Consider the following 137330-nt stretch of genomic DNA (forward strand, 5'->3'; position numbering starts at 1 on the left):
CCCCGCAACTACTCTCCCCCCCCCCGCCACCAAGTGTTGAGAATAGGACAGCTGGCTCAGCCCCAGTACCCAGAACCGAATCTAGGTGCGGAGAGGATGGGGCTCATCAGAAAAAGGTGGAAAGAATTGAACATGTGGATATGATTTCTTGGTTGTGCTGGTGATAGTGGCAGGTCAGGGATAGGTTTATAAAGAAACTGGAGGTTTTGAAAAATCTATGGGGTCAAGAAGGAGGAACTTTTGGGGAAGTTCAGCTGTCTGCCCAGAGAAGAGCGAAACTATTTTGGGGAAATTCTATGCCCAGATTTCATGGAAGTGGCTGAGCACACAGCTTCAGCTGTGTTTAAAGAGAGTAAATTTAAATGCCATTCATTTGTTCAATAAATACATGCTGAGCCCCAGGCGACAGGGCTGGGCAAAGCAGACACAGATGCACGTCCCTGCCCTCATGGAGCTTACAGTCTTATGTGGGAAACCCACATTGGAGGCTTAAGATGCAGCTAGTCTTTTAGTTATAAGGGTGCTTCATGGTCCGGAGGAGGAGAGAGGGAGCCAGAGGAACTCACCCCGAGGGCCTTTACCCTTCGGGGGTCAAGGAGAACGTCCCTGGAGAAGGAGCCTTGAGCTGCCCGCCATGGGGAGAGGAGGTGAGGCTTCCCGTGAGGGCCCAGCGGAGGGAGCACGCAGGTGTGAGGACCTCAGAGAAGGGTCCAGGTGCTACATCCGGAGGGGCAGGTGCACGGGCTGCACAGGACAGGGAGGCAGGGGCCCGGAGGATCCGTGTCTTCCTCCTGACAGCAGTGGGACCCATTTGAGGGGTCAGGCTGGGAACCGAGTGACAGAGGCTGGGGCGGGCCTGAAGCTAGAAAGGCCCACGGCAGACGAAGGGAACCTGGCCTCGAAGGGGAACTGGGAGTCCAGGTGAGCTCAAAAGAGGGAGATGGAAGGGGAAAGGAAGGCCTTTGGGAGGCACCTGTGGTGTGCCCGGACATCAGGCTGTGAGCTTTGCACGTGGTGTTGCACGTACAGCAGGTCCACAAGCCACAAAGGCGCCCCTGGCCCCGCACAAAGCCAGAGCACGTGTCCACCCCGAGTCGACTGCTGTCCCAAGAGCCCAAGGCTGTCACGAAGCTCTGGGAGAAACAGGGGGGCCCTTGAGGAGCCAGGGCCGGGTGAGGGGAGAAGATGGAAATAAGCAGGGGGACTGGCCAGGAAGCTACAGTGGCTCCAGGGAGCCAGGAAAGAACCAGCACCACGAATTTCACAGAAAGGAGCTGGGAAATCATCTGGTCCCACCACCTCACTTTACAAATGGGGAAACTGAGGTCCGGGGGTCAATGACAGAGCTGGATGTGAAACCCAGGCCTTTGGCTCCTCCCCTGATGCCCTTCCCGCTGTTCCCAGTGTGGATGTAGGTGCACCTGCGTGTGTGTGCACGTGTGTGTGCACGTGCGTGTGCATGTGGGGCTGAGGCGAGGCTATCCGCCTCTCTATCCTTCCGTAATCCGGGCTGTCCATCACGTTGGCATGAATTAAGATGTTTCTAGAAATGAAAAAAAAAAAATGCTTAGGAGAGAAGTTAATCTTTATATGGGGGGGGGTGTCCCATTTCAGAAGGTTAATATCTTGATTTCTTTTTTAATCCTTTTCTGTTTTATTCAAAGAGGATTTGGTGTTCTCAGTCCCAGCTGGGGCTTAAGAAAACAGAACGTTTCTCTGCTGCTGCCTTTTCCCCGACGCTCCAGGTCACTCTTGCTGGGCCTGGGGCCTGGGCTGCCTGGAGCCCTGCCTTGGCTCAGGCCAGCCCCGTGCCTCAGTTTCCCTCTCCGTTCAGAGCCCTGAGGCTTCCCTTGCGGCATCCCTCTCTCCACTCTTGGAGAGGAAGGTTGGACCAACCCAAGAGCAAAAGGGCTCAGACACAAGAGGTGAGAAGCTGGACTTAGAGTTGCAGGAGTTGAGGGGACCCCGGCTGGCAGCCAGGATGAACCCCAGTCTCTGAGCGAGGCTTGGAGGTGCGTGCAGAGAAGAGGAAGATGCACAGACCACAGAGTGCTGTGGGGCCGTCAGGAGTCCCACCTCCCCTGTTTACTGTCTGGGTGAAACTTGAAGCCAGCCTTCCTCCTTGGAAAACTGGGAATGACGAGGGGAGCACACGTGTGGTCATGTGCTCTTAATACTGAGCTTCAGGACAAGCATGAGAGATGAGAGTGTATTTCTGGGGTCACCACTGGTGGGTGGGCAGTGGCCTTAGGGTGGCTGTTAGTATCACCCCTGGGAGTCCTAGCCCATCAGACCAGCGGCCTCTGACCCCCAAAATCCCAACAGAGAATCCCACCTCTGCAGAAAGCAGGACCCTGCAGGGGAGCACGAGGGAAGCTGGAGTCCCCACCCAGGTTAATTGGGTTCCCAGCAATTTGGATCACAACCAACAAGCAGGCTCCGGTTGCTCCAGATTCCAAAGGACCACAAAAGTGTCTCTGTTCCAATCTGGTGCCTCAGCCATTGCCTGGAACGCCATCATCTTTGCTGAGTGGAGATTTTCCTTATTAGGGAACTCAGAGCAACACGGCTTGAGCTTGGTCAAACTCAAGTGCCATCGTTGCTGCCCCTGGCCTTGGCTCTCTCAGGGTTTCCTCATCTGCCAAATGGGAATTTGAACCAGACGACTCTTCTCCCATCCCAGCCCACCCCTGAGGAGCTCCCCGCAGCACCCCTTCCCACCCACGTGCCCCAGGCCAAGCCTGGGAAGTCACCTCTCACCTCCTTCTCACCCACCCACTCACCGTTCTGCTCCTCCCCCACCCCATCAACCCCATCCTCCCCCCCAGCCAGGTCCCTGAGCCCCAGGGCTGGCTCCCTTCCTGGCCTGATCAATCTGGGAGGGAGGCCTTCGCCACAGGCCAGCCCCGAGTGAAGGGCTGTCACTTCTCTTGGCTCACTCAGTCCCCCCACCCCCTGGGGCAGCTGTGACCGATAGCCCCATCCTAAGAAGAGCCAGGTACGCTGGCCAGGGGGGCAGGACTCAGCTGTGCCCACCCCAGAACCTCTTCCCCAGCCTCCTGCTGCCTCCTCTCAGCCACTCTGGAGAAACGGGACAGAGTCCTCTGGTCAGGAGACCAGCCCTGACTCAACTCGACAGGCATTTATTAATAGACCAGAAGGTTTTCTTGGCAAGGTATGAGGGGGACAGCAAAGGACCACGGGTGACCCCTTCTGGGCTCTGGGCTCACGCTCAGCCCCCTCCCCCAGCAGAGTCAGGCCATCATCGGACACCCCTGGGCCTCTGGCAGTGGTTTTCCCCACTGGTCCTTTTGGATCCAGCAAGTTCCAGCTCATTCCCTTGGCCCACATTGTTCCTTAACGACATCACTTTTTCCGTCTCCCTGGCTGTGCGGTGCCCTTCTGCCCGAGCGCTGCCTGCAGCCGATCTCCAGCTCCCCGACAGGCCACGGCTTACACGGGTCACCAAAGTGGGTCCTCTCCGGATCACCCGAGACCCGTGCAGTTGGAGCCTGGGGAGCCCCACGCCTCCTTCTGGAGACCCAGCACGATGACCAGCCCTTGTCCTTGGGGTTCAGCTCACCGAGTGCCCTTCTCTCAGGTACCAGCCCAAAGCCTCAAAGGCTTCCTTCAAGATCTGCAGAGTGGTGGAGCCCCCTTCGGAGCCTCTGCACAGGCTGGAGCCAGGGCCCGGCCACGGACAGCTCTGACCCCACCCTCGCCTCCACCTGGGATGGCAACAGTCCAGCTCATGGACAGTCCCAGCTCCCAGCCTCCTTGCACACTGGAGCTGCTAGGCCTCGCCCACAGCTCTGTCCTGAGTCCTTCTCAAAGTCAAGCATCTGTTCCTCCTGGAGGGGGGTTGGGAGGTAGAGAACCCAGGTGCTGGTTCCCAGCCGCTCTGACAGCCTTCCTCCCTTTGAGCTGCCCGTTCATTCAAGCAAACAGTATTTTTTTCCAGCTCTTTGTGCTGAGAGCATCTTCTGTTCTAGTCCCCTATCACTGCCTAGCTCTGCCCGCGTTCATTTTCTAGACAGGCAGTGTGGCACAGAGGGAAATCACAGACTTTGGAGTCTGACTGATCTGAGTCTGAATGGATTCATCAACCTGTAAGATCTTAGACAAGTGGCTTTGCTGGGAGCCTCAGTTTCCTCATCTGTAAAGTGGGAACACTGTCCATTCCTAGGGTTGTTGGGGGCACTAAGTGCCATCATATGTGCACCTGGCAGGACGTGCATTTCTGGCATAAAGGCAAGAAAGAGCCCAGTGCTTTGCAGGAACCAGGAAGAATACAGAACGTGCAATGAATCCTAAGCAGAGCTACCGGAAATGAGGCCAGAGAGGTGGGCTGGGCACGGCAGCCACACCGAGGGATTTGGGCTCTGCTCTGAATGCCTGGCAGTGCCAGCAAGGCCAGGATCTCGTCGTGCAACACCCCTGCCCAAGCGCCTTTCACGTCTCCCCACTGCCTCCAAATAGTGGCGTGGGTTTCTGAGGCTGGCACTCAGGCTTCCCAGCAGCCTCTCTGTCCAACGGTCTGTCCTGGCACTCCTGGAATAAGATGGGCTTATAAGAATAAAGTGGCTTCTTCTTTAAAGTGGCAAATGATTCGTGGGGGGATGCCGAGGAGCAGGGCAGAGCCAGGCTGCCTCTGTGCCACCCCCACCCCTACCCCCAACCCCCACCCCATCCTGTCTCTTTCTCGCCTCCCAGCCAAGCCTGATCTGGGAGAATCTGAGCCCAGGATCAGCTCTCCTCAAGCCCGTCTCTGAATCAAGGATGCTTCTACTCTCCCTCCCTGCATCCACCATAAATGCCCAGCAGCTGTGCAGGACCTGGTAAGGCCACTGGAAGCCAATCAGCGTCACAGAGCTGCTGGAGGACACATGAAGGCTCTGCTCTAATTACATGTGCACCCACCACCGGAGATCACCCAGGCCAGGAAAAGCCGGTGGTCAGATGATTCGCAAATCCTGAACTCCAAGGGACAATCATGAGACTCAAAACAGAGAGAAAGGCTGGGTGGGCAGAGGGGGTCCTGGGTCCCAGCTGCTAACATGCCCACCCTTTAATAGAACAGGATCTCAGGGTTTCACATCCATCAACTCACTTGGAGCCCCCCAACTAGCATGTGAGGTTGACAACATGGAGATTGTCTGCCTTGCTTCCTGGACTCCAGGGGAGGAAACCGAGGCTCAGAGAGCAGCCTTGGCTTGTCCAGGGTCTCACCACCAACGCCCGGTGTCCTTCCTTCCTGGCCACTCCACTGGGCTGCCTGTCTGGAGAGTTTGGGTCACACCAGTTGCCTGGTACTGGCCCAGAGCTCCAGATTTTCAGTGCTGGAGGACCAAGCTGTAACCCCCTCAGCACCCTCAACATCCTGTCCATCTCCAAAATTCTTCCAGGGAGCTCCTCTCCGGAGAAGAAAATGACATGTGAACCATCACAGACAAACAGACATTGCCAAGGCCCCGTGTCTCATCTGTCTCCATCTCACACATCACCCCCTCATCCCCAGGGACTCCCCTCACCCCATTTCTTCACATGTTAACATCACCCAACTTCCCAGAAGCTGGGACTCAGAAGCCACTAAATCATGGTCAATAAGGTCAAGGCTAGTTTTTTTGATAACGAACATATCAAAAGATTTTCTAAAGGAAAAAGGTGAATATCAGTGTAATAGACATATGTGTATACATATATATATATATATATATATATATATATATATATGTATTATTTCGGTTATTTTTAAAAACATAGTCTCACTAATTCAATCCTATAGCAAATATTTCCATGTTTAGGGGTTTCTCTTGCTGGTCAGTTTGCTTTAGCCTGGACAACTAGTCCAAATTAGATGGACTAGAATTTCAGGCTTGGAATGGGCCATCTCTCATCCATCCTACTCATTTGACAGAGAAACAGGCTCAGGTCAGAGAAGAGGCCTCCCCAGGGAATTCCATCTCCTTAGTGGCAGGGCCACGCCTGAACTCAGTCCTTTGATTCCCCATTCAGTGCTGCAGCTCCACCGAGTTCTGGGCAGCCTGGGAAGGGACCAGGGGGCCTCTTTCTAAGCAGCCCCTGGCCTCACACAGCCTGCCCAGGGCTGGGTTTTGGGCGGCTTTGATGCTCCACCTCACACGTGTGTCTGGCTCAAATGGCTGTCCCTTTGGACCACTGCAGGGGGATGATTAGATGTAATGGCTTTGCCTAGAGAGAGCTCTATCTGCTTAATAGAATCAGCTCCCGGTAATTAGCCTGCCAGAGGCCCATTTCCCTCTCTGGAGTCCCAGGGCCTAAAGGCCCTCACTCAAACCTGTTTGTTGGACGTCTGCAGGCCACAGGGTGTGAACCTGTTTGTATTGGACATCTGCAGGCTGCAGGGTGTAAGATGTACATGGCTGGGCCAAGGGCTGAGTGTTGGGGGCTGGGTGAGTGTGGGGAGAAAGCCGAGAGCTGTGGAGAGGCAGCTAGAGCTCCAGGTGCAGCCCTCCCCAGGGCCCAGGGCCAGAAAATTACAGCCTTTCAGGGTTGGAGGGACAAAGACCCTGGATCCATAAATGTTTAGCTGAGCCCAAATGAATCACAAAAGGCTTCTAGTCCAGCCCCAAATTCAACACATTCAAGTCAAGTCAAAAGGCATTCCTTGAAGACCTACTAAACGCAAGGCACTGTACTAGCTCCTGGGAACACTCTAAAGTATTCTCAGCCCAAGGGATCAAGCAGGTTGTGTTTGCATACCTCCAGTGACCAGGAGCTCATTACCCTCTTGGCACCCATCCCTTCTTCAGAGACATGGAGAATGTGTCATCTTAGGCTGAGCTGAAAGCTCTGTCACTGTCGCATCTCCCCGCAGGTCACTGGCCCCTCCTGGGCCACACACAGGAAAGCTAATCCCTCTTCCACATAATAGCTCACATGCCCCTGCATCTTCTCTCCAGCTGAGACTCCAAGTTCCCTCAGTTGTGCCACGTACACCATGTCAGGGAGGCATCTCGTTAATCTGGTTCATGAGCCTGGAACCTGCTTCTGTTTGTCAATCCTTTCTCCCAGCACGGGCAGGCGCCTCTCCCAGCAGAAACACCTGCAGCCCTCGTCACCACCTGCTCACCAGGAGTAAACAGTGTCCTCTCGTGCCCCTTCCCCCACCCTGCACACACACACACACACACACACACACACACACACACACACTGCCGGGCACACTCAATACCCGCTGGCTGATTAATCATTGCAAGTGCTATTATAATCATCGCGCTCGGTGCTGAGAACATGCTGCCTCTGCTTGCTTCTCAGAAGCCATAAACCTGCAAAGAAGGATTTCAAGATTTGTGAGGCTGTTGACGAGATCTTCAGGCTCACTTTTTTCTTTGGCAGCAACCTGTTTGTCAGGGATGCTGGCCATGCCTGCTCCAGAATCTCCGCAGAGGAAGGCTTCAGGGGCTCAGTTTTTGCCATGGGAAGCGGTGAGTTTGGAGGGCTTATCTGTAGCTACAGGTCTGGAAGGCAGGCCAGCCAGGCCCTGTCCCAGCTCTGCCCCACCAAGCTACCAGGCCCAGGGTGCTCGGGCCCCTCGCTGGGCCTCAGTTTCCTCATTGACACTGGATGATCTCAGGTTTCTTCCAGCTTTAATTGTTTTGTGGTCCTTGGCCAGATACAGAGAATGATGTGAGTAGAGGGGAATGAGAAGGGTCCAAGACAGAGGAAGGGGAAATGGGTGATCAGGACCGATGGTGACACTCTTGGGCTCACAGCCTCACACACACACACACCCCCCACAGACACGCAACACGGAGACGCACAACACAGATGCACACACAACACAGACACACGCATGCACAACACACACACACATAACACAGAGAAAACATACCCACAACACACACAACACACAGACACAGAACACAAACATGCCGATACATACACAGAAACACAACAGACATGCGGACACATGCTACACATACACAGAGACACACAACAGAGTCACATGCACAATAGACACAACACAGACACATACACAACCCAGTCACACACGCAACACACACAAATACACACACAACACACACTTCCCAGGCTGGAGATCAGCAGCTGGTTTTTCATTTCCAGTCTCCTGTGCTCCTCCTCTGGGGGCTGTCTGAGACCCCAGTAAGGGCTGGGTGTGTCCATTACCCCTGCCTCAAGTGGCTGAAAGGGGAAAGGGACAGGGAGAAATGCCAGGGCGGCACAAGTAGAAATTAGGGAGGCCTACGAGTAGTGAAAACAGAAAAGTGGTAACACAGTTTTGGTGAGGATGAGGTGAGCTCTCCTGTGCAAGGCTGGAGAGAGTGAAAATGAAGACAGCTGTGCCAGGGGCAGCCGAGTGGTATTCAGTGACATGAAGTGGCACAAGCACAATGACCTCTCCTGGTTATATGTGCCCATGAGAATATATCCACGTGCTTCGGGACACACATGCAAGGATGCCCACCCCCATCATCTAAGTCAGTTTCAGACTTGGAGAGATGGAGGCCACCTGGGAAGCCCTCTCTGGGGGAAGGGGCCATGAAGTGCGATGGGCACAGACTTTGGAGTGATGCTAACCAGTGGAAGCGGGTCATACTAGCCAGACCCCTGCAGCAGCACCGTGAAGACTGGTTGCTTCTCACTCGCAGGATTAGGAGACCCATGTCCATATCCTGGGCTGAGGTCAGACTTGCAGATCTTCAGATTTGACCTCTCACTTGACAGGTGGGAGCCCCCGGGCTCAGAGAGGGGCAGGGCCTTTCCCAGGGTCACACAGCTCAGCTGCGGCAGGACCAGGAGCAGAGCCAGTGTCCAGCCTCCCAGCCCAGTGCTCCCCCCACACCCAACAGCTCACAGAGCCTCTCTCTTTGTTAACAGTTGCCTTTTGTGTTTGATTTGGGCTTGAGATGTTAAACAAATAGTGTCTCTTGACAAATGCAAGCCGGCTGCACTGGGACCTGTTATGCTCTGTAAAGCCAGCCTAATCTCCAACTTCTCTCCCTATAGATCCACCAAGAAACACCCCAGCCATCCCCCGGCACCATAAATCTCATCAACCAGCCATCTGAGGCCGAGCTCCCTGGTGCAGCTATGTCAGCCACTTCCCTGTCCTTCTGCCTCCTTGCTCCAACTCCAGCTCTGATGCCTGGGCCCACCGTGTCCCACCCCTTCTCCGGCTGCCCCTTGCTTGTCGCTGAGATGGCTTTATGACAGGACCCTCCTTCCCACAGCAAACCATGGGCCTAGGCTCTGCCAACCAGCCTCACCCAGCCAGGCTTCCTGGGACACATGGAGGAGTGTTTCGAGAGCACCTTCTCTGTACCAGGGGCTGTGCCAGGTACAGCGGGGTACGGAAAAGAGGAAGTCTTGTGGTCTGATCTAGAGAGGATGGACCAGAATTTCACGTGAAGCTCGGCCCAGCTAGTAGCTGATAGAGGCAGGATTTGAACTCCAGCTTGTCTGATCAGGGTCAACTCTTTCATGCCCAGCCTTCCCTACTCTGTCCTCCAGCCAAACCCACAAAGTAAGGGGGGGCTGGAAAGCAGCAGACAGACAGGTCTCAGACCCCTCCTCCTCCAGCCCACACTCCTGACCACTGCAGACTGAGTGTCGCTGCTCAAAGGGTGAGTCTTCAAATTTACATCATAGAATGTCAGAGCAGGAAGGGACCTCGCGAGACAGTCGGCCCTTTCAGCCTGCAGAAAATGAAACAGAGGCACCGAGAGGCCACGTGATGCTCTCCAGTCCACCCAGCTAGCGGGTGGCAGTGCTGGGGCTAGGCTCCAGGTCCTGGACTCCCAGTTCAACACTCTTCACTGCATTGCTTGCTTCCTTGGGCCCTGGGACACTGCACACCTGCCTTTAGCTTCGTCCCCCAAACCGGACAGCGCTTGCCCCAGCTTTAGAAGTGTGTGTCTGCAAAGAGTCACAGAAGCAGATTAGGATCTGCAGATTGCCAGGGCCTCTCTCTGCCTGCAGACCTGCCATCTGTGTCCCTCTCCCCACTGGCATTGCTGGTCTCTAACTCAGCAGGTATAGGATGCTTTAAAGCCTTCACTGGTGTATCGAGCACATGAGGATTTTCTACCATCAGGAAATATGTCGGGAAATATGTCGGGAAACTCTGATGTGCAAAGCACTGCGCTCACCACCGCGGGGGGTATAGCACGAATAAGGAGGGTCTCTGCCCTAGAGAAGATCCTGAGCCCAAAGGGAAGACAAATATTAAAGCGACAACTAATCTCCTGGGCAGGAGGAAATACATGCTGAAATGAAGTTGAGACAATGTGCTGTGGAAGCACAAAAGAGCAAGTGGAGAACGCTTTGTGGAGGGAGCAACCTTTGAGCTGGGTCTTGAAATCTGAATAGGAGTTCGACAAACAGAAGATGGGAGAGGCAAGGGGGTGCCAGCACCCCAGTTTAAGGCCTGAAAGTATTTGGATGTGTCTAAATCTTAGAGAGGAATGGAGTAGAAGACAAAGCTGAAAACAATAGATGTGTATAATGTGTATAATATTTAGTACATAATAATATGTAGTGAATAATGATCATTAAATTCTGTACCATTTATCCTAACTGACTGTGTCCCTTTCCTAGCAAACTAGAGTCTTAAAGGCAGTGGGCAAACCTCCTTCCCACCCGATGCTTGGGAGAACGGACATAAGCCAGGGCAGGAAGGTCATGAGATGTTATAAAGGAAGGGAATTTTAGACATTTCCTGGTCCAAACCCCTTCCCTGATGGATGTAGAAACTGAGTCCCAGGGAGAGGGAGTGACGCCCCAAATCAGCAAGGGGCTCGCCCCAAGTGACTGGCCCCAAGCCACAGCAAGCAGGTGGCAGGGACAGGGCTCCAGCCCAGGCCTCCCGACACCCACCCTACCCCTGTGTTTCCAACTGGACAGGATTTGGACTAGAGACACACAGATGGCAGACAAGTATCACGATTTGAGGGATGTAAAAAATCTCTCTTTAATTGGCCCCAAGCTCCTGCCACTGGAGTCACCGATGGATTGGAAGTGACAGAACATGGGAAAAGGCACAGCAGAGCAGTCTATCTAATTCGTTATAGACAACATTGATAGGGGGCTTTCTTGGGCTGGCCAGAGGGTGGGGCATCCCTGTCAGGGGATGGGGAAGTGTGAGCAGAGCCTAGGAGTCTGGAATGAAGATGTTTGGCACCATCAGACCCAGTGGAGGGTGGGAGGATGGGACTCCTGCCTGCAAGTCCCGGGGGTGCTCAGAAACCCAGACTGATACCAGCGTGACTCTTCCCCTAATCCCTTCCCCAAGACAAAGGGGGAAGAGTTGCAGGAGGGAGGGGACCTGCTGACTCTCCCCACGGCAGGTGTCCCGATTCCATAGGCAACAGGAGCTGGGGGAAGACCCCAACCCTGGGGCAGGAGTCCTGGCTCCCCCTCAGTCAACTGTGATCTTGAGCAACCCCCTTCCCCTGCTCTGGGCCTCAGTTTCCTCATCTGTAACAATGAGAAGGTTAGAAAGGACAATCTCTAAAGGTCCTTCTGAAGTGTTATGAGAAAATGCCTAATCATAATTAATAATAAATGTCCTATCCCTAAAGAGAGCATTTTCTGTTCTGCAAAGCATTTTCACTGATAATATCATCTTTCATCTGCACAGCAGTCTGGCCTGACAGCCAGAAGCAAACAGCCCCTGGATGCAGACTTTTCACACTGAAATCAGGCCTTGCAAGCCACTCGCTCCTCCAAACTGGCTTTGGGGGAAGCGGCCTCTAGAGTGGTTGTGGTGAGGGGGTCAACATGACAGAAGGGCACAGAACCCAGGTCAGACCCCCAGCCAGAAATGCCAGAGAGTGAGAAGATGCCAAGGGGAAAGCCCACAACAGGCTGAGTTCATGACCAGAGGGCAAGGCTGGAAAGTTGCTGTCTGCAAAGAATTAAAGATGTTTCTGGGGTGGGGAGGAAGGACAAGGTACCCCGAGTTCAGTTTCTGGTCCGGAAACCCGAGTCCTGGGGGAGAAGTCGTTTCAGAAACTCCAACTGTCTGGCTTTGCCATCTGTGCTCTCCTTTGATCCCACATAACAGCCCGCTCAAGAGGTGGGTAGAAAAACCAAAGACGCAGGTAGAGCTAGTAAACTTATCTAGCTCATTTTACAGATGGAAACTGCCTTTGGCCTCCTACAGATGCCTTAGGCTCATCTGGAAAATGGGAATAACTGCACCTACTTTTCAGGATTGGAGTAAGGACTGGAGATAATGAATGTAGTGTGCCAAGCCTGGCCTGCAGCAGACACTGGATAAACCTTTGTTGAATGAGTGACTGATGGGACGAATGGGTTGGCGGCCCTCCTGAGTGCCCTGGAGAAGCAGTGCCATGTCCAGCCATAAGAGGTCAGCCCAGAACGCGCCTCCTGCTCCTGCCCTCAGCCAGGGGCCCTGGGGCCTCTCCCAGGCCTCCCCACTTGGTCTCTGCCAGGGTCCCGTGAAGGACTTTTTGACCCTCCTTGGCACTGGGCTTTGCATTCCAATCCTGCTGCTCACTCAGCCCCTCCAAGTCTGGAGCTGTCTGGAGCTGAGCAAGGCCTCCAGGATAATCCTCCATGGCTTCTCTTTGGGATAAGGAAACGAGGCTCCAAGAGGGGCAGTGAGGCTTCGCCCGAGGACCCCCTGCCCACCCCTCCTTGCCGCCACAGCCATCCTGTTGACAGATTAAGAAACCGAGGCACAGGCAAGGAGGCCCCAGTTCCTCTATTATGTCACTGGGCCCCCTGATCTGGGCTCCCCATTATAGCCAGATCCAGTTCTGGGGGGCCTGAGGGTGGTACTTGGTGCAGGGCAGGGGCCAGAGATGTCAGGACAGCCTGGAAGTCCCCTGAGTTGCACAGACCCTGGGACTGTGTGCTACCAGCTTAGCCTACCAGCCTAATTCTCAGCCAATTCCAGGCACTGTTCTGATCTGGAAGAGGCATATTTCACGAGAGCAAGGCTGTCCCTCGGGTGCTCATGTGTGCCCAGGTCTGCAGCTGTGCTCTTCCTGTTCCTAAGACAGCCAGCAGCCTGGTGCAGGGAAGGAAGGACGGCCTGGCCGAGTCCCAGTGCTGGCACCAACTCAGTGTCCCTTGCATGCCACTTGACCTCTCTGAGCCTCAGTTTCCTCATCCATGTAGTAAGGTCAGGACAGCTGTGGCCCACGGTCCCTTTCAGCTCTTACACGCTGTGATTTCGGTGGAAGGATGGGGGTGGGGGATCACTCTGCCTGTTCTTTCCCCTTCCTCACTTTTCTGGCTTTTTCTGTGTCATCAGCTTGTCTCTAGCCAGCCAAGTACCCCTGGCTCAGTCTGTGGTTCTTTCTGTGTGTCCACCTTTCACTCTCTCGCTCTGCGTTTCTGCCTGCTTCTCCTTTTTCTGTGTCTCTTGTTCTACCCCTGGTAGATTTAGCTCCTTCGGCACCCCACCATATGCGCACCCCCCCGAGTCTCCCTTTCCTCAGTCTTTCACTGCCTCTCTCCGGAGTTACGTGCGTTTCTCTGCCTAGTCTTCTCTTTCCCCGGGTCTCCCTCTCCCTCTCGGTCCCGCCCGCTCCCCCTCCACCGGCCTCCCTCCTCTCCACCCCCCTCGGCGCGGCTCCCCAGTCCTTATTTGGCTGGGCGGGAGGGCTGGCGCGAGGAGGCGGCCGGCGGGCGGGGGGCGGGCGCGGGGCCGGGCGGAGGAGGGCGGTGGGTGGTGCTGAAGGGACAGCTCCGCGGCGGCGGCGGCGGCGGCCCCGGGGCGCGGAGCGGGTGCCCGGCGCGGGGAGCGGCGAGCGGCGAGCGCAGCCATGCCCCAGGCCGCCTCCGGGGCAGCAGCAGCGGCGGCCGGGGCCGGGGAGGCCGGGGGGCCGGCGGCGGCGGTCCGGGCGGGACGATGAAGCGGCAGAACGTGCGCACGCTGGCGCTCATCGTGTGCACCTTCACCTACCTGCTGGTGGGCGCCGCCGTCTTCGACGCGCTCGAGTCGGAGCCCGAGATCAACGAGCGGCGGCGGCTGGAGCGGCGGCAGCAGGAGCTGCGGGCGCGCTACAACCTCAGCCAGGGCGGCTACGAGGAGCTCGAGCTCGTCGTGCTGCGCCTCAAGCCGCACAAGGCCGGCGTGCAGTGGCGCTTCGCCGGCTCCTTCTACTTCGCCATCACGGTCATCACCACCATCGGTAACTACTCGCCCGCGGGGGGCGGGCACCCTGGGGCTGGGAGCCGGGTCCCGGGTGATTCCGGAGCCGCCTGGGGCTGGGGGCTGGGGGCTGGGGACTGAGGGGTGCGGACGGGGAGTCCCCGGAGAGGGGCCAGGCGCCGAGCCCTGCGCTCCCAACAAACCCGAGTTCCGCCGGCGTGCCTGCTCCGCGGGGACCGCACTCGGGGGAGGCGTCGATTCCTGGCTCCGGACCTGACTCTTCGGCCGGGCCAGCCCTAACTTGTCGCTGCCAGGCTGCGCCAGGCCCCCAGGGGACTCTGGAGTGTGTGAGAGGGGCAGGGACGCCCGGAGGAGGCTCCGGGAGGAGGGGTGTGGCCGGCCCAGGCCCTGGGGCCGGGCGCTCGGAGCGAGCCGGCGGGGCGCCCGGCTCCTCAGTGCCCCTGCGGGTGGGCTCGCCCACCCCGGTCCAGGGAGGCATGTGGACCCCGTTCGTGGCACTCCGACCGCTCTGGGTGCCTGGAACCCGCGATGACTGCGCCTGTGAGTGGCTTGGAGGGGTGTGAGTGTGTGTGTGCGTGTGTGTTTGGGCACCACCAGCAGTGCCTGTAATTCACTTAGGGCAGCAGGGTTGGTGCTGGACGCCGCCTTCTCCCACATCCCAGCATAACAGTCACCTCGCAGGAATGGCCCCAGCTCTCCTCCCAGCCTCAGCAGACCAAGGTCTAGGAGGCCACACTCACACCCAGACTCCCTCACAACAGACGCAGGCGCACACACACAGACTCACACAGACACACACAGGCACACACTGGTGCACACACATACACACATGTACACAGATGTCCAGGAAAGGAATCTCCGTCGGGGCCCTCGCTGGAGACTCTGTCTGAGGGGAGTCACAGGGACCCTGAAGAAAGGAGGGAGCTTAGGACCCAAGGGAGGTGCCCCCACTCTGGTGCCCCAAAAAACATTCTGGCAGCCCTCCTCTCTCCGAGCATGTAAGGCCCCTCTGCCCAGTTCGAGAGTAGAGTGGCAGTTTTGTTTCAAGGAAGCTATCAAAAGGTCCACGCAGGAATAAACACCTTAACCCTTCTCTGCCTCCCAGGCTCGGGGTATAAGACCCTGAGATTCCAGCCAAGGTTCGTGGCTCTCCTGCTGCATGACCTTGGGCAAGTCCCAGCCTGGGTCCCAGACCTTATCTCCAAACAAGGGGTTGGCTGAAACAGTCTCAGGGTTCCACCCAGCCCTGATGTGCTGGAATTCTGAGATTGGAAGCCCACCTTCCTCCAAAGCCTATTGGGATGACTCCAGGAGTTGTTTCCTACATCTTCCCCATTCCTTCTCTTCTCCCGGGCCTCCTTTCCTTGGCTGAACTCCCAGGGGCTTATTGCCATTTGGCATGGCCCATGACAAGATGGCAGTGTTTTCCCGGACTGGGGTGGAGGGGGTGAAAGGCAGGACTGGACACCGTCCCTGCAGTCCACCACTGCCTGACTCTCTGCTGTGGCTCTGCGCCTCTCTGGGCACTGGGCTCACCTCCGGGACGGGGAAGAAGGGGGCCCCTGGGAGAGGATGTGGCCCTGCTGGGGGCACCTCTGCCTCAGCTGACCCTGGGAAATTAGAACTGGACACAGTCCCAGGAGCCTGCTTCCCTGAGGAGGCCTAGAGCAGGCTGGGGCTGGGGTCTTCTCTCCTCTCTCATCCCCAGTCCCACCATGTGCCGGCTGTCTGGGGAACCAGACTGAACATCCTCAGAAAGGTCCTTGCATACGCCGCCCCCCTTCCTGCTCACTCCCATGGTCTCCAGCTCCACAGTTGCCTCCCAGCTGACCCCCTGCCTCCAGGCTCATTCCCAAGGAGCAAGCTCCCCTGGAGGATGCTACCGGAAAGAGTCTCCCCAAAGTACACCCCTGCTCGGAGGCCCCTGGTTCCCCTCTGCCTATGGAATCTGGTCCCTGTCCGTTACCCCAAGTTTTAAGGCCCACCACACCTGGCTCGAACCTCTCTGTCCAACTTCGTTTCTCATTTCTTACTTACACGAGCCCTCTCCTGCAGCCGCACTGTCCCCCGAGAACACCTAAAGCCTGCCTGCCTGGCACACCTTTTTCTCTATCTTGTTTATCTGGTCCAAGCTAACCTTCTAGGCCCAGCTCAGATCCCAGCTTCTGGAAGCCTCCAGGGCCATTCCAGGCCACTGCTTGGGACAATGGCAGGACTGTTGTCACAATGACCTGGGTGACAGTTTAGGCGCTTTTGAATGGCTATTTATATTTTAGGGGATGTGCTTCATCTCTTTAATCGCACTGTAATTAACCTCTGTGTGGGCTGGGCTCTGTGGTTCCAATCCCTGAGCCCCGGGTACCAGCTTCGTAGCCAACGGCCCGGGGGAGCACTCAGAGAAGGCTACTGATGGGCTTAAGGTGTGCAGAAGTGAACGGGCATTGTCCTCCCCTCCATCCCTGCTGCTTCCCAAAGTGCTCGTCATTCTCACCAAGACAGACACTAAAAGCCAGTTGGGGGAGGCAGACAGAGTGTGGTTCTAGTGATTACTTATTTATAAAGTGCTGGGCAAGAGTGAAGACAGCGTAAGAGTACCACCTCGGTTCTGGGAAGGGGCGGGGGCCCAGACTGGCACTGTCCACTCCCTGCCCCGCCCGGCCATCCCTGGTTCTGTCACCTCCCGCTCCGGCTCTGCCAGCTGGCTGGAAGCTGTCCACGGGGCTCTGTTCTAAGAAACACCCATCTAAGCTGTGATCAGACGGCTGGAAGGGGCCCTCTGTTAGGCTGACCCTGACCCCAAGGCCAGGGACAGTGGCCTCTGTCCCACCTAACCCCTTTGGAGACGTGAATGAGTCAGCTTCTGAGCCACCAGGAGTCCCACAATGGGACAGAAACCTCCCCTTCATTCAGTACCGCAGTTATCACAGGCACTTTCATGTCGTCTCTTGGGGTTCACCCTTCCCCACTCTGAGGCCATGAAGTTAGCGGGGCAGGTATCATCAGCTCCACTTTACTGATGAAGGAATGGAGGCTCGGAAAGGCCAGGAGACCCCACCCCACCCCAAAGTCACCCAGCTGGTAAGCAGCTAAACTGGGACTGGAAACTGGGTGTTCTGCCTCTTTGCCCGCCTGGACCCAGCCGGGCCTGGCACTGCCACCACACGCTCAGTGTGGCCAGCTCACCGGGTGCCCGGGCAGCCCCGACTGGCTGAGGGTCGGCAGGGTCTGGTCAGTCACCCTCAGGTTAGTGACAGTCCCCACTGGCAGTGAGGATTCCTCCAGCCTCCCTCATCCCCGGCCTCCCAGCCCGGAAACCCTTCCTTTGTGGGCCCTAAATTCATCAAACGCAAATGGAAACTTTTTCTGGCAAAACCTTAACCTTTCCAGCTCTAGCTGTTGAGTCATGAAACTCGTCCAGGGCCCCTGGCCCCATCTATTCATAGCCCTGTGGCTGTCAGAGCAGGAAGGGGCCGCAGAGATCAGCTGATGCCACCCCCTCCTCTTGCAGATAAGGAAGGGGCCCAGAGAGGTGACGGCAGTCACCCAAGGTCACACAGCCAGCACAGCGAAGCCCGACCCCTAGGCCCACCCTCCTCCCGCTCATTCGGGATGGCTCTTTATTTATTATCTTTATTCACTACAGCAGTGGTGGTGGTAATAAATAGCAGCCATCGTTTATTATCCACTCTGACAGGCTGTATACTAGACACTTGCTATGCATTTAGTTTTCTCAGTATTGTCTCCATTTCTTAGCCAAGAAACCTGAGACTATAAAAGAGGAAATGACTCACCCAAGGCCCTTTATGGCTTGAAAGCATGGCGCCCGCACAGGTTCAATCAGACCTCTCTGACCCCCACTTCTGAACTTTTTTTGCCAGTTCTTTCTCCACAACAAGAACCTAAGCCACTTCCTTGTATCCCGAGGGTAGCGAGGATGCCCTTTCTCCGGGCAAAGCCCTCCCAGAAGGAGAGGGCCTCTTGGCCCAGCACACGGCAGCCGTCCTGCTGCTACCCCCACCCCCACCCTGCCCCGACCAAACCAGATCACCTGTCTGAGACTGCCCCCGGCTCACAGGTGCCCATGCTCCCACCGCAGGTCCCAGGAATCCCTGTGGCTCTAAGGCAACAGGTAGGCGAGTACCTGATTAGCTGATGGAGCAGGGGCAGACAACTCTCCATTCTGTCCTCAGCAAAATGCAGGCTCCCCCACCGCCCACAGGGCCCGGGAACCCTTAGACTCTGAAGCCCAGCAGGTGGCTCATGAGGGAACCTGGGCGTTTTGTATCTCTCCAAGAAAGAGAAAAGTACAGACATGACCTGCAAGCACCCCCTCTGCCCAATCCCACAGTCCTAAAATTAAGGAGACATTAGCGATCATCCCCTCTAACCCACACAGGCCCAGAGAGGTGAGTGATTTGGCCAAGGTCACTCAGCAAGCTGAGGGTGCTACCCTGGTTAGAACCCAGGCCTCTGGGTGCCCGGACTGCAGTTCTCACCATCCCCCCAGCCTGCTCCCTCATGACCCACCCTCCCTCATAGCATCAACATCTTCAGAGCCTTGGCTCCCCACTGCTCTGTGTCCCCCCAGGGGCAGTCCCAGGGCCCACTCTCACTAGGCACTTCCTCCTCCTGCTCCTGGGCCAGCCCCCTGCTTCAACCCCCCAAACCGTTTTTGCCCGGTGGTGTAGGAACCTGAGCATTGGCTTGAAAGCCAGACGTGCCTGGGCTCATCTCTCAACGCCCCCCTTACAACCCCAACTAACTGTATGACCTTGGACAAAGCTTTCTGAGCTCATTTATTCATTTATAAAAGGGAAATAACAATATCTGCCCCCTGGGACTGAGTGGGTCAATGCCGAGAACATGCCTGGTACAGAGGAGGCATTTAATAAATGGTATCAGCAACTATTACTCTTAATGATACTATTGCAAATGGTCTATTACTTCCCCCACAGAGGGGGTGGCTTTGTCTCCCAAGGGCTACCACAGCCACAGATCCCCTGTGCCTTCCTGACAGGTGGGGACAGTGGTGTCGGAGCCCAGGAGGCTGCTGCCCCTCCCCCTTGCCCCCCACTCGCGGTTTCCCAGCTCCTCCCCCAGGCCCGAACTGGAGCAAGGAGGCAAACGTTTTAGTTCCACTCGGCTCAGTTGCTGGCCCTCTGTGAACCTTGGTTTCCTCTTCTACAAAGTGGGTGTGTTTGACCAGAGTTCCACCTGCCACTGCCAGGCCTCCAGCCTCCACGTCCAGTTCCCACACGTCGCGTCGGGGGCTGGAGGCCTGCAGGGAGTGGGGGCGAGGACAGGACAGAAGTAGAAGACACGCGCCTGGCCACAGTGGGGACAGGACAAACACAATAAGTATTTTCAAAGAAAACATAAAACAAGCACAGATGAATGTGGCACAAATCACCACTATAAACAGCTTTCAGCTGGCAACACAAACGGTGAATCTGTGAGTTGATTTTGTAATTGGAAAATGTAAAAATGACTTCCCTGCCGTCAGCCAGGAGCGTGAGAAGAGACGGGGCTCTAAGTGAGACCACTGGGGTGGGCATCCCCACCCCCCTCCGTACCCGCCTCTGATGCAGGAACCCACATGAGTCTGTCACGTGCCAGGCATGGTCCGAGGCACCTGTCTCCACCAGAGGGGCAGGCGTTATCACCCCAGGATGGTCAAGAAAAGGGAAGCTCAGAGAAATTCGGAAGTTTGCCCAGGGCCCTGAGAACAAAAAATGGCAGCAGTGGACTTACACCCGGGCATGCAGGCAGTGTCCATCCGGGGATCCCCTGCAGCCTCTCCTGTGTGAAGATGGCAAATGACATATGATGGGTAGCAGGCGCTACACGGGGCACGGGCGCTGGACCCCCAGACACTCTGCTGTTGTCTCAGCCTCAGGGTCTCCTGCCCTCGGAACTACAGGTCAGCCCAAGGGGAAATGAGAATTTGAGCTCCAACCCTCTCATTTTATATGAAAACCAAAATTGAGATTGAAGAAGGGGCTTGCTAAAGCTCCCACTTGGAGTTAGAGCTGGGCATGGTGCCTGCTCGTGGCCCCCTCGCCTGGTGCTCTCGGCACCCCCACGGCTTTCAGAGCAGAGGGCAAGATGGGCTTTTCTGCCCGCCCGGGGCCTCCTCCTGACCCTTCCGTGGTCCTCTGGTCCTCAGGGAGCCTCGTGACAGATGCCTTTCATGGCAGCACAGGGAGCAGCTGCCTCCCCATCTGTCCACACTCCTTGGTTGTCCAGAAACTGCCCACGCTGAGGCAGCTCCCAGAGGTCTCCCGGAGACCTCCCCCTCGCCTGCAGCCACCCCACCCCAGGCGGCTTCCGCGGGTCCCCCTCCCCCCCACCCCACCTCCCCAGCCTGTCACGGTCCCGTTTACCAGAGCAGCCTTGGGCCTCCTGGGAGCCCTGCCAGGGGTGCCGAGGCTGGAGCCCACCCCCCAGCCCCAGCCCTGGCCCCACGTCGTCAGCGCAGGCAGAAGCTCACCCCTCACTGTCCCACAGCGTCCCCCTCCTGCTTCCTCCAGTGACGCAACAAGGACAGGTGCCTTCCTGCTCCAAGGACCTCTTGGAGAGGCGTCACATGGCTGCTGGGAACAGGAGCCGGGCACTAGGCCTGGGAGCTGGAGGCTGAGTTCCTTCTCTCCCCGCAGAGACCTGAGACAAACTGCCCTCTCCCCTCTCTGCTGCCCCTTTAGAGGAAAACTGGAGAAGGCTCCATCCCTCCCTGGATTTCCTGGTAGCCCTGAGAGGAGCAGATGTTTCCCTGGCGTGCCTCTGTCTTCCCCTCTGTATAGAAGGCACGTTCCACACGGAGACTCGAGGCAGGCTGGCCCGGCCACCGAATTCTCTAACAAGGTGCTTCTCAGCCTGCACCGCGCAGGACAGTCCCCTGGGGCTCTTGCTGAAATGCAGCTTCTGAATCTGGAAGCCCGGGGCGGGGCCTGAGAAGCCCCCTGTCTAACCAGCTCCCGAAGCTGCTGATGCCAAGTCCACACTTAGAGTAGCCGGGCTCCGGATAGCCGGGGCACCTGGCTTCTGAGATGAGACATGAGGTGTGTGCTATGGATTTAGGAAAAAACGTGTTTACAGTTGGAAGAAGCCTGGGGAATCTGGTCTTGGAATGTCAGAGCCGAGGGCCTCAGAGCTGGGCCGAACCTTCCCTAAGGCCAGAGTGGGGCTTGGTTTGCCCCCTGGGAGCAGCTATGGAGCTGTTTGGGGCCACGTGCTGTGCCCCAGCTGTCACCACAGAGGAGAGGGCGAGGGGAAGGTAGGGGAGGGTAGAGAAGGGCTTCCCCCGTGAAAGGCTGAGCTGCGAACAAGAGCCCACTGGTCCTCAGCTGTCCCCTTTTCCATCCCTCTGCAGAGAAGCTCCTTAGACCATGGAGAACTGGTGCCCCAGAGACAAAAGGTCAGACTAGGGAATTTTGAAGAGGCTAAGGAAGGGACCCTGCTGGCCATGGGCTGGGAACCAGGCAGCAAAGGCCCTTGGGGACCCCAGGGCTGGGGACTACAGAATGGACTGCAGGTGCCAGGGTCAGGCCTGCAGGTGGTGGCCTCAGGTGTCCCTGAACTCTAAGGAGGGACATCAACCACCTGGGAACAGGCATAGGAGGGGGGCAGTGTGTCGGATGAGGGTCACTTGGTGGGCGTGGGCGTAGAGGCACGAGTGTCACCTTCAGATACCTGCTGGGCTGACGCCAGGCATGAGGACCAGCCTGTTCTGGGTGGGCCCGAGGGTGGGCAGAGTCTACGGGAAGACAAATCTGGAGGCAGAAGCTGTTAGAGCTGACGCCGACCCAAGAAGGACCGAGGAGGGAGCTCCCAGCTCAGGACAGGCAGACCCCAAACGGCCACCCATATATCAGACTGGGCGTTGCAATGAATGTCTTTTAAGGGTCTTCCCAACTCCGAGTTGCTTCAGTTTCTCGATCTTCAAGGGAGCAGCCTGGGGAGTCGGGGTACCCAGCCTGGGAGCCCCAGACCATCTGACTCCTCTTCCAACTAGAACCGACTTTTCCCTTCCTTTCAGTCAAGTTTACCAACATGAGGCCCTGAGGGAACAGAGAACCAAGATGCAGATTCTTCCCCCAGGAGCCTCCGACCCAGCAGAGTCCTAAAACCCACACATCGAATGGCATCCGTGCCAAATGCAAGGGAAGTGACTCAACACGGGGACGCGAGAAGGTGGCGTTTGAGGCAGCCTTCTCTTTAGGAGGGGACGGCTGGCGGTGGGAGGTTTCTGGGGAGAGGGACCAGCATGAGGCAGGTTGAACAGGCGAGGGTCTCGAGGAAGGGTGGTCAGCTGAAGACCCTGGGGAGGCCAGAATGCTGGACCCCAGGGGGTGGGCTCAATGTGCCAGGCCCCGGGGAGCCACTGCAGACTATGGAGGAGGGAAGTGACAGACATACCTGCGTTCTGCTGCCTGGATCTGACCAATTAAAGCAGAGGTAATGGCAACCTGAACCCTGAGGGCCTTACTTCACCGCACCCTGATCACCCAGCACCCGGCACCCAGGCAGTGCCTCCCCACCTCCCCCCGCCCACACTTCCTTTCCCAAAGCCAACACAGCACGCGGTGGCAGGAACCCTGGGACTGCGTGGGAATTCTCTGCATGGACAACCCCCGGCCCTGCTCTCAGAACCCCTTTCTCTACCCTGTGCCCCCCTCTCCCGCCTTGGTGTCTGCTTGAGGCTCTGCCACTTGGCCCGGACCCGATGTCCCTCCTCAGGAATGTGCAGGGCCTCTCCTGACCACCAGAGCGACGATTCAGAAATAACCATCCCAGAAACATCCAGAGAGTCGCATTCCAGCCTGTCCGTCTTCAATGGTTTGGGGGTTTTTCTCCAGAGACCTGAACTGATGGGGCCTGGGGGGCAGATTCTCAGAAAAGAGGCTTCTCTCCTCCAAGTAAGCGGGTCAAAGGAGCCCCCCGCCCCCGGCTCCGAGGGGAGCGCCCCTCTGGGACCTGGGGACAGGCAAGGTGCAGGCAGGTCCAGGGCAGGAAGGAGCTTGGGTCTGCTCTGAGCTGCTCCGAACCACTTAGACCCGCTGTGGCGCAGCCCCTCCTGGGGCCTGCCTCGGTTTCCCTGGTTCTGAACCAAGGCCACCACTGGGGGGTTACTCAAGGTGCAGCCCTTTATATTTAATCCTCATGAGCACCCTCAGAAGGGGCATTATTATAATCCCCATTTTAGAGCTGAGGCCCCTGAGGCCCAGAGAGGTTGAGGAATGCACCCAACATCACATAGCCAGCAAGTGGCAGAACAGACATTGTGAAGCATGCTCAGGGCTTGGTTTGTAAAGTGCGTGGCCATTCAGAACGTCTTCTAAGCCTCCCGACAACCCCAAGGCCGAGGCATCATTGTTCCCACTTTGCCAATGGACTTGAGGGGACAAGGCCACTTCCCTGAGATCCAGAGCCAGTACCTGTGGGAGCTGGAGCCCAATCCAGGCTTTCCAGCCCTGAAGCCGAGCTCTTCCCCCTGGAGCACGAGCAGCTGAGGCTGGGCGGGAACAAAGGGCAAAGGAGCAGTGCCGGGGGTTGTCGCAGAGTGCCCTTGGTTCCGTGCATTTGTCGACACCATCCTGCCAAACAGGATGGGAACCCAAGACTAGAAACGCGAGCAGAGTGACAGTGGTCACCGAGTGGGAGAAGGGCCTTGTTGGGATGACCCAGGCAACTCCTGGCTCCCCGTTTGTGTGGGGGCAGGGATGGGGAGAAGACTCTATGCTGGTTCACAAGCCAAAGTGCTAAAAAGTGCTCCTGGGGAGAGCCCGGTGGCAGAGACATCAGGAACCAGTGGGCGGCCCCAAGAGAAGGCTAAGTGTGTCCCCCCTCTCCCCCAGCTCCAATCAGAGGAGGAGGGGAGTGAGAGGGTGCCTGTGGGGTTTCTGGGGAGAGGCTGTGTCTCCCCGTTTATGGCTCTGGCACTCAGCCTGCTCTCAAACAACCCCAGGGCCTGTGAGCTGTGGCGACGCTCACGCAGGATGGATCAAATGCAAGGGCCCTGGCCTGGCGGAGGCAGCACAGACCCCTCTTCAGCATGACTCTGAGTCATGGATTTTCCACTGCGAGGGTCAGACAGAGTGAGACCCTCTGGGGCCTGTGCAGCCCTCGAGCTGGGGCCACCAGAGGTCCTTGCTCCACCCGCCGACAGGGCCAGAGACGGGGAAAGCCTGGAACCAAACTCACTTACAGCCCCCTCTGGGGTGGAGACTCACGCTCAGCTCGGGGCCTCGTGTCCCCAGCACTGAGCTCCAAAGACGTCTGCATCCTCTTCTGCCCCATCACATCCATCCAGCGGTGCCCAGTGACTCGGGCCACGTGTCCTCCCTTGGAGCTGGGATGGGTGCTGGTGCCGCCACACTAAGGAAAAGGGGATCCAGCCCCTCCACTGCTTCTCTGCTCCCACCTGGCTGTGAGGCCTTGGGCAAGCTGCACCCCACCCTGGCCCGCCTGTGAGGGAGTGGGCTGCTGGCGCCTGGAGCTCCCTACAGCTTCCCACGGTCTCTGCCGGGGACCCCTGCCTTCCTTCTGTAGCCCCTCCCATGAACCACACTCTTCAGGATCATCCTTGTGTCCCTGCTTCACCCCATGCTGCCCAAGCCCTGGGGGGACTTCACCATGTCTGCTCCCAAAAATAGAGCCCTGTCCAGGACCTCCAAATCACCCCTTTCTGCAAAAAGAGCATTTCTGACCATGGCCGAGTTCTGGCTTTTCAGCAGAGCAAGTCCCTGTCCCAGCCCCTGGGACAGCAGGAATGCGGGAGCCTCCCACCGGAATGCGGGAGCTCACGGCTGCCTGGCAGCTCCCACGGTAGTCCCTGGAGCGGGGTGGGGGACAGTGCTGGGAGCAGGCTGACCCCAGCTGGCGCCTTCAGACAGGGGGACGGCGGGAGAGAGGCTGCACACAGTTACTCTTCCCAGATTGCCTCTGGCCGGGGCCGATGTGGGGTGAGTGCGCTCGCTGATGGCCGGTCCTACAGCCCTCCCCACTCCCAGGCTTGCTCGGAGACTTCCAGAGCTCTGGGACCAGGTGTTAGCTCCGTGGGTCCTCTGCAGCAGCTTTGGTGCAGAGCTCACACAGGCCAGCTGAAGGTCACGCCAAGCATCCCACTTAGCCTTTGGCTGGAATGGAATCAGTTCGCGGTGCCGACACTGGCACACTCACGCAGAACCAGGGCTCGGGTTGGCTGAGGACGGCATGACGGGAATTTGGGGGGCCCTTCAAGTTCCTTGAGAACCACTGGGCAGGCCAAGCCTTCTCTTCCAAAGCCAACCCGCACACCCCGCCTCCCTGAGGTGGTCACAGGGCCCGTGCCCCCCACTCACTTTGTTTTTCGCAGCATCTCCCACGGGCCAGGTACCATTCTCAGCCCAGGGACTCGGCAGGGAAAGAGGCAGCCCCTACTCTCAGGGGATCTACATTTCAGCAGAAGTAGAGAGCCGATAAACTAAATGATGTAACAAATAAGCAGCACAACTTTGGATGGTAGTAAGAGCCAGGAAGACAGTAAAACGCGGGGATGTGGTAGAGGGTGATGGCGAGGCGGCCGGGCAGTGTTGCCAGGGAAAGGCTCTCCGGGGGCGCCTGGCGGTGCGAGGTCTCGGGGGACAGCCTTCCCGGCAGGGCGTGGGCACAGCGAGCACAGAGGCCCAGGGCAAGCGGGAGTTCAGCATGTTGGAGGAGCGGGGCAAGGAGGGCAGGGTGGCTATGGCCAAGAGGGGGCAAGGAGGTGGAGACGCGGCAGGGCCAACCCTGCAGGGGATTTGGCTTTTATTCCAAAGGGTTGTGATGTGATGTGACTTAAATTTTTTATAGATCACTCCTGGCTGCTCTGGGGAGGTCAGATGGTTGTCGTTCAAGAGGGAAAGCAGGGAGATGTGCCAGGCTGCAGTCTAGTAACTCAGAAGGGGGACTGGGGGGCAGGGGCTGGCCGTGGGGGTGGAGTGCACCCTTGGGCCTACACAGAGTCGGTGGGACCTGCTGATGAGTGGAACACTTGGTTTCGCGGGAGGAGGAAGGAAGAGGTCTTGGGAGTGTGGAGAAGAAATAATCAAGGATGATCCCGGGCCTTTGACTGAGAACTGGGCGGACGGTGAGCCTTGACTGCGGCGGGAAAGAAAAGCTGGACAGGAGCTGGGCTGGGAGAGAGACACACGGCTCCTCTGTCAGACTTACGGGTTAATTTTGAGATGCTCATTTACAAATCCAGGAAGGCAGTGAGATACACAAATCTGCAGCCCTGGGGAGAGGTCAAGGCTGAGATAAATCTCTGAGTTATCAGATGGAAAGAACATTTAAGGTCACGTGGCCAGATGAGCTCCGCTGGGAAGGGGGTACGGTCGAAGAAAAAGCAAAGTACCCCCCTCGGGGAGGTCGAGCCAGGCAGGGGGGCCCGCCAGGAGGCTGAGAAGGAAACCTGAGGAGTGCGGCGTTCCAAAGGCCCAAGGAGGGGGTGGAGACAGAGGGAAGGAGGGGTCCCCTGTGCCGTCCGCTGCGCCGTCCGCTGCGCCGTCCGCTGCGCCATCCGCTGCAAGGGAGATCGGGTCGGACATCAGGACAGAGAAACAGCCCATGGTGTGGGCAGTGTGGTGCCGGTGATGGCCCATGGCCCGCTCAGATGGGAGGGTGGCTTGTCCTGGGAGCCAGGGAGGGTGATGGCCTGGGGCTGGGGGCTCTTTTGTACTTCTTGAGCCCAAAGTGGAACAGTGGAGGGGCAGATTCCGGGGCAGGCAGGAGGAGCACTAATATCGGACCCCACCAGGGCCCGTGGGGTGGTCATCCTTCCATCCATTAAGCAAATGAGGCCCGAGGCCCGGCAGGGTTATGGGCCCAGGGCACACGGCCAGCAAACGCTGCAAGAACCCGAGTCCCAGTCTGTCGGACTCCAAAGCCCCTGCTCTTCAAACACTGACCCTCCCTCCCCTCAAAACCCTGCCAGCTCCGGCTGGCCCACACCCCGCCTCACCTCCTTGTTTCTTTCCACATCGCCTCCCACTTCCCCATCCATCTTTGTCCTTTGATCATTTCTGTCAGCTACCAGCAGTCTTGGCCTCTGCCCCCCTCCTCCGGGAAAGCTCCGCTTTTCCTCTTTGATCCCTGTCCGCCCGCCCCGTCCTCTGCTGCATCCCTCCCCCCACCCCCATCACTGCAGGACGTTCCTGCATCCTCTGCCAGAGGTGGGGGCCTGCACGAGTGTCCCAGAGTCTTGGGGGAACTGGGTTCTCGGGACAGGGGCGTGGGCCCCTGCCTCATGCTCTTGGGGAGGGAGCATGGGGGCCTCCAGAACGGCCACCCATTCCTGCCCTGCTGAAAGAGAGAGAAGGGCCTCAACATGTCTTCGAGAGAGAGTGGTACAGGTGAGAAGAGTTGGTCGGGACCCCTGGGAAGGAAGTCACAGCTGGCAAAACCAGCCACCGTCACCACACGCACTCCAGGGCAGAGGGGAGGGTCAGGACCAGAAGTGCCTTTTGGAGCCAGGGTGAGTCCAGGGGGAAGTGGAAGGCAAGGCCCAGAGACAACACGGGATAAAGCAAGAGGCCCTGGTGACGAGCCTGGGGACCCTGCTCTCTGCCGGCCTGGCCCTGCCCTGCCTGCCAGGGGGCTCCGCTCCCAGCCCTGCCTCCCCTCCTGGTCCCTGAGAGGAGGGGGCAGCCTGGGATGCCTAGAGCTGCCCCGGGAGTGCCCAGTACCTGGCTCCCACTGCAGGAGACGCTACCGGGGCCCAGCCCGCGCTCCCAAAGCCCTGACAGGGGGCTGCAGCAGCAATTAACTCCTCGCACATCCCCGAGTTATTTTTAAGCCTCGTTCTTGCCCAGTTTATTTTTAAAGCGACACTGGCACGTGGCTGGCCAGCTGCCCTTCCCGGGTGCTGGTGCAGGGTCCCTGCTCCGGTGCCCAGCCCCCCGCAGAGTGCCAGAGTTAACCAACCCCTGGCAAGGGAGGTTCCTGCTGCCCCGAAACCCTGGCACCGGCCTGGGGTGAGCGGGTGGGCAGCTGCAGAAGATCCCAGGAAGGCCGCATTCCCACAGCTCCAACCCGGACACACACATCGTGTGTCCTCAGCTGGTCATGGCACCTGTCCGAGCTCAACAGCCTCATTTCCGAATGGGGATAGTGATAGCGCTACACTGTTAAGATACACAGAAGCGAGCCACAAACTAAAATGCTGCATGGAGGAATATTGTGCTTAACTCCCCAGGCTAACACACCATCCTCCCCCCACCCCCACTCTCCCACTGACGGTCCTCCAAGCCACAGGTGACCCCCAGCCTGGGAGGGGCTCCTCTGTTTCCAGTTATCTGCACCCCACAAACCGCCCCCCACCAATGCAGCATCCACATTTTCAGTCAGGCTGAACCCTAATCCAGGCCGCCTGGGCAAGGCAGCTGGCAGGCTGCTGGCAGCCTTTAAAAGACTTGGGCTTGGATGGGGGGCCAAGGGCAGAGCCACCCCGATGCCAGCACCTTCCCCCTCCCGGGCAGCCTTCCAGAGAGCTCAGCTATGGGGAAGCACTGCCAAAGGCTAGTTCCCAAACCCTTTCCTGCCAGGTACGGAATTGCAATGGCGAGGGCTGGAGCGTTATGTCGGGGACGTAGCATGGAGGGTGTTGAAAGGCAGGTGGGCTGCTTTCCCTGTAAGCGATGGGGAGTCACGGAAGGTTTTTGAGGGGAGTGACATCTGCAGAGTGGAGCATAATCTGGAAGTAGGTGTGGGGGAGACTGGGGGAGGGGGAGACGGGACGCTGCCGGGGGTGCCGTTAGGAAGCGGCTGCCCGAGTCCTGGCTGGAACAGATGAGGGCCGAGGCGATGGTGGTGACTGTCGGAACAGAAAGGGCAGGACTGGTCCCAGTCATGAGGGAAGGAGGGGAGAGGGTTGGCTGAAGGAACAAGGACATTAGCAGAAACCAGGCAGTGCAGAAAGGGTCAGCCTGCAGGATGATGGTTCAGGTGGCCAGGCCAGGCTTGGGTGCTCACGGTGCAGGCAGGCGGTGGCCGGAGACACAGCATGAACTGAAGCTGCAGGCAAGGTCGTGGTGGCCTCCCCTGGGCCAGGAGCAGGACAGTGCAGGCGCAGCCTTGGCCCACACTGCACTCAGGGTGCAGGAGAAGGAAGCAGAAGAGACTGCAAAGAAGCAGCAGGCGGCAGGAGGCTGCAGCATCCAGAGATGGGCCAGAGGCCTGGCCAACATAAGGGCAGCCGTGTGTGATCATCCGGGTTGTGCACTGTCCAAAAGCACCTGGCTGAAGGGTTGAGGGGCCTAAGTCTACCCTGTGCTCTGCTCACCAAGCCATGCACTCCCAGCATGGGGGGCGGGGTGTGTGCATCTACCCAGAGGGACCCCTTTTTTCTAATTTGCCCCCAAGTGCCATGTAGCTAGCTGGCCCCACCCACAGTGTACTGGGTTTGGCACCCAGGAGACTCCCAATGTACTCAGCCAGAGTAGTCTTGGGTGAAATGGGGGCAGCCTCTCGCCGAGGGGGAAACAATAGCTTGTAACACCCAGTATGAGACCAAGGGAAGAGACTGGCAGGCAGTTAAGGGTACATTAGGGGTCAGCCTTGGGGAGGGGAGAAGGGGGAAGGGCGCAAACACACAGAGGCAGTAGGAGACACAATGTCGGGGAACGCCCAGCTCTGCCAGGTGCTTGCTCTGTGACCTAAAGCAAGTCACTTGCCCTCTCTGTGGCTCAGTTCCCACATCTTTAAATGGGGACTATAATAGCACCCAGAATAGAGTTGAGGATTAAACAATATACATGTATTAGCTCACCCAGAGCAGTGCCTGGCACGTAGTAAGTGCAATATAAATGTTGGCTAGTGTTGTTTTGAGTTGGGGAGGAGGGAGCAGTGACAGAGGCATTTAATCATTTGAAGAAAGTCAAGCACAGAGAAAGTCAGCTTGCCTGGATTCCAAGCTGGGTTGGGGGGACGCGGGGTTGTGTATGCAAGGGCACCTGTGAGCAGGAGCTGCAGACAGCCAGGCCCTGGGGAGACCACGTGGGTCCCGGGGAGGCTGCCCAGCTGGGAGCTCCTGGCACCATACAAAGCAAGCTCGGGACACCAATGCAGCCTCTACGGGCCGCGAAGCTGTGAAGGCATTCTCCTGTCCCCCTGTCCCACCCCAGGCCAGAGCTCAGAGGAGAGGTGGGGGCAAGTCGGGGATGAGTTGGAAATGGAGAGGTGGCTGGGGGTGCACACACACACACGCCCATGTCTCCCCCAGCTGGCAATGGCTGTTTGCTGTCACCCGGAGGACAGGCTAGGATGGGAAGGCCTTGGCAATTGCATTCGACATGAGAAGCATTTCCGACAGGGAGCAGGGTTGAGTGAAGTGTGTTTCCATGGAGAGTGCTGGAATCTCAGTTTCCATGTCCAGTCCGGGCCTGCGTGGGGGAGGGGGACTTGGTGGCTCTCTCAGATCCCTGACAGCCCGGGTTTGAGGGATGCGTGAACTCAGAAGCCAGGCCCCGCGTGGGGCTCCCTCACCCTCCCCATTGAGATGCTCCCTGCCCAGCGTCCCCTGGTCTGCCCAGCCTGCAGCCCTTCTTGCCCTTGGTGCCCCGGGGGTGGCCAGAGACGGGCCAAGGGACCCCAGTGGGCCCCAGAGCCCCAGGCAGCCCTGGAACAGTGTAAGTGTTGGGGGTGAGGTCACCCCATCTGCAGGCGGGCACAGAGGGAGAGAAGGTTCTGGCAGCTGCCTCCAGGCCAAAGTCCCTGTTGCCCAGAGTCCATCTCCTCCTGGGCACTCTGCCAACCTGCCCCATCTGAGCTCCCGGGCCCGGGAGGGTGCTGCGCCTCAGAAAAGCCTCCTTTCACATCTCCTGCCATCTGCTCCCAAATTCCCTGCTGGTCCGGAGCTGTCTGGGCCACTAGCCACGAACACAGAAGAGAGTGGGGAGCAGGTGACGGAGACGGGGCTCACAGCGGCCACACTCGCTCCACAGCCTTCCCACCGAAACTGTCCCATCTGTGACGACTGGTTTCATTCATTCTCTGGGTGTCCACTGTGGGCACTGGGCAGGGTGCACCATGCAGACCCAACAGCTGGCAGGGAGCGGTGAGGGTAGGGGCAGGGGCTCTTTACGGCTGTGAGTCCAGGAAGGAGGCCCCAGAGCTGGCAGCCCTGGAACTGTCCCTGGAGGGCTACACAGATGGGAGGGAACTCCAGGCAGCAAGAGTAACACAAGCCTCAGAGGTGACGCGTGGGGCATGTGCTGGGGATGCGTGGGGCATGTGCAGCTGCAGCAGAGAGGCCCAGTGGCGTTGGGGAGTCAGGGGAGAGCATGCCAGGTTAGGGAGGTGGGTGAAGTGCGGATGGACCACTTACAGACAGGATGGAGAAGTCCCAGACTGTACTGTGTCTATTTGGGGAGCTAAGGGGAGCTCCTGAGAGGTGAGTGACAGCTCAGAGCTGTGCTTAAAAATAAAAACAAATTTAAAAACTAGTAACAGCACCCACGTCCTGAGCCCCTCCACCTGCCAGACCCTGAACTAGTACTTTACTGTTATTTCCAATCCCAAGGTCACCCAGCTACCTGGTAGGAGACGGGATCAGGGAGACAGAGTGGGTGGTGGGAGAAGCAACAGGCCTGGACTCAGAAGACCCAGATCCCAGGTCCAGCTCCAGCATTGCAGCCTTGGGCAAAACACCCACCCTTTCCAGGCTTCAGTGTCCCCGACCACACCAGGCTGCTCCGTGGATTCAAATAGGAACCACAACCCCCCCAACACTGTACAAGGCTGTGCCCGTGGGGGTCTCCTGAAACCAAGCCAGGGCCCTTCTGCTGGGCGGCTCACCTGGCAGGGGACAACTGGGATGTGGGGCTTGGGGCTGGTCCCCCCATCTGGAGCAGCTGGGCATAGCCAGGGCACAGCACCCCCTTGGACCAGAGCAGGTAAAGGGGACTTCTTTTAGGAAACAGCACCACTCAGCCAATGCACCATCCCTGTCCCTGCTTCTCTCGGCCATTCTCTGGCTTCTCCTCCCCTGTCACCCTGACTTGCATGTTGCTCTGGCTCACCCTGGGCCCCACTGGGACTCAAGTCTTTACAACCCCGCAGCTGAGCTCCCAAAGCTGGCCCAGCCCCTCAGGTCCTGATCAGGGTTCCTGGAACACAGACCCTCACTGGCCCGGCCCGGCCAGAGCTTGAGGTGTCCGTCCCCGGGCCATTGCTGGGGCTTGAGCCAGGGTCACGTGCAATGAAGGGGCTGCCTAGACACCCCCCACCTTGATTAGGCTTTTGCAGGATGAGGAGACAGTTTCAGGCACCCCAAACATGCCACCACGGGCAGCCTCCCTTGGGGCCCTGCGTCCCGGCCCTCCAGCTCCCTCTTTTCACCTTCTGCTCGGGCTGGCTCAGGGCCACAAGGAAACAGTCCTGGGGTCTCAGGGACGGGAAGGACTGGCCATTCGCCCCTCTGGGGTGATCAGCCTGGCAGAAAGCAGGGGAGGGGCTCAGAGGATGGGCCTTTTGGCAGGAGGCCATCTTCCATCCCCCTGTGGTTTGAGCACCAGCTGTATGCAGGGCATCCAGACTGCAAGACCCAGACCCTGCCCCGAAGCAACAAAGCAGAGGGTCCCAGGGCCGCCCTGCATGGTCAGCCTAGGTTGAATCTGTGGCCTTGGGCAAGTACTATTTAACCTCCCTGAGCCTCAGTTTCCTCATCAAAGTGGAGCTAATGACAACCCCTTGAGTATCAGGGTGAAGCTTAGAGACGGTTCATGTAAAGCCAGCTGGGCTCTGGAGGCTGATATTATCAGGGGTTTCTGTTCCTGCCTGGGGGCACCTTCCCCTTCTCTCCCCTCCACCCTCTTGACCTCCCTCCCTCCTCCCACTCCCACCTGCTGCCCAGACCTGGCCGGCCCAGGAGATGAGACCCCACCCAGGGACCAGGCTGGGGCCCCAGCCAGCTCTCAAAAGGCCTGTCCAGTGGACGGCACCACTGGCCCCCACCCCAGGCTAGCCGGCCCCCCAACCCAGCCCATCCTGTTCAGACAGACTTTTCCAAAAGGAGCTTTGCTGACGGCAAGGGACGGACGTGGACGCAGTGGGGGAGCTGAGAGGAGGGGCTGCTGGGTTAGGATGGCATCTTGGAAGGGGGAGGCATGGAGGCTGGTGATGCACCAACAGAGAGAGGGGCTGAATGGTTACAAAAGGGAGATCTTCACGATAATTCTGAAACTGTTCTAAAATCACATGTTTAATAAATGGCACCAAAAAAAAATCTGGTCTCAGCCAGGGACCTTGGTCCAATTTCCAGTGACAACTGGGTGCTCCCACTGACCCTGAACATGCGGCTGCTTCTGGGGGGCCGGGGCCCACGGGGGGGGCCTCTGGGAGCAGGGAAATGTGCTCCAGCCCCAGGAGCGCTGGCTAGATTGCAGGGCCCGCTGACGCCCTTCCCGGTTCCTGGTGCCCACAGTGCAGACGGGCCCCTCTGCCCAGGCTTGGCACACCTGGGCACAAGTCTTTACCTAGGTGGCTGAGCTCTCCCACCTGCCTGTGGCCAGGCTCCGTTCCCAGAGGGCATATCGAGCCGTACTCATCTGGGCATCCTCTCCCAGCACTCAGCCGAGAGCCTGGCACAAAGTAGTGGGTGCTCAGGAAATGTTTGCTGAATTAATTAATGAACACAAGCTAAGAGGGAACGGAGCCATTTTCACCCTGCTGATTTTCCTGAGCCCAGCCAAGTACCGGGGGCCCCCTGAGGCCCCTGCTTCCCTGTCAGCCTCCCCAGGGGCCACACACACCCTCTTCCAGGCGGAGTGTCTTCTCCCAGGGCTGGCTACCAGCCGCCTCCTGCTCCCTGGCTCAGGCCGGTAGGGGTGGGGTGTGGGCCCTCTGGGGAGACCCAGGCTCTCACCGGCCTGGCTGACCCTACTGTGATGGACGAGGCAACGTCCTGCTGACCTGCCCTCTCCACACCACTGCTTCCCCAGAACAACCTTCAGGGGGGCCATTCACGAAGGTCCCACTCCAGTCTGGATAGGGCCAGGGACCCCAAACCTCGGGCCCAGCAGAGGTCCTAGAGGCCACCAAGCTGTAGAAGAAAGAGAGCAGGCCTTGGACAAGGAAGGCCTGGCCCTGCCACCTGCCTGCGTGGCCTTGTCTCAGTCACCCAGCCGCACAGTCAGCCTGCTCGGCCGGCACCTGCCTTCCAGAGTTCAGCATTTATCCCACTGGCATGGGTCAGGCCATACCGGGTGACAGACCTGCACGTGTACCCTGCTGTGTGGTCTTGCATGAGTCCCTGAAACTTCCTGAGACGTAGTTTTCACATCTGTAAAATGGGGATAACATGATACCACTCTCGTGAGGCGGTCGTGAAGCTCAGATGAAGTGATGCATGTAAAGCACTGAGGACAGGGCCTGGAGCTCAAATGCCCAGTAAGTGTGAGCTTTAGACTCAGTCCGTCTGACCGTGGCCTCTACCGATCGCCATGAAGTCCCAGACCCCATCCCTGGCCTCGGGGGCCTCAGAGTCCAGAGGGAGACTGAGAGGACACAATGAGATGGAAAAAAGAATGAAGTAAAAAGAATCAGACCCAAGGCCCCGGAAAGCTGGTCTCAAGGCCTAGAAGGGAGGAGGGGGTGCGCTAGGGTCCCCGGGGCTCAGCAGTCAGTGGGGAGGAGCTGGGACCAACAAGGCTCCCAAGTGCTCCACCTGTCTTGGCCCTGGAGACCCAGGCAGGGATGCACGGCCACCTCCTCTGTGATCTGCGGCCCCTGTGTGCTGGGAGGCCAAAAGGGGAGGAGGGGGAGATGATTTCGTGTCTCTGAAGGGTCCTTGTGGCCAGGCTTCTCAGACTGGGGGGACATCGCACAGAGCAGGACTTACCAGGCCAACCTAGCTCCGGCCCTCCCCTCCCAGGGCGGCCCCAGGTTTCTCCCGCTCTCTGCATCTGATGGGTGCCATGTGGGGCAGCTCTGCAGACATGCATGAGCTCTAGCAGCTGTGGGTCTAATCTGCCCCAGAGGCCCAGTGCCATTGCTTTGGGGACCCGACAGCCCCCGTTCCTTTGTCTGACCATTTCAAGACACCTGCTTTCTCCACTGTGTGTGGGTGGGTGGGTGGGGGAATGGCCCTAGAAGGTTGTGAGACCTCAAGAATCTCCCCGCCAGCCTTTTCATTTCCCAGAGCAGGAACTCGAGGCCCAGAGAGGGACAGGGTCTTGCCTGCCACCACAGTCGCACAGACAGAAGCAGATCTCAGCTTTTCTGACTTCCATTCCTGTGCGAAGAATCCTGGGGCAGCTGAGTACAGTGGAAAGAGGGCTGCCTTTGAGTTTCAAGTTTGGTTCTAGCACTTGTGGCCTGAGACAAAACACTACCTCTCCGAGTCTCAGTTTTCACGTCCGCAAAATAGGAATAATAAAAATTCCTCTACAGGATTACTATGCAAGCTCAAAACTAGAATGAATAGAAAGTACTTTGTAGGTGATAAAGTGCAGCACAAATGAAAGACAAGGAATTATTATTATTCTAGAACTTAGAGCACTGTGCGTATTAAAGACTCAGAATGTCTGCTGGTTGAATGGATGGGTGTGTGGGGGATGAATAATGAACAATGGGCTCCAGGAGCACTTATTTGTTTGGGAGGGTGCATAGGATCAGAGAAGGCTTCACAGAGGAGGTAACATTTAAGATGAGCTTTGATGGAGAAGTAGACGCCCATCAGGGAGAAGAAAAGAGCATGAGCAGTGTCCAGACATATACAAATGCGCTGTGGTGCTCCAAAGAGTTGTGGATTCTAATTCCACATGCAACTTTTGGCACCGGACCCTGCTCAAAACTCACTTCTCCACTTAGGCCCTGTGCGTGGAACATGGAATAGGGGGTGGGAGTGGCTAGCAATTTGCAAAATCCTAAAGTATAATTTGTCAGAGAAAAAGAAGCCTTAAGGACCTTCTAATCACTGAGGCTCAGGGAGGTGGCATGCCTAACCAAATGCCCTACAGCAAATCATGGCCCGTGGGCCAAACCTGGCAAACGTCTGTCTGTGTAAGTGAAGTTTTAGTGAAACATAGCCATGCTCATTTATTTACATATTGTCTAAAGCTGCTTTCATGCTACAGTGGCAGAGCTGAGTGTCGTGAGAGAATGTACGGAAGATATTTTCTATCTGGCCCCTTACAGAAAGTTAGCCGAGCCCTGTGCTACAGCAGGTGGTGGCAGTGCTAGGACAGGAGCCAGGCCTCCCAACTCCCAGTCCTGTGCCCCTCACCCTGCTGGGCCCGCAGCCCTGCTCTGCCGTGAGGTTTCAGGCAGCTCCAGGACGCTTGGTGCAGCTAACAAGGAGCACGGGGCAGAGGCCACGTGATCTAACAGGGCTTCTTGTTGGGAGCAGCTCACCCCTTCTGGGGAGTCTGACGGGGACATGCCAGCCTCTCCTCCGTGACAAGATGAGAAAAGCCAGAGAGTGTAAATGTGTAAGACTTGGACCAGACAGATGCCCGAGTCACAGGCACAGCCTTTAAAGAGGCGGCGCGGGGGCCGGGGCGGGTAACTCTCGGCCGAGACGGCCAAGTCCACTTTAAACTGCACGTTAGAATGCCCTTCTCCATGCCAGGCTGTCCCTGGTGGGTTTATTTAATTAAAACCTCACCAGATCCAATCTGTTAGAAGTTCTGAGCTCACAGATGCCCTGTCCAGCTGGCTGTAAGGACGCAGACAGGCCACAGGCCTGGGCCTCGGCCGCCTGGTTCAGGAGCTGGCCTAGAACTGACCCCTGGGCCCCAGGTCAGTGGTCCGCCCAGGACACCTGGGACTGGTGGCCAGTTGCTGCCCAGTGATCGCCCACTGTGGGCTCCCAGCCTCACGCGCTGTCCATCCACTGTCTCCACCTCATTCGGGCCTCAGGCTCATCTTCTGTGCTTCCTCTTCCCTAATTCTTTCACTCAACAAGCATTCATTAAGTGCCAACTGTGTGCTCAGTACTCTTCCAGGTGTGGGGGAAATGGTAGTGAACCAAACAAGACAAACATCCCTGTCTTCGCAGAGCTTACAGCAGCTGGCTGACTCACGCCTTGCGTCTTTGCTCTCCCCCTTCTCCCGCCCTCCCCTCCCCTCCCCACCCTCCTCCCTTCATCCCCTCCCCTCCTCTCCTGACCCAGCTCCGTTCTCTGCTTCCCTCTAGTTCAGGTCTGAGCTCTTGCGGGCTGGACACTGCAGGGGCCTTCCGACGACCCCCTCCTGCCATCTCCCACGGCCCTCCACCCCACACAGGGATGCCAGGAATAGCGGTCCCAATACTTCTGGGAACATCACCGGCCCCACCCCAGGAGCTGGCTTTGGCTCCTCATTGCCTTCAGGCGAGGGATGAAGTCCCTGGACCCGGCCTTCCCAGCCCTTTGTAGTCTAGCCCTTGCCTACCTCACTAGTCAGGTGAACCTGCTGCGTCAAGAACACCAGAAAAAGCAGTGCTGGTGTTATTCCTGTAATGGTCAGCATTTTCTACTTAGAAAAGGTGTGTTTTTTTGTCAAACATGCAAAATGTATAAAAAGAAATTTAAAATCAACCATGAGCCCATTATTCAGAGATAAACTCTGTGAGCTTTTTAGCCTATTTTCTTCAGTTCCTTTTTCTGTGTGTTTCTGTGTGCATGTGTATATATATTTACAGTGGGATTACACCCTACAGAAAGTGTTAGATCCCACTCTTTTCTTTCAACATTTCATGGTGGTTTTCGATGTAATTATAATCCCCCTCAAGAATAGTGTTTTAATGGCTGCATAATATTCTGCCTCATAAATATACCTTAATATGTTTAACCAAATCCTATTGGTGAACATTTGACTGTTTACAATTTTTCACAACGAAAATCCTGCTATAAACCTCCTTGCTCATAAATCTTGGTTACAATCTCTGGTTATTTTCCCAGCAGAGATTCCTCGAAGTGGCATTGCAAGGGTCACTGGGTGGGAACAATTCTAAGGGTCTCGCTGTCTGCCGTGAAGCTGCGTTTCCTGGGAGAGCCTGACAGTCCGGTCCCTACCCCACCCCACCCCCATCTGCTTCCTCTGTCCCAAATGTGCCTGGTGTCTTCCTAGCTTCTATCTTTGCTTCAGCAGGTGCCCTCCATCAGAACCCTGCCTCTCCTATCCATCCTTCAGAGCCCAGCACAATGCCACCTCCTCTGTGAAGTCCTCCCTGACACCCCAGCCAGAAGTTCACCTCCAGCTCTCCTTCAGCCCCTGGCTTAAATCCCTCCTAAAGCCCTGAACACCTTTGCCCCATGTTGTTAATGATCTGTGTGATAATAACCCCTTCTTCGTCCTGGGCATTGTCATTTTCAGAGTTGCTTTCACTGAGCTGTTTCATCTGATTCACTCCCAGACCACAAGCTTTTTGAGGTTGGGAACCTTGATTTGGTCATCTGGGTCTCCTGCCCCTGGCCCCGTCACCAAACTCAAGCCAGGCACAACCTCAAGCTGGCCCTTGATCGAATGGAAGTTTTTAACCCAGCCTCCCTGGCTGCCAGAGGACACCTTAGGGTGCTCCACTCTGCAGAGGGGGACAGTAGAAAGAGGGCTTGGCTGGGATAGGGGACCCTGGATTCCAGTCCTAGCTCTGTCACTGACTTGCTATGACCTCAGCTGGCCCCTGCTCCTCTCTGGGCCTCAGTTTACCCATCTATAAAATGAGCAATTTGAATTACAGAGTCTCCACACTCCAGGACTGACGGCTACTGCCCCCAGCCCCCTAGAGCAGCCCCGGAGTGTCTCTGAGGGCCCCTGCACGAAGCTGGCCTCTGGGACAGGCCGGAGGGAGCTGGCCAGGGAGGCAGGCTGGCTCTAGGCCAAGCTGTGTCTGCAAACACTGACCTTGGCTGCCGCAGGGATTTTCCATGACACCAGCACCCTCCCCCTCAGCTCTCCCCAATCCCACATGCGCCTGGGGAGGGTGGGGGATGGGGGCATCGGGGGCTGCCCGACACCAGAGGCCCCTGAATCCAAGCAATAGGGGCACCTGCTGGGCTGGGAGGAGGGGGGCGGTGCTAAAGGAGAGGTGCAGAGAGCAGTGGCGCATACATGGAAAGTCTGGGGGAAAGGAGAGCCGGGAGAGGTCCTGCTGGTGGAGAGTGGGAGCTGAAAGAGGAGATGGGAGGGTGGGAAGTGAGGCCTTGGAAAGGGGCAGGGTGGAGGGAGGGAGGGAGAGGGTGCTGTGCCTCAGAGCTGTCCTTCCGGGAGCTCTGGACTGCAGGGGGACAAACTCCAGACCCTGCTCTCGGCACTGGTCCCCACACCCACCCCAGCTCCTGGAGGCCCTGGTGGCCTGGCCAGGCTGGGGTGGGCGCGGGGAGGGTTCCTGCTGACTTCATTTGCATCGAAGGGGACTTTTCTCTCACCCCCACTGCCCACTTGGGCTTGTGGAGCCAGGACCATCCCCATTTAACAGCATTTCCCAAGCTGCCGCTACCCCCAAGCCCTGCACAGGACCCCAGGGGGACTTGCACAGACACCAGTGCCCGTGTGAGGCCCCTCGAGCCGCTAGAAGGCAGCAGGAAAGCTTCTTGGGCAGGGGAGACCTGGAAGGCCCTGTTGCCCTCCTTCTGCCTCATCTCCTTTAATGCACCAATTAGGCTCCCACGGGGCCTCCAGTGCCACTTCCTGGCTCCACACTGCTGCCATCTCCAGGGTGAGGGGTGGCCCCCTCTCTGTGCCTGGGGCCCCTGCGGCCAGCGGGGTCCCGTGTGGGCCCTCTCCTAGGCTGTCCCCGGGGAGTGGCCTTGGTCGCCCTAGCCCACTCCCCACACTTCTCCCACTGCCCCTGCCCAGGCCCCGCCCCCCTTTCAGCTGTGCATCAGCCCAGCCCTTCCCTGAGGACACGGTTGCCCCATCCATCTTCCCACAGGGCAAACATTAGACTGGTAGGTGCCGTATTTACCTTAGATAACCAGGTCTGCAGGGAAGTGGCTACAGTCACCATCCCGAGGGCGTGTGTTGAGAGCATGTGTGTCGCTGATCTGCAGAAGGGCTGGGCCACCCGAGCGGAGAAGGCAGACCCGGTCAGAGTCACTGATGCTGCAGAGAAGCAGCACCCAAACTGTGTTCCCAGGAACACTTGACAGCCATGTGCGGAAGGGTGGTCAACAGTCAGATAAAAGGGGAAACTGAGAGCATTCTCTCCAACTTGGACTTTCCTTGCCCATCAGCATCTGTATGGCTCTAAGAACTTCAAATCCTGTTTAATTCAGCATTTCCCCCTAGTGATTTAATCAAGCAATGCTTTTCTCATCCAACAGTCCCAGGAAATTAACTTTGGGAAACATTGATCATCGAGTTTTGGCACAGTAAGGAACTTTAAAGACCGTCTTGATCTTGGAGTTCCCAAAAATATTCACAGTAATAATTAATTTTTATCGATCCCTATGTCTGAAGCATTCTAAAGACTATTAACTCATCAGATCCCGGCACCAACTCCATGAGGGAAATACATCATTATCTCCATTTTCCAAATGCAGAAACTAAGGCACAGAGACTTAACTTGGCCAAGGTGAAAAGCTGATTGGCTCCGAAACCTGTGCTCTTAGCCATTCCATGAAACTGCAGCGATCCCTCATCTTTTTTCAGTAGTTCAAGAACAAAACAACTTAATTCAGCCTCAGAATCAGTTATCCCATGCTAATCAGAAGCACTGATTGGCAGAGATATTCTTAATTAATTTTAATGGGAAAAGAAAATAAATCACTGCTTTAACAATGATCTATTCTGCCTATTCTGTGAGGCAAAACACTGCACAGTTTAACACATCATACTTAATAAATAAATAAAATCCTTCAGAATTGAGCCTCTGTGAATGGGTGGCTGAAAAGAGAAATCAGCAAAAGGCATCGGTAGCAGAGATGGGTGTCTTGTCCTGTCCTCCGATGTCATGGGTGAGGGAAACCGAGGCCCAGAGCAGGTGAGGGATTCACCCAAGGCACAAAGGTATTTACGGTCAGGGTCAGGTCAGCCCCCAATCTCCCCTCTTAGCCCCCTGTTCTCTCCTCCTCCCAGGACCAGGCCAGCACTTTGACCTCATAGCCAGTTAGACCAGGGGTAGGAGATCAGGCAGACAGGCCAGCGGGTGAGGCCGGGGGGCAGGGGGCAGGCAGCTGAGCCCAGGCCAGCCAAGGCCGCGTCAAGAGCTCAGAGTGGCTGGCTGGGCTTTACCTAGAAGGAAACAGTCCATAGGGAGAGAAAGACCCATAAGAGAGAGGACAAGGCCCCCAGCCTGCTGCATCTCCCTGGAAGACGGTGCTTCAGCCTGTTCCTAGGCTCCTTGGTGGTGGTGGGAGGAAAAGAGAACTGAGGTCCAGAGGTTCCCACCCCAGCCCTCATTTTTCCTGCACCTGCATGTCTTATTCATGTGCCCACCTTGCCATGAGGCTGCCTAAGGTGAATCTGGGTTTCCAGGCAGGCTCCAGTGCCGTCTTAGCTGTTGCTCCAAACAGAGTCTGCTGGGCCCTTGTTGAGTGAGCAAGTGCCACTCTGGCCACCCCTGTGCCAGAGGCAGAGGGCACTGGACACACTTGGTGTCGGGACCAGGTATCTCGGATCATGGTCCCAGCTCTGCCATTCACCCTCTGTGTGGCCTTCAGCAGGTGACTTTCCCTCTCTGGGCCTCCATGTTCTCATCTGTACAATGTAAGGCCTGGGCCGAATGGTCACTGAGGGCTTTTCTGGCTCTGAGAGCCTTGAAGTCTATGGTGGGTTCAGGCTGCTAGCCGGGAGGGGCTACAACAGTCCGGAAGCCCTGGTCAGTGCTCTGAGAGGCACCGGCTGGAGTTCTTGGGTCTTGGGGTCCTGAGTCACGGCTGGTCAGTCCAGCACATACTGTGAGAGGGGACTTCAGAGAACCAGCCCCAGAGAGCAGCCTCTGTGTGTGCCGGTGGCACAAAGGACAGACCAAGCCTGTCACCCAGACACCCACAGGACTGGACAGGGAGGAAAAGCTGGGGAATCCCTTCTGATCCCCCTTCTCTCGTAAATCCAAGCCTGACGTGGGCAAGGACCAGGAAGGCGGTGGGCCCGCTGGCAGGCAGACGGGCCTTGCCAAACTCCCAATTACTTCCCAGAAGTTACAGGGTCCCCTGGGAGTGGCTCCACCCCGGCTGGCGCCCCTGCCGACGTCAGCAGGTCCTCACAGCTCCCCTGCCCTTTCACGCAGTGACAATGGGACAGGCGAAGGGGCAGGGGCATGCTGACCCCGGGCCCGCTATCTAGAGACGCGTCCGTCTCCCCGGGCAGCACACTCCCGTTCCGCTTCTGCCATGTCCAGCACAGGGTCGCGCCCGAGGGTGAGGCTCCCAGTGGAATACTCCTGTCTCTGGACCTTGGATTCCCACCCCCGTCACCCTTCCTGGGGTTACACATTGTTTAAACTCCAGCCTTGCCATTTGCTATTTGGTGGCAGTTCCAGCCTCCGTTCCCCCAACTGTCCCATGGAGAGATCCCCAGTAATTGTCTTGCAGCAAGAGTTTGAGAATTAAGTTAAAAATGTATTTGAAGGTTCAGGAGTTCTTATGTAGCCTCAGCTGTGGCAGGGTGGACCCCGGGGGGCGTCTGAGCCCAGGGCTACGGCTGTCCTGCACGGGGCAGTGGCTGATGGGGGCCTTTGAGCCTGGATGGGCTGCTTGCTTTGAAAGTCGCCCAGTTCAACAGAGGGGCAGGGATGCAGCTGTCATGCCGGCTGGGACAGAGGGCAAGCACGCAGGCACTGAAGCTAGGCCCTGGGGGGCACTCGGGATCTGGGTGGGGCAGAGGCAGGGAGGAGGCAGTGGGTATAAAACCTCGTGGGGAGAGGGCAAGTGGGAGGACAGGGGTGCGGGGTGAGAAGGGATCATCCAACACAGCTGCCGGGGGGCCCAGCAAGAAAAGGGGCCAGAAAGCTGAGCTGCAATCAGATCCACACAGGCCTCAGACCCTGATTTGTTGCTCCCCGAAGCAGGGCGCTTTGTAGCAGCCCACAGGGAACAGCGAGGCTGCTGGGCAGGTGGGCACCAGGTATCCTGAGGGACAAGGTGTTCCGAAGAAGGCAAAGATGATGACCCCCTCCCGGGCAATGTTCTCAGGCTGCCTTTCAACTGTGAACACCTACCTGCACGGGTTCTGCCAGGGACTCCACAGGCTCCCAAGGACAGCTCAGGCGGGCAGCCAGAGTGGGGAGTAAGAGTTTCCATCCTGGAACCTCACACCGGGTCCCCAGAGTGCAGACCAGGCAAGTGGGACTCAGAGAGAGGAAGGCATGTGCCCAAGGTCACACAGCCAGCAGGTGGTCAAGCTGGGGCTAGGTCCACGCCCAGCCCATCCCCCCACCCCCAGCTCCCCGTCCAGCCCCACACCCTGAGCCGTGCCGGCCTGGGAGACAGAGAAGGACAGAGCGAGAAGCTCTGGCTTGGGGCCTACCCAGCTGTCGAGGTGAGTTGTGGTCTGGCTGCTGCCACGGAGCTGGCGGGCACAATCTGTTCTCACTCTGCAGGGTGCAGACGGGCCAGGCACCACGGCTCAACAGCTCAGCTGTCGGGGCCCCTGACAAAGGGTGGCACAGACCCCAGCTCCAAACCCTGGTGGCAGGCAGCAGAGCCCTTCTAAGGGCAGCCCCACAGCTTACACATCCCTAGCAGCCATCCCCAGGCCTCTGTGAAATTTAAGATTCCAACAGTCCTGGGCTGGTAGACACCAGCATTACTGGAACTGAGCTGCCCCACATTTCTCTTGGAAATGTGAGGGAAATCTAGCACTTCCTTCATTATTAATCATAGTAAGGCATTATCGAGCATTCAATATGTGCCAGACCTGAGGTTAAGTGCTTTTCACACATTATCTCACATACTCCTCCCAAAAGTCCTGTAAGGCAGGAACAATTTTCAGCCCCATTTTACAGATGAGGAAAGGAAAACTCAGAGAGGTTAAAAAAACATGGCTAGTCTGTGGCAGAACCAGGATTTGAACTCAGGTCTGACATCAGAGCACACAGTTTTCTGCCTTGCCATGAATTCATCAGATGTGCTTTGGGCCCCTGTGGCTATGGCTGGCAACGTGGAGGTGGCAGCCAGAGAGGAACACGACAAGGTCCAACCCTGCACACACACCCTCCCCTCCCAAAGCCAATGCTTAGCTGGGGGCACGGGGATCAGAGCAGGATGTGGGGGGTAACACAGGCCCCCAAGTTCAAAGCTGAACATGCTCAGTGCCACGCAAATAAGGCAGAGATCACTTCCAGCTGTGAAGAATCTGGACGCTGCATGGGAAAAGCAGCATTTGGTTAAGTTTTGATAAGGCTTAGAAAGGAAGAAAAACTAGAAAGGACTCCAGCATATTATCATAATTCTATTAACGAAAGCAATAACTTATCGGAACAATCTGGTGAAGGAAGCAGGGACAGGACCAGTAGACCTCACTCTACAAATGAGAAAACACGCTCGGAGAGGGGGAGTGGCTTGCCCAAGGTCACACAGCCACTTGTGACAGGGCCAGAACCAGTGTCCAGAGCCTCTGTGGTCCCCTCTGGGGGACTTCCCCATCCAGGTGGCCAGGAGAATTCTTGACTTATGGCCCTCTGGTGGTGGCTCCTGGCTCCGTGTGAGCTGGTGAATGGCAACACACCTGTCAGGATACCGAAGGATAATGCCACCTCCCCATGAGGATGGATCCCCATTTTGGGGCCAGGCTGTGGGGCTGGCAAGGACCCTGGAGCACTGATCACATGGATGGCAGAGGGCAACAGAGCACTGGTTCCTTTCCCCTTCTTCCACCCCTGGGAGACTGGAAGTCCCCAGTTGCCAACCACCCCCACCCCTTGAACTTCAGCCAGCAACAGGGAAATCAGCCAGGAGTCATTTGAGCCTCAGTTTCCTTCCCCCACAAGGAATCACAGAATGTCAGAACCCTTTCAATCCAACCTCCTCTCTAGTCGCCAAGGAAACTAGAGCCCAGAGGGGGGCAAGGAGCATGTCCAAAGCCCACAGACCCTGAACTCAAACCCAGGGCTCCAGTGACCGGCCACTATCCTCCACACTATCCCTGCTGCCTCTCCAAGGAGCTCCCAGCGGTAGCCCAGCGAGCTCCTTCTCTAGGTGTAGAAATAGGACCCGTCTCTGAAGACAGACTCCACTTCAAAGGCAGGTCGCTCTGCTCCCAGACAGTATGACCTGGGGAAAGTCCTGTCGTGGCCTCCCTCCTTACGGGGTGGTCACAAGAGTAAGGAGACTGGCACAGTGCTTGGGGACAAAGCAGTGCCCCCAAAACTTTGATGCCCCCATCCTCCACGGAAAGAGAGGTCTAGAGCCTGCAAGGTGGAGTGGGAGGCGAGGGCAGGAGAGGAGGGGGCAGGCGGGGGTTTCCGGAAGGGCGGCCCCACAGCGGTGCTTTCTCTCCTCCCCGCCCCCTCTGCCCCAGGCTACGGCCACGCGGCGCCCAGCACCGATGGCGGCAAGGTGTTCTGCATGTTCTACGCGCTGCTGGGCATCCCGCTCACGCTCGTCATGTTCCAGAGCCTGGGCGAGCGCATCAACACCTTCGTGAAGTACCTCCTGCACCGCGCCAAGAAGGGGCTGGGGCTGCGGCGCGCCGACGTGTCCATGGCCAACATGGTGCTCATCGGCTTCTTCTCGTGCATCAGCACGCTGTGCATCGGCGCCGCCGCCTTCTCCTACTACGAGCGCTGGACCTTCTTCCAGGCCTACTACTATTGCTTCATCACGCTCACCACCATCGGCTTCGGCGACTACGTGGCGCTGCAGAAGGACGAGGCGCTGCAGACGCAGCCGCAGTACGTGGCCTTCAGCTTCGTCTACATCCTCACGGGCCTCACGGTCATCGGCGCCTTCCTCAACCTCGTGGTGCTGCGCTTCATGACCATGAACGCCGAGGACGAGAAGCGCGACGCCGAGCACCGCGCGCTCCTCACGCGCAACGGGCAGGCGGGCGGCGGCGGCGGCGGCGGCTGTGCGGGGAGCAGCGCGCGCCCCCAGGACCCGGTCTCGTGCGCGGCGGCGGCGGCGGCCGTGGGCGGCGGCGGCGGCGGGTTCCGCAACGTCTACGCCGAGGTGCTGCACTTCCAGTCCATGTGCTCGTGCCTGTGGTACAAGAGCCGCGAGAAGCTGCAGTACTCCATCCCCATGATCATCCCGCGGGACCTCTCCACGTCCGACACGTGCGGCGAGCAGAGCCACTCGTCGCCGGGAGTGGGCGGCCGCTACAGCGACACGCCCTCGCACCGCTGCCTGTGCAGCGCGGCGCAGCGCTCCGCCATCAGCTCCGTGTCCACCGGCCTGCACAGCCTGGCCACCTTCCGCGGCCTCATGAAGCGCAGGAGCTCCGTGTGAGCGCTCCGCGGCGCCGGGCGCACCGGGGAGCCCCGGCCGAGCCGGGCGAGGGGCGGGGGGCTTCTCCCCACCCCTCTCACCATCCTGCCCCCCATCTCCGACTGTGCCTGCTCACACCAGCCGGCCGGAGCCCGGGCTCTGAGGGCCCCTGGAGCCCCCTTCCGGGCCCTGCAAATTCCGAGAAATGTGAAACTTGGGGGGAGATGGGGAAGCCACGGGAAGGGAAGGCAGAAGCTGGGAGCCTCCCAGACCTCAGAGGCCCTTCTCGTACCCAGACCCCCGCCTCCTGAGGGGCTCCGTGTTTCGTGTTCGTTTGCATCTCTATTTATACCTCTGTCCTGCCAGGTCTCCCCCCTCCCCTTGGCTCCGAAAGCCAAGGTGTCTTTGTCCGGGTCACCCCCACTGAATCCCTCCCTCCCTCCTCATCCCCAGCTGTGTCTCCCAACCTCCCACCCCTCTTGTGTTGTTTTGCATGGCTTTGCAGTTATGGAGAAAGTGGAAACCCAGCAGTCCCTAAAGCTAGCCTCCAGAGGGCAGGACAGACAGACGGAAGATGGGCAGTTGGAGTGGAAAGGAGAGTGGAGGAGGCAGTGGCTTTCCAGTCTGGAGGGAGGGTCCAACTGGTATGGGAAAGCTAACTGACCCTCAGCCACTTTCTCATGAGAGATGGAGGGGGGGGCAGACGGAGTCCGACCTCGGGGAGACTGCCCTTGGGATCTGGAACAGAAAATTCCGGATTTGCCCTCCCTGGCCACTGTGGATAATCACTGGCTCTTAAATTTGTGGAGTGATTTTTAGCCTCCAAAACCCTGTTCTGGCTACTCGTGTGTGATTCTCTCAACAACCCAGTTAGGTGGTCTGGGCAAGAGTTCTCGCCCGTTTTACAGATGAGAACACTGAGGCCCAAATGGGTGCCACAGGGGACCCAGAAAGCAAAAGATAAAGGTCCTGGCCTGAGTGGGCTTCCCTCCAAGCTCCTCAGTCTGCTCTCGGAAGCAAAGTTCCTGCCGTGCACACCTTGGCCTGATGTGGGCAACTGGGGCTCAGACCAGAACCAGAGGCTCAGCCTCTGCTACTCTTGGCCAGGAGGCAGGGGGTGCAGAGTGGGCCCCGGGGGCAGGGCAGGGTCCCTCGTTTCTCGATTGCTGACAAACTGGGAAATCCTGGGTCCAAGGGAAGCAGAGCTGGGTCTCACAGAGGAAAGGCCAGGAGCTGAGGCTCCAGGGGGTTCAGAATCCAAGAGAGCTAGCGGGCCTCTCCCGCTGGGAATTGTCCCTGGCCCCACAGCCAGTGTTGGTGCTAGAGATAAGCCAGGGCTGTGGGGTGGGGCTTTGGACCTGGCATGCCCACTGCCTACCCCACCTGTAATCCGGAAGCCCAGGTGGAGAACAGCAGATGGAGGGGTGCCCTCAGTGCCTCTTTGGAGACCTACGGCCAGAGCTGGTACGGTAGCTCAGGATGACTCCAAGACGGGGTGCGTGGGCGACGGGCCGGATGCCTCCCTCCCTTCTGCGCCCCTAGCGGTTCCCCTGTCGGCTCCTTAGCCCTGCTGAGCAAGGCCAGCCCTGGCACGTCGGGAAGCTAGAGTGGGGGGCCCACAGGGTGATCAGCCTTGGACCCCACCCCAAGCATATCCCCCGGCTAAGCCCTGGGAAGGAGGAAGCCTGGCCCGGCTGTCTCTCTGCAGAGGAGCTGGCCGCCCATCCGCCCCAGGAGAGCAGGGCCTGGGTCCTGCATGGTGCCCTTATGTGTGTGTTGGGGGGAAGGGGGAGGAGCAGTGCTGCTGGCCTCTGTCCTGTGTGTGACCCTGCCCTCGAGGGGTCCTGTCCCGTCAGTCCCGAGGGAGCCACAACCAAAGCTGCAGGGAGCTGGTGGGGAAGGAGAGAGAAGACGGCTCTGTCTCCTGCTGGGTCCCTCCCAGGGAGCTGGAAGGCCCACGTCACGTCCCCTCCTCGCCCCCTCCCACTGCAGGCAGCCTTTCTGCTTCCCCAATGCCTTATGCCTGGGCACACTGCCACAGAATATGCAATATGTGTGGGTGACAGGCCCCCACACCCACACCCCCACCCCGGGCAGCCCTGGACTCCAAAGGCTGTGGCGGCCACGGCCTCCCCCCTGCTCCTCCTGCCTATCTGTCTTCACACTGAGAATGACACCTAATAAATGCTGTCCATGGAGACCAGGCTCGGGCTCCGGTTGCCTCTGTCCCCAACTTCCCTTGGCACTGCCAGGGGGCAGCCATTCCCCCAGCCGAGGTCTACAGACACACCTTGCAGGTACACCTCAGGCTGACCAGACCCTCCGCTGCAGAGGCCTTGGGGAGAAGCCTGGGGTGGGGGCAGCACCCACTTCCCTTTTGTGATTTCCCTGAAGACCTAGCCTTTCACAGTGCCATCCTGGAACAGACAATCGGACCAGAGAAATCAGCTGGTCCAATCCTTCCCTTGCAGTGGAGTAAACTCAGGCCCAGATAGGGCAAGTCACTTGCCCTGAATCACACAGCAGTGAATGGCAGACCGGGATTAGAACCAGAACTGGCAATAACTAGCCCAGTGCCGTCCCCCTCCTCACACAGCAGGCAGATCCAAACCAGGGACACACCCCAGCTGACTTCATGTCAACCATCCCTCCCTGCCAGCAGGGGCTCACGTGGCTCAGTGATCTGATTGACACAGAAGGGTCTATTTCAAAGGGGGCTGGTCACAAGCACCTTTCTTCAGGGTACCTTTTTCTCTGCATCTGAGGAACACCTCAGGCTTGGGAGAGGGCCCCAGAGCCCAGGACAGACCCGGGGAGCAGATCCACCCAGCCCAGCCGGAGCCATTCCCTAGAGTCAGCTGGTCAGTGGCTTCCAAGCTCCACTGAGTACCGGCCCCAGTAACACACTTACCCACAGCCCCGCATCCACCTTTCTCCTTGTCTGTGTGTCTAGCTATCCAGCTTTCATGAAACAGTGCTTAACCCTGACTACACCCAACGCATTTGAACACTTTCTATTCGATTCCATTTTATAACAGGCTGCTCATGACCCACTAAACTGATTTCTCCACCCACTAAAATGGTTTGCTACCTGCAGATCGAGATGCACTAGAGCAAGAGACAATAGATAGGGGTGTGTTCTCCCCGTCTTCCTGCCCCCATACACAGGCGGGTTCAAAGACAGAGAGAGCCCCACTCGCTGGGAAGGCAGGGGAAGTGGCCCCCACACCTTGCAGAAGGCAGAAGGCAGTCAGCTCTCTTGATGGTGCCCCCGGCTGCTCCCCGCAGCTGCAGGCAGGCTCCTGGGACCGGGTCCTCGTCACCCGCTCCAGAAGCCGGGGTGGGGGTACAGCCCATTGACCCAACCACCTCTGTCTTTCTTAGAACAGCTGACTGCAACGTCAGCAAAACTTTCATTACTGAGGTCAGCAGTGACCAGTCCAAGGTTACTTTTACTTTCTTGCAAGACATGAACATGCTGCCACTTGCCTTCCTTTCTTCATCACCTGGGGTGAAATAATCACAAACAGAACTTGAAGGAATCCTGAAGGACTGTGTTTACCCCCATCTTCCTAGGGAGTGATCAGTACCCAGGCAGCCGTGGAGGGCAGACGTGAGCTGTACCCGGCCCCTGCCCTCAGCTCTGAGCTACTTGCAGACTAGCCTGGGCTCCCTCCAGCTGACACCACCCCCACCCTCCTCACCTCCACACATCTGAGGAGTCCTGCAAGAAAGGATATATGTACAGCAAAACACAAACAGAAAACCAGAACTGCAGGGGTGGGGGGGGGAGGATTGCTAAATATACCAAGATCCCAGGCTGATGTGGTGCCTGGTGTGAGCCGCACACAGAGACAGGCTTCCCAGGAGCCAAGAGAGAAAGAAGGGGCAACAGCAACTCTTCCCAAAATGTGTCTCCATGGTGTGCTTGGTGGGAACAGGGTTCCTTGGTCAAAAGAATTGGGAGGAACGCTGCAGATGTCACCCATTCACGGAGCGTCACAAAGCACCTTGACTAAGTGAAGGTTATGAAACATCTGGCAGCAAAGACAGCTGTTTGCCTTTGCTTCACCCAGCATGGCCCAAACTCATTCTAAACACCAGACCTTCATGTCACGTCCTGTGTGCCACAAAATACACTTTGGGAAATGCTGGTCCATCAAAATCTCATTGTCTGGTGAAGGCACATCCCTCCCTCCTTCTGCAATACATATCCAAAAGTTTAACTTATAAGTCCTTCTGCAGCTGAAGGACAAATAATACAAAATACTTATTTTATTCTCAGTCATGTGCCAGCTCCAGCCAAGGCTCTGAGCAGCTCACTGGTCCAAGCAAATTGGCGGCTGAGCTGGGAGTTGAGCCCAGGCCTGGAGGCTCCAAAGCACAGACTCCTACCCAGCTCACGGTGTGCCATCCACGTGTGTCCTCTGTCTTCAGCAAAGGTTTGGCCGAAGCACCCAAGCTGTTTATTTCATATTTGGAACCTTAGTGAGAGAGGAAGCTGTGACCTAAAGGGTGGTAGAGCCGATGGAGTTAAGAAATCCTCTCTACCCCAGGTCCTCCCACCACCACATCTGGGGCCATTCAGCTATCTCTGCAGGCTCAGCATTGCCCCTACCCCAAGTGCAGCCATCTCCCCACAACCTATGTCAGGAGGCCAAGGAGGATTTATTGTACCCAAAGGGAGAGCACCTCCCCGCCCTGCCCAGGCACCCTCACACCCCCAAGGGGCAGCCTGACACTCAAGCCCCCTCTCGCTGCCAAAGCTGGCTTCCTGTTAGAAGGCGAGTGACTCAGTTTCCCGAGTGGCCTGACACCCAGAATAGAGTGGACTCAGGCCCCGCCTCTTGCCCAGCCAGGCAGGAGCCATAAGCTGGACTAACAGCCCCCAGGCACCACCACAACCTTTTGGCAAAGATTGCAAAGAAACACACACACACACACACACACACACACTCTCCTGTAGGTCCAGCTCCCCCTTTTGCAGAGGAAGGAATTTTGGTTCACAGAGAGTAAGTGCCATGCCCAAAGCCATGAAACAAGTTAATGGTGTATCCAAGATTAGTATCCAGATGTGCCAACTTCCCACCACCCTTCCCTGCCACACACATACTCACATACACACTCACACATATACACACACACACACTCACACTAACACACGAGTAGGGACCCAGCCTTCTCCTACTCCAATTTCAGATGAAAGCTGCTAATCTCCGGGGTTGAGTCTTTCTGATGTTGGAAACTCACAGCATCCACACGTGGACAAGCACCCGGAGGCTCACACCCCTGCCCCTCGGCGTCCCGGCTGCCGGCAGACTGCCTTGGGGGTGGTGCCCCCCAACCCCCGCGGGCAGGGACTGTGATGGAATTGACCATCACGATCCCCTCTGGCCTTCACACCCCCAAAAATCCACCTCGAGAGTATTTTCCCTACATGGCTGTCTCACATCATCGGCTCATTTGATCATTGGGACGACTGTTTCATTTAGGCCACTTTACAGATGATGAAACCAAAACTCAGAAGGACCCGGGGTCCCGGGAGCAGGACCTCTTCCACGTCCCCCTGCATATCCGGAGCTCTGCACAGAGCCCCAGGCGCCTCCTTGGTGACCGACGTGCTAGACCCAGGGCTGAGCCCAGTCCCGGTAACTGGGCCAGCGAGTGTCCCGCTGCTCACGAGCCTCACAGCTCACTGGGCGGCTTCCCAGGGGTGGGGAGCCCTGAGGTGGGCTGGGTCACAGAACCCGTCAGCAAGGGAGACAAAGAGCCTTAAACACCACATCCACGTCACCACAGGCCCTGGGCAAACTCCACCCAGAGCCCCAGACGTTGGCCCAAGGGCCGCAGACTGTCCAGACAACAACCCTGCCCTGCAGCAGAAGGACAAGCGAGGGGTGCAAGGTTTCCTGGGGAAAGGGTCATGCCTCTGACCCAGGCCGACTCCCCAAATCAACACCCTCCCACAGTTCTTCTTCCCTAAAGAGGGAAAATGTGACCAGGTCACCCCTGGTAGATGGAATGCTATGGAATGCTATGAGAGACTATGGAATGCTCCGGCCTGACTACCAGGCCAGGGTGGTGGGAAGGAGGCCCCCTCCCTGGGCTTGTTCTGGACTCAGCACTGGGGTGTAAGAGGCGCTGCTGGTCCGACCGCATGGGTCCAACTGGGGAGTCCCGAGGTGCCACCGGGGCATGGGCTGGTCCTTGGCCCTTCTTCATTGTGAAAATTATCATGGCTGGACGGGGCCCCGTCACTGTGTCCTTGTGAACACCAAGTGGCTATTATCTGAGTGACTCTCATTCTAGTTCAGGAAAGTGCCACTGACACTTTTGGCTGCCACGGGGAACATACAGCCTAGCCGACTTCTCTCCAAAGGTAAAGGAGACTCCAAAGAAGAAATGGTCTGTTCGTTATTGAGCACCTACCATGCGCCACTGACTTTAGAAGTCTCACAACAACCCTGGGAGGCAGGTACTATTACCCTCATTTTAGTAGATGAGAATGGTGGGGTTCAGAGAGGTTAAGTAGCTTGCCCAAGGTCACAGAGCTAGAGAATGGCCAGGCCCCACCCAGGCCCCTGTGACTCTAAAGCTCATGAGCTTTCCACTGTACCTCCCCGGAATTCATCCAGCCCAGCCTCCCTCCCGAAACACACAGCCGTGACTACAGGACACACAATCTCTGAGGCAGCCTGTTATTCACTGTTACGTAGCAGCCACAAATGTCCACCTTCTGGAAGGATAACTGCTTCAGGTTCTGGCTCTGCTTCTGGAGCCACGTGCAGTAGTTCCCTCCATCAGGGTCATTCCTATGAACAATTCAAGACGGCTCCCTGCACTGACAGGTGCCTCTAAGCCTTCTCCAGGTGAAGTGGCCTTCCTTCAGCCGCATCTCCCATGACGGCACTTCTAGTCCCCTTGCCAGCCCAGCCCCCTTCCCTGGAAAAGCATCAGGCTCCCTTCGCTCCGGGGCTTGAGATGCCATGCGTGGTCCAGCCAGCAAGAGGTGGGGACCACGCCCCCCTTGCTCTGGATTCTATTCTCCTAGCCACACAGCCTAAGCGCAATTCTGGTTTTCAAGTGGCCACCGCAGCCTGAGCTGGCAGCCCACCAAAACCCCCTGGATTTTGTCGTGTAAACCACTACGGCAGATGCCCCTGGTTACCTAATAATCAAGAGCCATCCCTATACCCTTCTGCCTTGGTGACAAAAGGCAGACATTTCTCAGATGTTCATCCTCCCAAACCCCATCCTAGGGTCTATGCCAATTGCAGGGGCCGGAAGCATTTAGGTAGGGATGTGTGGGCAGTCCTGGTTATCGTCTCTTCAGGGAAGTCCACTGGGGGCCATCAGGAAGGCTTTCTTCTCCTGAAAGAAATCATGGGGGAGGAAGCACCCTTCTCCTTTGGCTGGACCTTGCCTGGACTCTGTGAGGATCAGAGCTGTGGCAGCCACCTCGCGACCATGAGGAGACACAGTGGGGATGGCAGAGGGCTGCCGCTGTGCCATAGAACACATTCCGGAACCCCTGCCTGCAGGAGATGCGGGATGATGGACCCCGATGGCTTTCCCACCACTGGGAGCTGGGACAGGATTACTAAACAGTCTGAACCTGGTGGACCACAAGGAAGAAATGGTTTTATTCTCCCTTCCTTCATCGCCTTTTGCAACACTAGGTTGAGTCTCCCATTCTCGTCACTTAAATAACAGCTAGGGCCAATCCCAGAGCTGTGTGGTCACTCTTGGCTAAAAGGAAGTCCAGACCAGTCTAGTCCAATTTCATACTTCAATCTCAGATCCCTTTCCATGCTAGTCCCCTCCCTGCTCCGAGGCTAGCCCATACCTCAACCTGAGGATCTTGGAAAGGGAAGCCATGCGCTTCTCCCCCAGCCCACCTTCTATTTCTAGCCGGGCAGGTAAAGAGGAACTAAAGGGACAGTGGAAGCCCTTGGAGCAGCGAGGTTCTCGCCACTGTCCTCTTTCACAGTGGGGGGAGGGGGTTCCCAATGCCCGATGGCTTCAGTCCCTGAGGGGATCCCCACAGCCTCTTCGGGCCCGGCAGCCAGTCTTCCTGCAAACATCCAAAGCCTGGCCACCTCCCTGTGTCCACCTGGCCTCACCATTCCTGACCCCGCTGAACAGCGGGAATACAGAGAGTCAGACGGCCCTGCCACCTCCCAAGTGCTCTTCACCCTCACTCAGGTAAGCGGAGAAGGCAAAGCAGCAGGTTCATTTCAAAAGTAGGTGCCATCGCCCCTTCTTGCAGTTTCTATGGGTCATTCCCTGAGAGCCTGTGGCCCCAACTTGGCTACTTTGGGGGTAGAAGGTGAGCCACAGCATTCTTGCCGCAGGGTGACATCTCATAACTAAAGCACTTATTTTTACAGGCCGTGGAGACCTGAGCCATCTCTTTGTCCTTGACTGTTCAGGTCAGTGGAAAATTCCAGAGCAAGGGAAAAAGTTAGTGCATGTTCCCCACCTTTGGAGCTGGGCCTCCCCCACCCCACCCCACCACACCCCACCCCCCGAGCAGAAGCTCATCAGTCACTCTTGCTAATCTTGGTGCAGAACGGCATACTTAGTCTCTACCAGATTCCATCTGGTTGGTTCCAGGCTTTGAGGATGACCCAGGTTTTGGAGCTGGTTCCCCAATAAATCTACTCGTGCTCTCCCCCAGCTCCTTGTCACCCGCAGATGTGATAATCCGGCCTTCTGCGTCATTATTCAAGACTTTGGTAAAAATATGAAAAAGGACAGAACCAAATAGAAGATTCAGTTCAGGGTGACATTTATGACAGCATGTTCTTGGTGAACTGTCGCTGGCTCCAGCTTCTCGCCACTTCCTTTTATCTGTGCTCTTAAAGTGTCTGTTTAATGAAAGCTCACAGGTGGCTCCTGTCACGTTGGCACGGCTCCCCGGTCCCGAGCACATCCTGGGCTGGGGATTTGAACTTGATGAAAAGAAGCAAGTGTCTCCTCGCCTGGCTGGGCCTTCGCCCCCTCCTCCCATCCCCACGCTCCCTTGTTTGGGTTTCTTCATTTAGCTGCTCTCTGCCCTGCTGAGCTGAGCACTGCCCTTCTCATCTGCTCCTCTCAGGCGACTGGTCTGGGGGGCCAGGCACTGGTGCCCTCAGGGTGGCCCCCAGGAGTAGAGATCTGATGTCCTGGGCCCTAGGTCAGTTGGGGCCAGAGCGGGAAGGAAGAAAGTAACGTCTATAAAGCACCTCTTGGGTGCCAGGCTCTGGGCTCAGCGTGTTATTGAAACTTCCCAACTGCCCTGCAGAAGTGAGCACAGTTATCTCCATCTTGTGGGTGAGGAAACGGAGGCCCAGGGAAGTCACGTCACTTGCCCAAGGTCACCCAACCAGTAAGTGGCAGAGCCAGGTGGCGAACCCAGGACCATGTGGCTCCACCTCCCACACCTGGCCACTCGCGCCCTCTGCCTCTCAGTGCCACAATCATTCTCCCACCTGCCCAAGTTCTCCTCTCAGGTTGTTGGGGACCCTGGGTGCTGCTCAGTGGCCTCTGGCAGACCGGGAGAGTCTGGGCATACACAGCCCTTCCTGACCCCCAGGAGGGAGCAGCAGGCTGGTGGCCTGATGTCAGACTGCGGGGAAACCACTCCAGCATTCCTAAGACCTGAGGGACTGGGGATTAATATTCTAGAGCTGGCACCACCGTCGGACTGTGACTATGCTGCCATCCCCTCCTCTGGGGTCTAAGTAGGGCACCGCTGAGGCTGCTGGGAGGCAGGGAGGGAGGGCAGTCAGCCAGGGGGAGGGAGCAGGGGCCGACCCAGCTCCACCCCATCCCATCTGGGTCCAGAGGTGGGTGGAACCTGAGGGTGGGGCCACCAAGAGGCAGACTCCCCCACCCTGGGAGTGCTCCAGCAGAGCCCGGCCGAGCACTGCCAGGGTATTCGAGTACTGCACAGGGTGGCCATGCAGATGGCACTGACGGTCCCTTCTGATTGCACACTCCTGAGCCCAAGCCTGCAAGAGCTGATACACAACTGACACTTGCTCCCTGGGGCTCCAGAGCGGGTGTGGACAGCCTGGTGCCCCAAGAACCCAGGGCCTGGCCCAGCCTCCGCCATCAGCTCTCACCAGCACCCAGAACTCAGCAGGGAGGGTGGGTGCGGGGTACTGTAATAATGGAGAAACCTAAAGAGAGCAGACTCAGAGCTAGAGGGACCCTTGGGAACCCTTCATGCTCCAGGAGAGAACACTGAGGCTCCCAGAGGGTGGGGATGTGCACAGAGCAAGTCGGGGACAGTCCCTGACCTGCGCTCCTTCCACACCAACACAAGCGCCAGAGCCTTATTTGTAGCTGCCAAAGCTGGAAACCACCAGCTGCCCATCCGCAGGTAAACGGATAAACCACAGAAGAGTACCCAGAATAAATAGGAATGAACTATTGATACATGCAGCGATGTGAATGAATCTCAAAATCATCACATCAAGGGAAAGAAGTCAGACAAAAAAGAGCACATACCGCATGCTTGCATTTATATAAAGCTCTAGAAAAAGATTCATCTGGGGGACAGAAGGCAGGACCATGGCTGGGGAGGAGGCATTGGGAGGGAGAGATTGCCAAGGGGCAAGGAAAGGTTTGGGGTGACAGACGCGTTCACGATCTTGATTGTGGTGATGCTTTCACAGAAATATACATGTGTCAAAACTTACCTAATTTTACATTTTAAATATGTGCAGTTTATTGTCTGTTGATTTTACCTCAATAAAGCTGTATTTTAAAAATCTGCAGAGGCACTGAACACGGCTGTCTGGGTAAGCTGAGTGCTCCCACTCCACGCCCTTCTGTCCTGGTGGCCAGGGTGGAGGAGGAAGGCTCCCACACTTCATCAGCAGAGGGTCGGTGGGGAGCCCCCCCAACCCAAGCCAGCTGGAGCCAGCGGGTAACACCAGTGTCACGCAGCCCATATATGTCCCATGGTATGTGGATGTCGCAAGCAGCCCTGGGGCCTCGTGGGGTGTTGCTGGCACAAGCCAGACCTCAAGCAAAGGATGGGGTGGGGGATACCCTGAAACACCATGCCTCTGCCAAGTGAAGCCACCGTCTTCCAGGTCCTAGAGACCTGGGGCAAACAGAGGGTCTCCAGAATCCACAAAACCACATTTCTCTGGCTCCAGCTTTGGTGGAGTCTTCAGCCTTTTAAAATCAAACCCACCCCCAACACCAGCTCCTCCTAGGAGTCCAGAAGGGTCTCACGCCACCCAAGCCACTATGGTGTGGCCACCATCTAGCTCCTCAGCTCCTGGGCTGGCACCCACACCAGGGTGATGGGCAAGGAATTGTGAGCCCCAGATGGTCCTGCCCCTGCCCCTCGGGGCTGCAGCTGCTGAAGGTGGGGGACCAGGGGGTGGCTCTTCTGCTTCCACAACAATTAGGGCCAGCAGGACGTCCTGCCGCCCAGACCACGGAACCATCCCCGCCTCGGCCACAGTCCCAAGGAGCACAGTCCCACACCCTGCTTGCTGGTGCAACACGCGGTTCTGCAACTTCAGAACACGTAGTCTGACGCTCCCAGGTTTTATGGTGGGTAAGTGAGCCATCGCTTTGGGGTTTTACTCACAGCCCTCCTCTCCTGAGCTCATGGGAACTGGCTGAGCCACTGGTACCACGTGAACCTAGAGCCACCCCCTCTGTCTTTCCCTTGTGGCCTGGCTACTCCAAGAAACTTCTTTCAGTTTTTGGCCAAAGCCAGCATTTGAAACTGCTGGAAACCACTAGGGCTGTTAATGTGTAATTTTCAGCAACTCCGGGCAAAATGACTTTTTCTCCACAGCAGAGACCAGTGTTAGTGGAGATGGAGACAGGCAGAGCAAGCGAGTCAGAGGGGGACACTTCGCCTGAGTGATGTGCCCATGTGTCGCAGACACCCTGTAGCTCAGAGATGCCTTGGCTGAGGCAGAGAACCTTGAGGTTATAGGCTGTGGAATCAAAGGGGGCAGGTCTGTTGGCCAATCTGAGCCTCTGTTTCCCATCTGTAAAATGGGTATCCTTAACACATTAGAAGAGCTCAGCAAGTGTGGAGCCTCAGGTGAGGCTCTCCAAGAAGAACCTCAGATCCTGATGCAAAATGACCCTACAGGCTTGTCAGCCCAGCTGGGCGTTCTGGGTTCCTGGGAGAACCCAGTGTTGGCCCCATGAGGACCAGCTCTAGCATGGACTTGTTCCATTTCATCTGCCCAGCCTGCACCTCTGACCCCGGGCCGCTGTGGTCCCTTGGCCAGCTCTCCCCAGCCCCTGCTTCTGGGCTCCTTCAGTGCTGCTCCCCCAGCCCCTGCCCCTGGGAAGTCAGCTGTTGTCAAGCAGGGAGCCCCTCCTCAGACAGTGCTGGGGCATCTGGAATCAGTCAACACCTCTCCCAACCGCCCCCCCATACCCCACCCCACCCCCACCCTGTGGCCTGCCAGACCACCTCTCCAGATGTCTAGAAATTTCCATTTTAACAGACAGCCACACCTACCATCACCTATGCCCAGTGATTCTTAACCCCAGGAAAGTTCTGGAAGCACAGTTTAGAGATATAAAAGCCTTGGATCTCTATTTGGAAAAAAGGAAAACCAATATCTACTCTCCTCTACCAGGAGCCCACAGACGTCCAGAGGAGCCCCTCACACATGGGCACCTCACTTGGGCGAAGTGTCCCCCTCTGACTCGCTTGCTCTGCCTGCCCCCCTCTCCACTAACGCTTGTCTCTGCTGTGGAGAAAAGGTCATTTTGCCCAGAGTCGCTAAAAATTACACATTAACAGCCCTAGTCGTTTCCAGCAGTTTCAAATGCTGGCTTTGGCCAAAAACTTCTTTAAAAGGCCATCCTCCTTTTTTATTCCATATCGTTTACATTTTATAACATTTAAACAGAACGCTGATATGCAGTACTTTCCTCACATGTCCCCATAAAAAGCAAAATCTGGGAAACGCCGACATTGGACGGCTAGGGAATTCCTTCTGAGCCAGCACTGATTATTAGCTCCTTCTGCGAAATAGCGAGGGAGAGCGTGGTGCTGCCTCGGCCCGGGAACTCCTTCCCCCAGGGAGCCCTCGAGCCTCCTGGCTTGCTTGGTGCCAGTCCCTGGAAGACGTCAGTCCCCAGGGGAAGCTGTCTCTAAGAGGACGGCTTCTAATGTGCTAAGGACAAGGACTCTATTAAAAGAGCTACATACAGTATCTTATTTGACATGCACACGGACCCTACACGGTAAGAAACAGAGACAGATTGGCCAACAGACCTGCCCCCTTAGATTCCACAGCCCATGTCCTTCATGGTTCTCTGCCCCAGCCAAGGAATCCCCGAGCTACGGGGGACTGAGACCTCCCGCCACGCCTGGGGTCCCACCCACCTTCTAAGTCCTCAACCAGGTAAGTCCTCAACCAACCTGGTTGAGGACACATGGCTGAGTCTCCACCACCTGGCCCCTGGAGAAGCTGAGCCCTTAGCCCTTCTTTGTGTAACTCTGCATCTCCATGAATCACTCACTCCATGATGCCCAAGAAGCAAGCACTGCTAGGGGGTTGCTTTTCAAGGTTAAAATTGCTTCAGCGACAATCATTTTTAGTGGCAGGGTCAGCGTGCCATCTCGTGGCAGAGCAGGGAACTGTGTGCTGGACAAATGGCCTTGGCTGAGCCTGGGATCTGGGAGGCCAGGAGGTGAGAATGTGCAGGAAGGGGAAGTGACCAGCCTCAAGGCAGGCGGGACGTTAGCATCCAGTCTCCAGGACTGCGTCTCCCTAATGGCTAGTGAGGTTGAGCATCTTTTCATGTGCTCATTGGCCATTCGTATATCTTCTTTGGAGAAATGTCTATCGTATTAATGTTTAGGACCTCTTTAGGTGTTAAGGAAATCAGTCTGTGATGTGATTTGCAAATATTTTGCACAGGTTGTCATTGCCTTTGGTTTTATTTATGCTTTTTTGTCCCATGAAAGGCTTTGCATGATAGCAGAAAGGCCTTTCCCAGTCCAGAATGATTATAGTTTAAAATTAAAAATGCTTCACCCATGTTTTCTTCTAGTAAGTTTATGGTTTAATTTTTTTTTCCCAGTCAAATATTTCATCCAACTGGAATTTTTTGGTGTAAGGTGAGAGGTTGGAATCTGTGGGAGCCTTGGGCCAGGGCCTTCCCCAAGGGCCTTGAAGCCTGCGTACACAGCAGCTTGCTGTAACCTAGGTCAGTTAAGGCTTGACCTACTCTCCTTGTAGCATCAGGCCTCCGGGGCTAAATGTAATCTATAATTACCTCCTCCCTGAAACTCCCTGAGGCACTATTGTCTACAAGATAATCTATAATCCTCCCCTCTTCCCTGTTGACTACAATCGATCCTCCCTGTATCACAAGACCCCTGCTCCCACACTTACACGCTCATACCCATCGGAATGTCTTTGTCCTAACCCTTATAAACCACGGCCGGCACCCCCTGCTTTTGCAGAGTATCTTCACCTTGAGCTCTGAACCTGCCACCATTCAGAGCAGCTCCTGAATCCAGGCAATGTGACCAATTTCCATTTCCTTGTAAGTAGGCCCTGAATAAAAGTTCATGCCTCTGAACACGCCCAGCGTCTTCTTTGGCCTCTCAGCAGCAAAGGCCCACTTGGGCTGTGACAGAATCTAAACTTATTTTTTCCAGATAGCTTCCCAATTGTCCTAATACCATATAAATAATCCCAATTTATTTGAAAGGTCACATTTTTATTTGCTAAATTCCCACACTTATTTGGGTGTATTTCTGGACTTTCTATTCTTTTCCATTTACCCATCTGTCTATTCATGTACCAGTCCCATGGATTGCACTTTTAACTTTTTATTATGGAAAATTACAAACAGGCAAAAAAAAAAAAAAAAAAAAAAAAAAACTAGAGAAAATAGCACTGCGAGTCTCCATGTATTCACAACAGCTTCAACAACCATCAGCTTTCTGCCATTCTTGTCTCCTTTTTTTTTCCTCCTTTTTTTCTTTTTTTTCCCTATTGAGTATTTAAAGGCAAATCACTTCACTTGTGCAAAGTGAAAATGGCCACTCTGGGAGGGACCGCTTCCTGAGAAAGGATTTTCCATAAGACAAAAACATAAGACAAAAAGGGGGGCTTTCTGAGAAAACGGAACAATGAAATGCACCCTACGGAACTATAGATGAGTAACACCTGGTGATAAACCAGTTGCAGTCCAGGAGAGAGTTTATCAGATTGGACAGATCATACTAACATAATGTACATCTGCTTTTAAGACTCCCCACTTTGTAACACACTCCCACCCCAACATGTAAAATGGAAACTTAACCAATCAGAACATTTTCTCACTTCCTTCCTCGTCCACCCTCTATAAGCTTCTCTCCACTCCCTCGGTGGGCTCCCTTCTGCTTTCTGAATGAGATGCTGCCAGTTCATGAATTGCTCAGTAAAGCCATGCCAGAAAGACCAGTTGCATAATTAGGAGATTGGAACCTTGGGCCATGTCCTATGAGCACACACAAGCCCACCTCCCCAACCCCTTGGAGGGGAGAGGGACTGCCGATTGAGTTAACTACCTAGGCAATAACTTATTATGCAGACCATATTCGGTTTCCCCAGATATTTCAAAAATACCTTCTTGCAATTTGTTCGCAGATCATATTATTTGAAATGTGATTGATCTTTTATAGGGCTAGTGGATTTTTTTTTTAATTCCCATCCAGTTTAACCTAAACTAATAAAGCCTGAATCCAAACACATAAATACATGTAGTCAACCACATCACGAGTCACTCATGAAGGCAGAGCTGGGCAAGTTGCCTCCTTACTGGGCCCGGGTTTCCTCGTCTGAACATCAACATGTTTGGACAAGATGAGATCTCTGATGGTGGACCCATGTCTAGGAATGACCAGAAACTGTATGCAAGAGGAGAAGGGCTCCAACCCTGCCTGGGCCAGTCTGCCAGAGTTGACTATCTCCCCAACCCCCAGTCAGACGGTGTTAAACACGGGAGGCTGGAGCTCCCCAAGTGGAAGGCCCACATCCACGGGGCCAGTGTCTATTTAGAGACCTCAGCGGGTCCAAGGAAGAAAGTATCATGAACTTAGGAAATAGCATATTCAAAGGCAACCACTCACCTGAGACCTACCCCCTCGATTCAGTGGCTGAAAGAGGCACTCACAGCTCAGCCGGGTTAACTGATGCAGCAAATAGCCTGGATCTGACGTCATCCTGCTCCCAGAGGACCACATTGAACTCCAGCTTCCAGGATCCAGTGACTCCCCCACTCAGCTGGTCAGCAGTGCTCTGGGTAAGGAGCCAAACAAAACAAGAAAGGCAGGGTTTGAGAAATCACCCTTTGTAGGCCTGAGGCTGGGAGGAGCAGGTGACCCCTAATCTAATCCTCTCCCGTCACCGCAGAAACCAACTACAAAATCACCCCCAACCTTGCCCTCTTCTCAGAGCCCACACAGCCAGTCCATCATCCCTTCTCCAGGCCCGGGGCAATCTCTTTGGCTGCCCTTCAATGCCAACCCCTGAAGGGGGAGACAGGACACCCCTTCCTGCCCATGGTGAGGTCACATTCCCACCAGGGAACAAACCACATAGCAGGGAAGTGGCCCAAGGTCCTGCAGCAGAAACTGGTTAGAAAAGGAAAACACAAAACCCACTTCTGATCAAGAGTGCTAGGTAGGGACCATCGCTGAGAATAAAATGAGGGTCTCTTCCACGCGGAGCCTCCCAGCCTCCTCCAGCAGGGGTGGGTCAAGTAACCCTCTCCTGATCCAGAATGTGATGAAATTGACACGGGCTGGCAGTGAGCTTTGAATGCAAATGCTGGGGTTGCCATGATGCATTTTATTTGACTCTGGAAATTAGAGGCTCTTTGAAGGTATCATGCAAATCTGTTCAAAATGTCCCTGCCTTTGGGAGAAAATGACTGAAGACTTTTTAACCCACAGCCCACCCTCCTTCCGACCTCACTGCACTGTACTGATTCTCCCCAGGGGCTCAGCCGGCACTTCCACGTCCTTTCTTCGCTGGCTCTGCACCACAAGCCGGGAGGCAGTGATGATCAGATTATCGTTGCCATTTTACAGGCAGAAAAGTGGGGCTCAGAGATGTTAAGCAGCTGAACCCTGGTTATTTCCTTTAACGGGCAGACCCAGAAGCACCTCTCTCTTCCCTAGTTGGAGGCAGCTTGCATGGATGTTTTTCCACTCCTGAAAACTGTACAGCCTTAGGGTGCACAAAGGAATGCCTCCCCCCATCCACACGAGAAGATTCTACGGCTGGGCCCCCCTGCCTAGCGCACAGTAAATGTCCTCCCTTTGCTGAAACTCATCCTTGCGTAAGGGAGATGTTCCCACAGCTGGTGTCTTTGATCAGGGTGGTCAAATCTGAGCAATTGGGGGACACCATCGCCTATGGCCACCTGTTCTGGTTTGCTAGAGCTGCTGATATGCAAAATACCAGAAATGGATTGGCTTTTATAAGGGGGGGTTATTTGGTTACAAATTTACAGCCCTAAGGCCATAAAAGTGTCCAAACTAAGACATCAACAAGAGGATACCATCACTGAAGGGAGGCTGATGGCGTCTGGAACACCTATGCAGCCGGGAAGGCACGTGGCTGGCATCTGCTGGTCCTTTGTTCCTGGGTTGCATTTTAAAATGGCTTTCTCCAAAATGTCTCTGACATTCTGTCTCGTTTAGCTTCTCTCAGCTCTCTGCCTGGTTCTCCTGGGGCATTTCTCTCTAAGTGTATGGAGTCCTCTCTTAGCTTCTCCAGAGCAAAGTCTTGGCTTCCTCTCTTAGCTTAGTATCTCCAAACGTCCTTCTGTCTGCATCTCCAAGCATCTGTAAGCGTCTCTGTCTGCTCCTGTCTCTCTTCCTGAGCCTCTTAAAGGACTCCAGTGATCTAATTAAGATCATTCTGAAAGGGTGGGGCCAATCTGCATGGAAATAGTCAATCAAATGTCATACCCTAATCAAAATACTAATAAGTCTGCCCCCACAAGACTACTTGAAAGAACATGGCTTTTCTGGGGGACATAATAGATCCAAACCGGCACACTGCCCAAGGAAGGTTGGCCCACATGTGGCTTTCTAAAGGCTCAGAAAGGAGGGGAGAAGACCCCTGGAGTCCTCACCATGCCTCTCTGCCACATCATCCCACCCCACCCATTAGCTCCACCGTCCCCAGCCACTAAAGTTCTCCCTGGCTTCCCCAAGTAGAGTCCTAAAGGAGCTAGATCTTCTTAGGAATTCAGGAGGGCAAACACCCAGAATAAGGATTAACTATAGTCATTTGCACTGATGGGCAGACATGAACCTAGGAAAGCAGGGTTTCCAAAATCAGGAGACAAAAACGTATCCAATGTACAAACTGAACTAAATATCCCTGAATCTGATCAAATAACTATCTGAGGGATTTTGCAAAGCCTACAGATGAACATAAGCCGTGGAACCTCTCTGGTTTTCTTGGAATTCTCCTGAGGCCTGATGCACTAGCCTGGGGCGGGCTGTGTCCCTGTGGCCACTAAAGCCAACCCTAGTTTTCACCTGCAGAGCTCATTCTAGCCAGGCTGGCAGAAACCTGGGAGCCTCAGGGTGGGTCACACCTTGGCATGAGAGCTGGCTGGTCACACTCACAGTGTCCTGCCCCTCTTCCAAGTCTCCCGTGAATTCCAGCCTTGCAGGGCTGCCGTGAGAACTGAGGCCCCAGGCCTCGAGCTCCTGGCCCAGGCCTGGTGGCGGGGGGCCTGACCCAAGACAGTTCTGATTGTCATTGTCACTCCCTAGTTTCCATCCCTTTTAAGAACTCCATCCCTAACCCCAGCTCCCTCTGCCTACTGCACCTCCCCACATTCCTGCAAGGAAGAGCTCACCCCATTAACTTCTCTATTCACTCCCCAGCTCCTTGAGGGTAAGGACTTTGTCTCCCTTGTCTTTGGGGCCCGGTACCTGGCTCTGGGCCTGGCACCTAGTGGGCTCCACATATTTTTGCCAATAAATCCCCGGTCTCCTGGGTTCCGGAGACATCCAGATCAATTAAAATTCATGTTATGATGTGGTTACAGAGACAGACAAGGACCGTGCTGCTAGTGACATCATAGGGCTGATGACAGGCCCTACAGTGATGACGCTTACTTTGGGACAGTGCCCTTGGCCTGGATATGGGGATAGGGTAGGCTTTGGGGGGGTGGGGGGAAAATAGTGCAGAGCCCCAGTGAGACCATTACTGGGATGGGGTGATCCTGGCCTGTGTGGACTGCCGTGGTCTGCCCCTTGGGGCAGGAGCTGGGTTTCATTCATCTCTACAGGGCCCAGTAAATATTTCTGGATAAATGAATAGATTCCTTTTCAATTATACAAAATGGGTGGTGTTACTGAGAATAAGAAACTAAGAAGAAATATCCTTCAGAGTCTCCCATGTCCCCCACTGACTGAAGAGAAGAGAGTCCAGGGAAGGAAAGTTCTGGGCCGTCTGTGGTCCAACATGCCCCGCACTTCTCAGGCCTCGCCTTTGCACACAGCATTCCCTCTCTCCCCCTTGTCTACCTGGAGAATGCCTCCATTTTATCCATGACTCTCCTATATACCTCCTTTGTGAGGCCTTCCTTCAGCAAAAGGGGCTGGAGCCTTCGCTTGATTTTCCTGATTCAACATTGGCGATTTTCACAAGTTCAAGGCAGTCTTATGGTGAGGGAGGTTGGGGGCCGTGGGGAGACAGGCCCTACCTCCTACCTCAGCAGCAAGGTCTGCAGGAACCCGCCACGTGCCCGCGGGGTCTGAGGCAATTCCCAGAAGGGCTTGGCCTGGAAGCCTGTGTGTGACAGGGCGCAGGTGCAGACCAGAGCCCTGAGGAAGAGGGTGGCGCCCGCCTGGGGGAGCCCGCTCAAGAGCAGCGCTGCGGGGCTGAGTGTGGAGCGCTGTGCAGGGGCTTTGTGGAGCTGGAAGAACGTGGGTGCAAATACCCTCCGTCACTCGCGGATCTTCCTCCAGTAAATCCTTTGGCTTCTCTCGACTTAATATCCTCAGCTAGGGAATGGCCTCCCCGGTAGCTAGAACCAGGTTCCCACGCCACTGGTCTGGAAGATGTGACTAGTGAATGGCGGCGCTGGGATCGCGGAGGACCCCGCCCACGCCTCCCGGGAGGTCCCTGGGCGCTCGTCGGCAGGAGAGCCCACGCTGCGGTTTGTCTTGCAAGCTCCAACTCAACCTCTCCAAACGCTTTGCAAAACGCCCTACGACCCCTCACTGCAGGGGCCCAGCATCCCCCGTTACAAACGGGGAGCCCGGGCCGCGGCTCCCGGAGCCACGCGGTTGGACTGCAGCCGCCAGAAGCCCAGGGCGCGGCGCTGCCCGGGGAGGCGGAGCCAGCAGGCGCGGGGCGGGGCCACCGCGGGTCACGTGACTCCAGGCCCGGAAGCGCCCGCGCCGGAGACCCCCGGGCTACCCGGTTGGGAGCGGGCGGCGAGAGCGAGCGCAGAGATCGCGGGGGTCCCTTCTCCGCGCCGCTCGCGACCTCCGCCGCCATGGCCTGGACCAAGTACCAGCTGTTCCTGGCCGGGCTCATGCTCGTCACCGGCTCCATCAACACGCTCTCGGCCAAGTGAGTCCGGACCGGGCCGGGAGGGGAGGGGGCGCTGCCGCCGCGCGGGCCACCCCCGCGGGCCTTGCGGTCCCGCTCTCGCGGCGGCCCTTTCCTGGCCTCCCCGGCCCTCTCGATTCCTCCGGTCGGCTCCCACGGGGTGTGGGCCCACGCCTGTGGGTGCAAGGCCCCGGCGGACGGAGAGGGGCCGCGCCGCGGCCCTGGCCTGGGCACAGACTCTGACTCGCTGTGTCGTCAATCCCGGCGAGTCACTTCGCGTCTCCGCGCCTTACCTGCCGCATCTTCCCGCGGGAGAGCTGCTCTCTGCGCCAGAAAATAGGGGCGAGAATGGGGGCTCCCAGCCTCGTGCACACGAGCTGCCCCAGAGGCCGTGCTGGCCGAGTGACGAGTGGGCGCCATGGGCTGTGCCCCACGGACCCCTGGTGGAGGGAGGGCTAGAGCTGGGCCAGCAAGCCAGAGTGGGATTACCATTTGTGGCGCTGACATCGAGGCCGGGAACAGCAAAGCCACCGACGGCTTGTCACTAGCTCCAAATGCCCAGGCCTGATTTCATCCCGTGATTGAATGGGGGGCTTTTGAGCAGCGGAAGGGCGTGTTAAAGGTGGTGTTAAAAAGATGGTGGTGGGAGCAACGTGGCGGCCAACGTGGAAAACCACCGAGGCTGCTGCATAGTGATGAGGTGACCTAGAAGGTGTCACTGAGGCTGGAAAGGAAGGGACAGGTGGGAGAGCCCAGGTGCAGAGTGAAGCTGTAAGACCTGACCCACAGGTTTGAGAAGACACCGATATCTCCGGGATTTCTATCTGGGGAACAGGTGTCATAACTACTGGTTAAAGTCAGCTCCAGTATGTGGGGGTGAGGAGCCGGAGGGGCTGTCAAGATGGTTCCTGGAGGTGGGAGATTGAGAACAGAGCTGTCCTCCCTGCAGTGTGTTGAGAGGCCCAGGAGGCACCCCCTTCTCTTGGCAGCCCTTTGATTCTCTGTGCCCTTGACCTCAGGGCAGGACCTTCCCGCTCCTTCCATTCACCATCTAAGAGCCTGGCCTGCCTCCTAGCTGATGTAGACGTCCACGTGGAGAGCAGCAGACAGTGTCCTTCTCAATCCCACCCCTGCTAGGCTCAAGAGCAGGAAGGAATTGGGGGAGATGACCCCAGCAGAAGCTTTCCCACCTTCCAGGCTGTGCTCCAGAGCCCCTGGGTTTACTTGTGGCTCCACTCTTTGAGAGACTGAGTAAGCCTTTTGAAGGCGGTGGCCATGTCTTAACTCATTTTTGAGGCGTTTGTACCTAGCGCACTCCAGCAGTGGTATGTGCCGCTCAGCAGACACATCTAAGGCACCTACAGTGTGTGAGGCTGGGTAGGCTTAGGGAGGGAGACAGAAGGGGCAATGGGAGGCCCCTGCCCTTGAGAGGCTCACATTCTGAGGCTGGGGAGACAGCTGTGCACCCATGTGACAAGCACAATGTGTTCCCCTTCTCAGAGCAAGGTCAGTTGGTGGAGTTTTGGATGGAGCCCACCCGTCTCTGGTTCAGCTCAGACTGGCTGTGTCCTGTGGAGAGCTAGTGGCCTCTCAGGGCCTGCAGCCTCCCGAAGGGCACCGCATTTGCCGAGCCCTTAGCTTTGAAGGAGACCCAACCCCGAGGCTCCATGTCAGCATCCATCCATCCATCCGTCCATCTCACCAGCTGGGACTTTGCTCTGCCAGTTATTGCTGGGGAAACTGCTGACTCAACTCCTTTAGAAGCTCCAAACCTGTCAGGTAGGGTGCCAAGTGGCCCTCATTCCCCGGAGGCATTGCCCTTGGAAGCCTACCTGAGGGGCAGGAAAGAGGCTCCCAGGTGGGAGAACCAACCTTTGGCCCCGTCCCCTGCCCAGGAGCCCAGCATGGGGCCTCTCAGGAACCTCCCTACCCCACGACAGGCCTCAGAATTGGACTCTAACCAGTGTTCCAACACTAGACTTGGAGAAGGACACTCTTAGAAAGAACTTGGGGAGGGCAGCTGTGGACATCCTACATGCAAATCATCGGTTTTAAACAACAGATCTGACCTGCGGTTTCTGGCAGATGCAGGCACCCGGTAATGTGGGCACAGCTGGTGCGAACGAGCTACCTACTATGTGCCTCCTTTCATGTGTTACCTCAGGGAACTCTCATAGCCACCCGATGAGATAGATATATTCTTGTGCCTGGGGTAGGAAACCGAGGTAAGGAAAGGTTAAGTTACTTGTCCAGGTTCAACTCCACTGCTAAGAGGCGGAGTGTGTGCGAGCCCAAGTGATCTGGTTGCAGAATCCATGCTCTTGACCACCAAGATGGGGCTGGGCCCCTCCAGCCGTCTTCCAGGTCATTTAGAGGGTTAGAGCCACAGTCTGAGTCACCCCGTCTGATTCCCACAATTGAGAGCTAAAGTTCCAAGAGAAGTTTCTGGGTCTGACTCAGCTGGTGGGGTCAGGGCTGGACTAGAACCTAGGCCTCGGGACTTTAGCCCGGTCCAGTTCTTGTAGAACTGTAGTTCCCAGCGACCTTCCTCTTCTTTGGGGATTGCCCTGCTGACAACCTGCTTGTCCTCCCCCTGGAGCTGGGGGGGGGCTACTCAGGGTTCAGACTGAAGCCTCTGGAAGCCTCTTTGAATTTTCTTGGCCCATATGTTGAGCAAAATAATGTTCTCCTCCCGGGGTTCTTGGGAGGACTGAAGGTAGTGGATGAGGAAGTGCGTGCCAGCCACGTGCCCTGCCTGGGGGGAGGGGAACGGAGACTGCTGGCCCCTCGAGGAGGCCGCGTGTGCCCACTCAGGCCGCCAGTCAGCCTGGCCCTTTGTCCCTTCCCTGGGAAGTGGCTGCCTCTCCTTTCTGAGCTGTTTTCTCTCCCCCTTCCTGGCACCTTCCGTGGATGCGTCTCCTGGAAACTAAGCCATTTCACCCTCCTCTGGCACTGCGCAGGGATCTGCCCCAGCCAGTGCCCCTCTGCAGGGTTGTGCCTGTTTCAGAACCCTGTTCTCTTCGTTTCTGAGGCTGTCGAAGCAAAGACCATGAAATGGTTCAGCTTTGTGGGAATTTATTTACTCACAATTTCAAGGCCGGGAAAATGTGCAAATCAAGGTCTCATCCAGGCGATGCTTCTGCCCAGGAGACTGGCGTTCTGGGGCCCGCTGCCGGCGATCCTCGGCTCCTCTGCTGCACAGCCAGGCAAGTGGCAGCGTCTCCTGGTGTCTTCCTTCTCTCTGGGTTCTGTTTCTGCTCCTTGCTTCCTGTGGCTTTCTCTGTCTCGTGCCTGAATTCACTCCCTTTATAAAAGACTCTGGTAATAGGATTAAGACCCATCCTGATTGGGCTGGGCTACACACACCTTCACTGGAGTAACCTCATCAAAAGGGCCTCCTCACATTGGGTTCACACCCACAGGAATTCATTAGACTTAAGAACATGTTTTTCTGGGGTGCATGAAGTTCCAAACCACCACACTAAGTAAGGCTCAGATCCCCTTCTAAGCTTCTACAGGCCTAGGGGTCCACCCAGCCAAGGAGGGGGTCCTTGGGGTGACCCTCCCCCTCATCTCTGAGCCCTGTTCCAAGCGTCAGGCCTGCTGGGTCCAGGGTCCCTGCTAGGGAAGACACCCCCCCCCCCACCTCCAGGCTTCTGTCTAGGAAGAGCCTCTCGCTGTCCTTGCTGTGCCAGCTCCACACTTTGCCCTTGGCAGCTGCCGCCACCCGTGGGTTTCGTGGGCTGGCCTGCCCTAGGGTAGATGCTTCAAAGGGGTTCCTGAGCCAGCTCGAGAAAGCTGTAAATCCAGGAGGGCAGGGTGGGAGGTGGAAAGAGCACAAGGCTGAGGTGCTGTGGGATTAGTGGTGCAACCTCTCCAAGCCCTGGGTTTCCTCCTCTGTAAAATGGGGGTGATGAGCCCTGCCCCCCGTCCTTCCCAGCCGCAGTGTAAGATTTGCTGAGGGAGGTAGATGAGAGGATGCTTCCTCACTGCTCAGCATGGAAGTCAGGGCCGCCAGCTGGCCCGCCAGAGAGAAGACAGTCCGGGGCCTTCTGTTGCTCCGACTGCCGGAGAAGGAAGCTGACTCATGGGCTTGACCAGCTGGGGACTCGAGAGGAAATGGCAGGGATTCTTTGGGGAAGGGAACGCAGCGCTCGGTGGGAGCCAGCCACAGCAGCCGCTTCCTCCTCCTGCCCACCACTGTCGACCACGCACGTGGGTGCCCGGCTCTCTGAAGATGCTGAGCTTTGAGTTTGACGGGGCAGGGACTGGGCCAGGGAGTGCCTCGCTGCCCGGCAAGGGGAACCCATCAATACCTGCCCAGGGCCAGGGCCCTCTGCCCACAGGGGCACCCCCCCAGCCTGTCCCTGGGCAGGCCCCCTGCCTGGGGACCCCAGCTTCTCCCCTTCTTTCTGAGGTCTGCAGAGAAGGAAGGGCCCACCTGCAGACCCCCGGCCCGGGGAGGGGTTGAATCTGGAGTAAGGACTTCAGAGTGGCGAAGCAGTGGTGTGGGCATGGTGCGAGATGCTGGTGCCACCCTGTCTGGGCGCTGACTCCATTGGCTTTCCCTGGGCCCTGGGTTCCTTGCCTGGCAAGCAAGGGGCTTTGTGAAGTGAGGCCTGAGTTTCTTCTCCTACTTCAGCGTCCTGTGGGTTTAGGGGACTACAGGGGCAGCAGCCCAGGCCCCTCCAGCAGCCGCCACCTCGGGTTCCGGAAAACAGAAGCTGTGGGGCTGGAGCAGCGTGTTTCCACATCGTCCCCAACCCAGGGAGACGGCTCCTGCTCCATGAAGGGGGAAGAGGGAGGACGGACAGAAAGCCACCTTTATTGGACACCTGCTCTGTGCAGGCCTTACGTGTCTGCTAATAGTTACTACTCTGGGCCGTTCATCCACGCTGGCGTTGCTGTCCCTGTCTGACGGATAAGGAAGACTTTCTGCATGTGGGGCTGGCTTTTCTCCCTGGAATCCAAGCAGATGTGGGTTTTAGCCCTGGATCTGCCTGTTACTAACTCCTCTCTCTCCTGGGCCTCTCTGCCCGGGCCTTGGAGCCACTGTCTGTAAAATGAAGGGGCACCTCATCGGGCTCCCATGACTCTGCACCTGGCACAAAGTCAGTGCCCAGTTAATTTTACATTTAAAAGCATATTTGTGGAAGTGAGCAGCTAAGTGCTGCCCGCCTTAGGAGCTGTTGCTGTCGTCCCCAGGTAAACTGGGGCTGGGTCCTTCGGGCCTGCACGGTGAGCTGAACCCATCCCTGGGCCGGGACCACAGGCCCAACGTCCTCCACCCCGCACTGCCTGGAGGAGACGTTGCTGGGCAGGGCGGCCTGTCCCGCGGACACCTGATCCCCTGGGCCCAGGCCCGCGGATACAAAGGGATCCCATTTCCCCAGCTGGGAGCACTGCCAGCAACTCCTCCAGGCCCTGGCCTGTGCAGACAGAGCCACCCCAAGGAGAAAGAGGCTTCCCTCGGGGGCGGAGAGGCACTGAGCCCACGCCACCAGCTTCCCCCCAAAACTCCCCATCCCTGAGGAAGGACAGGCTCCCGAGGGCTCTGCCCTAGACCCAGTGTGTTCCACCAGCACGGGTGGGGAGCAGGGCTCGAGCACATATTCTTTTGAGCATCTTTACAGTAACATGCCGAGAGCAGGGGCTAGAGAGATGTGTGTAGAGCTGGATGCTGAGCTCACACCCTCTCAGATGACTGAGCGTGGAACCAGAGAGTGACGCAGATGTGAGTTGTCCTTCCAGTCCATGCTCACGCATAGCCCAGGGTGACTGCTGGTTGGTGGCATCACTGCTAGAGCTGGGTCGTTTCTGGAGCCTGCCGGACTGGGCTCTGGGTGTTGCACCAGGATGAGGAAGTGGCTTTCCTAACCGCAGCCCCCCCTCCAAACAAAGTCCTTCCCTGGGGCTTCTGGTTGAGCCTTGTGGGCTCAGCAGCAGCTCCCTGCCCCTCCTTGAGGAGCCCTGGGGGTCTTGCCTGACCCACTCATTCGCTGCTCCCAGTGGGCCTCCTCGCTCCAACCGGCCATTGGCTGAGGCTGGTTCTGTGCCCGTGGAAAAGCCCGGCCCTTTCCCTCACCCTCGCTCCTCTGAGTCGTCTCGCCCAGGCCCTCTGGGAGGGCTCGTTCTGCAGAAGCAAGCCGGGGCTCGAAGGCAGGCCTGCCTGGGTGAGCCATGCAGTTGGCCCATGTCCCCTCCCGCTCAGGGACCTGAGAGGCAGAAACTGCAACAGATCAGGCAGAGTGAGACCCACAGTTTCTCCCCTCCCTCCAGTGCTCCTTTGGCTCCCACTATTCCGAAGGACCACCAGCCCTCCTAACCTCCCGCCATTCTTTACATCCCCTGGAGCAAGTGGGTCTCTCGTGGAGGACAGTTTTGGCATAGTTCTATTTCCTCCACTTGCCCTGGGGTGTGTGGGGGTCTCTGAACAGGTGTGATCCCCCCCACAGAGGCCTGGGCTTCCCTGCCGGTTAACACCGAGCTCCACCAGCACTGCTTACAGGGCAGAGCCCCCTGTTCCCATCCCCAAACTCAGGGGCACAGAGAAAGCCAGCAGCGGCCCATGCTGTGAGATGCCATAAGGGAGGCGTGCCTGAACTGAAGGAGTCCGGCTTCCTTGCACGGTTGGTGACAGCTCCCGAAACGCTCAAGGGAAGACACTTAATAAAAAGAAATCCTGAGTCCACTTCAGAGGCAGCCACCACCTGCATATGGGGGCTCAGTCGGAGCAGGTCAGCAGCCCACAGGACACAGCCCTGGGTCTGTGCTGGTGGCAAGCTTGATGAGACAGCAGCGTGATGTCCCTGGCATGGCCAGAGGTGTGTTAACCACCCCAGGATGCCCACCATGAGGGTGGGGCTGTGGGCTTGCCACACTCAGTCCCAGCCAGACACACGTGCTTGGCTCTGGGCCAAGGCCCACCCAAGCACGTCCAGAAATCAGCAGCCAGGGGTGGGAGGTTAGGAAGTGGTGGGGCTGTTTCTCCGGGAGACAAGATGCCTCGAAATGTCCTAGGGACTGTTAGATGAAAGAGGGATGAGACTAGACTCCAGAGAGCAGAAAGAAGCCCAGCAAAAATGAAATGTAGGGGAGGAGCTTCAGTGCGCTGATGGCAGGCGATCTGGGATGCCTGGCGTGGGAGCTGCCCAGAGCACTGGGGTGAAGTGCTGGAGCTGGGGCTGGGCGCGGTGGGGAGTCACCCCCCCCCCGGTGCCGTCTGTCACCCCGCTCTTGGGGGTTGTCAGACAGTTCAGGTTCTCAGAAGATGATTGGGGGTACGTGTCAAGGGTCACTTCCCAGGGCCCAAGTATCCCCGCAGACCAGTGGCTTTTGCTAATTTTTGTGCCATGGAGCCCTCTGGCATTCTGGGAAGCCTGTGGCCCTTCTCGGAGCCATGCCTTTAAATGCATTGGTAAACACAGAGGATCACAAAAGAAGCCACTTATATTGAAATAAAGTTCTCAAAACATGAAAAAAGCCAATTTGTAATATAGTAATACAAATGCTTCTTCACACACCAAATTACAAGCAGTGAGCCTAATTACTATAATTTCTTAAGAGTGATGAGTATAAAATAGTTCGCGATTTTTCCACAACAACTCTAATGTGATAATGAGAATATCTGTGATTTCTATATGTGACAAAATCACAGCTACTGCAATGCCACATCCATGATTTGAGGAAATGCTTAATTTCAGCTAGAGGATCCTCGAAATGAAGGCTCCCAGGCCCCATGTGCTGTGCCCAGATCCCAGGGCAAGACCCCTTGCTGTGGAGACTGCCCTCCTGGGGCCACTTCACCGATGCGTCCTCTTCCCCTTGGCACTGAGAAGAGCGGGCCACTCCCGCCAGCCCCAGGAGTCGGGCCACAGAGCCTTGCCGTGCTGCCGAGCTTTGACCTTCTACCTCTCTGCTGCAGGTGGGCGGACAACTTTGTGGCCGAGGGCTGCGGAGGGAGCAAGGAGCACAGCTTCCAGCACCCCTTCCTCCAGGTATCTGCCACCCCACCCCCTGCCAACTGCTCCCTCCTGGGCCTCAGGCCAGGTGTCCCCTGGGAGGCCCTGCTGCTTCCTGGCCTGGGGACGGCACCTTCCCTGCTCCCAGGAAAGATGTCCCCTCCACTTCCTGCCGCCTCAGAACAGAGGCCAGGCCCCGAGGGCGCCCCTGGAAGGAGGCAGGGAACAGAGAGTCCTGGGAAGTGGTCATGACCCGGGCTCTGCCAACCTCTCTGTTATAAGTCAGAGCACATTTGCAAAGCATAGGCCCTGGTAGCAAAAGCGTACCCCCCTTCTGATCCATTGGGGGCCCAGACCCCCACAGGGAAGGGGAGGACACTATACATGGATGACACCTCAGAGACGGGCTGGGAATCTGGAGGCTCAGCCATCAGCCCAGCTCTGCCCACAGCTTTGTGACCTTAAATAAGTCTGAGCCTCTCTGGGCCTCAGTTTCTCCGTCTGGAACCTGACTAGGAGTTGGCCTGGATCAACTATTTTCAGATTGGCTTCTACACAGCCCTAGGGTTCCATTGAGACGTTTCTGGAGTGTCAGGGTAGAACTAGCTGGCAGGTCTCTTGCCAGCCTCCCTCAACAGCTCTGCTTTTGTTTGTTTGACATATTGGGGTTCTCAGTTAAGCTCTTGTTTGAAGAAAGGTTGCACTACAAAAAAAAAAAAAAAAAAAGCGTAAAGGTTCCTTCTGGCTCTCAGGCCCTGGGATTCTCGTCCTGCAGGCAGTGGGCATGTTCCTGGGGGAGCTCTCCTGCCTGGCTGCCTTCTACCTGCTCCGGTGCCGAGCCACAGGGGACTCAGACTCCAGCGTGGACCCCCAGCAGCCCTTCAACCCCCTTCTTTTCCTGCCCCCCGCCCTCTGCGACATGACTGGAACCAGCATCATGTATGTGGGTGAGTGGCCAGGCCGAGAGGCACGGTCGAGCTGCAGCCACCCCCACCCCCAGCTCCCCCAGCTCCCCCTCCCTCACTCCAGCCATTTCCCACTTCTGTCGTCTGCACGCACACAGACCCACTCACGCACACATTCGCTCAACAAAGACTCACCGAGCACTCGCAGCGTGCTCCGCCCGTCTTCTCTGCCGCCAATCCCTCGGGAACCCACAGACCCGGCCCCGCGAGCTGACGGCCGGGCATCCCCCTTCTCCCAGCTCTGAACATGACCAGCGCCTCCAGCTTCCAGATGCTGCGGGGAGCCGTGATCATCTTCACGGGCCTGTTCTCCGTGGCCTTCCTGGGGCGGCGGCTGGCGCTGAGCCAGTGGCTGGGCATCCTCGCCACCATCGCGGGGCTGGTGGTTGTGGGCCTGGCCGACCTCCTGAGCCAGCACGACAGCCAGCACAAGCTCAGCGACGTGATCACAGGTGCAGTCGGGGGTCTGGGGGAGGGCACCGGGGGGCCCTGATTTGGCCATGCACCCTGCTAGAGGGTGGGAAGGGCCAGGGAGGGGTGTGGCAATGCCCGGAGGAGAGAGAGCAGGGCTCAGGAGCGAGGGCGCTTGTGCTGTGACACATGCACACACACACTCTGCTGGTGTTGGTGGAGGAGAAGGAGCTGGCGGACATGGAGCCCATCCTGGTGCAGAGCTCCGCACATGCGTTATCACCATGGTCCTTGTGGTCCCAAAAGGGAGCATCCTGGGCCTCTCAGCCAGGGTCAACCCAGAAATGTCTGTCCCCAGGCCCACGGCCCCCAAAAGAGCTGTTCCCCCCATGGTGCCGTGCCCAGGCCCAGGCCCACCCGCTGGCCCTCCCAGAACCTCAGCCTCTTTGTGAGGAAGCAGGGAAGGGGGACGATAGTGCTGTCCTGCAGCCACACCTCAGAAGCCGGGGAGCTCAGGCTGGGGGCCAGCATGACTCTGCCCGTGAGCTGTGTGTTGCCTGTGTAGGGTGGGGGTCCTGCCTATCATGGTGTCCCCCAGCCTTGGGCCGGCTGCTGGCTCCCTCCCTGCCGTCCTCACCTGGGCCCCTCCTTTCCCACAGGGGACCTGCTGATCATCATGGCCCAGGTCATCGTCTCCATCCAGATGGTGCTGGAGGAGAAGTTTGTCTACAGACACAACGTGCACCCGCTGCGGGCAGTCGGCACTGAGGGTGTGTGTGGGGGTGCAGGGGCGCGTAGGGCGAGCTGCCCGGGAACACTGGAGGGGGTGGGCCTCCTGCCCCCACTCCTTCCTCCCTGCATGGCCAGGGGCTTGGGGAGGAAGAGGACGACACCTGCAGGAGATGCAGGCCCCCTTCAGGAGGCTCTGGCCAGCGAGAAGGAAGGACCAGGCGGTGCATTTCTGCCTAGATGACTTGTGCTCGGGAATGCTTCACCTGCCAAGCATACCTGGGTCTTGGGATAGAGGAGGTGGCATCTGAGCTGCGGATTCAGCAAAGGGGAGGAGGGACCTCCAGGCAGAGCAGAGCCATGGAGGGCTGGGCAGGAGTTTGGGAACCAGTGAGGAATCCAGTTTGGGTGAGACACAGGTTCAATGTGGGGGAAATCGTCAGGAATTAGGTAGGATGAGCTCAAATCATGGGGCATCTTGGCCATCAGGCAGGTGGGCTGGGGCTTTAAATGACCAGCAGGGAGGAACCAGTGAAGGCTTTTGAGCGGGGAAGTAACTATCGAGATTAGACTCCAAAAAGATGGAAGCCTGCCCTGTGGCCTGTGGCCTGTGCCTCTTGCTGCGCGTTACCCGTCCACAGCAAGACAAGGGGCTGACGGCAGGAGGTAAATCAGCTAAAGCTGCTGTGTCACTAGGCATCCTGTTTCTTTCCACTAATATTTTTTTTCTAACCAGACTTTATGAACAGAGCAGCACCTTGATTTACACCCTGGCACCAGCTCCTTGTCACTGATAACATGCCCTAGATTCTAGGGCCATGTGTCCCAAAACTTACAGAAGCAACTAGTGTGTGGTGGCCAGCAAGTCTTTTGGTTTTTTTAAATCCAAAAAACCAAAAGATTGATTAGGACGTGATTAGTGTTCTAGTTTGCTAATGCTGCTGGAATGCAAAACACCAGAGATGGATTGGCTTTTATAAAAGGAGGTTTATTTGGTCACACAGTTACAGTCTTAAGGCCATAAAGGGTTCAAGGTAACACATTAGCAATCATGTACCTTCACTGGAGGATGGCCAATGGTGTCCAGAAAACCTCTGTTAGCTGGGAAGGGACATGGCTGGCATCTGCTTCAAATTCTGGTTTCAAAATGGCTTTTCCCAGGATGTTCCTTTCTAGGCTGCAGTTCCTCTTCAGAATGCCACTCTCAGTTGCTCTTGGGCCATCCTCTCTTAGCTTTTCTGGAGCAAGAGTCTGCTTTCAACAGCTGTCTTCAAACTGTCTCTCATCTGCAGCTCCTCTCTCAGCTTCTGTGCATTCTTCAAAGTGTCTCTCTTGGCTGTAGCAAGCTTGCTCCTTCTGTCGGAGCTTCTGTAGTGCTCCAGTGAACTAATTAAGGCCCATGCTGAGTGGGCGGGCCACACCTCCATGGAAATTACTCAATCAGAGTTATCACCCACATTTGGGTGGGGTGCATTTCAATGGAAACAACCTAATCCAAACGTTCCAACTTAATCCCCACTAATACGTCTGCCCCCACAAGATTGCATCAAAGAACATGGCTTTTTCTGGGGGACATAATATGTACAAAGCAGTACAATTAGGAAAGGTCCAAGAGCACCATGCCCAGCGAGGCTTAGCTCTTGTTCTGGGGACATTTCTTTCATTAAAGCATGTGTGCGTGCGTGCATGTGTACACTGGGTCACAAGGTAAGATATATTTCTGACTCTCAGTCTAGTCCCCAAACCCTGGATTGAAGTGGGGAGCGGGGCAGCCAGAGCAGCCCTGACGGGAGGTCACGAGAGACTGGCCCTAGGAGGGGCCCTGGGACCTGGGAGGAAGGAGCTGGGGTGAGGGCTTCTAGGAAGGGAAGGGGTGGCCCAGAGGTGGAGTTAAGAGGTGAGTGTGCCGGACGTCTGGGGCCCAGAGCACACAGGGTGACGTGCTTTCCCGGCCCCCCACCCCCAGGTCTCTTCGGCTTCATGATCCTCTCCCTGCTGCTCGTGCCCATGTACTACATCCCCGCCGGCTCCTTCAGCGGGAACCCCCGCGGGACGCTGGAGGACGCACTGGACGCCTTCTGCCAGGTGGGCCGGCAGCCGCTCATCGCCCTGGCGCTGATGGGCAACATCAGCAGCATCGCCTTCTTCAACTTCGCGGGCATCAGCGTCACCAAGGAGCTGAGCGCCACCACCCGCATGGTGCTGGACAGCCTGCGCACCGTGGTCATCTGGGCCCTGAGCCTGGCGCTGGGCTGGGAGGCCTTCCACCCGCTGCAGATCCTCGGCTTCCTCGTCCTCCTGGCGGGCACCGCCCTCTACAATGGGCTGCACCGCCCACTGCTGGCCCGCCTGTCCAGGGCCCGGGCCCCAGCAGAGGAGGGCGAGCACGAGAGACTGCTGGGCAGCCCCCGGGCCCCCATCAACGATGACAGCTGAGCCTCTCCAGGGGACTCTGCTCCCCCTGGATGTGCTTCCTTCTCCTGAAAGCTGAGGCCACACGGGCTGGTGGGCCGGAGTGCCCCGTCCCCGCAGCCTCAACCTGCCACCTCCCCACAGACCGACAGGGCTGCTGCTGCCATGGAAGATGGAACAGCACCCCTGTCCTCCTCCTTCCTCACCACCACCTCCCTGGAGGCGTCACCCAGCCCTCCTGCACCCTGGGGCCAACTCATGAAGCCAAGTTGCACTGATTTGCAACCCTGATACTTCCTCCTGAATCACAAGCTAGATTTGGTCTCCAAAGAAGAGAAGTCAGTGAATAAGTTCAGACCAGAACTAAGCACCGTGTTTTCTAAAACTTGTAAGCTAGAACATCACAATGTTCCCTATACCTGCCTACAGATCTGGGTTCCAGCCCGGACTCGGCCGCAGACCTGGTGCGTGCTCCCCGCACGTTGTCCAGTCACTCTGAGTCCTGGTTTTCTGCTCTGGGAAGTAGACAGTGTAGACTCTGTGGCTTCAGTGCCTCCTGGCCCTGCCCCTCTGTGGGCCGGTGACTTTGACCAAGCCAGACAAGGAGTCGAAGCCCCTTCCTTGGAAGTGCCCTCTGTCTGCAGTGCTTCTCCCCGTGCCCATTTTGATGTCCTTGCCCCCTGCCCCCCAGGCACCTGGAAAGATTTCAGGAGAAATTCCAGGAAGCCCTTGACAATAGTTTTTATGAACTCCTTGCCTTCCATTTTGAAGATGAGGTGAGGTCCAGAGTTGTGAGAAACTCGGCAGCTGTCAGCTCTGGTCGCGGGCCTGGGGTGCGCTGGGCCAAGCAGCCGTGGGAAGCAGCAGCAGCCTCACCCCAGCCTCTTGGCTCCATAGAAAATGCTCAGAATCCGTGCTGTTCAGAATAATTCCAGGATCCAGGCATTGTGCTAAGTGCTTAGCAGGCATTCTCTCCCCAGCTGCCTTAGAGGTGGGGGGCAGAGAAGAGCTGTGCCCAGAGAAGGTCACATGACCTCCCCAGGTCCCACAGCTAAGAAGTGCTGAGGCCACCATTCCAGCCTGGGTTTGTCCAATTCCAGACCCCGGGCCCCACCTGCCAGCTTCCCCTGATGGGATAGGAGCGTCTCGTCGCCTTGTCCTGCTGGAACCCCACCCTGAAAAGAAGGGACTGGTGCCAGGAACCCCGGAGAGCGGAGCAGCCCCGATTCCAGGGTTTCTCTCTCCCTGGCAGTTTCTGCAGCCTCATACCATTTTTCTGGGCAGCTCAGTCATGCAACAGACCACAGCCTCTCCTTAAACCAGTGCTGGGGAGAAGGAGGCCTTTGGCATGCAGACCCCCCCCCCCCCCAGGCTGTGAGTTATTGCAGTGAGGGGGTGGGGGGGCCTGAACTTTGGGCCTTGGTGTGTGTCACAGGAAGGAGATGGAGAACGAGGGTGGTGGAGACTACACTGCCTTGTCTAAAAACCTGGGGCCTTGGAATGCTGTTTTGAACTTTATTTAAAAAAAAAAAGGGGGAAGCTGGCAGTATAAGAGTTTTCTTTAATGAAAGAGAGGAGGGGCATGAGAGGGTAAACGTTCCTGGGGGTAGACTCTAGGGTGTTGGGATGGAAAAGCTGTAACATACCAAGGTATAGGCATCATCCGGTTCCCCATTCATTGTTCAGATAAAGAAACTAAAACCCAGAGTGGGAAGAACTTCCACGAGGTCACAGAGCCAGTTATCTTCAAAGCTGGATTTCCCTGCTCTGGGTCCTGGCCCTTCTATTATGCAACCCACAGTGAGGGGTGCCCAGCCCGTGCGCCACCCTGTGCAGGCCACATAAGGGCTCTTGGCCTCTTTGAGCACCGCTTGGGAGACCTGGTTTGAAGGTTTGGGGGGCAGTTCCAATGGGACTTCAGTGGTGGGGGGTGGCAGAGCATGGGGAGGGGGACCCCCTGCCAGACCTGCCACTAACTCAGGCAAACGGCCTCCAAGAGCATTGGGTTTTCACATCTCCAACATGGGGATCACAAAACCAGCCTCCATCTCACAGGGCAGATGTAAAGATTAAATAAATAAGGTAATGCATTTGCAGATGCATGTAAACCGGCAGAGCACAGCAGTGTCACAAAGCTGCACTTGTCAGCCCGGGGTGGAGGATCAGAGGCTAAAGTTCCAGCAGAACCAGGGAAATGCTTTATTGAAGCACCATCGGGAGCAAAATGCAAGATTCACAGAGCTTATAAAACAGGATGCCTCGAGGAAATGTGCTGAGCGTAGGTGCCCTCCCAGCCACCTGGAGATGTGTTTGCTCTCGGGCTGTGAGGGGTGCTCAGGAAGCGAGGCGGGAGGCCTTGCTGTGGGGGCTGGGTCTGGGGGGAGGCCAGGCTCTCTGTGCTCCTAGTCGGGGCGGCCTCAGCAGGAGCAGGACTGTCCGTGGCTCCGGCCTACCCTTCTGAAACCAAAATGGGAATTGGCCCATCAGAGACTTCTGCAAACAATGGTTCAAATACAATCTAATTTAAACAGTATGCATTGTAGTAAACTGACCAACCCCTGCCCCATACCGAGTCCTCCTGGGGGTGCCCCGGGGCTGGGGCTTCCTCCCAGGGCCGCTGCCCAGCCCCGGGCGTGTTCCTCAGGCCCTCTCCTGCCAGCAGCATGCCCACAAGCAGAGCCTTGGGACCGTGTCAGGCTTGGCCTGGCAGTGGAAGTTCTGTTTGCCTTCACTTTGTCCAAAGGTCTCTGCAGTTTACCAGGCATACTGCCCTCAGTGAGGTCAGAGCCCTGACCCCCAAGTGGGGCAAACGGCCACCCGATGTAGGGGGAAGAAGCAGAATCAGAAATCAGGAGTGTTGTCAGCTGTTCCTCTACCTTGACAGTGTGACCTTGGGCAAGTCACATTACCCCCCCAAGCTCCTGGCTGCCCGTGAAAGGCACAGGTTCTTAGTGTTCTTAAATGTGCCTCCTTGACCAGCTTAGACATCGGTTTCATTCTTTTATATTTGTCTGGGGTAAGTGGTGGTCTCTGCCCCTGCTAGTAGCCTAGAGACTTCCATAGCTGACCAGCATGAGGCCCCAGGGAGCACAGTGGGGGCTTAAGATTGATCTTAATACCCAAAAGAAAATGGCTGAGTTCAGTCACTCCTTGCAGTTCAGGAAGGGTGGGACAGGCCTCTCCGGACATCCAAACTCGGCTGTCCTCCCTGGGCCAGCCTCCTTCTCTTCCAGAAGTGCCAGATCCTGCTCTCAGGAGGAAGCTCCTGGTGGTCCTTTCGACCCAGGCTTAGATGCTCAGTGGGGCCACCTTACAAGTCGGTGTCTTGCCTCTTTCCTATTTAGTTACTGTTTTTCCTGGGATCAGTCTAAATGTTCATCTGTTTCAGAAACCATGTTTAGATCAGGATGGGGAGCAGATGGCAATGGAAAACAGGTTTTCCCCTGCATTCCCCACTGCTGTGCAGTTTGGTCCACTCCTACCAGTACAAAAATCACTCTCCCGGACCCTGTGCCCTGAGAGTCTTCAGTTCACTTTCCACCAAGGTGCCTCCTTAGCTCCTCAGCCTGCCTGGAAAGACCAGGAGCAGTCAGGCCACAGCCTTCGGTTCTGACCCAGGGAGGAACGTCTCATTCCAGCCCTTTTATTAAAGTAGAAAACACTCATTGCCCACTTGTATCAACTGGTTTCCATCTCTCGCACCCTCTTCCCCCAGATCCCAACAGGGACCAGTGAGTATGGGTGGAACTGGCTGCCTTTTTCTCTTCATCAAATCACTATTCATTCCCTTGCCAGTCTCTGTAGCAATTAATGATGTTTGGCCAGGATATAATAAGGGCCGTATGATAATTCCAGAGTTCCCAGGGCACATGGGAAACTGTTTTATCAAAGTGAGAAGTTGATTCGGATTAAGGAAAAGAAAAAAAAAAAAAAGGAAGGGCAAAGGGCAAAAGATCACATTAGTGGACAGGGCTGTGTCCAAAGTTGTATTCTGCAGGCATGCATTCTGTGCTCATTCTCAGCATAGCCCTTACGATATTCTGCCAAACATTTTAAATCCTGCTTTTATCTTGAAAGTGATGTGCATTTTATATTGTACCATATTATAGACTTATTTGTGTTTCATTCAGTATACATATAATTTTAAATTATGTGCCATGAGACAAAACCAGTGACCCAGGAAATCAGCCGTGTCCCCCTTGCTCCCTGTAGGGTGCCCCAGGGGTGCACCCCTTTCCTGTGCTTAAGAGATACTGTCCCAGGGTTCCCCATCCCTGAGCCTTTTGCCCATTATGGACTCCCTGGAAATCAAAGAGGGTTTATCCTGGAGCCTCAGGCTCTATCAGGAGGCGTCTCTGTTGCTTTCCATCTCTACCTGAGAACCACAAGGAGTCAGGCCCAAGGCTCCATGTTAGAGCCCTTCGCTTCTCCTGCTGCATTTCCTCCTACCAGTAACCAACAGAATCCTTTTCTTAATTGTTCATTCCATACTGCCCCCAAATTCAAAGCAAACTCGTCTCCTTCAGGCTCCTACCAATAAACAGGAACGCTGTAAAACTCAGGCATGAAGCAGGTCTCCCCAAAGGCGGTGGAGAAGGAAGCAGCAGCTGAGGGGTGGGGGGGACTGAGGAGTACGAGCGTGGTTTGGTTTCACATCCCTGGATAGGAGGTAGCGTGCCCCATTGGCCCCCAATCGTGCTCACTCCATCAAAGTCTTCATCTGTCCCTGTTCTGGGACTTCTCCCCGCCACCGAGCCAGGATTCAGAGGCAAACAGCCGTCACTCCCCCCCCCCCCCCCACCCCACCAGCCTTAGCTCCCCTTCCCGGTGGCGGACAATGGACACATACATCCGTCTCTGGTTTTGCTCTCCCTGCCGATGGCTCTGTTCCCTGGGGGCTGCCCACCGCGCTGGCCCCTGTGCAGCAGGACTCTGAGCTGCCGCTCTCCCTGCACTCGGTGCAGCCCCCGATGGGCAGATGTGGGGAGGCTGGGGCGAAATGGCACCACAGGGAAGGTGCTGGGCATTGGAAAGCTGTGAGGAAAGGACGTCTGGAACCGTCCCCTGAGAGCTCGGGGAAGCCCGACATTTACTGCTGCCCTCCGGGTGCCAAGGACTTGCACTGGTTTTGATGATTTATTCTCCAAGTCCACGAGTTACACACAATGAGGAAATTTAGGCTCAAGGAGGTGAAACAGCAAGGGGTCGAGAACTGAGATTCACTGGGATCTACCGCGGAAGTTCTAATGCACGTGTGGCCTTGTGTGGCTCACGGTGGGTGTTCTAGTTTGCTAATGCTGCCAGAATGCAAAACACCAGAGACGGATTGGCTTTTATAAAAGGGGGTTTATTTGGTTACACAGTTACAGTCTTAAGGCCATAAAGTGTCCAAGGTAACAACATCAGCGATCGGGTACCTTCACCGGAGGGTGGCCAATGATGTCCGGAAAACCTCTGTTAGCTGGGAAGGCATGTGACCGGCGTATGCTCCAAAGTTCTGGTTTCAAAATGGCTTTCTCCCAGGATGTTCCTCTGTAGGCTGCAGTTCCTCAAAAATGTCACTCTTAGTTGCACTTGGGATATTTGTCCTCTCTCAGTTTCTCCAGAGCAAGAGTCAGCTTTCAAGGGCTGTTTTCAAACTGTGTCTCATCTGCAGCTCCTATGCTTTCTTCAAAGTGTCCCACTTGGCTGTAGCTCCTCTTCAAAATGTCACTCACAGCTGCACTGAGTTCCCTCTGCCCGTCAGCTCATATATATGCACTGATCAAGGCCCACTCTGAATGGGTGGGCCCACACCTCCATGGAAATTATCCAATCAGAGTCATCACCCACAGTTGGTTGGGGCGCATCTCCATGGAATCACTCAAAGAATTTCAATCTAATTAACACTGTTAGGTCTGCCCACACAAGATTACATCAAAGGTAATGGCATTTGGGAGACATAATACATTCAAACTGACACAGTGGGTTCCACACGTAAGACACGTGGCCTTGGCCCCTGACCCTCAGGCCAGAATCAGAAAAGCAGGTGGCACAAGCCACTGTCCAGGGAAGCTCAGTCACGGTCTCGTCCCTGTGCGTGTCCACTGGGATCTGACCGGGGGATCGAGCCCTCTGGCGTGCCGTGGGCAGGACGGACACTTGGTCTGGGAGTCACTGTCCCTCTCCCCTCACCTGCCCTGCGTCAGACACCTGTGCCATACAGACCAGCCAATCCCTCATAGGAACCCAGTGCTCCCACCCCAGGGCCCTTCACCACTCAGCACTTTCCCGCCACATCAGCTGATCCCCACAGCACCTGCTTCAGTTTCCCAGCTGCTAAAATACACCCCATACAACGGGCTGGCTTTACAACAGGAATTTATTGGCTCAGGTTTCAGAGGCTGGAAGTCTTGCTTCTTCCCTGGGGTTGGTGTCTTCTGGCTGGCCAGCAATCTTTGGGGTTTCTTGGCTTTTCCCTCACATGGCAATGCATATGGGGACATCTCCTTTCTCTTCCAGGTGTCCATTGACTTCCAACTTCTGGCTGCTCCCCATGGCTTCTCCTTCTCTGTCCAATTTCCTTGCTTGTCAGGACATCAGCCGTCTTGGATTAAGACCCACCCCCATTCAGTCTGGGCACCTCAACCAATAACGTCTTCAGAGGCCCTGTTATAAATGGGTTCACACCCAAAGGACCATAGTTTGGGGCCTGAACATGCCTTTTGTGGGGGACATGATTCAACCCCCAAGAGCAGACTGGTAAGGAAATACTGTCCCCAGTTTACACATGGGAATTAGAGGCTCACAGAGGTTAAATGAGATCATTTTCTAGAAAAGAAAGCCATAGCTTAAGCCTTTCCTATAGTGAGAAGGAAATGCAGGTACTTGGTGGGCTTGTAACCTTCCCAATGACAGTGGGTCAAGTCGTTACCCCCATTTTACAGAGAAGACTGAGACTTAGAGCAGTCATATGAACCCCCAAAGTCACAGACCTTGCACATGGGAGGCTCAAACCTGAGTCCCTGTGACACCAAAACCCATGCCTGAGCACGGTGCCAGCCAGACTGCGACTGAGGGGGCAATTGGGGCAGAGCCAGGATCAGCTTCTGTCTTAATTTCCTAGTGATGTCATAAGGACGTACCACAAACTGGGTGGCTTAAACAACAGGAATGAATTGTCTCACAATCTGGAGTTTAGGGATCTGAAATCCAGGTGTCAGGAGGCCCACACTCCCTCTGAAGTTTGTAGGGTCCTGGCAGTGGCTCACCAACAATCCATGGCTTTCTTTGGCTTGTGGCGTAACTCAATCTCTGTCTCCGTCCGGTGGCTGTCTTCTCTGTGGGTCCAGGGCCCATTCTAACTCAATAACCTTAATCTAATAGCTTTGTCATATGTCATTTTGTATGTGTGCACATATATCTATAGGTTAAATTCCCAGAAATAAGATTACTTGTTCAAAAAGTAAATTAATTTATAATTTTTGATAGGTTTGGCAAAATTGCCCCCTGTAGGGATTGTACTAGTTTGTATTCCCACTAGCAAGGTAAGAAAGTACACATTTCCCCACAGTGGTGCCAATGGTTTGTTGTCAAACCTTTGAATTTTGCTTAAGTGAGAAATGATGTTTCAGCCAAGCTTTAATTCATATTTATCTTTCATTAGCTTCACTCCCATTTTAATTATTGGAAATAAGATTGCATTTGCATTTCCCACTATAATACCCACCTTTTAATCCCACGTAGCCCCATATTCTCGCTCCATCTTACACCCCAGTGGAACTCAGCTCCCTTTCTTATTCCCTTACATCATTCAGACATCACAGTGTATCCCAATTTTATCCCTAGAGAGTTAACTGCCCCCTGACAAAAATGGACAAAAATGCACCTAGAATAGTTCTTGGACCCCTCCACTCCTTTCTCACCTCAGTTCTCCTTCTCTTAAGGCTAGATCTCAGCCACTTCATGACTTCCTTAAATATCCCTGGTGGGAGAGAAGGTGGTGAGGATGGACTGCAGGAGTGGGGCTTTCAAGCCCAGTCTTGAGGGGTGTGTCTTAAGAGTCCAGCATTTGTGGATAAATAATGCACTGGGTGTCTCCGCTTGGGTCTGCCCTGGCTGGATGGGCCGGCTCCCTCACAGGACTCTTAAAGAACCTTCCATAACTACCCTCGGTTTACCGGGCAGCCTCTAGTTCTTGGGCTAACTCTCCTTGCCCCCCGAGAGGGTAGGAGGTGGAGCCCCTCACTGTGGACTGGGGAAATGGAGGGAGAAGGCAGCCACCCAGGGAGAAGGCCCCTGGCTCCTTCATCAAAGGCCAGAAGGTCAGAGACAGGCCAGATTGGACGAAGGCACTTTCACCGGGGCAGCAAGCAGGGCCTGCTGTCATCCTGCTGTCCACCTACCATGTCATGGTCAAGGACATGGCGTGCTTAGGGACAAAGAGAATTGCTAGGACCAGCAATTGTTCTTCCAGTGGCTTCTGTCCTGCTATCGCCTGCCCTGCCCCTTGTATTCCTCAATCAGAAAGACCTGTTTGTTGACCCCTCACGGAGCATGTGACATTGTCCTGACCCCCTCTGCAGTGACAGCCCAGAGCACAGATGTGGTTCTATTTAGTCAAGTACACAAGCAGGACAATCATGAGGACTGACGGCTCTCTAATGGACATATGCACATTCTCCTAGGAAGGTAGTTAGGTGCTAGCCATTGCCCCAAGAAAAAGACGGTATTTTCTAGAATCTTCTGAATAATAAATTGACTGAAATTTCAAGTTCTACTTCACCTTTGGGCCTGGGAGTTGCCACATGCTATCTCCCAGAGTCACGGAAGTGAGATGTTTGAATCGATCCGCTTGATCCCAGTTCCTTCTCACCTCTTCCTCTATATACCATGCCCTATTGTGTAGAGACCATGCGAATTTTAATTTTTAGTAATAATTAATTTTACATATTGGTTCCCTACTTAAGCATCATTCTTATCATAAATTGGCCTTGAATGCGTCTGTAAACAGACTCCCACTCATGCTGTCATTACTCAGATTCCTTAATTACAGAGACACCAAGATTTAGATGGGGATCCTAGTGTTGCATGTGACCCAAGAGCCAAGAGAACTGCCATTGTTTCCATAGGTTCATTGAACATGCATCAGTGGAGGCCCTTCTATATGCCAAGCCTTGTTGTGAGCACTAGGGATACAAAGATTTACCAGACGCAACACAGCCCCTCCTCTCAAGACCTGGAATGTTACCCAGACACGAGATTCAAAGCAGTAAACCTCACTATCCCACGACATACAAAAAAGGGCACCAAAATTTGCCTCTGGTACTTTCAACCAGTTTCCTTGGCAAGCATCCATGTCTCTAACTTCGTAAAATTGTACTCTTTATAAGGTACTGGTTACCAAAATATTAAGCACCAATATGAAAACTGGGAAAATAAAATACAAAACATCAATGATAATAAAAAGAATTTATTCAAAATGCAAAAGACCACCCACTGGTGTATAAGCTATGCATGTATAAATACATTCATATCTATTTCTAATAAAATTATATTCCTATAAGAAAATGTATATATTTATAGATAACTCTGCATATATTTATCAGATCAAAGCCCTTTCAACTGAATGGGAGAAGTGAGGCTAAAATATCTTTTTAGCCAATGAAATCTTGGATCTCTTAATAAAGTTTCTTAACTTGTTCACTGATTGGTGCAAAATTCCAAACTAACCATGTTTCTCTCTCTCTCTTTCTCTCTTTCTCTTCTCTCCTTGTGTTCCCCTCCTCTTGGATGTCTGGAACCCAGTGACAACAGGTAGTCTTGCCAAAGACTAAATACTTGCACACAAAGACAAAGTGAGAAAATAAGATCTAATCCAGAATGGGGACTGGCCTCACAATGACATAATCTGCAATTCACTTAATCTTTCATCTATTCCAGTAGTTGATGAGCATTTACCAGGGGTGAGGCACTATGCAGACTCTAGGATAGCTGACGAGATGAGACCTGGCCTTGCCCTTCCAGAGCTTTCAGTCTAATGCCAAGCATGAGTCCTGGAGTATTGTGAGCTTTCATTTGATATGTCAAATCTGAATGTGATGCCATTTATAATTCTAGCTGCAGCTTTCCCATTGGCTGACTCCCCCTAAGGATCTTCCCATATCTTCATACCCTAGAAGTAAGCTGGTCAACTCTACAACCTTTTCCCTTGTGTAAATGAGATCATGTCACTCCCCTGCCCAGTCACTTTGTGGCTTCTCAGTGCACTTAGAATAAAACTCAGCCTCCCAACCCTAACCAAAAATCCCACTATCCTCTCTCCTCTCTCTGGCCTCCTTTCAGTTTCCTGGAACATGCCAAGCTCTCTCCTGCCTTGGGATCTTTGCACTCGTGGTTTCCTCTGTCTGGAACATCCTTCCCCCACCCCCAGCTCTTCCATCTCTGGCTCCTTTTCATACTGCCAGCTTCAGCTCAAATCTTGCCTTCACAGAGACTTGCTCTGACCGCCTCTCTGGAATAGGCAGCCACCTCCCACCCCGAGTGACTCTACCAAATCACCATGTTTATTTCCATACTAGCACTTACCACAGTCTGTAACTGGTTCATTAATTTACTTGTTTATTGTGGTCTTTCTCTCTCCCACCGGAACATAAGACTATAAAGGCCTATGTCCAATTTGCTGCATTAATCCCTACCCTTATAGCAGTGCCTGGCACATAATAGATGCTCAACAAGTGTCTGTTAAATGAGTAATGAAAAACTGAATTCAGTGTGCAGATAGAAGCTATCCCTTGTACATCAGTGCTGTCCAAGAGAAATATAATGTGAGCCATTTTTCTGATTTTAAGTTTTCTAGGAGCCACATTTTAAAAAAGTAAAGAGATATAGATGACATTAATTTTAATAATATATTTTATTTAACCCAATATATCCAAGAGCTTACTATTTCAACATTTAAGCACCCTAGTCAGAGAGGTCAGAATTAAATTTCTGAGTTTTCAGTAGTATCCCTGTAAAAAGAAATAAAATAAAAAAGTCAGGCCAAGAGATTTAAAATGGAATTGGGAGGATATTCTGGAAGTTACTCTTATGCACCTCTCAGCCAGATATCATAAACTGCCAAAATATGTAAAGCCTCAAGCAACAATGTTCCTCAAAACCCTAAGGACATCCAGACACCATAAACAAATCATAAGATAAAAAACTCAGTAAACTATCTAACCCAAAGGACATTTGGAGCACCCCAAATATCCACCAACCACAAACAACTTACGTACTCTTCTTTTTCTTTAAAAACCCTTGATTAGAAATGCCAAGATGGGACACTATTTGGGTTGCTACCTGAAACTATGCTCATCAAACTGCAATTCTAAGACCCCCAAATGAATGCCTTTGTTGCTTTGTACTTTGGTTTGTTATTCCTCCGTTGACAACCCTAATGTCCTTTCCTACTCCTGTTAGAGAAATTATGTAGTCATAGAATTAAGGAATGTTAGATCTAGCTTACAACTTCACTGGCTCAGCAAAGTGCAGTCACCTTCCTAAGATCATACAAGCTCTAGCTTCACTCTCCATTCTCCATCACCTGCTGAGGAGCTCACTGATTCCCCATCGTCTACATCTACTCAGACCTGATAACCTCTCTTCTCCAAATGACCTGAACATTTTACCTCTTCTCAGGCTGTGACCTCCACTTGGTACAACACAGCTCCTTCCCCTCATCACCACCTTTCCAACTCCCTCCCAATGCCGATTCCATTCCACTTGCTTGAGGAAGACTCCCAAATACCCTCAACTCCAACTCCCTCCACCAAGGAGTTTCCAGGTCCCTCTTCAGGGCTTGGTGTCTCATGTGTCATAGTTGTCTGAACAACAGCTTTACCAAGTGCTTGTTCTTGCTTCCTGTCAACACTTCCACCATGATTCAAACCTGCACCAGAGGTTGGCATCATGACCTCAGCCCTTTGGCTGAGGGCTTGTATTTTTTTTTTCTCATGCAGTTAACTTTTAGATGACTGTTACTACCCCCGTTTACAGATGAGAAAACTGAGGCTCAGGGAAGGTCAGTTATCTGCCCTCACACCTAGCAGCAAAGCTGGGTGGAGAACCCAACCTGGCCTGACTTCCCCGACCAGAACTATGTGCCTCTCTCAGAGTATATCTCCATAAGGGTTAAACTGACGTCACTGATTTCTTAACTAACATTTTTCCTGATTACAGTGCACGTTCACAACAGAACACTTACAAAAAGCAAGAATGCAAAACGTAGAAAATTAAAATCCCCTTTAACTACCCAGACATAGGAACTGAATTAGTATTATCCCCACCAGGCGGGGATCGGATAGCTTCCTTGGCACAATTCCATTGCAGTGTGGAGAGTGGGATCCAAGGATAGGGACGAGGCCGGCCCTGCCTGGACCCCACAGCACCAGGACCCCGCCTACCCTGGCCATCCTCCAGGCCCTAATGATCAATCAAGTTCAGGCATACTTGTGGGATGTCCCCGGGAGGGTCACAGGCGCGACATGGGGGTGTCGCATTCTCTAATGGGTCTCAGTTTTTTCACTTTAAAAGTCACCTCGCGAGGTTGATCAGGCAAAACAAAATGTTTGAGGAAGGTGATTTATATAGCGAGAAACACGTGCTACAAACGCATCACCTACATCTTCAGAATTGGGTTTCCTGTTTTGACCAGAATGTACCCCAACGCCTCCACTGACTAACCGAGGTCAACAGAAACCCCCGCCTCCTCTCACTTCTCCGAGTGCCATTGGCGGGCTGCCCCGTCGGCCCGCCCCTCCCTTCCTGGGCTCTCATTGGTCCTCCTCACAGTCGCTCTGCGCCGTGGGCGTTCCAAAGGTAGCCAACGGGAGTCGCCGGCTTTGGGATTTAAACGATGCGGGCGGTAACGGCGGCGGGACCGGTTAGAATCGGGTTCGGCGCCAACCTTCTCTGAGTGCGGGGTTCTCCAGAACGCGCGGCGGGTGCGCTCTCTGTGCCTCCTCCAGACGGCCCCGGACGGCCCCGGACGGCCCCGGCCGCCTCCGAAGCCGAGAGCGAGCGGGGGGCACGGCCCCCGGGACCCCTCCGCCCCCGCCATGGGCCCGCGCCGGGGGAGGCGCAAGCCGGAAACCCCCTCGAGGCGCCCGGTGAGCGCGGCCCCCGGCCCCCCGCGGCGGGGCGCCCCCGCAGGTAACCGCGCGACGCCGAGCGGGGGCGGGAAGCGTCTGCCGGGCCGATCCTGGGAAGGGCCCGACGCTCCGGGCGCGGGACCCAGCGGCCTTCCCCGGCGCCCGGCCTCTGCGCGGCGAGGGCCTGCGGAAGGCGGTTCCGGGACGCGGAGGGGACTGGCCCGGGGACCCTGGCCCCTAATAGCAATTTTCTCTCTTGTTCCTACTGTTTATTGAGCGGTGACCACTAATGAGGCATGCGGCTAAGTTCTTTGCGTGCCTTATGGCAACTTTATAGTGTCCGCAATTTATGGAGTAAGTAAACTGAGGCTCACATAGGCCAGGAGGCCTGAACGAGGTCACACGGCTCATTTGGCAGTCTTGGGATTTTTAAAAATGTTTGTCTCTACGAATTTGCTTATTCTAGGTATTTCATGTAAGTGGACTCATGCAGCGCAATCTGGGGTGTTTCACTCAACATGTCATCTTAAAGGTTCCTCCAGGTTGTAACACGTATCTTTTTTTACAGCTGAATAATATCCCATTTTATGTGTGTACCATATTTTGCTTATCTAATGGACACGAGGGTTGCTTCCATCTTTTGGCTATTGTAAGCATTAGTGCTATGAACATTGGTGTACAAATATCTTTCAAGTCCCTATTTTCAGTTCTTTGGGTTATATACCTCGAAGTAGAATTGCCAGGTTATTTGGTAAATTCTGTGTTTAACTCTCTGGAGAACCGCCAAACGGTTTTCCACAGCAGCTGCTCGGCTTTACCTTCCCACTGATGTGCAAGGGTTCCTTTTCTCTGCACCCTCACGGCCTCACCAACGCTTGTATTTTCCTTTTTTTTTTTTCTGTTTTAGAAAAATGTTTATTGGTAGCAGAAGCTGTAAAAAAATGTACAATTGGCAGTACTGCTTTAGAAAAAGGGTTGTGTAGAAATGTTAAGACTGTGGATTAGTGCTACCCTGATAACATGAGAAAATTACATATGTGCTCATTTTTATATGCACTCATTTAAAATTATATGTAATGTTTAAAAACATGAAAGCATTATTAAGTAGTTTACAACAATGTGTTCTTTGAACTTTGCTGTTTTGTCTTTGTTAGCTCTCTGTGCTTTTTTTTTTTTTTTTTTTTTTCATTTTTATTGAGATTGTTCAGATACCATACAATTATCCAAAGATCCAAAGTGTACAATCACTTGCCCCTGGGTACCCTCATACAGCTGTGCATCCATCACACTTAATTTTTGTTCAATTTTTAGAAACTTTTCATTACTCCAGACAAGAAATAAAGTGAAAGATGGGGAAAAAAAAAAAAAAAAAAGGAAACTCTAATCCTCCCCTATCCCTAACCAACCCCCCTTAATTCTTGACTCATAGTATTGATATAGTACATTTGTTACTGTTTATGAAAAAATGTTGAAATACTACTAACTGTAGTTTATCGTTTGTAATAGGTATATAGTTCTGTTCATGGAAGTGATTTCTAGTATTTGTACAGTTGATCATGGACATTGCCCACCATAGGATTCAGTTTTATACATTCCCATCTTTTGACCTCCAACTTTCCTTCTGGTGACATATATGACTCTGAGCTTCCCCTTTCCACCTCATTCACACACCATTCGGTGCTGTTAGTTATTCTCACATCTTGCTACCAACACCCCTGTTCATTTCCAAACATTTAAGTTCATCCTAATTGAACATTCTGCTCATACTAAGCAGCCACTCCCCATTCTTAAGCCTCGTCCTATTTCTTGGTACCTTATATTTCATGTCTATGAGTTTACATATTATAATTAGTTCCTATCAGTGAGACCCTGCAATAATTGTCCTAATGTGTCTGGCTTATTTCACTCAGTATATTGCCCTCGAGGTTTTGTCATCAACCCTTTTTTTTTTAATACGGTTTTTTTCACTCACCATACATTCCATCCCAAGTAAATAATCGATGGTTTTCTGCATGGTCATACATTTATGTGTTCATCACCTTCACCATTATCTATATAAGAGAAACTACATTTCTTCCACAAGGCAGGAGGGAGAGTCAAAGAAGGTAGAGAGGCAAAAGAAAGAGGGAAAAAAAAGACAGCTAGGAAGCAGCAAAAGGAAAAATAACCTTAAATCAAAGTAGAATAAAGAATCAGACAATACCACCAATGTCAAGTGTCTAACATGCCTCCCCTATCCCCCCCTCTTATCTGCATTCACCTTGGTATATCACCTTTGTTACATTAAAGGAAGCACAATACAATGATTCTATTACTTATAGTCTCTAGTTTATGCTGATTGCATCCCTCCCCCAATGCCTCCCCATTTTTAACACCTTGCAAGGTTGACATTCGCTTGTTCTCCCTCGTAAAAGAACATATTTGTACATTTTATCACAATTGTTGAATACTCTAGATTTCACCAAGTTACACAGTCCCAGTCTTTATCTTTCCTCCTTTCTTGTGGTGTCTCACATGCTCCCCACCTTCCTCTCTCAACTGTATTCATAGTTACCTTTGTTCAGTGTACTTACATTGTTGTGCTACCGTCTCCCCAAATTGTGTTCCAAACCACGCACTCCTGTCTACTATCACCCTGTAATGCTCCCTTTAGTATTTCCTGTAGGACAGGTGTCTTGTTCACAAAGTCTCTCATTGTCTGTTTGTCAGAAAATATTTTGAGCTCTCCCTCATATTTGAAGGACAGCTTTGCTGGATACAGGATTCTTGGTTGGCGGTTTTTCTCTTTCAGTATCTTAAACATATCACACCACTTCCTTCTTGCCTCCATGGTTTCTGCTGAGAGTTCCGCACATAGTCTTATTAAGCTTCCTTTGTATGTAACGGATCGCTTTTCTCTTGCTGCTTTCAGGATTCTCTCTTTGTCTTTGACATTTGATAATCTGATTATTAAGTGTCTTGGCATAGGCCTATTCATATCTCTTCTGTTTGGAGTACGCTGCGCTTCTTGGATCTGTAATTTTATGTCTTTCATAAGAGATGGGAAATTTTCATTAATTATTTCCTCTATTATTGCTTCTGCCCCTTTTCCCTTCTCTTCTCCTTCTGGGACACCAATGATATGTACGTTATTGTACTTTGTTTCATCCTTGAGTTTCCGGAGACGTTGTTCATATTTTTTCATTCTTTTCTCCATCTGCTCCTTTGCGTGTAGGCTTTCAGGTGTTTTGTTCTCCGGTTCCTGAGTGTTTTCTTCTGCCTCTTGAGATCTGCTGTTGTATGTTTCCATTGTGTCTTTCATCTCTTGTGTTGTGCCTTTCATTTCCATAGATTCTACTAGTTGTTTTTTTGAACTTTTGATTTCTGCCGTATACACGTCCAGTGCTTCCTTTACAGCCTCTATCTCTTTTGCAATATCTTCTCTAAACTTTTTGAATTGATTTAGCATTAGTTGTTTAAATTCCTGTATCTCAGTTGAAGGGTACGTTTGTTCCTTTGACTGGGCCATAACTTTGTTTTTCTTAGTGTAGGTTGTAATTTTCTGTTGTCTAGGCATGGTTTCCTTGGTTATCCAAATCAGGTTTTCCCAGACCAGAACAGGCTCAGGTCCCAGAGGGAAGAAATATTCAGTATCTACTTTCCTGTGGGTGTCTTAGAAAATTGCTCCACCCTTTGATGCCTCAGGTCACTGTGCTTTTCTGCCCAGCAGGTGACGCCTGTTAGCCTATAATTCTTGACTGGTGTGAGGAGGTATGGCCATGTTCCCCCAGGCTCTGGGGTCTGGTTCTGAATGGAAAGGGCCCCACCCCTTTCCTCCTAGAAAAGACAGAGCCCCCAGGTGGAGGTCATTAGCATTTCAATGGTCTCCTCTCTGCTTGTGCTGTCTCCACCCTTCTCCGCTTCACAGCCCTGGAAACTGAAAATGACTGGGGCTTTCTCCACTGAGCTGAAAAAGAAACAGATAGTCCGCTTCAGACCCAGTCCAAGGCGACCCTCCGGCTCTCCCAGGTCAGTCGTCACCCAAAGCCTCTGTCTGTTTTTTGGGGATGCCTACCTGTAGTGAGCAGTTCACACTTGCTACTTAAAACCCCGGTTGGAGCTCAGCTGAGCTATATTCACTTGCTGGGAGAGAGCTTCTCTCTGGCACCACGAGGCTTTGCAGCTCGGACTATGGGGGAGGGGATCTCCCAACTTGGATCCGCAGGTTTTACTTACAGATTTTATGCTGTGTTTTCGGGCATTCCTCCCAATTCAGGTTGGTGTATGATGAGTGGATGGTCTCGTTTGTCCCCCCGCAGTTATTCCGGATTATTTACTAGTTGTTTCTGGTTTTTTGTAGTTGTTCCAGTGGGACTACTTAGCTTCCACTCCTCTCTAGGCCGCCATCTTGCCCCTCTCCCTTTTTTTTTTTTTTTAAATATACATCCTAGTGGGAATGAAGTAGTATGTCATTGTGGTTTTGATTTGCATTTCCCTAATGGCTGATGGTGGTTAACATCTTTTCATGTGCTTATTTGCCATTTGTATGTCTTCTTTGGAGAAATATCTGTTCAGGTTCTTTGCCCATTTTTTAAATATATAATTTTATTGAGGTATATTCACATATCATACAGTCATCCAAAGCGTACAATCAGTTGTTCACAGCATCATCACATAGTTCTGCATTCATCACCACAATCAATTTTTTGAACATTTTCATTACTCCAAAAAATAAGAATGAGAATAAAAATAAAAGTAAAAAAGAACACCCCAAACATCTCATACTCCTTTTTCCCTCCTATTCATTTGTTTTTTGTCCCCTTTTTTACTACTTATTTGTCCTTACACTGGATAAAGGGAGTGTGAGCCACAAGGTTTTCACAATCACACAGTCATACCACATAAGCCATATAGTTATACGATCGTCTTCAAGAATCAAGGATACTGGATTACAGTTCAGCAGTTTCAGGTATTTCCTTCTAGCTGTTCTAGTACAGTAAAAACTAAAAAGGGATATTTATATAATGCATAAGAATAACCCTCAGAATGACCTTGACTCCGTTTGAGATCTCTCAGCCACTGAAACTTTATTTTGTTTAATTTCTCTTCCCTCTTTTGGTCCGGAAGACTTTCCCAATCCCATGATGATGAATCCAGGCTCATCCCAGGAGTCATGTCCCACATTGCCAGGAAGATTTATATCCCTGGGAGTCATGTACCACATAGTGGGGAGAGCAGTGAGTTTACCTGCTGAGTGGGCCTGGAGAGAGAGACCACATCTGAGCAACAAAAGAGGTTATCTGGGGATGACTCTTAGGCACCATTATAAGTAGGCTTAGCCTTTCCTTTGCAGTAACAAGCTTCATAAGGGCAAGCCCGAAGATCAAGGACTTGGCCTATTTCAATGGTAGTCCCCAATGCATGTGAGAATATCAGAAATTCCACAGGTGGGAAAATTTAATTTGTCCACAGTTTTCCCCAGCTTTGCCCACTTTGTATTTGGGTTGTTTGTCTTTATGTTGTAGAGTTCTTTATATATCCTGGATATTAAACCCTTCTCAGGTATATGACTTCAGATTTTTTTTTTCCTATTCTGTAGCTTATCTTCATTTTCTTGATAATGTCCTTTGCACAAAGTTTTTAATTTTGATGAAGTCTGAGTTATCTATTTTTTGTTGTTGTTTCTCATGCTTTTTGTGTCATATTGGAGAATTCATTGCTTAATATAATGTCCTGAAGATTTTCCTCTATGTTTTCTTCTAGGAGTTTTATGTTTTTAGCTCTTATATTTAGGTTGTTCTGTTTTGAGCTAATTTTTGAATATGGTGTAAGGTAGGGGTCCACTTTCATTCTTTTGCATGTGGGTATCCAGTTTTCCCAGCACCATTTGTTGAAGAGACTCTTCTTTCCCAATTGGGTGGACTTGGCACCTTTGTTGAAAATCAGTTGGCTATAGATTGTGGTTTTATTTCTGTACTTTCAATACTGTTCCATTGGTCTATATGTCTGTCCTTATGCCAGTGCTACACTGTTTTGATCACTGTAGCTTTGTAATAGGTTTTGAAATCAGAAAGTGTGAATCCTCCAACTTTGTTCTTCTTTTTCAAGATAGTTATGGCTATTTGGCGCCCCTTATTACCCCTCCTTATGAATTTGAGGATTGCCATTTTCTTCTCTGCAAAAGAATGCTGCTGGACTTTTGATCAGGATTGCATTGAGTGTGTAATACTTTTTTGATGATATTGACTTCTGAGTAAATCCATGAACATGAGATGTCTTTCCTTTTATTTACGTCTTTAATTTCTTTGAGTGTTGTTTTGTAGTTTTCATTGTATGAGTCTTTTGCATCCTTAGTTAAATTTATTCCTAAATGTTTTATTATTTTAGATGCTATTGTAATTGGAATTGTTTTCTTACTTTCCCTTTTGAATTGTTCATTGAGCCCCATACTCTTAGCTGGTGATGACCTTGCTTCATGCTTTGTTGAGAAGATAGAAGACTTCAGACTGGATTTCCCTCATCTTCCCACAACAGAGAATCTACATGTCCCCCTTAGTTTCAAAGCCCACTCCTCCCTGGCTTTGAGTCGTATCCTACTCTGACCCTCTCAGGGCTTTCTGTTATCTTCCCCACCTACACTCAGAATTAAATTAAACCCCTTACATTGGCAGTCCACAAATGTGCTCTGGTGTTTCTGATCTTAAGAAAAAGGACAGGGGTGTTTCCTTTATCCCAAACATTCCCCCCTTTTCTCTACTTTGCTTCATAGCTACCCTTTTTTTAATAGCCAGGCTCGTTCAGTCTTTCCCCATTGTGTCTGTTTCTTCACTTCCCAGTCACCGTTTAAGCCATCCCACAGCCTCTATCACTACTTCCAGTCCACTTCACTACTCTTGTCAAGGTCACCAACAACTTCCTTGTTGGCAAATCCAGCAGACACATTTGTGTTCTTTCATTACTCTGTCTCAAGCATTTAACACAATGGGCTACTCTCTACTTAAAACATTCTCTTCTCTTGACTTCATATGGATTTCATATCTTCTCTTACCCCTCTGAGGTTACATTTACTTCTCTCAAAGTCTCAATCACTTTTTTCTATTAACTCACATTCCTTAGATATTATTTTCTTTGTTGTGTTTGCTTCCTTTCTTTCATGGTGTGGGCTTTCTTTAATTGTTTGGTTTTTAGTTGTGTTCATCTTTGTATTTTCTGCAGCTGCTGTATCTACTTACTAAAGACCACGTCCAGTGACTGTGGGTTGCTGACTGTAGGGAGGGGGTGTGTGGCAGAGCAGGTGCCAGTAGCTTATCCCCTGGGTATGGGTTTTTTCCTTTCTCCTAAATGTCACCAGTCATATCCTGGACACTGCCCTGTGTCTTTGGCTCACATTTCCTACCCCCACCCAGTAATAAAGTCTCCACTGGCAGCTGCCAGGCATGAGCCATCCCAGGATTACCTCACCTTCCCCATTTGCTCCTTAGCTCTTCTAATAATTAAGTCTCTTCTATTGAAGTACCCAGTGTGGGTTCTCTTTTCTTAGCTAGTCTTTGAATAACATTCCTGAAGTTCATTTTATCCTTCACAATGTTAGTTTCTGTATGTGTTTTTCTCTTTTTTTATTCTTTGTTCAACTTTAAGGTTTGTCCATTTCGTGGGTCCTTGGTTTTATTGAGCAACTATAGTATTTTTGTTTTACTCTTTGTCATTAATTTATTTTATTCTCTTTAATTTTTATTTTACTCTACCTTTTGTTTTGTTTTAGTGTTCTCTTTGTAACACTTGAATGGAATGCTTACCTCATCTGTCTTTTTAATGTTCATGTTTTCTACTAGACTTTTAATGCAATTTTATTGAGCTATATTCACACACCATACAAACCATCCAGAGTAAACAATCACTCACAGTATCAACACGTAATTGTACATATATCCCCATGATCAATTTTAGAACATTTTTTTACTACAGAAAAAAATATATAAAGAAAAAAGAAAACCCAAATCCTCTCATACTCCTTATCCTCCCCCCTTTTATTGACCCATAGTATTGGTGAGGTACATTTGTTACTGTTGAATGAAAGGATATTAAAATATTACTGTTAACTGTAGTCCGTAGTTTGCAGTAGGTACTGTTTGTTCCACATACCCTTCTATTAACTCCTTGTCATAGTGTCGTACATTTGTTTTAGTTCGTGAAAGAACTTTTTATATATTGTACAGTTAATCACAGTCATCATCCCCCACAAGATTCACTGTGTTATACATTCCCATGTTTTAACCTCCACCTTTCCTTCTGGTGGCATACGTGACTCTAAACTTCCCCTTTCTACCACATTCAGACACCATTCAGCACTGTTAATTATTCTCACAATAATGTGCTACCGTCACCTCTATCCATTTCCTAATGTTTACATTCAACCTAGTTAAACGTTCTGCACATATTAGGCAGCTGCTCCCCATTCTTTAGCCTCATTCTATATCCTGGTAACCTATATTCTATATTTTATATTTATGAGTTTACGTATTATAATTAGTTCATGTCAGTGAGATCATACAATATTTGTCCTTTTGTGTCTGACTTATTTCACTTAACATAATGCTCTCAAGGTTCATCCATGCTGTCACGTGCTTCAGGACTTCATTCCTTCTTGCTGCTGCATAATATTCCATAGTATGTATATACCACATTTTGTTTATCCATTCTTCGGTTGATGGACACTTGGGTTGTTTCCATCTTTTGGCAATTGTGAATAATGCTGCCATGAACATCAGTGTGCAAATGTCAGTTTGAGTCCCTTCTTTCAGCTCTTCTGGGTATATCCCAAGCAGTGGGATTGCCAGATCATAAGGCAACTCCGTACTTAGCTTCCTTAGGAACTACCAGACTGTCCTCCACAGCAGCTGCACCATTTTGCATTCCCACCAGCAGTGAATGAGTGTTCCAATTTCTCCACATCCTCTCCAACACTTGTAGTTCCTGTTTGTTTAATAGCGGCCATTCTGGTAGGTGTGAGATGCTTTCTCTTTGTGGTTTTGATTTGTATTTCCCTAATAGCTAAGGAAGCTGAGCATCTTTTATGTGCTCTTTAAACATCTGTATTTCCTCTTTGGAAAACTGTCTATTGATGTCTTTTGCTCATTTTTAAATTGGGTTGTTTGTCTTTTTATTGTTGAGTTGTAGGATTTTTTAATATTTTCTGAATATCAAACCTTTATCACATATGTGGTTTCCAAATATTTTCTCCCATTGAGTCGGTTGCCTTTTCACCCTTTTGAAGCACTGAAGTATTCAATTTTGAGGAGTTCCCATTTATCTTCTAATAGACATTTTAAGACTGTACTTTCCCTGTAGTACTACTTTAGCTGTACTTTTGAGATGAAGGCTTTTGATTGTTGTTCATTCCTAAATTGTCTTAATTTCAGTTACCATTCCTCTTTAACCCAAGGATATTTAGAATAGTTTTGGTTTTTCTATTCTTGTGTTTATAATTTTGGATTTCAGTGTAGTTTGAGCAGAGTATTTAGCTTTTATGATTACTACTTTTTGCAGTGTTTTTAAGACTTTTTCTTTTTTCTTTTGGTTGGAACCAGGGTTGGAGCCCATGTTCCTCACACTGAGCTGTGCCTCTTCTGAGGCCACTAAAGAGCCCTAGCCAACTGTCCTCACCCATCTGGGCCAAGAGTAACCAAGCCAAGGGGATTACATTCCTGCTCTAAAAAAAGACAAAAATAAGTGCTTTCCGATCCTGGTGGCAAAGATATAAGATGTGCAACGTACTTTGGGGCCCAGAGCCTCAAGGGAGGGAGGTGACCCATCACTTTGAAAGGGATCAGGATTTGGGGAAGAATTGACATTTGAGATAACCCTCAAAGGATCATTCATTCATTCAACAAATATTTATTTATTGCCTATCTACTATTTCCTAGGTGCAAAAAATAACAGAAGTGAATAAAATAGACCAAAATCCCTGCTCTTGTGGAACGGATTACCAGCTAGTCATTTGAAGTTTCCCCAACTCTCAGCCATACTGTGAGGCACCACCTATTTTCCACTGCACTTTACCTTTTTGATCCAACCTTTTGCTTTCTGCAGGCCCTTCCCCCCGTCGTCGTCGACATCGGAGGGGATATCAGACTCTGAGGGAGATCCGGAAGCTTCAGAAGAGCACAAATCTGCTGATAAGGAGGCGGCCCTTCAGCCTCCTGGTGAGGAGCTTCCCACCAACCCCCACACTGCCCTCCTTTAGGTTTTCCAGGCATTGGGGAGCCTGCGTCTCTTTCTTGAATGGCTGTGGGACCACTTCTCTAGCCTGAGGGGACTTTATCTTCTGAAAACATAGGTTCTCCAAGAACCTTAGAGACAGGGTGCTTTCATTTTATACATAGGAATCCTCTCACCCATTCACCCTGTGATCCATTTCCCTACCCAGGGAGATGGTCCCTCATTCCCTTCCCCCCCCACCAATGAGAGACATGCCAATTGTAAGGTCCCAGGAGGCAGCACCTGCTACCAAGTTAGGTCCTAAGATTGAGGCCCAGGAAGGAATAGTGGAAATTCCATGGGGACTCAGGTGAAGTCTGTCTTCCCCTTGAATCTCTCATTTACTCTCTACCTTTCCCCATTCCCCTTCTCCCATTTCCCATCTCCACTCCTGCATAGGTAAGAGAGATATGCACAATATTCTCTCGTGGTGTGGACCTTAATTGGCAAGCTCAGGCCCTGTTGGCCCTACAAGAGGTAAGAAGTGGCCAAGATACAAGTGGGTGGGGGGTGAGGACGGGAGAAAGAAGCGGTCTTCACTTCCCCTTGCCTACCAGGCCGTAGCAACCGTGGAGTGTCACATGCTGAATCTTGCCCCCTTGAAAATAGCAATAAAGTAACACCTCCGGGTTTGAGGGCTACATTAACAGGTCTCTAAGAAAAGAAGCAGCCTGTGCCCCCTTGTCTGTGTCAGTGTTTTTATTTCTCTTTCTGCCCCCAGGCAGCAGAAACTTTTCTAGTTCATCTCTTCGAGGATGCCTACCTCCTCTCTTTACATGCCGGCCGCGTCACTCTTTTCCCGAAGGACGTGCAGCTGGCCAGGAGAATCCGGGGCATTGAACAGGGACTCGGCTGAGCTGCAGCCAGGGTCTCCCTAAGTGTTTCCTGCTCACCGGAGAGCAAGTGTTTTTTGGGGGAAAATCACCTAGCTTCTCATTGCTGGAGTTGGAGTTTCTCTGAAGGAATTTTCCTTCTCTGTCCTTAGTCCATCATTGTGTTGCTTTCCCTTTGTTCTTTAGAAAAGGCTGGACCTGTTTTTAACTTTTTGCTCGGGACAGGATGGCTAAGGCCTTTTTGTACAGTGTTAAATAAAGATATTTTTCTATTAAGTAAGGACCAGACAACCAGATGATTAAGAGAAACTTTTCTTACCTTGTGAAAATGCCTTGTTTGTAAATATGTTAGTAAAATTTCAATGATGATATCGGAGACCCTCCCTACAGCCATGACCACGTCCGTGGGGTCTGAGTGCTGCCTGGAGTTAGCTGTCCCCGGCAGCATGTGCATGTTGCCATGTGGCTTTGCTCTTTTTCTTTTCTTTTTAAAGACAAAGATTGAAGATTGCATGGCTTTCCTTTGCAACAGATGTAATATATGAAATTATAAACACAATTCCAAAGACCTAAGAATTATTTTCAGATAAGAGACTCCAAGGTTGACTTCATTTCACAAATTATTAGTATGATTGTTTTAATGATTTTGAAGACAGCAAATTTGCTGATTAATGGAGAAAGAGACTATTACTTGTTTTAGACCTTTCTGTACTACTTACAATTTTTACCATGTGTATATTTAATTTTATTTAAAAGAAAGAGCAAAAATTAAGAGACAACCACTTCACTCAGTTGAATGGAAGGGGGTCTGGATGTCTAGCATGCAAATCTCCACCTACCAGATTAATCTCATCTTTATGGCGACATCAAGTTATTGAGTGGACAGTGCCTGTCCACAAATTTATAGCTTTTCAGACTTAATTGGGGTTGAAATAGAAAATATTTGAGGTTTGATGTTCTAGTTCCTTCCAGTAAATGCCTATCATGTTATTTAGAAATTCTAACCTGTAGAATTTAACATTTTATTCTTATTTGTAAGTCAAGACATGTAATAGTTTATACTTTGGAATTTTTTTATAACTCTGTGGAGAGATAATAGAAATAATTTTTTCATGGAAAAAATCTTTAAACTTAGGTTATTAGAGCATATAGAGATTATACTTTTTTGTATGTATTAACATTAAGTTCTCTATTTGTATATTACATGTTTGCAAATTGAAACAAGAATTGAGGGATGTTTGTGCCTTCAATGGAGTGAATATGAGCAGATGAAAACCTTGCCTTATTGCAGCTGGAAGCAGTTTAAAAGATTTCCAGAGAAATGAGAAATGCCACCCAAAGATTTTAAATTTTGTGCTTGGTAAAAATGATTAGTAATAGGGATGGGACTACTACTTATAATGTGTCAGTCAGCTGAATTCAGAGACAAGTTACATTGTTGAATAAACAAATTTTAACCCTTTAGAGAAATCTTTTATTGTTCCACACTAACTTTGATTTATGCAGATGTTGAAATAAAGCACATCCATCTGTGGAATATAAAGTTCTGGTCAAGAGTGTCATTAATTAAGATAACCTTCTACTGGTTTTCAATTGACATTTCCCTGCTTCCTGAAAATTGTTCTGACAAGTACACCCCTACAATACATGTACGTCACACTTATGCCAGGTGGGGTGCATGCTATCACCACCACATGCACGTAAACGGTTCCATGAGAACAAGTCATTTACTTCATGACAATATTACCATTTACTGTAAATTTTGAGCACTTATGCTGTTGATGGTTTCCTTGGTTTTGTTCTTTTGCTCTACTTTCTTGATGATCTCATCAACATTGTCTAATCTTCCCACTGTTTTTTTCATTTCTGCTTTCACACCTTTGGTATCCAGGAACTCTTTTTGTTTGTTTGTTTCTTGAATGTTTCTTATATACCATTCCCGTGGTAAGTCAGAAAAACCAGCCATCCTAGAAATTTCAAACAAAGGGATTTAATGGAAAGGACCGGTTATAATAATGGTGGGAGGGTTGGAGGAACAAAATGAAAGAGAGAATGCTACCCAGAAATTGGGAAACTCGGTGTCTGAAGCCCACCACCACTGCTGCTCTGCTAGAAGCACTGCCATGTTGCCCCTGGGTTAGAACCACCATTGTTGCCCTGCAGGAACTAGGCGCCCCACTCGCCAACACTGCTGAAACCACGGCTAACACCAAGGAAGCCTCTGTCTTCACTGCTGCTTCTGCAGCCAGAGGCACTGCCTAAGTAAGAAAGAAAATGTCTCTTCTTCCTCCCCCTTCCAGGCCCCACCAGCTTGTCCCATTGGCAGAACCTAACCAGAAGCAGCTTGCAAGAGAATCTGGGAATGCAGTTGTCCGGCTTCTAACCCCCTGTGTTAGAGAGCAAGGCTTGGAAGGGCAGGAAGCGAGCTTAGAGTGAATAGACATGATCAATTAGCGCACATTCTGATCTCATTTCCTGGATATGATTCCATTTTAAGGATATTTTTTGGTTTGAGTTTTTCTTTTTGTCACATAATATCTGTTATCACTAAGGCTTCCCCCTCCTTCGTTGGTTTTGATCTCCCACTTCTGAGGATTCCCTCAATGTTTAATGTTTAAGAGAGGGTGACAAAAACAGTAATTGGAAGCTCAGCATGTTGATGGGACTTGTGGACTTTGAGCTTCTCTGTAGAATGGTCAGGTGGGCCTTTGTGGGCATCCCCTGTTCTCAGGCTAAATACCCAAGTGAAGAGTTATCCAATCTCCTGCCTGGGGGGTAAAGGCCTACCTGGTTCTAGGAGCTAGCGGAGAAGGAGAGCTGAGGATATCCATATTCAAAATTAATTATGGGTAAGCTTACTTAATATCCCTGCTTTTGGCCTCTGCAAAACTTCCCGAGACCCTCTAGACTCATGCTTGGATGGGAGAAGACAGTCACACAGTGATGAGTTGTGGGAGAGGAGCATCTGGTGATTCAATTGTTTCCTAAACAGTTTTCAACCAACCCAATCCTCATTCACCCTCCAGTTGCAGAAGTTCTGGGTGCTTTCAATTCCTGAGACTTTTGAAGATTTTGCAATGCAATTTGTGATGGTTTTTAACTTTCTTGAATCTGTGAAATCAGTTTCTACTTGTCCGTCTGCTTTCTACCTTTCCAAAATTTATTGCTCGTCTGTCCTGTTCTCTTCATTCTTGTGAATTTATACTGAGCTTCTTGTTGGAATGTGATTATAGATTGGCACTTATTTTCTTTCTTCATATGAGCAAGCTGATTGCACTCTTTTCTGAGTTCCATTTTTGCTGTTGAAAAATCAGCTGCCAGCCCAGCAGTTACCCCTATAAAGATGTTATTTCTCTTGCTATTTTTTAAAAATTTTTTTGTTATTTTTGGTGTAATGCAATGCATTATGATGTGTTTAGGTGCGGATATCTTTTTATCTTGCTTGGCATTCATTGAGTTTATCGAATAGGGATTGAGATCTTTCATCCATTCTGGAAAATTCCCAACTGTTATCTCTTCGGATATGTATCTGCTCCGTTCTCCTCACCTCTGACTCCCATTGTCTGTTTGTGAGGCCTTCTCCCTGTATCCTCTTATTCCCTTCCCTCTCTTCTGTATCCCATCTTTTTGCCTGTTAGTGCTGCATGCTGACTTGCTGGCTCGTTTCTTCTACCCTACCTTGTAATTCATTGATTTTAACTTCAGCTGTCCTTAATCCAATTTTTTATAGCTAAATAGTGATTAACTTTTTAAATACAATTTTATTGAGATATATCCATGTATCATATAATCATCCAAAGTGTACAATCAGTGGTTCACGGTCTCATAATTAGTTGTGCATTCATCACCACAATCAATTTTTGAACATTTTCATTACTTCAAAAAAACAGAATGAAAATAAAAATAAAAAGAACACCTAAAACATTCCATAACCCTTATCCCCCCTGTGCCATGTTCTTTGATGCAATCTTGTGGGGACAGACATTATTAGTTTTGATTAGGTTCGAATTCTTTGATTGTTTCCATGAAGATAAGACAGTCAACTGTGGGTGAGACCTTTGATTGGATAATTTCCATGGAGGTGTTACCCCACACATTCAGGGTGGGTCTTAATTGAATCACTGGAGACCTATAAAAGTGTTCACAGACAGAAGGAGCTGCTGCAGCCAAGAGAGACACTGAAGAGCGCTAAGAGTGGAGCTGGAACACAACCTAGGATCAGCAGACACCAGCCACATGCCTTCCTAGCTAACAGAAGTTTTCCGGATGCCATTGGCCTTCTTTTGGTGAAGGTATACTTGTGTTGATGCCTTAATTTGGACATTTTCATGGCCTTCAGACTGTAACTTTGTAACCAAATAAACCCCTTTATAAAAGCCAATCCGAGGCGGGGCAAGATGGCAGACTGGTGAGCTGTATGTTTTAGTTACTCCTCCAGGAAAGTAGGTAGAAAGCCAGGAACTGCGTGGACTGGACACCACAGAGCAATCTGACTTTGGGCATACTTCATACAACACTCATGAAAACGTGGAACTGCTGAGATCAGCGAAATCTGTAAGTTTTTGCGACCAGGGGACCCGCGCCCCTCCCTGCCAGGCTCAGTCCCGGGGGAGGAGGGGCTGTCAGCTCTGGGAAGGAGAAGGGAGAACTGCAGTGGCAGCCCTTATCGGAAACTCATTCTACTGATTCAAACTCCAACCATACATAGACTGAGACCAGACACCAGAGAATCTGAGAGCAGCCAGCCCAGCAGAGAGGAGACAGGCATAGAAAAAAAACAACACGAAAAACTCCAAAATAAAAGCGGAGGATTTTTGGAGTTCTGGTGGACATAGAAAGGGGAAGGGCCCTGAGGCGCATATGCAAATCCCGAAGAAAAGCTGATCTCTCTGCCCTGTGGACCTTTCCTTAATGGCCCTGGTTGCTTTGTCTCTTAGCATTTCAATAACCCATTAGATCTCTGAGGAGGGCCCGGTTTTTTGTTTGTTTGTTTGTTTGTTTTAATCCTTTTTTCTTTTTCTAAAACAATTACTCTAAGAAGCCCAATACAGAAAGCTTCAAAGACTTGCTATTTGGGCAGGTCAAGTCAAGAGCAGAACTAGGAGAGCTCTGAGACAAAACGCAATAATCCAGCGGCTGAGAAAATTCACTAAACACCACAACTTCCCAAGAAAAGGGGGGTGTCCGCTCACAGCCATCATCCTGGTGGACAGGAAACACTCCTGCCCATCGCCAGCCCCATAGCCCAGAACTGCCCCAGACAACCCAGTGTGACGGAAGTGCTTCAAATAACAGGCACACACCACAAAACTGGGCGTGGACATTCGCCTTCCCTGCAACCTCAGCTGATTGTCCCAGAGTTGGGAAGGTAGAGCAGTGTAAATTAACAAAGCCCCATTCAGCCATCATTTCAGCAGACTGGGAGCCTCCCTACACAGCCCAGCAGCCCAGAACTGCCCTGGGGGGACGGCACTCACCTGTGACATAGCATAGTCATCCCTCAACAGAGGACCCAGGGTGCACGGCCTGGAAGAGGGGCCCACTTGCAAGTCTCAGGAGCCATACGCCAATACCAAGGACTTGTGGGTCAGTGGCAGAGACAAACTGTGGCAGGACTGAACTGAAGGATTAGACTATTGCAGCAGCTTTAAAACTCTAGGATCACCAGGGAGATTTGATTGTTAGAGCCACCCCCCCCTCCCTGACTGCCCAGAAACACGCCCCATATACAGGGCAGGCAACACCAACTACACACGCAAGCTTGGTACACCAATTGGACCCCACAAGACTCACTCCCCCACTCACCAAAAAGGCTAAGCAGGGGAGAACTGGCTTGTGGACAACAGGTGGCTCGTGGACGCCACCTGCTGGTTAGTTAGAGAAAGTGTACTCCACGAAGCTGTAGATCTGATAAATTAGAGATAAGGACTTCAATTGGTCTACAAATCCTAAAAGAACCCTATCAAGTTCAGCAAATGCCACGAGGCCAAAAACAACAGAAAATTATAAAGCATATGAAAAAACCAGACGATATGGATAACCCAAGCCCAAGCACCCAAATCAAAAGACCAGAAGAGACACAGCACCTAGAGCAACTACTCAAAGAACTAAAGATGAACAATGAGACCATAGTACGGGAGATAAAGGAAATCAAGAAGACCCTAGAAGAGCATAAAGAAGACATTGCAAGACTAAATAAAAAAAATGGATGATCTTATGGAAATTAAAGAAACTGTTGACCAAATTAAAAAGATTCTGGACACTCATAGTACAAGACTAGAGGAAGTTGAACAACGAATCAGTGACCTCGAAGATGACAGAATGGAAAATGAAAGCATAAAAGAAAGAATGGGGAAAAAAATTGAAAAAAATCGAAATGGACCTCAGGGATATGATAGATAATATGAAACGTCCAAATATAAGACTCATTGGTGTCCCAGAAGGGGAAGAAAAGGGTAAAGGTCTAGGAAGAGTATTCAAAGAAATTGTTGGGGAAAACTTCCCAAATCTTCTAAACAACATAAATACACAAATCATAAATGCTCAGCGAACTCCAAATAGAATAAATCCAAATAAACCCACTCCGAGACATATACTGATCACACTATCAAACACAGAAGAGAAGGAGCAAGTTCTGAAAGCAGCAAGAGAAAAACAATTCACCACATACAAAGGAAACAGCATAAGACTAAGTAGTGACTACTCAGCAGCCACTATGGAGGCAACAAGGCAGTGGCACGATATATTTAAAATTCTGAGTGAGAAAAATTTCCAGCCAAAAATACTTTATCCAGCAAAGCTCTCCTTCAAATTTGAGGGAGTGCTTAAATTTTTCACAGACAAACAAATGCTGAGAGAATTTGCTAACAAGAGACCTGCCCTACTGGAGATACTCAAGGGAGCCCTACAGACAGAGAAACAAAGAAAGGACAGAGAGACTTGGAGAAAGGTTCAGTACTAAAGAGATTCGGTATGGGAACAATAAAGGATATTAATAGACAGAGGGGAAAAATATGACAAACATAAACCAAAGGATAAGATGGCTGATTCAAGAAATGCCTTCACGGTTATAACGTTGAATGTAAATGGATTAAACTCCCCAATTAAAAGATATAGATTTGCAGAATGGATCAAAAAAAATGAACCATCAATATGTTGCATACAAGAGACTCATCTTAGACACAGGGACACAAAGAAACTGAAAGTGAAAGGATGGAAAAAAATATTTCATGCAAGCTACAGCCAAAAGAAAGCAGGTGTAGCAATATTAATCTCAGATAAAATAGACTTCAAATGCAGGGATGTTTTGAGAGACAAAGAAGGCCACTACGTACTAATAAAAGGGGCAATTCAGCAAGAAGAAATAAGAATCGTAAATGTCTATGCACCCAACCAAGGTGCCACAAAATACATGAGAGAAACACTGGCAAAACTAAAGGAAGCAATTGATGTTTCCACAATAATTGTGGGAGACTTCAACACATCACTCTCTCCTATAGACAGATAAACCAGACAGAAGACCAATAAGGAAATTGAAAACCTAAACAATCTGATAAATGAATTAGATTTAACAGACATATACAGGACATTACATCCCAAATCACCAGGATACACATACTTTTCTAGTGCTCATGGAACTTTCTCCAGAATAGATCATATGCTGGGACATAAAACAAGCCTCAATAAATTTAAAAAGATTGAAATTATTCAAAGCACATTCTCTGACCACAATGGAATACAATTAGAAGTCAATAACCATCAGAGACTTAGAAAATTCACAAATACCTGGAGGTTAAACAACACACTCCTAAACAATCAGTGGGTTAAAGAAGAAATAGCAAGAGAAATTGCTAAATATATAGAGACGAATGAAAATGAGAACACAACATACCAAAACCTATGGGATGCAGCAAAAGCAGTGCTAAGGGGGAAATTTATAGCACTAAACGCATATATTAAAAAGGAAGAAAGAGCCAAAATCAAAGAACTAATGGATCAACTGAAGAAGCTAGAAAATGAACAGCAAACCAATCCTAAACCAAGTACAAGAAAAGAAATAACAAGGATTAAAGCAGAAATAAATGACATAGAGAACAAAAAAACAATAGAGAGGATAAATATCACCAAAAGTTGGTTCTTTGAGAAGATCAACAAGATTGACAAGCCCCTAGCTAGACTGACAAAATCAAAAAGAGAGAAGACCCATATAAACAAAATAATGAATGAAAAAGGTGACATAACTGCAGATCCTGAAGAAATTAAAAAAATTATAAGAGGATATTATGAACAACTGTATGGCAACAAACTGGATAATGCAGAGGAAATGGACAATTTCCGGGAAACATATGAACAACCTAGACTGACCAGAGAAGAAATAGAAGACCTCAACCAACCCATCACAAGCAAAGAGATCCAATCAGTCATCAAAAATCTTCCCACAAATAAATGCCCAGGCCCAGATGGCTTCACAGGGGAATTCTACCAAACTTTCCAGAAAGAACTGACACCAATCTTACTCAAACTCTTTCAAAACATTGAAGAAAATGGAACACTACCTAACTCATTTTATGAAGCTAACATCAATCTAATACCAAAACCAGGCAAAGATGCTACAAAAAAGGAAAACTACCGGCCAATCTCCCTAATCAATATAGATGCAAAAATCCTCAACAAAATACTTGCAAATCGAATCCAAAGACACATTAAAAAAATCATACACCATGACCAAGTGGGGTTTATTCCAGGCATGCAAGGATGGTTCAACATAAGAAAATCAATCAATGTATTACAACACATTAACAAGTCAAAAGGGAAAAATCAATTGATCATCTCAATAGATGCTGAAAAAGCATTTGACAAAATCCAACATCCCTTTTTGATAAAAACACTTCAAAAGGTAGGAATTGAAGGAAACTTCCTCAACATGATAAAGAGCATATATGAAAAACCCACAGCCAGCATAGTACTCAATGGTGAGAGACTGAAAGCCTTCCCTCTAAGATCAGGAACAAGACAAGGATGCCCGCTGTCACCACTGTTATTCAACATTGTGCTGGAAGTGCTAGCCAGGGCAATCCGGCAAGACAAAGAAATAAAAGGCATCCAAATTGGAAAAGAAGAAGTAAAACTGTCATTGTTTGCAGATGATATGATCTTATATCTAGAAAACCCTGAGAAATCGACGATACAGCTGCTAGAGCTAATAAACAAATTTAGCAAAGGAGCGGGATACAAGGTTAATGCACATAAGTCAGTAATGTTTCTATATGATAGAAATGAACAAACTGAAGAGACACTCAAGAAAAAGATACCATTTTCAATAGCAACTAAAAAAATCAAGTACCTAGGAATCAACTTAACCAAAGATGTAAAAGACCTATACAAAGAAAACTACATAACTCTACTAAAAGAAATAGAAGGGGACCTTAAAAGATGGAAAAATATTCCATGTTCATGGATAGGAAGACTAAATGTCATTAAGATGTCAATTCTACCCAAACTCATCTACACATTCAATGCAATCCCAATCAAAATTCCAACAACCTACTTTGCAGACTTGGAAAAGCTAGTTATCAGATTTATTTGGAAAGGGAAGATGCCTCGAATTGCTAAAGACACTCTAAAAAAGAAAAACGAAGTGGGAGGACTTACACTCCTTGACTTTGAAGTTTATTATAAAGCCACAGTTGCCAAAACAGCATGGTACTGGCACAAAGATAGACATATAGATCAATGGAATCGAATTGAGAATTCGGAGATAGACCCTCAGATCTATGGCCGACTGATCTTTGATAAGGCCCCCAAAGTCACTGAACTGAGTCATAATGGTCTTTTCAACAAATGGGGCTGGGAGAGTTGGATATCCATATCCAAAAGAATGAAAGAGGACCCCTACCTCACCCGCTACACAAAAATTAACTCAAAATGGACCAAAGATCTCAATATAAAAGAAAGTACCATAAAACTCCTAGAAGATAATGTAGGAAAACATCTTCAAGACCTTGCATTAGGCGGCCACTTCCTAGACTTTACACCCAAAGCACAAGCAACAAAAGAGAAAATAGATAAATGGGAACTCCTCAAGCTTAGAAGTTTCTCCACCTCAAAGGAATTTCTGAAAAAGGTAAAGAGGCAGCCAACTCAATGGGAAAAAATTTTTGGAAACCATGTATCTGACAAAAGACTGATATCTTGCATATATAAAGAAATCCTACAACTCAATGACAATAGTACAGTCGACCCAATTATAAAATGGGCAAAAGATATGAAAAGACAGTTCTCTGAAGAGGAAATACAAATGGCCAAGAAACACATGAAAAAATGTTCAGCTTCACTAGCTATTAGAGAGATGCAAATTAAGACCACAATGAGATACCACCTAACACCGGTTAGAATGGCTGCCATTAAACAAACAGGAAACTACAAATGCTGGAGGGGATGTGGAGAAATTGGAACTCTTATTCACTGTTGGTGGGACTGTATAATGGTTCAGCCACTCTGGAAGTCAGTCTGGCAGTTCCTTAGAAAACTAGATATAGAGTTACCATTCGATCCAGCGATTGCACTTCTCGGTATATACCCGGAAGATCGGAAAGCAGTGACACGAACAGATATCTGCACGCCAATGTTCATAGCAGCATTATTCACAATTGCCAAGAGATGGAAACAACCCAAATGTCCTTCAACAGATGAGTGGATAAATCAAATGTGGTATATACACACGATGGAATACTACGTGGCAGTAAGAAGGAACGATCTCATGAAACATATGACAACATGGATGAACCTTGAGGACATAATGCTAAGCGAAATAAGCCAGGCACAAAAAGAGAAATATTATATGCTACCACTAATGTGAACTTTGAAAAATGTAAAACAAATGGCTTATAATGTAGAATGTAGGGGAACTAGCAATAGAGAGCAATTAAGGAAGGGGGAACAATAATCCAAGAAGAACAGATAAGCTATTTAACGTTCTGGGGATGCCCAGGAATGACTATGGTCTGTTAATTTCTGATGGATATAGTAGGAAGAAGTTCACAGAAATGTTGCTATATTAGGTAACTTTCTTGGGGTAAAGTAGGAACATGTTGGAAGTTAAGCAGTTATCTTAGGTTAGTTGTCTTTTTCTTACTCCCTTGTTATGGTCTCTTTGAAATGTTCTTTTATTGTATGTTTGTTTTCTTTTTAACTTTTTTTTTTCATACAGTTGATTTAAAAAAGAAGGGAAAGTTAAAAAAAAAAAAAACAAGGAAAAAAAAAAAGATGTAGTGCCCCCTTGAGGAGCCTGTGGAGAATGCAGGGGTATTCGCCTACCCCACCTCCATGGTTGCTAACATGACCACAGACATAGGGGACTGGTGGTTTGATGGGTTGGGCCCTCTACCACAGGTTTTACCCTTGGGAAGACGGTTGCTGCAAAGGAGAGGCTAGGCCTCCCTATGGTTGTGCCTAAGAGCCTCCTCCCGAATGCCTCTTTGTTGCTCAGATGTGGCCCTGTCTCTCTAGCTAAGCCAACTTGAAAGGTGAAATCACTGCCCTCCCCCCTATGTGGGATCAGACACCCAGGGGAGTGAATCTCCCTGGTAACGTGGAATATGACTCCCGGGGAGGAATGTAGACCTGGCATCGTGGGACGGAGAACATCTTCTTGACCAAAAGGGGGATGTGAAAGGAAATGAAATAAGCTTCAGTGGCAGAGAGAATCCAAAAGGAGCCGAGAGGTCACTCTGGTGGGCACTCTTACGCACACTTTAGACAACCCTTTTTAGGTTCTAAAGAATTGGGGTAGCTGGTGGTGGATACCTGAAACTATCAAACTACAACCCAGAACCCATGAATCTCGAAGACAGTTGTATAAAAATGTAGCTTATGAGGGGTGACAAGGGGATTGGGAAAGCCATAAGGACCACACTCCACTTCGTCTAGTTTATGGATGGATGAGTAGAAAAATAGGGGAAGGAAACAAACAGACAAAGGTACCCAGTGTTCTTTTTTACTTCAATTGCTCTTTTTCACTCTAATTATTATTCTTGTTATTCTTGTGTGTGTGCTAATGAAGGTGTCAGGGATTGATTTGGGTGATGAATGTACAACTATGTAATGGTACTGTGAACAATCGAAAGTACGATTTGTTTTGTATGACTGCGTGGTATATGAATATATCTCAATAAAATGAAGATAAAAAAAAAAAAGCCAATCCATTTCTGGTATTTTGCTTTATGGCAGTATTAGCAAACCGGAACACCCCCCTGTTTTTTTTTTTTTTATTTACTGTCTATTTTCTTACTCCTCTGTCCATACACTAGGTAAAGGGAGTGTCAGTTGCAAGGTTTTCATTATTACGCAGTCACACCATAAAAAGCTATCTAGTTATATAAGATCTTCAAGAATCAAGGCTACTAGATTACCATTCAACAGTTTCAGGTATTTCCTTCTAACTATTCAAATACACTAAAAACTAAAAAGAGATGTCTATATAATGCATATGAATAACCGCCAGATTGACCTCTCGACTCTATTTGAAATCTCTCAGCCACTGAAACTATATTTTGTTTCATTTCTCTTCTCCCTTTTGGTCCAAGGTTTTCTCGATCCCATGATGCCAGGTTCAGACTCATCTCCAGGAGTTGTCCCATGTCGCCAGGGAGATCTACATCCCTGGGAGTTGTCCCACATAGAGGGCAAGGCTGTGATTTTACCTGCAGAGTTGGCTCAGAGAGCAAGGCCACATCTGAGCAACAAAAGAGGTTCTCTGGGGATGACTCTTAGGCAAAATTATAAGTAGGTTTAGCTTCTTTGCAGGAGTAAGTTTCATAAGGGCATGCCTCAAGATCAAGGGTCTGGCCTATTATATTGGTAGTCCCCAATATTTGCAAGAATATCAGGAATTTCCCAGGTGGGGAAGTTCAACATTTCCACATTTTCCCCCAGTCCCTCAAGGGGGCTTTGCAAATACTTTTTTATTCTCTGCCCAAATACCTCTGGGATGTATTGAGGCATCACACCAATTTCTGCAAACCAACAAGATCTCACTCCCTATTCAAGAATCCATGTAGTTATGTACTTGAATACACTGACCGTACAAGTTAAATTAGATGGCATGCTACAGAAAATATAGGTTTTGTACCAAATAATCTGTATCACACAGAAATTGAAGTTTTAAAACACAGTTAATATTGTCCTTTACCCTTTAGTCTGATTTGCCTTAGTCCTAACCAAGTCCATTTCGTTCATAGCTCTAATTGAAGTCTGATCTCTTTTTTCAGACTCCTTGCTATTTGCTGTATGGGGTAATGCTGACATTCATAGCTGCCAGACTCTGGCTCTGAGTCTCAGGTGTCACACAGAAACCCAAAGTTCCAGGGACCGACCAGGTTAAACACAAAGAGCTCAGCATCTCAGAATTTAGAAATAACCATTACAACTCAGGAATAGATGTAACTGCTGTAAGAGCTTACAATCTAGGAACCTTTACAAGAAGCCTTCCCCTGATGACCTATGGTCTCAGAGTTTGCACATTATAGTTATTCCATAATACTGAGGCATTATAATGTTTTTCTTTTCATTTCTGGTTTATTTCACCCAGCATACTGTCCTCAATGTCCATTTACCTCATAACTTCACTCCTTGTAGCAGCTCAATACTCCATTGTATGTATACACCATAGTTCGCCATTGCTTTCATCAGTCGATGTACCCTAAGGTCACCTCCATCCACTGCAAACAGTGAATACTGATACCATAAACCCTACTGTGCAAATATCCATTCATGTCCCTCTTTTCCGTTCTTCCAAGTAAATACCCAATAACTGACTTGCAGGACCATATGGCAACTCCATACTTAGCTTCTTGTGGAACCACCACACTGCCCTCCAGATGTGCTGCACGATTCAACTTCCCCACCCATGGTGGTTAGGTACATTCCTTTCTCCACATTTTCTCCAGCACTTGTATCATTCTGTTTATTTTTTAGATGGTTTTAGTCACACACCATACCTTCCATCCTAAGTAAACAATCCGTGGTCCCCTGTATAATCACGTAGTTATACATTCACCACCACTATCTATATAAGGACATTTCCATTTCTTCCACAAAGAAAGAGGAAGAGGCGAAAAAAGTGGAAATACAAAAGAAAAAGAAAAAAATGACAGCTAAAAAGCAACAAAAGAAAAGATAAAATTAAAATACAGTTAAAAAGTCAGACAACACCAATGCTAGGAATCCCATACCCCTCCTTTATATCCCCCTCTTATAGTCATTTAGCTTTGGTATATTGCCTTTGATGCATTAAAGAAAGCATAATACAATGTTACTGTTAACTATAGACTCTAGTTTGCATTGATTGTATTTTTTCCCCAATATCACCCCATTTTTAACACCTTGCAAAGTTGACATTCATTTGTTTTCCCTCATGTAAAAACATGTTTGTACATTTTATCACAATCATTGACTGCTCTAGGTTTCACTAAGTTATACAGTCCCAGTTTTTATCTTCCATCTTTCCTTCTGGTGTCCTACATGCCCCTAACCTTCCTCTTTCAACTGTACTCACAGTCATCTTTGTTCATTGTACTTAAAAATTTGTGCTACTGTCACCCAAAATTGTGCTCCAAACCTCTCACTCCTGTCTTTTCTTTCCCTATCTGTCTGTAGCGCTCCCTTTAGTATTTCCTGTAGAGCACATACTTTGTTCACAAACTCATTTTCTGTTTCTCTGAGAATATTTTAAACTCTCCCTCATATATGAAGGACAGTTTTTCCAGATATAAAATTCTTGATTGGCAGGTTTTCTCTTTCAGTATCTTAAAAATATCATACCACTGCCTTCTCGCCTCCATGATTTCTACTGAGAAATCCGCACATAGTCTTATTGACCTTCCCTTGCATGTGATGGATCGCTTTTCTCTTGCTGCTTTCAGGATTCTCTCTTTGTCTTTGATGTTTGATAATCTGATTAAGTGTCTTGGCATAGGTCTATTTGGATCTATTCTGTTTGGGGGTATGCTGAGCTTCTTGGATCTGCAATTTTATGTCTTTCACCACCATGCATTTACCACCACAAACTGTATGAGGACATTTCCATTTCTTCCTCAATGAGAGAGGAAGAGGAGGAAAAAAAAGAAGAAATAAAGTAAAATAAAGTACAATGAAAAAGTTATACACCACCACCAAGAATCCCACACCACTCCCTTTTATCCCCCTCTTACAGACATTTAGCTTTGGTATATGCCTTTGTTGCAATTCATGGAAGCATATTACAATGTTACTGTTAACTATAGACTCTAGTTTGCATTGATTGTATTTTTCCCCATACTATCTGGTTTTCAACACCTTGCAATGTTGACATTCATTTGTTGTGCCTCATGTAAAAACATTCTTATATTCGCGCACTTAGTCACCATCATTGACCACTCTAGGTTTCACTAACTTATACAGTCCCTGTCTTTATCCACTGTCTTTATTTCTGGTATCATACATACCCCTAGCCTTCCTCTTTCAGCTGTACTCACTCATCTTTGTTCAGAGTACTTGCAATATTGTGCTACCATCACACAGTATTGTGCTATTTCTGGCTGTATGCAATCAATCCTATTGAACACTCTGTACTCCTTCAGCAGCAGATGCCTGATCTCTGTCCTCTTTCTATCTCCTGATGACCTGTGTACTCAGCTTCAACTTTCAAGATTCACTCATTAATGTTAGTTCATATTAGTGAGACCAGACAGTATTTGTTATTTTGTTTCTGGTTAATTTCACTCAATGTAATGTCTAATTTCACTCAACATAATGTCTACTGTTTACCATTTTGTCTTTTGGAATTTATATGTCATATCTTTTTTTTATTTTCTCTCTCTTATCCTTACTGAAAGTCTTATTTCTACACTCTTCTCCAAACCTCTCTTGTGTCTTTTCCTATCTGCCTGCAGTGCTTCCTTTAGTATTTCTTGTAGCACAGGTATCTTTTTCACAAACTCTCTCAGTGTCTGTTTGTCTGAAAATATTTAAAACGCTCCCTCATTATTGAAGAACATTTTTGCAGGATATAGAATTATTGTTTGGCACTTTTTCAGTATCTTAAATATACCACTGCCTTCTTGCTTCCATGGTTTCTACTGAGAAATCCGCGCATAGTGTTTTCGAGCTTTCCTTTTATGTGATGGATCGCTTTTCTCTAGCTGCTTTCAGAATTCTCTCTTTGTCTTTGACACTTGATAATCTGATTATTAAGTGTCTTGGAGTAGGTCTATTCAGATCTATTCTGTTTGGGGTATGCTGCACTTCTTGGATCTGAAATTTTATGTCTTTCATAACAGATGAGAAATTTTCAGAAATTATTTCCTCCATTACCGTTTCTGTCCCCTTTCCCTTCTCTTCTCCTTCTGGGACACCCATAACATACATATTCTTGTGCTTCATGTTGTCATTCATTTCCCTCAGATGCTGCTCATATTTTTCTATTCTTTTCCCTATCTGTTCTTTTGTGTGCAGACCTTCAGATGTCCTGTCCTCCAGTTCATGAATCCTTTCTTCTGCCTCTTGAGATCTGCTGTTGTATGTCTCCATTGTGTTTTTCATCTCTTGTATTGTGCCTTTTATTCCCATAAGTTCTGTCAATTGTTTCTTCTTTTTCTTTTTTTTTTTTGGGGGGGGGGGGATGACAGCTCTTTATTTTATTTTATTTTGAAATAAATTCAAAGTTACAGGAACATTTGCAAAAACAATACTAACCCCATACACAGAATTCCATCATACCCTGACCCCCCTCCCCTGATAGCCCAATCCACCAACTTTAACATGCTGTCACATCGCTATTTCTTTCCCTCCCTCCCTCCCTCCCTATCTATCATCCATCACCTATTGCTCTGTCTTCTGAACATATGAGAGCTAGCTGCACACATCCTTGAACATACACTATAATTCACGTATACACTTCCCATGAACAAGAACATTCTTTTATGCAATCCCATTAAGCGCAGCTAAGAAGTACAAGAGATTCAATAATGATACAAAGCTTACATTCTATATCTCCTTTTCCTTGTGTCTCAACTGTGTCCCTTTGAGCCTCCTGTCATCCATCATCCAACCCCATCCAAATTCATCCTTGGCATTCAATTGTCATCTATTTAGACTGTCTTTTTCTTTTTGTTTTTCAGTTGTGGAAACATATATACAGCCTAAATCTTCCCATTCCACACCCTCCCTAGCCTTCCATAAGTGGGGTTAATCACATTTAGAATGTTGTAATGCTCTTTCCCACCATCTATTACTAGAAATCTCCCTTCACCTCAAACAACAACCCTGCACTCATTTCTTAACTCCCCGTTGCCCCTTCCCCCATTTCTCTTTACCCGTACTCTACTTTTTCATCTCTATGGTTATATTCTCTGGTAATTACTTTGTGTTTACTGTGGGACTTAAAATTAACCTCCTAAATCCATAACAATCTTGTTTTTCTTTGATACCACCTTCACTTCAGTAGGACACATAAACTATGTTCCTATACTCCTCCATTCCCCCACCTTTATATAGTTGTCTAAAATTACATATTTTACATTGAGTTCAAAACCACTGATTTGTCATTAGAGTTTGTGTATTTTATATCATGTAGGAAGTAAATAGTGGAGTTACAGTTCAAAAATTATTGACTTCTATTTGTATTCCATTGTGGTTGGAGAATGTGCTTTGAGTATATTCAATTTTTTTTTTTTAATTTCTTGAGGCTTGTTTTATGTCCCAGATTATGGTCCTTTCTGGAGAAATATCTGTGATCCCTAGGGAAAAATGAGTGTCCTGGTGATTTGGGATGTAAAGTACTATATATGTCTGTTAAAATTCTCTATATCTCTTTCTCCTTTCTTTGTTTCTCTGGTGGTAGGGCTCCCTTTAGTATCTGAAGTAGGGCAGGTCTTTTATTGGCAAACGCTCTCAGCTTTTTTTTTGCCTGTGAAAAATTTGAGCTCTCCCTCAAATCTGAAGGAGAGTTTTGCTGGATAAAGTATTCTTGGTTGGAAATTTTTCTCTCTCAGAATTTTAAATATGTCATGCCACTGCCTTCTCGCCTCCATGTTGGCCGCTGAGTAGTCACTACTTAGTCTTATGTTGTTTCCTTTGTATGTGGTGAATTGCTTTTCTCTTGCTGCTTTCAGAACTTGCTCCTTCTCTTCAGTATTTGAGAGTCTGATCAGAATATGCCTCAGAGTGGGTTTATTTGGATTTATTCTATTTGAAGTTCACTGGGCATTTATGCTTTGTGTATTTATATTGTGTAGAAGGTTGGGGAAGTTTTCCCCAACAATTTCTTTGAATACTCTTTCTAGACCTTTACCCTTCTCTTCCTTTTCTGGGACACCAATGAGTCTTAAGTTTGGATGTTTTATTTTATCTATTGTATCCCTGAGATCCATTTTGATTTTTTCAATTTTTTTCTCCACTCTTTCTTTTGTTCTTTCATTTTCTGTTCTATGGACTTCTAGGACACTGAGACATTGTTCACCCTCCTCTAATCTTGTATTGTGAATATCCAGAGTCTTTTTAATTTGGCCAACACTTTCTTTTATTTCCATAAGATCTTCTATTTTTTTATTTACTCTTGCAATGTCTTCTTTATGCTCTTCTAGGGTCTTCTTTATGTCACTTATATCCTGGGCCATGGTCTTCTTGATGTCCTTTAAATCCTTTGCCATGTTTTCATTCCTTGATTGTAGTTCTTTGATTAATTGTGCCAGGTACTTTGTCTCTTCCAATATCTTGATTTGCGTGTTTGGAGTTGGATTCTCCATATCATCTGGTTTTATCATATGCATTAAGATTTTCTGTTGTTTTTGGCCTCTTGGCATTTGCTTTGCTTGATAGGGTTCTTTCAAGTTGTAAAAAAAAGATACTAATCTAATTTTTCAGAAACACAGTTTGGTGGTGTACACTTTCTCTAACTAACCAGTAGATGGCGTCTGTGAGTCCCTTATACCCCTCAAGTCAGTTCTCCACCTTGTCCCCGTGGTGTGTGGGGAAATGATTCTTGTGGGGTTCAGTTGGAGAACTCAGTTTGGGTGTGTTGCTGGAGCCATCTGCCCTGAATGTGGGGCATGTGTATAAGTGGCCAGGGAGGAAGGGCAGCTTTAATATTCAAATCCCCCAGGTTCCCGGAGATTCAAGACTGCCATAAGAGTCTAAGCCTTCATTTCATTTCAGCCCCAGACTCTCTCTCTCGCTGTCCCTCAAACCACGGGACTTGGTGTAGTGTCCCTGGGTTCTCCGAGCGGGTCCCTCCGCCCAGCCGTGATCCTCCAGGACCTCTGCCAAGAGAATGCCGTGCTACGTCACCAGTGTGCACCATCCCTTAAGGGAAGCCCCGGGCCGCCGGGCCATGCAGGGGCACTCCCAGCCTGATGCAAAGATGGTCGAATGGGGCGTCTCCACACCCCCCTCCTCACACTGTTCCTCCTTCCCAGCTCTGGGACAACTGGCGGGGCTCTGGGCTCTGGGCACAGCCCTGGGCAGGAGTTTATCCAGCCCTCCAGGGAGCCAGCTGCAAGCCACGGGGTTTCTTTCTGTTTCTGTCTCTCCCCTCTGTTCCCCCAGCCCTAAGGGTATCTGCAGCGGGCTATCTTCCAGGCCAGACACCGAGAGGCCAGCCCAGCCTCCTCTTGCTGTGTTTTACTGCATGGTTCCCACTATCGCAACTGCAGCCGCTCCTGGGTGCCCCCCCCCCTTTTTTTTTTCAAAGAGCCAGTCGGTCTCCAAATGCCAAATCCTGGCTTCCCCAGACTGCCATGCAGCTGTGGATCTTCCAGCCAGCTTACTCACTCGTTTCAGAATGCAGACTCCCAGTTTCACCAAGTATATGGCCCCTGTGGAACTAGCAGACCTCGTCCAGCTGGCGCATCACTGTGACTGGTATTCTGGGTCACTTTCTGGTTTTTATCTAGTGTTTTTCACAGAGGTGTTTTTTTGCCCTGTGTCACCTAACTGCCATCTTAGTTTCTCTCCCAATTGTTTTTTCAAACTTTTGAGTTCTTCCTTATGTTTGCCTAATGTCTTCCCTATATCCCTCATCTCTTTTGCCACATTTTCCTTCAGCTCATTGATTTGATTTAGAAGATTTGTTTGAACATCTTTAATTAGTTGTTTCAACTTCTGTATCTCACTTGAAATGTAAGTTTTTTCCTTTGACTGGACCATATCTTCATTTTTCCTAATGTGACTCCTAATTTTTCGTTGTCTAGGCATCTGGTTTCCTTGATTGCCCCAGTCAGATTTTTCCGACCAGATGGGCCCAGGTCTCACAAGGAGGGTGTATTCAGGATCAGATTTCCCTGAGGATGAGACCCAGCAGGTTGTCAAACTTTTCTGTGAGGCCTCTAGACTCTGTGCTTTTCCTATCCTGCCCGGCAGGTAGCACTTGTCAGCTCACAGCTCCCCATTGGTGTAGCAAGGTGCAGTTCCTTTAATTCTCCCCAGACCCTGTCCTCGCCAGTGGCCAAGGGTGTCAGAAGCCAAGCTTAAGCTGTTTCTGCACCACCCCCCAGCCTTGGGGTCTGAATTCTCTGATGGGGGCAGCCACTTGAGCTGGGCCTGCTCCCCTTTTCTTAGGGAAGATACACCCTTTAGGGAGTTAATCCTCACTTGACTCTCTTTGTCTCTCTGACTTTCTTAACTCCACCCTTGCGTGGGTCAGCACTGGCAATTGTAAATGCTGGAGGCTTTCTCTAGTGAGCTGCTTAGATTCAGAGAAAAAAAAAAAGAAAAAGAAAGAAATTCCCTTTTCAGAGACAGTTCCCAGCCCCTCAGTTTCACCAGTCAACTGGAGTTGGTACCCTGTTCTATGTGCCCCTTTTCTTGGGACACAGCCATTTTCCAGTATTCTGAGCTCAACTGCTGTGCCGGTTTGAATGTATTATGTCCCCCAGAAAAAGCTATATTCTTTGATGCAATCTTGTGGGGCAGATGTTTTAATGCTGATTAGATTGGAATCCTTTGAGTGTTTCCATGGAGATGCGCCCCACCCAACTGTGGGTGATGACTCTGGATAATTACCATGGAGGTGTTACCCCACCCATTCAGGGTGAGTCTAAATTAAATCACTGGAGCCATATAAATGAGCTGACAAACAGAAGGAACTCAGTGCAGCTGAGAGTGACATTTTGAAGAGGAGCTACAGCCAAGAGGTACACTTTGAAGAATGCACAGGAGCTGAGAAGAGAGAGTAGCTACAGATGAGAGGCAGTTTGAAGATGGCCGTTGAAAGCAGACTTTTTGCTCTGGAGAAGCTAAGAGAGGACAAATGCCCCAAGAGCAACTAAGAATGACATTTTTGAGGAGCTAAAGCCTAGAGAGGAACATCCTGGGAGAAAGCCATTTTGAAACCAGAATTTGGAGCAGATGCTGGACATGTGCCTTCCGAGCTAACAGAAGTTTTCTGGATGCCATTGCCCATCTTCCAGTGAAGGTACCTGATTGTTGATGCATTACCTTGGACACTTTATGGCCTTAAGACTGTAACTGTGTAACCAAATAGACCCCCTTTTATAAAAGTCAATCCATCTCTGGTGTTTTGCATTCCAGCAGCATTAGCAAACTGGAGCAAGTGCCTCCAAAAGCCTCTGTTTTTATTTATTTATTTATTTATTTATTTTTCTGTCAGTCCCACCTCCTCTCTGCCGTGAGAGACCTCAGGGTTCCTTTCCTGCTTGCTCTGGGTTTATCTGTGCTCATAGCTTGTATTCAGTAGTCAAAATTTGTTAATTAAAACTGCAGCTGGAGCTTGGTTGAGTTCCCTTCCCTTGCACCTGGTAGACTGCTGTTTTCCACAGGGAAGTGCTCCAACTCAGCCTGCTGTGCCAGTGGGGGAGGGGCACCAGCTCTGCAGTTTGGGGAGCTTTACTTACAGTTCTATGCTGCGCTCTCAGCAATTCCACCCATTCCAGACTGATGTATGATGTGTGTCCTGTCATGGATGTCCCCCAACAACCCAACAGTTGTTCCAGACTGTTTACTAGTTGTTCCTGGCTATTTACTAGTTGCTCTAGAGGACTAACTAAATTCCACACCTCTGTATGTTGCTGTGCTGGTTTGGATGTATCAGGGCCCCGAAAACGCCATTATTTTGATACAATCTTGTGGGGGCAGATCTATTAATCTTTTTGATTAAGGTGTGACCTTTTGATTGGATGTTTCCATGGAGATATGACCCACCCAACTGTGGGTGATGACTTTGATTGGCTAGTTTCCATGGAGGTGTTACCCCACCCATTCAGGGTGGGTCTAAATTAAATAAATGGAGCCATATAAAGAGTTCACAGACAGAAGGAGCTCAGAGCAGCTGTGAGTGACATTTTGGAGAGCAACTGAGAGTGACATTTTGAAGAGGAGCTGCAGCTAAGAGAGGACAAAACACCCCAAGAGCAACATTTTGGAGAATGCCATTTTGAAATGCAACCTGGGAGCAAGCGGACGCCAGCCACGTGCCCTGCAAGCTAACAGAGGTTTTCCAGATGCCAGTGGCTTTTCTCCAGTGAAGGTACCCTATTGTTGTTGCCTTATCTTGGACAATCTATGGCCTTAAGACTGTAACTTTGTAACCAAATAAACCCCCTTTATAAAAGCCAATCCATCTCTGGTGTTTTGCATAATGGCAGCATTAGCGAATTGGAACAGTTGCCATCTTGCCTATTATTTTAAAAACTTAAAATAACGAGTATCAGTGAGGATACAGAGAAATAGGAAACCAAGTACATGTTTCATGGGGATGTAAAATGGTGCAGCCACCATGGAGAACAGTTTGGAGGTTCCTCAAATGGATAAATATAGAAGTACCATATGATCCAGCAATCCCATTTCTATATATATACCCAAAAGAATTGAAAGCAGGTACTCACGTATTTGTGCACCAGTGTTCATAGCAGCTTTATTCACAATAGCCAAAAGGTGGAAGCAACTAAAGTGTCCATGAACAGATGAATGGATAAACAAAATGTGGTATATACATACAATGGAATATTCAGCATTAAAAAGGAATATAGTTCTGGTACATACTACTACATGGATGAAACATGATTGGGGAGTAATGAGTACAGGGTTTCTGTTGGGGGTGATGGGAAAATTCTAGTAATGAATGGAGGTAAGGATAGTGCAACATTGTGAATGTGATTAATCTCCCTGAATGGTGCACTTGGGAGTGGCTGAGATGGGAAAGTTTATGTTGCTCATGTTTCCACAGTTGAAAAGAAAGGGGGGGGGGGCATGACTACTGAGACCATGGCAATTAATTAAGATACATGATCCTGGACTTGATCTAATAATGGAGGAGAAAATGCCTGAAAGGACATCACTGGGACATATGAAAACATTGGAATATGAAGTGTAATTTTTGTATCAATGTTAAATTTTTTGAATTTGATAACCGTGTTTAAGGGGATTACATAAGTGAATTTCCTTGTTAGGAAAGTACGTGGCAGTATTAAGTGTTCAAGGAGCATATTGTGTACAACCTTCTCTCAAAGGCTTAGAAAACAGACAGATAGTTGAAAGAGTATATAGATAGACAATAGAAAGAAAGAATGGTAAGGCAAATGTGGCAAAATGTTAATAGTGGGTGGACTTGGGTATCTTGAGGGAGTGAGTAAGTTGGAGTTCCTTGTATGGGTTTTGTATTATTCAGCAACTGTCCTGTAAATTTGAAATTCTTTCAAATAAAAGGTTAAAAAAAAAATAAGGATACTATCATTGGGTAGGAGATGTAGTCATGAGGGAACTTCTTTCTTTTTTACCATGTATCTGAATATTTCTATGCATTTTTACCTGTAAAAATTTACATGTAAATGTTATGATTTATTTAATATTTTGTAATAAAACTTTAAAATGATCACAAGTATATGACAGCTATGTTCATATGTGAAAATGTGAGTGAAATAATGTTAAGCGAAGAAATAAAGGGCAAGACAGGAAGTTATTTGGTTAAACTGACCACCATCACATGAACATGTTGCTGATAAAGATGACAGAGTGATAGAAGCAATAGGAATTTTTTTTTCATTTTTATTGAGATTGTTCAGATACCATACAATTATCCAAAGAGCCAAAGTGTACAATCACTTGCCCCTGGGTACCCTCATACAGCTGTGCATCCATCATACTTAATTTTTGTTCAATTTTTAGAAACTTTTCATTACTCCAGACAAGAAATAAAGTGAAAGATGAAAAAAGAAAAAAAGAAAAGGAAACTTTAATCCTCCCCTATCCCTAACCAACCCCCCTCAATTGCTGACTCCTAGTATTGATATAGTACATTTGTTACTGTTTATGAAAAAATGTTGAAATACTACTAACTGTAGTATATAGTTTGTAATAGGTATATAGTTCTTCCCTATATGCCCCTCTATTATTAACTTCTAATTGTATTGTCATACATTTGTTCTGATTCATGGAAGCGATTTCTAGTATTTGTACAGTTGATCATGGACATTGCCCACCATAGGATTCAGTTTTATACATTCCCATCTTTTGACCTCCAACTTTCCTTCTGGTGACATATATGACTCTGAGCTTCCCCTTTCCACCTCATTCACACACCATTCGGCACTGTTAGTTATTCTCACATCTTGCTACCAACACCCCTGTTCATTTCCAAACACTTAAGTTCATCCTAGTTGAACATTCTGCTCATACTAAGCAACCACTCCCCATTCTTAAACCTCGTCCTATATCTTGGCACCTTATATTTCATGTCTATGAGTTTACATATTATAATTAATTCCTATCAGTGAGACCCTGCCATAATTGTCCTTACATGTCTGGCTTATTTCACTCAATATATTGCCCTCGAGGTTTTGTCATCAACCCATTTTTTTTTTTTTTAATATGGTTTTGTTCACTCACCATACATTCCATTCCAAGTAAATAATCGATGGTTCTCTGCATGGTCATACATTTATGTGTTCACCATCTTCACCACTATCTATATAAGGGCATCTACATTTCTTCCACAAGGCAGGAGGGAGAGTCAAAGAAGGCAGAGAGGCAAAAGAAAGAGGAAAAAAAAAATGACAGCTAGGAAGTAGCAAAAGGAAAAATAACCTTAAATCAAAGTAGAATAAAGAATCAGACAATACTACCAATGTCAAGTGTCTAACATGCCTCCCCTATCCCCACCTCTTATCTGCATTTACCTTGGTATATCACCTTTGTTACATTAAAGGAAGCATAATACAATGATTCTATTAGTTACGGTCTCTAGTTTATGCTGATTGCATCCCTCCCCCAATGCCTCCCCATTTTCAACACCTTGCAAGGTTGACATTTGCTTGTTCTTCCTCGTAAAAGAACATATTTGTACATTTTATCACAATTGTTGAATACTCTATAGTTCATCAAGTTACATAGTCCCAGTCTTTATCTTTCCTCCTTTCTTGTGGTGTCTCACATGCTCCCCACCTTCCTCTCTCATCCATATTCATAGTTACCTTTGTTCAGTGTACTTAAATTGTTGTGCTACCATCTCCCAAAATTGTGTTGCAAACCACGCACTCCTGTCTTCTATCACCCTGTAGTGCTCCCTTTAGTATTTCCTGTAGGACAGGTGTCTTGTTCACAAAGTCTCTCATTGTCTGTTTGTCAGAAAATATTTTGAGCTCTCCCTCATATTTGAAGGACAGCTTTGCTGGATATAGGATTCTTGGTTGGCGGTTTTTCTCTTTCAGTATCTTAAATATATCACACCACTTCCTTCTTGCCTCCATGGTTTCTGCTGAGAGATCAGCACATAGTCTTATTAAGCTTCCTTTGTATGTAATGGATCGCTTTTCTCTTGCTGCTTTCAGGATTCTCTCTTTGTCTTTGACATTTGATAATCTGATTATTAAGTGTCTTGGCATAGGCCTATTCATATCTCTTCTGTTTGGAGTACGCTGTGCTTCTTGGATCTATAATTTGTCTTTCATAAGAGATGGAAATTTTCATTAATTATTTCCTCTATTATTGCTTCTGCCCCCTTCCCCTTCTCTTTTCCTTCTGGGACACCAATGATACGTACATTATTGTACTTTGTTTCATCCTTGAGTTCCCGGAGACGTTGCTCATATTTTTTCATTCTTTTCTCCATCTGCTCCTTTGCGTGTAGGCTTTCAGGTGTTTTGTTCTCCGGTTCCTGAGTGTTTTCTTCTGCCTCTTGAGATCTGCTGTTGTATGTTTCCATTGTGTCTTTCATCTCTTGTGTTGTGCCTTTCATTTCCATATATTCTACTGGTTGTTTTTTTGAACTTTTGATTTCTGCTGTATACATGCCCAGTGCTTCCTTTACAGCCTCTATCTCTTTTGCAATATCTTCTCTAAACTTTTTGATTTGATTTAGCATTAGTTTAAATTCCTGTATCTCAGTTGAAGTGTACATTTGTTCCTTTGACTGGGCCATAACTTTGTTTTTCTTAGTGTAGGTTGTAATTTTCTGTTGTCTAGGGATGGTTTCCTTGGTTATCCAAATCAGGTTTTCCCAGACCAGAACAGGCTCAGGTCCCAGAGGGAAGAAATATTCAGTATCTGGTTTCCCTGCGGGTGTGTCTTAGAAAATTGCTCCAGCCTTTGATGCCTCAGGTCACTGTGCTTTTCTACCCAGCAGGTGATGCCTGTTAGCCTATAATTCTTGACTGGTGTGAGGAGGTATGGCCATGTTCCCCCAGGCTCTGGGGTCTGGTTCTGAATGGAAAGGGCCCCACCCCTTTCCTCCTAGAGAAGACAGACCCCCCAGGTGGAGGTCATTAGCATTTCAATGGTCTCGCTCTCTGCTTGTGCTGTCTCCACCCTTCCCCGAGTCACAGCCCTGGAAACTGAAAATGACTGGGGCTTTCTCCACTGAGCCGAAAAAGAAACAGATAGTCCCCTTCAGATCCAGTCCAAGGCAACCCTCCGGCTCTCCAAGGTCAGTCGTCACCCAAAGCCTCTGTTTTTTGGGGGATGCGTACCTGTAGTGAGCAGTTCACACTCGCTACTTAAAACCCCAGTTGGAGCTCAGCTGAGCTATATTCGCTTGCTGGGAGAGAGCTTCTCTCTGGTACCACGAGGCTTTGCAGCTCGGGCTATGGGGGAGGGGGTCTCACGACTTGGATCCGCAGGTTTTACTTAAAGATTTTATGCTGTGTTCTCGGGCATTCCTCCCAATTCAGGTTGGTGTATGATGAGTGGATGGTCTCGTTTGTCCCCCTGCAGTTATTCTGGATTATTTACTAGTTGTTTCTGGTTTTTGGTAGTTGTTCCAGGGGGACTACTTGGCTTCCACTCCTCTCTATGCTGCCATCTTGCCCCGCCTCCAGCAATAGGAATTTTTAAAGATTTTTCAATTTCTTTTATAAAGCTATATAGAGATACAACATACTGATTCAAAGCTGAAAATCAAGTGAGATAATATTTCCATGCTTTCCATGATGCCTTTCATGAGACGAGTCCATAGGAATTACTGAACCAGAATTAAGAAATGAGCCATACCTTCTGTTTCCATGGCAATAAAGTAACCTTGGGGAAGCAGCAGAAGATGCCAGGAGAGAACAGAGAACATTCTGGGTCAGCATCTTTGCTGAAGCTGTGCTGGCATGTTTGGAGGCTCCTTTCCCCATCTCCCCACACCATCTGCACCCCCCACTTCCTGGGCAGAAATGCCCTCCTGACCCTCCCACACTTCACCCTTCTCTCCTCCTGGCTGCACAGGAGATGTCCAGGGATGGGGCTCTTCAGTGTGCTGAGCCCTGGACAGCAAACAAGGATCTTGGTTCTAATTCTGAAGTTGGTTTTCATGCCAAACGTGCCTGACGCTTTGACTTCCAGGTTAATTTTGAAGGGCAGGGCTTGGGCAGTTAGAGGGAGGTGGAGGGTCTTGCACGTGAAGGCTTCATGGTTCCCGTCTGCACCTTTCTGTCACGGGTCAGAACGTGTTCAGTCGGTATGTATGGAGTGAACTGACAGGTTCCTACAGGCCCTGAGTTTTCCTTCCAAATATATTTTGCAGGCCAGGCTCCTGATGGGGCCTCAGCTTAGGCCCTAGTGGTGTTTCCCAACCTTAGGAAGCCGGCTGCCCATTGGAGCTCCCAGCCCTCCCGCCTTCCTCCGCCCCTGGGTGCATCAGCAAAGCCAGTTCCAGGCATGGCTAGGAATAGACACCAGAACACACATCACAAGGGGCGTGGCAGTGTTTCCCACAATGTTTGGGGTGTCCCTGGGTTCATTTGGCACTTAATGAGTACCTACTGGGCACCAGTACTGTGCCTGGCTATGGGGATCTAAACATCTCTGAGGCACTTTCTGTGGCCTCAAGTTTCTCCTGTGCAGGTGGAGGGAGCCAGGCATGGGAAAGAGTCATTTCAATCCAGTGCAAGGGGACCACTGGAATACCCAGATGCTCGGGAGCACACAGCAGAGAGCAGCTCCTCGATCTGGAACTGAGTCAGCAGGAAATGGCCCTACAACCCACAAGGAGGCCCTTTTTCTGCAGGGCCATAACAGCCATCAGTGCATCTGGCCATGGTTTCTGGGACAGGCCACAGCCCACCCTGTTCCCCCAAATTAGGGAGGCAGCAGAGCTTCCACTCTCCCCAAACCAGCAAGCAGCAGCCACTGTGAACTGAGTCAGAGGGCAGATGGGGCGCCTGGGGGAGCCGGGCCCAGGGAGAACACTGGGATCTGACAGCATGTTCATCCCTGAAGGTAAACAAGCCAAAGGATTTTACATTCCCTGCCACTTAGCAAATAGGGATGACAAAAGTCACCTCTCAGCAAGACAGCTTACGTGGTGGTCATGAATCCTGAGCCCCAGAAGCAGGGTTACCAGGGGTGCCTGTGTAGCTTGGGGCCACAAGATGGGGTGTGACTGTGCCCCCATGCTGTCTGCAGCCTGGAGTGATGACCCAGGAAAGCTGGCCAAGCACCACCCCGTTTTCACAGTCACAGTTCACGACAAAGGGACCAGGTTTGCCAGCTCTCTTCACCAAAAGGGCACAGTGACAACTGTGCCCCAGCAAGTCTAAAGTCAGTAAATTGGAATTTTGGAGTCTTACTGATTGGAGCTTAGAGACCTTAGGAACCATCCAGCATAGCCCCAGAGAGAGGAAAAGGCTTTCCTTCCGTCACAGAGTGGCCTAGTGAAAGCTCTGCTGGACTCAACTCCCGAAGCTCAAAGCCTCTGTCACTCTTGCCTCTCTATTCCCAATTCCTGGCCCAGTGCCTAGCTTAGAATAAATACTTATTGAAGGAACACATGAATTGATGAATGAATGAGTGAATGAGTTGTGACTGGAGCCCATATTGTCTGTAGACGTCATCAGTTTTGAGGTACCACAGGCTCCGTGTTCAAGAGCCACATGTCCAGGCATCTGTCAGCCTCTGGCCACCTCTTCTCAGTCCAAGAGGTTTCAACCAGGCAGACTTGTTTCTATCTTAGACTATCTAGAACCCAAAGTAACATGAGGGTCCTGGAGAGACGGGTATGGGCAACTACACTCACTTCTTACTTTCATGGTCAAGCATGTCACCCATTATAGAAAACCCAATGCAGAGGGTCCCAGATCATAGCATGGAAGAAAAAAGACTATTGAGTGTTCCTCTTTGGAAAAAAGAGCCCTGGGTCCTGTCTCAGGAGCTTTATGTGGAGAAGGCTCAGTGGGAAACAGGAATGATAAATGGGCCAATCCCGGGGCTAGGGCTTGGTGAGGCTCAGGGTTTTAAGTAATTCAGAAAGATTGTCACCAGCTATTGAATAAAATTGGTCACCCTCAGTTCCAAGGCGGAAGGAATGATGTGCCATGACATCTCAGATTTATACAGTGCTTTTCTACCAAGATCAAAGCATGTCAAAGTGATTTCCTCTAAACTTTCCTGAGAAAGAAGCCAGCGGAGAAAAAGCCATTTCATCTGTGAACTGTGCTTGGTATCAGTCATAATCTCTGAAATTTGAAAGTTCTTTCGGGTTTACAAAGGCTTTGGCACATATCCTCAGCCGCACCCTGGGAAGTAGACAGGCAGGTGGGATCAACGCCATTTTACAGAAGGTTAAGGGGGAGCCCAGGAGCCCAAATGGCTTTCCCAGCTAGTGACTCCCAAGCCACCCACCACTGTGGCATTTCCATGTCCTAGTGCCAAATTCAGGCCAGATCCCAAGCAGGATGGGGTCCCTGGAAGCCTGGGATGAGGTTGGCTTGTGACTCAAGCAGCTCATTCCATTGCCCCAGACAGCTTCCTCTCAGAGCCCCAAGGAGCCTGTCCCCGAGCGGCCTCTCTCTGCAGCGCCGTGGGCAGCCTGCCCCTCCCTCCCACGGGGCTCTGGGCACTCCAGCACGTCTCACACAGGGACTTGTTCTCCATGAATTGCCACATTTGCTGTTTTCTCCTTCCAGGGCACCCCATGTTCCACCCGGTGCTCTCAATCTCTCCCTTTCCCCCCAGGACTCACTCCTTCCATCCTCTATACCTCTATTCCCTCCCATTCACCCCCTTTCAGCTTCTTGTTCATCCCAAGACATTTTTCCTTGTCTACACACATGGCCATCCTCCCAGCTGGGAGAAACCTTCCCCTGATCCTGCAATGGAGGAATAAAATAGGGAAGAAAACAAAGATATTTGTTTTATGTACATTTACAAACATACTCATAACAAAAAAGGAAGAAATATTCATACCAAAACAGTTCTCATTTCTGTAATTGGTCATGTGGTTGTAGTTCATATTTATTACTACCTTCTTCCACTACCCATTCCATGTTCCCTTTATCCTCAGCAAGCACCTGTAGATCTTTGCTTTGTGGGGTGACCTGAATCTTCATTCCTGAAGTTTCTGGATCATTGTTAGTCCTGCCTGGATTGGGTTGCTGCAGTTTTCCATTGAGTTTAATCACAGGACATGGCAGTACTAAGAGACGCCCTAGGGGATCTCCTGTATTCCAGGTAAACCTTTCTTTACCTCACTGTGTATTTGCAGTCCTATTTCCCCTTAATAGTCAGGACCAATCACCCCTTCCTTGCCTGTTGATTCAGAGGCATGAGAAGCCCAAAGTGGCCAGGCGGCAGTCTTAACTTCCAGTTCAATGGAATCATTGTCGTGTCTCCTGGTGGGAACACTCCTCATTTTGGAACCAAGACCTGTAGACCAGCAGAGCTTGAGGTTGCAGGGACAGGAAGCAAAAATTCCTCTAGTGGATCACTAGGGGTGATAGTGAGTGGTGCCACTCTCATTTCCAGCCCTTAATTCCTGGACCCATGAATCCTGGCTATGGAAGAAACAGCCCCATAGAGTGGATGCTGATTTGGAGCATACACAGCCTCCTGGAGAACACTGTCCCAGTCCTGCAACATATTGCCACCTAGTTCACACTATTCTTGAGCCTTCCAAAGGCCATTCTACTGTTCTATCAATCCAGCTGCCTCTGGACAATGGGCAACATGGTAAGACAAGAATCCCATGAGCATGTGCCCATTCCCATACTTCTTTTGCTGTGAAGTGGGTTCCTTGGTCACAAGCAATGCTGTATGGAATAGTGATGGTGGATAAGGCATTCTGAAAGTCCACAGATGGTGGTTTGGGCAGAAGCACTGCATGCAGGGAAGGCAAATCTAAATCCAGAGTATATGTCTATTCCAATTGGAACAAATTGCTGCTCTCTCCATGATGGAAGTTGTCTAATGTAATCAACCTGCCACCAGGTAGCAGGCTGATCACCTTGGGGAATCGTGCCATATCAGGGACTGAGTATTGGACTCTGCTGCTGGCAGATTGGGCACTCAGCAGTGGCTATGGCCAGGTCACCCTTGATGAGTGGAAGCCCATGTTGCTGAGCCCGTGCATAACCTCCATCCCTACAACTGTGACCACTTTGTTCATGAGCCCCTTGGGCAATGACAGGAGTGGCTGGGGAAAGAGGCAGACTGGTATCCACAGAACAGGTCATCTTATCCACTGATTATTAAAATCTTTCTCTGCTGAGGTCACCCTCTGGTGAGCATTCACACCAGATGTGAATATCTTCATGTTTATTGTTCACTCAGAAAAGTTTAAACTCTCCCCAAGGCCTCTTTGTCACCAATTTTCTAGTCATGCTCCTTCCAAGTCCCTGATCATCCAGGCAAACCATTAGCAACAGCCCAGGAATCAGTATACAAACACACCTCTGGCCATTTCTCCTTCCAAGCAAAATGAACAACCAGGTGCACTGCTCGAAATTCTGCCCACTGGGAGGATTTCCCTTCACCACTCTCCTTCAGGGACTTCCCAGAAAGGGGCCGCAGTGCTGCAGCTGTCTATTTTCAGATGGTACCTGCATATCTTTCAGAACCATCTATAAACCATTGCTTCCTCGGTCAACTAACTATAAGTAACTCCCCAAGAGGCCATAGCTGTGGGCTGGGAAAGAGAAGGTAATGTGGCAGGAGTGGGGGCCATGGGCATTTGGACCACTTCCTCATGTAACTTACTTGTGCCTTCAGGACCCACTTGATCCCTGTCTCATATATACCACTTCCGTTTTATGATGCAGCTGCTGTGCACACCCAACTTTATGGCTTGGTGGGTCAGACAACACCCAGCTCACGATAGGCAACTCAGGTCTCATGGTAACTTGGTGGCCCATGTTAAGCATTTGGTGTCTTACTAAGGCCCAGTAGCAGACCAAAAGCTGTTTCTTAAAAGGAGAGTAATAATCTACAGAAGATGGCAGAGTTTTGTTCCAAATCCTAAGGGCCTGCATTGTAATTCTCCCATAGGGACCTGCCAAAGGCTCCAGACAGCATCTCTAATTGCCACCAACACTTCCAACATCATTGGATCTGCTGGATCATATGGCCCAAGTGGAAAAGCAGCTTGCACAGCAGACTGGACCTGTCCCTGAGCCTCATCTTGTTCTGGTCCCCACTCAAAACTAGCAGCTTTTCTGGTCACTTAGTAAATGGGCTGGAGTAGCACACCCAAATTAGGAATATATTGTCTCCAAAATCCAAAGAGACCACCTAGGCATTGTGCCACTTTTTTGGTCATAGGAGGGGTCAGATGCAACAACTTATCCTTCACCTTAGAAGGGATATCTCAACATGTCCCACACCACTGGACACCTAGAAATTTCGCTGAGGTGGAAGGCCCCTGTATTTTTGTTGGATTTATCCCCATCCTCTGACACAAAAATGCCTTATCAATAAGTCTAGAGTAGTTGCTACTTCTTGATCACTAGGTCCAACCAACATAATAATATTAATACAATGGATGAGTGTGATGTCTTGTGGGAGGGAGAAATGATCAAGTTCCCTGTGGACAAGATTATGACATAGGACTGGAGAGATTATAGACTCCTGAGGTAGGACAGTGAAGGTATACTGCTGGCCTTGCCAGCTGAGTGCAAACTGTTTCTGGTGGTTCTTATTAATAGCTGTATTAGTTAGGGTTCTCTAGGGAAACAGAATCAACAAGAGATATCTATGAATATAAGATTTTATAAAAGTGTCTCATGCAACTGTGGGTATGCACAAGTCCAAATTCCATAGGGCAGCCAGCAAACTGGCAACTCAAATGAAGGTTATGAACTCCTCAGGCAGCAAACTGGCAACTCCGATGCAGGTGTTCGATGAACTCCTCAGGGAACACTTTGCTGGCTAGCCAAAGAAGTGAAGGTCCTCTATCTGTCTCGCTTAA

The 137330-nt window shown here is 51.2% G+C and overlaps 3 protein-coding genes and 1 long non-coding RNA gene across 5 annotated transcripts; 3 read left to right on the forward strand and 1 right to left on the reverse strand.

The window, feature by feature from the left end:
* Positions 1 to 313: 313 nt before the first annotated feature.
* LOC119516591 lies at positions 314 to 66144 on the reverse strand. Its single transcript, XR_005213328.1, has 3 exons — positions 66034 to 66144; positions 62567 to 62735; positions 314 to 1543 (listed from the first exon to the last, which is right to left on the reverse strand). It is a non-coding gene; the product is annotated as an uncharacterized LOC119516591 (long non-coding RNA).
* Positions 13778 to 48659, forward strand: KCNK3 (potassium two pore domain channel subfamily K member 3). The gene is made up of 2 exons (XM_037812941.1): positions 13778 to 14168; positions 45548 to 48659. Exons 1-2 carry the CDS (start codon positions 13886 to 13888, stop codon positions 46474 to 46476), a joined length of 1212 nt encoding a protein of 403 aa, XP_037668869.1. The 5' UTR covers positions 13778 to 13885; the 3' UTR covers positions 46477 to 48659.
* Positions 66145 to 66846: 702 nt separating the features above from the next.
* SLC35F6 (solute carrier family 35 member F6) lies at positions 66847 to 83635 on the forward strand. Of its 2 annotated transcripts, XM_037813035.1 has the most exons (7): positions 67030 to 67046; positions 69986 to 70231; positions 74950 to 75022; positions 75762 to 75933; positions 76191 to 76403; positions 77022 to 77132; positions 79058 to 83635. In XM_037813035.1, exons 2-7 carry the CDS (start codon positions 70080 to 70082, stop codon positions 79525 to 79527), a joined length of 1191 nt encoding a protein of 396 aa, XP_037668963.1. In that variant the 5' UTR covers positions 67030 to 67046; positions 69986 to 70079; the 3' UTR covers positions 79528 to 83635. The 2 variants fall into 2 exon arrangements, with proteins under 2 accessions (XP_037668964.1, XP_037668963.1); XM_037813036.1 differs by lacking the exon at positions 69986 to 70231 and having other exon boundaries at positions 66847 to 67046.
* Positions 83636 to 91403: 7768 nt separating this feature from the next.
* CENPA (centromere protein A) lies at positions 91404 to 105213 on the forward strand. The gene is made up of 5 exons (XM_037812765.1): positions 91404 to 91425; positions 92413 to 92676; positions 102684 to 102796; positions 103251 to 103328; positions 103573 to 105213. Exons 1-5 carry the CDS (start codon positions 91404 to 91406, stop codon positions 103705 to 103707), a joined length of 612 nt encoding a protein of 203 aa, XP_037668693.1. The 3' UTR covers positions 103708 to 105213.
* Positions 105214 to 137330: the final 32117 nt, after the last annotated feature.

The sequence above is a fragment of the Choloepus didactylus genome, chromosome 20 (assembly GCF_015220235.1).
Source record: "Choloepus didactylus isolate mChoDid1 chromosome 20, mChoDid1.pri, whole genome shotgun sequence".
Taxonomy (NCBI): domain Eukaryota; kingdom Metazoa; phylum Chordata; class Mammalia; order Pilosa; family Megalonychidae; genus Choloepus; species Choloepus didactylus.

Excerpts from the sequence above, each read along its gene's own strand:
- CENPA (XM_037812765.1), top strand. The coding sequence starts at position 91,404 with ATGATTCAAACCTGCACCAGAG. Across the intron at positions 91,426-92,412 it reads GATTCAAACCTGCACCAGAG|AATCGGGTTCGGCGCCAACC; the intron begins GTTGGCATCATG and ends GGGACCGGTTAG. Across the intron at positions 92,677-102,683 it reads GCGGCGGGGCGCCCCCGCAG|GCCCTTCCCCCCGTCGTCGT; the intron begins GTAACCGCGCGA and ends TGCTTTCTGCAG.
- KCNK3 (XM_037812941.1), top strand. The coding sequence starts at position 13,886 with ATGAAGCGGCAGAACGTGCGCACGCTGGCGCTCATCGTGTGCACCTTC. Across the intron at positions 14,169-45,547 it reads CACGGTCATCACCACCATCG|GCTACGGCCACGCGGCGCCC; the intron begins GTAACTACTCGC and ends CCTCTGCCCCAG.
- SLC35F6 (XM_037813035.1), top strand. The coding sequence starts at position 70,080 with ATGGTTCAGCTTTGTGGGAATTTATTTACTCACAATTTCAAGGCCGGG. Across the intron at positions 70,232-74,949 it reads CTCCTCTGCTGCACAGCCAG|GTGGGCGGACAACTTTGTGG; the intron begins GCAAGTGGCAGC and ends TCTCTGCTGCAG. Across the intron at positions 77,133-79,057 it reads GCGGGCAGTCGGCACTGAGG|GTCTCTTCGGCTTCATGATC; the intron begins GTGTGTGTGGGG and ends CCCCACCCCCAG.